The 123671-nt window shown below is 35.4% G+C and overlaps 12 protein-coding genes and 2 long non-coding RNA genes across 18 annotated transcripts in view; 11 read left to right on the plus strand and 3 right to left on the minus strand.

Annotated features, from left to right (window-relative positions):
* LOC143447519 (exostosin-1-like) overlaps positions 1-5487 on the minus strand; it is a 19871-nt gene extending 14384 nt beyond the window's left edge. Inside the window, exons 1-2 of the mRNA XM_076947693.1 lie at positions 4032-5487; positions 3682-3834 (exon numbers count right to left, since the gene is read on the minus strand). Coding sequence (XP_076803808.1) covers positions 3682-3834; positions 4032-4849 — 971 coding nt within the window. The 5' untranslated portion in view covers positions 4850-5487. The remainder of the gene's footprint in view (positions 1-3681; positions 3835-4031) is intronic.
* A 13994-nt stretch (positions 5488-19481) lies between these two features.
* LOC143444166 (uncharacterized) lies at positions 19482-27495 on the plus strand. Its single transcript, XM_076943300.1, has 20 exons — positions 19482-19835; positions 19989-20465; positions 20547-20852; positions 20969-21148; positions 21232-21429; positions 21989-22218; positions 22377-22556; positions 22645-22870; positions 22968-23064; positions 23678-23821; positions 24088-24282; positions 24492-24595; positions 24935-25013; positions 25148-25413; positions 25605-25718; positions 25839-25996; positions 26074-26229; positions 26306-26520; positions 26732-26831; positions 27004-27495. The coding sequence occupies exons 1-20, from the start codon at positions 19736-19738 to the stop codon at positions 27091-27093; spliced, it is 3615 nt and encodes a 1204-aa protein (XP_076799415.1). The 5' UTR covers positions 19482-19735; the 3' UTR covers positions 27094-27495.
* Positions 27496-34695: 7200 nt separating this feature from the next.
* LOC143444165 (uncharacterized) lies at positions 34696-41643 on the plus strand. The gene is made up of 21 exons (XM_076943299.1): positions 34696-34817; positions 34882-35111; positions 35265-35741; positions 35823-36128; positions 36244-36423; positions 36507-36704; positions 36851-37080; positions 37270-37449; positions 37543-37768; positions 37866-37962; positions 38187-38330; positions 38602-38796; positions 39008-39111; positions 39451-39529; positions 39663-39928; positions 40120-40233; positions 40354-40511; positions 40589-40744; positions 40821-41035; positions 41242-41341; positions 41514-41643. Exons 2-21 carry the CDS (start codon positions 35012-35014, stop codon positions 41601-41603), a joined length of 3615 nt encoding a protein of 1204 aa, XP_076799414.1. The 5' UTR covers positions 34696-34817; positions 34882-35011; the 3' UTR covers positions 41604-41643.
* A 4790-nt stretch (positions 41644-46433) lies between these two features.
* On the plus strand, positions 46434-56387 carry LOC143444164 (tyrosine-protein phosphatase Lar-like). The gene is made up of 29 exons (XM_076943298.1): positions 46434-46747; positions 46901-47377; positions 47459-47764; positions 47881-48060; positions 48144-48341; positions 48488-48717; positions 48876-49055; positions 49136-49361; positions 49459-49555; positions 49781-49924; positions 50196-50390; positions 50601-50704; positions 50980-51055; positions 51368-51435; positions 51530-51684; positions 51809-51905; positions 52044-52126; positions 52280-52414; positions 52504-52644; positions 52847-52995; positions 53222-53357; positions 53425-53531; positions 53614-53711; positions 53980-54026; positions 54157-54288; positions 54557-54697; positions 54914-55047; positions 55140-55275; positions 55384-56387. The coding sequence occupies exons 1-29, from the start codon at positions 46648-46650 to the stop codon at positions 55459-55461; spliced, it is 4350 nt and encodes a 1449-aa protein (XP_076799413.1). The 5' UTR covers positions 46434-46647; the 3' UTR covers positions 55462-56387.
* A 4601-nt stretch (positions 56388-60988) lies between these two features.
* On the plus strand, positions 60989-84510 carry LOC143444163 (tyrosine-protein phosphatase Lar-like). Of its 2 annotated transcripts, none has more exons than XM_076943297.1 (29): positions 60989-61082; positions 75024-75500; positions 75582-75887; positions 76004-76183; positions 76267-76464; positions 76611-76840; positions 76999-77178; positions 77259-77484; positions 77582-77678; positions 77904-78047; positions 78319-78513; positions 78724-78827; positions 79103-79178; positions 79491-79558; positions 79653-79807; positions 79932-80028; positions 80167-80249; positions 80403-80537; positions 80627-80767; positions 80970-81118; positions 81345-81480; positions 81548-81654; positions 81737-81834; positions 82103-82149; positions 82280-82411; positions 82680-82820; positions 83037-83170; positions 83263-83398; positions 83507-84510. In XM_076943297.1, exons 1-29 carry the CDS (start codon positions 61004-61006, stop codon positions 83582-83584), a joined length of 4329 nt encoding a protein of 1442 aa, XP_076799412.1. In that variant the 5' UTR covers positions 60989-61003; the 3' UTR covers positions 83585-84510. The 2 variants fall into 2 exon arrangements, with proteins under 2 accessions (XP_076799412.1, XP_076799411.1); XM_076943296.1 differs by lacking the exon at positions 60989-61082 and adding an exon at positions 74558-74870.
* Positions 61798-63027, plus strand: LOC143461654 (uncharacterized). The gene is made up of 4 exons (XR_013118068.1): positions 61798-62099; positions 62216-62395; positions 62479-62676; positions 62823-63027. It is a non-coding gene; the product is annotated as an uncharacterized LOC143461654 (long non-coding RNA).
* LOC143444192 (uncharacterized) lies at positions 63485-66198 on the plus strand. Its single transcript, XM_076943340.1, has 6 exons — positions 63485-63704; positions 63802-63898; positions 64621-64764; positions 65035-65229; positions 65441-65544; positions 66137-66198. Exons 2-6 carry the CDS (start codon positions 63807-63809, stop codon positions 66196-66198), a joined length of 597 nt encoding a protein of 198 aa, XP_076799455.1. The 5' UTR covers positions 63485-63704; positions 63802-63806.
* LOC143444167 (tyrosine-protein kinase SRK3-like) lies at positions 67202-69163 on the plus strand. Its single transcript, XM_076943302.1, has 7 exons — positions 67202-67277; positions 67411-67678; positions 67864-67977; positions 68131-68288; positions 68366-68521; positions 68598-68812; positions 69031-69163. Exons 1-7 carry the CDS (start codon positions 67263-67265, stop codon positions 69146-69148), a joined length of 1044 nt encoding a protein of 347 aa, XP_076799417.1. The 5' UTR covers positions 67202-67262; the 3' UTR covers positions 69149-69163.
* A 4584-nt stretch (positions 84511-89094) lies between the features above and the next one.
* LOC143444162 (tyrosine-protein phosphatase Lar-like) lies at positions 89095-111263 on the plus strand. Of its 3 annotated transcripts, none has more exons than XM_076943295.1 (29): positions 89095-89205; positions 101745-102221; positions 102303-102608; positions 102725-102904; positions 102988-103185; positions 103332-103561; positions 103720-103899; positions 103987-104212; positions 104310-104406; positions 104635-104778; positions 105064-105258; positions 105470-105573; positions 105849-105924; positions 106221-106288; positions 106365-106528; positions 106653-106749; positions 106888-106970; positions 107125-107259; positions 107348-107488; positions 107691-107839; positions 108066-108201; positions 108269-108375; positions 108458-108555; positions 109636-109682; positions 109813-109944; positions 110239-110379; positions 110597-110730; positions 110823-110958; positions 111067-111263. In XM_076943295.1, exons 1-29 carry the CDS (start codon positions 89127-89129, stop codon positions 111142-111144), a joined length of 4338 nt encoding a protein of 1445 aa, XP_076799410.1. In that variant the 5' UTR covers positions 89095-89126; the 3' UTR covers positions 111145-111263. The 3 variants fall into 3 exon arrangements, with proteins under 3 accessions (XP_076799410.1, XP_076799407.1, XP_076799409.1); XM_076943292.1 differs by lacking the exon at positions 89095-89205 and adding an exon at positions 101289-101592; XM_076943294.1 differs by lacking the exon at positions 89095-89205 and adding an exon at positions 101291-101592 and having other exon boundaries at positions 106374-106528.
* LOC143461651 (uncharacterized) lies at positions 89921-91150 on the plus strand. The gene is made up of 4 exons (XR_013118067.1): positions 89921-90222; positions 90339-90518; positions 90602-90799; positions 90946-91150. It is a non-coding gene; the product is annotated as an uncharacterized LOC143461651 (long non-coding RNA).
* Positions 91608-93844, plus strand: LOC143444170 (uncharacterized). The gene is made up of 5 exons (XM_076943304.1): positions 91608-91827; positions 91925-92021; positions 92744-92887; positions 93158-93352; positions 93564-93844. Exons 2-5 carry the CDS (start codon positions 91930-91932, stop codon positions 93676-93678), a joined length of 546 nt encoding a protein of 181 aa, XP_076799419.1. The 5' UTR covers positions 91608-91827; positions 91925-91929; the 3' UTR covers positions 93679-93844.
* LOC143461626 (tyrosine-protein kinase SRK3-like) lies at positions 94010-95971 on the plus strand. The gene is made up of 7 exons (XM_076959411.1): positions 94010-94085; positions 94219-94486; positions 94672-94785; positions 94939-95096; positions 95174-95329; positions 95406-95620; positions 95839-95971. Exons 1-7 carry the CDS (start codon positions 94071-94073, stop codon positions 95954-95956), a joined length of 1044 nt encoding a protein of 347 aa, XP_076815526.1. The 5' UTR covers positions 94010-94070; the 3' UTR covers positions 95957-95971.
* Positions 111264-111517: 254 nt separating the features above from the next.
* LOC143444169 (glutathione S-transferase omega-1-like) lies at positions 111518-113231 on the minus strand. The gene is made up of 4 exons (XM_076943303.1): positions 113084-113231; positions 112856-112964; positions 112450-112669; positions 111518-111937 (listed from the first exon to the last, which is right to left on the minus strand). Exons 1-4 carry the CDS (start codon positions 113118-113120, stop codon positions 111575-111577), a joined length of 729 nt encoding a protein of 242 aa, XP_076799418.1. The 5' UTR covers positions 113121-113231; the 3' UTR covers positions 111518-111574.
* A 4105-nt stretch (positions 113232-117336) lies between these two features.
* Positions 117337-121229, minus strand: LOC143470043 (small ribosomal subunit protein mS35-like). 2 transcript variants are annotated; one of them, XM_076967899.1, is made up of 7 exons: positions 121045-121229; positions 120606-120689; positions 118979-119165; positions 118741-118865; positions 118416-118555; positions 118088-118270; positions 117337-117850 (listed from the first exon to the last, which is right to left on the minus strand). In XM_076967899.1, the coding sequence occupies exons 1-7, from the start codon at positions 121121-121123 to the stop codon at positions 117563-117565; spliced, it is 1086 nt and encodes a 361-aa protein (XP_076824014.1). In that variant the 5' UTR covers positions 121124-121229; the 3' UTR covers positions 117337-117562. The 2 variants fall into 2 exon arrangements, with proteins under 2 accessions (XP_076824014.1, XP_076824005.1); XM_076967890.1 differs by having other exon boundaries at positions 120606-120692; positions 121045-121228.
* Positions 121230-123671: the final 2442 nt, after the last annotated feature.

Raw genomic sequence — 123671 nt, forward strand, 5'->3', positions numbered from 1 at the left:
ACAAGCTTGGCCGGTATTAACTGGACGGATAGGCGAAAACTATTGAGATCGGAAAACTCTTAATCTCGAATATCACTGAAGTTACAGTTATTTGTTTATACAAGGGAAGACTCTTGGACTGTTCAAATATTTAAGTGCAAATCTTCTCGGTTATTACTATTTCCCAGTACCTTCCAATTTCCTTCTTTCTTGCTAGAGATTAAAATTTGATACAAGACCATCAAATTTGCAAGCAACATTATGCCACTGCGAGTTGCGCAGTTGTTTATCAGGTTCACAGTGCTCAACTATCCTCTTTCGTGACTAAATTAATCTACGAGCAGGAAGCAGAAATATGCGGCACTTCCAATAAAAAAGTAAATGATATGATAAAAAGTGATATGTTAGACGTTCGGAAACTTTTTGCAATTTCCATGACATGATTAAGATTGTTTACTTCGCTGAGGTATCTGTAGGCTACCACGCTGCCGTAGAAATAACAGGCCTACGATATCGTTGAAAAATAAACAAACGAACAGAGTAGGCGTCGGCTCTGAACTACTGTTTACAGCGGAAACAGTTCTACTGTTACCCATATAGCAAAAGGGAAACATGCCCAAACGAATTTCCGTTTGCTGACAAACCAAGAATTCCCTCTGTGAGATTTATTAAGTATGATTAGAATTTGATCACTGAATAACGAAAACGACTTTCGTTTAAAACAATAGTCAAGCAATATCAAAAGAAAATCCAAACGATGACATTTTTCTTCTATTAAAAATATCTTTACCACCGAACAAAGCTGGAGTGGGGAGAAAGTAATGGAGGGTCGCAAAAACGCTGAAGATTTTTAAAAGGTGTTAGAAGCGTTTTGAAGTTTTTCCGTCTGAGTTTCAAACTTGCTTCAAAAAACAGAAGGAAGCTTGTGAAAATCATTCTTATCTCAGCGCCGCATTGGAACATTAAAGTACAGTATAAAAATTAATAAAGTTTCCTTCATGCGTCTTGAGTCTTGACCATAAATACTCGACCAAACTAAGCAACTGATGGCAAAAGAAGCAAGCAGCAACTTCTCAACTAGGTGGTTGGTAGTAAACACAAGCCTTTAGTCAAGTCGAGAAATACAAATTTCACACTGACGCAATGCAAACAAAGTTGTTTGAGAAAGTATGCTGCTCCTAAAGTTAACAGAAATGGCTTATTATTAAATAACCTTCTACGATTTGAAACGTTGAAAATACTGCTTTGAAGGCATCTTCGGTCCTTTTTTGACACCTCCATATGTATCAACGTTTAAAAAGATGAATCGATAATAAAAATAGGCGCTATGCCAAATGCCTTGCCCTAAGTCTTCTGACCTTCAAACCGCTTTCTTTCAATTTTATTAATCATCGTTTCCATTAATATTGTAAAACAAAATTTATAATAATATTTACTATTATTACTGACGTTTGAACAGCCAGTCTTGAACTTTACAGCCACATATACAACTTGCTTACCAAAATAATTCAATCAGTTATCTTGAGCACAGGGATTTCATCTACATACAAATACAGTTAGACCTCGTTAATCCGGACCACTTTGTTTTGTCATAAAATGTCGGTTTAGCGGGGTATCCGGATCATCGGAAAGTGAAAAATCAATCAATCTTACAAATGTAGCACCGTGTTCAAAAAGCTGTATGCACCTTACTCCAATTCAAAGTATGCCTATGTGTAGGAGTTTAAACAGTGAAACTGCAACATTATTATGTGTAGATAATAATCGGCTATTCTGTTCGCCAACAAACTACTGTATCTAGGACAATCGTGAATCATTTTTCGCTTCGCTCTTAATAATCCGGTTTATCGAATTTTATTGCTATTTATTTAGCACATTTGTTCCAAAACTTTTGTGTCGGAGTCGGGGAGCGGGGTTTCCGGATTAAAGGGGTAAAATGCATAGGAAGAAATCCGTTCCCGGCAGTTTTGTGTCGGATAACGGGGAATCCGGTTGTTCGGGGTTCGGATTAACGAACTCTCACTAGTATTTCACTTGTTTAGACTCACTGAGTGAGTGTTGACACCGATTTACGCAAACGATCGTGTTTAATAGATGTCAAACGTAATACGCATCTGAAACCGAATTTTAAGATTTTATTTTTAGGTGGATTGTTCGAAGTGAAATAAAAATATACGCTGCCTTCGCTTCCGCAATGACGGCGATGTCAGGGCGAATCTCTGCGGTCTAAGTTGTAATAAATGCGGAAGTAAAACCAACCAACGATACTACCAAAATACCGGTTGTAAGCGAAAGAACACCTAGTAATTTACTGACAGTTTAACAAGGTAATCACTTACAAAACGAAGTGAGAACGGCAGAGCGAGACAACTCGCTTATTCATTCACAGGACGAAGCAACAGTGGCAAAAACATTATAGGCACGAGGCAAGTTATGATCGGTCTAATGTTGGTCGATAAGCGACAGTCGGCAATAACTTGCCGCAAGGTAGACAAATGTTTCCGGTCACGTGACGAAGTTTTCAGTCTCGCCGTTGTTTGGCGAGAACACGACGATATTTTGCTGTTAAAAATGCTATTCTGTTACATGTTACGCCATTATATGTTGTAAAATTCGGATGCAATTCAAATCGAAAGTTTTTCTCTTAATATTTCTTTACGCAAACAACCACTAATAACTTTAAAATTCGGCCATTTGTTGGTAAACGATGGGCGTCAAAATTCAGGTTAATATCAGCGACGAGCCAAAGTAATACCAAAGTAATGAATGATTCGGATCATCCCCATGAGACCAGTAAAATGAATTTAGTGCGGTAACCAACGGCGTGCATACATTCCTCAAACCAGTTCTTTGCCTTCTAACCACTGTCCGAATCTAGCATGTGTGATGCTACCATTTCTCAGAACAATAAGACTTACATTAAGTGTTTAAGATACGCGGACAAAGGACAACACATTACACAGACAACGATGGGGTGTATCCTAAGAAAAGATTTCACGTAATAATGCGATTTACAAAACTGAAAGCCATAAATGCAATTACAGTTTTAAGCAAGTGAGATCCAAAATGTCATTGCTCCATCAGTTGTCATTGCAATAGGTCAAACTTTTTCTCAGGATAGAATACTTAACAATTACAGCATAAATTTCAAGTTCAAAAGCACTTACAACAAACATTAAACGCCCATCACCAGAGAAAATCGATGTAATGCAGGCAAATTTAATAAAACGTAGGTTTTGCCGGCTCTAGGCGGAGAAATTGAAAACAATGCGCTGTAAAAACACCTGCACATACATACGTTTAGCTTTTAATGTACCACGGCTTAGTGTATACCATACCGTTTGCTCTAACCCAAGCTTGAGTTGTGAGTCAATCGTGTAAGCTCTGTGTCTTTTTTATTGTAAGTGAATAGCATAGCATTTAGCTTCACCACAATAAAGTCTTTAAGTGCTATGAAAAAATTTTGCTGAAAAGAATGGAGCTGTCAACCAGATAAAATCAAAAAGGTCGGGAGCTTAATGGGAACTATGGAAATACGTTTAAAAGCAGTAATTCAATAATAATACATTATGACATATGCCCCATTTACATACCGGTCATGTACGCTCACTGCACACCTCAAAAACATAGTAAACTAACGCAATTACACAAACAAGGAGGAAATATTTAGTCAGCTTTTACTTAGTGCTATTTTTAACTTACTTGTCATATTCTTCATTGTCAGTTAAACATCTATCATCGCTGAAATTTATCCAATTCTTGCCATGTTTGCAAGTTGTCAGCATTATTATATCCTCGCCATTATGGATATGATAAAGTGCATTGCGAGTGCTAGATCCGATGCCATACGTATACCTGAATAAGTGAAAATTTTTAATCAGGTGTCAAGCATCAAACCGTACAATATCATGGTTTATGTGCGGGGCACTTAAAATCATACTACATTCTAAAAACAGTAAACAAGATTCCTTTAAAGAATAGCTTATTTACAATTAATTGTCATTAGTGCAACGCCTTAGATTAACAATATGAGCAAGTCATAACAAGTTCACCTTTTTCCTTTAAAACTAAGCAAATATTTCCTCCTAGGTGGAAAATAATTTGACCTTAGCAAGCCTCCTTGGCCTTGTTTGAAAGGATGAGTCTTACCAAACAATGGAAACGAAATATCAAATCCAGTTCTATAAAAATTGTCACCGAAGCTGGCTTTAGCCAATATGGCTTCACCCAAATTGAATCCCAGGTCTTCTAAGTAATCTGGCCATGTCCCAGAGTATAAGTTGAACACTATGTGGTTTTTGCCATTATTCCAATACTTCAACTGTGATATTTTGGCACCAAGGTTGTGAATATAGTCTGACGACAAAGGGTCTCTATCTAACGTATCATAAGACAAAACGTACAAGCATGCTTGTTCTGGATTGTTAGTGTAGTAATGTGATGAACGAATACTTGCAATAATACTTTTATAGTTTGGTGACATTTTTTCACCACTGTTTGGATAGACATAGATTTTAAATCCTCTGCGATGGCACAATTCAACATCAAAACAGGATTCCATTCGACATTTTCTGTTTTTGTAAACGTGTTCACGGGTTGATCGTCTTTCTTTCGGACTCTCAACATATTCGTCCCCATCATCGTAATATTCTTGCTCTGAAAATGAAGGCAGCACCTGGAGCATATCCCTGGATAAAAAGCTCTTCTTATTGGAAGCTTTGAAACTATCTTCGTCATTGTTTGCTGACTTCCTTTCAATGTTAGCCAGTTCACTCTCAGCTCTTTTCGCATTCCATTTAAGTCCATTATATAACAGCGCTACAAACACGATAAACGATACTAGCAAAACATATCTCTTCTTTGCCTGCATTTATATGACCTTCCCCAAGCGAACATGAGCATCTGTATTCCAACCGAAGCTCCTTTACAGAAATTGCCTAAAAATTTTCAAAACTGCAACTCAAATACTTTATAAAACAAGCTGGAATGCAAAACCCAACTTTTCAGTCACCACCTAACCACCATGAAAATAAATTCTGATTTCCGTGCTTGGCAATTTCAATAAAATGATTACTTTGTAAGACATAAGAGATTATTTTATTTTTCATAATATTTTCTGTATGTGGCAATGTCTATTTCAGAGACTTTTTGTGCTTTTTATTTGTCTAAACTCCAAATGATAATAGAATATATATTTTATAAGTTGACATGACACGACGTATCAAAAAATGCTTATAATGCACTTTTAGAAGTTAAGTTGCATATTTAAATAACTTTTAGAGAATTAGTGAAACAGTGGGTCTGCATATCTAGCTATAGGCTGTTCAGCATTTTTTGATCACACCCGAGATGATCTTCATTTTTACCTTTTGCGCCCTTGATTTTATATAAGCTTTAATTTATCGACCAAATAAACAGGCAGTTAATAATATATTTCAAATATTCTCTGTCATAAGTGTATGTAATATCCAGGCAAACTCAGTGATCAGATTTTTCTTCTGAGCAAAATTCTTCGAAGCAATCAAAAACGCTTTGATCAAAATATGTAGTAAGGGCATTTAATGTCAAAAGAAAAACTACCAAAACCGTTTAGAATTATTGAAACATGATGATAGAGCAAAGTTGGCTTTACCTATTTAGCCAAATTTCGGTAAGCGTTATCCAATCAACAGGATTTTTTGACAGGCTGTTAATAAATATATTAAAGTGTTAGACATGCATTGGAGTAAGATTGAATATGTGCACACTTGGCTAGCTGTTTCACACCTGAATTGGTGGGTCTGCACACTCGATAGCCCAAGATTGTGGCAAATCCTACCATGAAATACGGATCAGTGTATAGGCTATTGCTTTTAAGTCAGGCTTAAAACCTTAATCAAAACTTTTGATGTCTGTTTAACATATTGTGTGAAATACCATCTAAACAAAAACATTGAGGCTTCAGCGCACTATCTCACAGGGCTGAATGTGTGCAACAAAGCTTTTATGTATAAGTAACTAAATGATTTTCCATTGAAAAATGCAATGCCATAAACCAGGTCTTTACACACAGACACAGTCTGACAGTCACAACTCTAAGTTTGAACTTCAAGTGGCAGAGTGGTGCACCATATTGGAAAGAATGGCAACTACAGCCCTGATATTTTTCAATGACTGTATTTGGTGCACACAAATATTGCCAAGAACAAGGGCCGGCCCACAAGCAGTTGTATTAAGGCTATTGTTTATTGCAGAATGAACCATTTTGCACACCGATTTTACCCGTCCACCACCTGTTCACCCCAATTTGGCCCTGAGATCTTGGAAAAAGGGTGATGATTTGGAGCTCGGTTGGTTACTCAAAATTTGACATTGATCATTTTGTTGTGCAGTTCTGCACTAGACCCCTCAAATCTTTGTTTGTTTATTACAAATGGGTATGAAGATATAACAATTCAGCGTGCACATTGATGAATCTTGTATGTGCAGCTGCCACACTTTCTTCTTCTTTACTTGGAAGTTTGCTGACCACACGTCAAATACTAAAAGTCAAAAGATCTGAAAAAAGTTGTTATGAAATATGCTAAGTTTGGGTCTAATGTAGTACAGAAGTGACGTGACAATCAGATGACGTTACAATTTGAGTAGCTGGGGTCTAGCATGAAAAGGCATCCTGTGGATGTGCACTTTTGCACTATACTCCTAACTTTGATAGCCCATGCCGAGGCTTCTACAGTGTTAGGTCTAGCCTAATCTTATCACCGTTTGATTAGCAAAACAACATCTGGAACAAGTTAATATCATGGTACAATTACCTGCAAAAGGCTATAAAAAACTACCATTCCGATATTTCAGGCCTTAAAGATAAATTTACAAAGTTAGAAAGCAGGCCTACGAATAGATATAGACTACCGATAGCCTAACTATAATGTTTCAGAAATCGTTCACACCAGAAAACTAAGTTTAAATAGATCTAGCCTATAGCCTACCGCATCAAACATGCTGTGGTCACAATGTTACTAACAACAAACCGAACCAGTTCGAACTAAGCCTAGGCCTATATAAACTCTGAGTTTCCGAAGTATATACGGCAACATAGGCTATACCGCTATAGTAACGTCTTAGCCAACAAGCCTAAGCTATATCTTACGGTTGACTGCTTGTGCTTGAGATGGCGTTTTTAGGTGAATGCTTTAAGGGTCCTCTGCCAAGTGAAAGTTATAACCTCTGGTGCCACCAAGTTGTTTAGGTACATTGCTACTGCAATGGAAAGAAGGAAAACCGCATATACTACGTAGTTACGTTTTGCTAAGTCACAATAGTGACGAACGTCTTGACCAGTATGTATTTTAAAGATAATTTTATTAACCAGTGTCAAACTCAAAAAAAAAACTTTTAAACCGGTGTAGTGCCAAAACCTGTTCCTCCAATGGCCCTTTTGTGAAATCATCAATTCAAATCCAATTATAGTTTTGACTCAGCAGGAAAGGAGCAGCAACCTGACAAGCGGCTACCGCAGTTGGCCGAGTTAGGATATTGAACACTTAGTCCTTGATTTCTTTTAAGGCCTGAGTCCTCTGCAGTTCTTTCTGACAACACAAGAGTTGTGATGGGTATAAAAACTTTTGACTGCTAAGTAAAATTGTCTGCTACTTTAAGGTTATTATTTATGCTTGCTATTTGTTTGATTTTGAGTGTAAGCTTGACCGCTTACGCTGTTATTAGGAATACGTTATCCAAACTTTCAGTTTTAATTATCAGCTTGGCTCACTAGGCACTATAGGCCTACGAGTGTTTATTATACCAGTATATTCGATATTCTAACTGCGCTAGCAGCCTAGCACTAGTTTTCTGCTGATTCAAACGGTTCCAGGTCGATTCAACCCACGGACGATTCAACCCCGGACGATTCAACCCACGGACGATTCAACCCAGGACCATTCAACCCCGGACGATTCAACCCACGGACGATTCAACCCGCGGACGATTCAACCCGCGGACCATTCAACCCGCGGACGATTCAACCCACGGACGATTCAACCCGCGGACGATTCAACCCGCGGACGATTCAACCCGCGGACGATTCAACCCGCGGACGATTCAACCCAGGACGATTCAACCCCGGACTATTCAACCCGCGGACGATTCAACCCACGGACGATTCAACCCCGGACGATTCAACCCAGGACGATTCAACCCACGGACCTTTCAACCCACGGACGATTCAACCCAGGACTTTTCAACCCAGGACGATTCAACCCACGGACCTTTCAACCCACGGACGATTCAACCCGCGGACGATTCAACCCGCGGACGATTCAACCCACGGACGATTCAACCCACGGACCTTTCACGTACTATTGGCTTAGGTTATCACCAAGTTACTTTGTAGCCAATGTTATGTAAGCTAAATAAAGCTAATATATAGGCCTAAGCTAATATAAAGCTTTTTGTGTTTCCTTTTTTTTCTTTTACCACTTCTTGTTAGCATTGGTTGTACATCAAAACACTTATTGTTTTCTGCTTTCCAGTAAAACCTTGAATATTGTTATTTTGCCCTGTACAGTACTTTGCGTATATTTCTGTCTACGCCTGCTATTATTTTTTGTATTGACCATTGTAGATCGGTTAGTATATAAAATGTTCTCCTTTTAGCATTAAGTTAACATTTTTGAAGTTTTTGAAAAGACAAAATGCATGATTTAGTTAGCTTTCGACTCACGTACGTAAATGTGTGTAAGTTATTTATTTTTTTGCATGTACACAAATTACAGATATTTTTATAGATACCTGTTTATACATCGATTAATTAGAAAGAAAGTTGTTTTATTTACAGGCAAGCTTAAGAACATGAACCTGAACACAAACACAGCACGTATAAAACACAAAGCTGAAAAGGGTACTACAAACGGTAATTAATTAGCACATATGAGCGATTGCACGCAGATACATCAATTTATCTGGCTCATTTGCATAAGTGCAAACCTTTGCCGAAAGTCTGTGAGCCAGGTGCGTGTATTTGCTTCGTGGTTGGTCCAAATTAACAACTGCTGCGTTTTGAGCACCGAGCCTTTGTATCGCGATATCGCGTTTTATACCGTCCAGAAATGACCAAATGTTCGGATGAGAACACAGTAATAGTGATTTGAGGGCATTGTGAAACCCTTCTGTGCAATTTGTTGTTTTGGGCTCGCAAAGTACCGCGTCGTCGTAATGATTCCACAACGAGGGGGGAAATCTAGCCTGTCGTTGATGGCGTCCTGTTCTTGGACCACGGATATAATTGCTTTCAAAGTAAACTAAAAGATCGTTGCAGGCTACCTCGTCTGGAAATGTGCTGGCAAGTTGTTCAAAAATACTCTCCCGGTCAGCGACTGCAACAAAAGACAATGCAGACAGTGACTTCACTAACATTTGGAAGATGCCGTCGGTTTCATACCTGGTTTTCAGACCGAGTTCGTTTACTTTTCTTAAAACGGACTGAGCCAAATGAAAATATAGCAACCGGAAACGGTTGCTGAAGGATATTCAGACCTAAATGCATTTCTAGCAGCGATTTCAAAATCCAAAAGAATTTTATAGGGCTGTGCCATTGGACGTATAATCCTGAGGGCTTGCAACATCTTTGTATACGTTTCTTGAGACTTGTTGGGCAAGAGAAAGTAAACTATAGGTCGATAACTGTGTCCAACCTTGCAGTGAATTGTGTACAGCTGGAAGAAGATGCCAGGAACGACGTCGAAAGTTCCGTCTGCGATTGTGACATAATAGATGAAAGAAATTGTCGGCAACTTAGAGATCTACCAATGCCACCTAGAGAAGTAATAACTTGTGTATAGTAAAGCTCAAACGGCTATGATTGTTATTACATTTTAAAATCAAAAATCTTGCATGTTGCTAACTGAAAAACGCTATACTGATAGTCTCTACACTGTCTACAGCAACTTTCTAATCTAAAGCTGCATTTAAAATTGACGAAACGCTTTTCTAGTGTTGACTATTTTCGTTTCTGCGTATTAAGATTGACAACTTGCAGTTTCAAATGCAATGCCTTCACATCGTGACGTCACCAGACGCGCTGAAAGGCCTTCCCTCTCTTGGTGGCTTTGGTTCTAAGTAGGCCTCTAATTTGGGGCACTGGAATTGTTTGCGGTACAATGTTTGTGTGTCCAACATTGTTTGCGGTTTGTGATAGCATTCTGAGCAGGTTAAAAAAAATTGACCATATAGACTTTTTTGGCGTGCAATCTTCATTCCAATCAACAAGCAGTTGTTTCTAAGGTTTGACTTTTAATCGACGTGTAGGCTTTATTTTTCGCTAAGCAGGCCTACTAGTTACAACACGGTACATAAACTTGTTTTAATTTCAACACAAGATGTGTATTGGTATAGTGGTAAAAGCGGCATCCGTGCCTGATAACGAACTGCGTAGACGTTTTTATAAACGGGTTGAATCGTCCGGGGTTGAATCGTCCGTGGGTTGAATAGTCCTGGGTTGAATCGTCCTGGGTTGAATCGTCCGTGGGTTGAATCGTCCGCGGGTTGAATCGTCCGGAGTTGAATCGTCCGAGGTTGAATCGTCCGTGGGTTGAATCGTCCGCGGGTTGAATAGTCCGGGGTTGAATCGTCCTGGATTGAATCGTCCGTGGGTTGAAAGGTCCGTGGGTTGAATCGTCCGGGGTTGAATCGTCCTGGGTTGAATCGTCCGTGGGTTGAATCGTCCGTGGGTTGAAAGGTCCGTGGGTTGAATCGTCCGCGGGTTGAATCGTCCGTGGGTTGAATCGTCCGCGGGTTGAATGGTCCGCGGGTTGAATCGTCCGCGGGTTGAATCGTCCGTGGGTTGAATCGTCCTGGGTTGAATCGTCCGTGGGTTGAATTGTCCGGGGTTGAATCGTCCGTGGGTTGAATCGTCCGACCACCGATTCAAACACATACTGTAATCAAAATGAAATGTATAACGTCACTAGGGGAGACAGGTTTAGGCACTACAACGGTTCAATAAATGTACGTAAGAAACCGAACTGGAACCAGCCGGTCCTGAAGAATTTTATGGTCCTGAAAAAATACGTTAAATAAATCTCATTTAAGTTACTTCTGAATTGATGAAACACTGTGGACAGTTACGAAATTTAATGGATTTTCCACCAGCTAGTTGCAGAAGTAGCGCATGACTTGGAAAAGTTAAAAAGACAGTTTATTATGATTTTTCAGACGACATGCTGTACCCAATAATAACTATATTGTATTATTTATAACATATGAACTGCAAAAGTTATAAATAAAATGATTTTCTAAAATTAGCCTATTTACGTTGGAGTCTAGGCTACATACAAAATTTCTTTTCAAAAGTTAAGATTTCTTTAGAATGCGTTCACTATATTCGAAAACGTAGCCTACCTTAAAAGAGGCTAAAATATTTTTTATTTCATTTGCATCTACAATTGTACATCATCATGAAAACATGCAATTTTCCGCAGTGTATCAAAGGACGATTTTGTTTATCATTTGAATGTTATTTGTTTAAGTTACCCAAACCGAAAACAGATTATATATGCACTGAACTTAGTTTGTTTGTGCAAAAAAAACTAATTACATCAGTTAACGTCAACGTTTAAACAACACTAAGTTTAGTTTTTCTAGTTCATTTTTACCTTTTCCGAAAAATTATTAATAAATCTGCCATTAATCAACGAAACTATACTTTTACTTTTATTGCGTATGGTCTGTACTATCACAAATCAAGTAGGCATAACATTTACTAAGTTACAATGTATACACGAATACAATAGAGCAATAGGCTAAATTAAGAAAAAAATTCTTCTTGCCAGCCGCTGACGAATAAGTGTTATCGGAAAAAAGAAACGAGAGCAACAATATTTGTAAATATATTGCGGTACAGGCCCTAATGTGCAAAAATTTGTTTTGTGAGGTTACTGCTGTATATAAAAAGCATGTCATGTGTATTTAGAACGCAACGAGATATGATAAAATAAAGGAAATTCTGACCGATTAAAATAATTGAGTTGGGACAAGCAGAAAGTTTGATAGTGCCTCTCAAGAAACTCTGATCAGTACTCACTGCAAGCGTATTGAGAATCACTGAAACAGGTGGAGAAGTTCAAGTATGTGGAAGTGCAATTCATGAATGGTGGAAGGCAGAACACTGAATTAGACACCCGAATTGGTAAAGCAAGTGCAGTCATGCGTGAGCTCCAATGTTCGGTCGTCATGAAGCGAGAGCTATCTAAGACCGTAAAGCTTTCAATTTATAAGTCAGTTTTCCTTCAATTCTCACCTAGGGTCATGAATCTTGAATAATGACCGAATGAGTGCGCTCACGGGTGCAGGCTTCATAAATGGGAGTTTTAAGAAGGATTTATGGCGTAATGCTACTAGATCAAATGCGAAGCACAAAAATCCGTAAATCTCTAAATGCTGAGCCCTTACTTCTTCGAATTGAAAGTATGAAACCAACTACGATGGTTTGGTCATGTCACAAGAATGCCTCGGGAAAGATTTGCAAACCAAGTCATGCTTGCGACACCAACCTGTAGAAGACCATCCGGTCTACCAAGAACCAGGTGGTACGATTACATCACTGACCTAGCCTGATCACGACTAGGTATTCCTTTAGCTGAACTGGGAGAAGTATCGAAAGATCGCAAACTGTTCCGAGACTTCCTAGAGCTGCTGCCCCACGACCTTCCTGAGAGGAAAAAGTGTGTTTTGAAAACACAGAGAGAGAGAAAGTTTCATAACTCAACAACATTACAGGAAACTAAAAAAATAAGAAAATTAATTCTGCTTTTATCTTATGAAGAAATGTTATTTCGTGTTAAATTTGGTTTAATGTTTCTTATAGGTGGGACGCTCTTTATGTTGCTAAAAGAGCGCCTCACCTATAACTATCTTACTATATAACTATACCTATAACTGTGTTTTATTTTGACTATACTTCAAACTTTGATCTCTCTTATTTTTACGTATTAAGTCGTTGATGATGGTAGGCTATAACAATGATAGAAACCAAAGGAATAGCTTATTGTGTGGTATTACATATGCCTATACTCTACCTTTTTTAGGATATATAAATTTTGTTAGCGATTTCACAATTTTACCCCAGTTAGGTTTCGTGTAAAAATATGTAAAGCCCTAGGAGCAATGTATATGGAAAGACATGTACAGTAGATCCGTCTAACGCGGAAATTATAGTCTGTATTTAGCATATAAGCTAAGCCAACAATAGACAAGGAACATGACGCATGGGTAAACTGCAATTTGCAAACATCGTACGCGGAAGAACAGTCTACAAAAAATATGTCTTGGTAGGATAATGTGACGAAAATTAATTCAAATAAATTTGGCTAAGCCTACTAAAACGGTATAAAGTTGTAGTCAGTGCTAGAAAAAATTGAGTATACAGTAGGCCTAGGCTAACACAAATGCATTTTTATTTCTTTTGTTTTAAACACTGTAGATAATTGTATAATACTGTATCATACGTATATTGTGTTTGTACATCCCTAAAACTCATAAGTAGGGCAACCAGTTTTTTGACCTAAAAAGTTTAAATTTTGACCTTAAAATTTGCAAATTTTGACCTTATTTTGACCTAAAAAGTTTAAATTTTGACCTTATTTTGAAAAACGCTATACTGATAGTCTCTACACTGTCTACAGCAACTTTCTAATCTAAAGCAGCATTTAAAATTGACAAAACGCTTTTCTAGTGTTGACTTTTTTTCGTTTCTGCGTATTAAGATTGACAACTTGCAGTTTCAAATGCAATGCCTTCACATCGTGACGTCACCAGACGCGCTGAAAGGCCTTCTCTCTCTTTGTGGCTTTGGTTCTAAGTATAATTTGGGGCACTGGAATTGTTTGCGGTACAAGAAAAGAGAAAAACGGAAAAATAATATTACAAAATGGTTACAAAATTACAAGTTTAATAGATTTTGACCTAAAAAAAAGACCTAAAGAAACAATTTGACCGTATTTTGACCTAACGTAACATTTTGACTTTATTTGACCTAATAACTTCTATAGTACACGTCGTACAAAGCTGAAATTTGTTTTGTGCTTGTTTGATAGCATTCTGAGCAGGTTAAAAAAAATTGACCATATTGACTTTTGGTTGCCCTACTCATAAGATATCAACATTTGAGCTTACATGGTAATGTAAGTATAAGTATAAAATGATTTCAGCAAATAATATCGTTATATGGATTGCAGAAAACTAAAGCGCCTTAAAATATTCAGTAAATACCAAAATAACGCTATCTCTTAGGTTACTTGTAAATCATGAGATAATCATTAAGCCTGCACTCCAGAATGTGTGGGCCTAAAGTTTGGTATTGTAAGCATTTCAATCAATCAAAAAGCATTCAGTATCGAGGAAATTTCGTCACTAAAGACAGCGTAGTTTTCGCCGCATTAAGGCATTTAACGTGCGGTTGACCACAAACATAAAGTAAATGGTTACATCCAGAATATCCTGAAGAAAATGTGGGAAACCACTGCATATATATTAGGGGAAGTAGGAGAGCAGATTTTGTAGTAAAACGGCGCCAGCAGAAAATTTCAAACAATAAGTGGTCTTTGTAGTTATTTATATACAGTACTATAGAAATTTCTTAAAATATTATTTCCGAGTTAAAATGCAAATATTAAAAATGAAAAAGTGGTTGCAAATAAAATTGTCGTTGCAACAAATGGGTAACAGCGGGAAATAGAATCAATGCAAAGCGCTTTACACAATAACGCTGCTGAAATTGTGACGACAGCAATGTGCTTAAGAATGGATTTACGCCAGACATTATTTTGCACTTGTCCATACTTTGTGATTATTTTGATCGGAATTTCACAATGTTTTGGAGGTAGGTGTTGCTTTTACGCAAGCTTACATGATTAGATTTATCTGGTTAAATTTCCAAAAGAAATTAGTCAAACAACAAATTATTTTTCAGAATACATTTTTCAACACAATGGATTCAATATTTCGCTTTTCAACGATTCTCTAAAAACGTGGAACGAAGCAAAGGCAGCTTGTGAAGGTATGAACGGAGAACTTGTAAATATCTTGTCTCAAGAACTTCAAGGAAATATCAGCGAGGTGTTGAGAGAGTAAAGGCAGTAAATGTAAATGACTTGATTTGATATGGGACTAGAGCTGGATGATTTGGTTACGACTCTGAGTAAAGGTACAGGAAGCGCTTGGCAAAGTTCGTCTCAACAAGTGCGAATTGCTCAAAGCGGCAAACGGATGGTCAACTTTAAAACAACGTAAGTAAGAACAGAAAAACCAACGATCAATCACAAACACAAATGCTACACAATACGTAAAAATAAGCCAAATAACACAACTATAAAAGCAATACAACCCATACAGTCTTGCTATAAAATAAATGATATAGTGATCACAGATACAGGTAATTATTAAGCTCAGATAGAATCGAAAGTTCGAAGCAAAACAATTTTCATTTTTGGTCTTGAAAATAAGCTTAAATGATGAAAAATGAATGAAAATAAAAATACCCAAGGACTAAATAAAACTCTAAGGAGGTTTCCAAAAAAGGCGACATTCCTGAACAACTTTTGCAGAAATGGCTCCAGAGACGTTTTGGATGTCATTCTGCCAATTACGTAAGTTTTTAAGCAAAAAAAATGCCAGAATAATGATTTATTTACTATTCATTATTACAGGAATATCGCAACCGTTGTTTCAGCAGGTATAGATTATCATTTAATGGTGCACCGCGGCACCAACTATACTGTGATTAGACTACACCCTTCATCTCAGCAATCTTTATTGACGACCTCACACATTAAACAGAACAAAGCTTTGTCGGGCAAAGGTGCAGACTATCAGTGACAAGGCATAGAATATGGCATTCTTAAAAAGTTACGAACCCGAAAAAACATGTTTGAAAATACTCGACTTACAATACAGTAGGTATGAAAAAAAGCAACGCAAATGTGACGTGAATAGAGAGGGTAGTTTGCGTCGCGTTAAGGCGTTTAACGTGCGGTCGGTCATGAACATAAAGTAAATGGTTACATCCAGAATATCCTGGAAAAAATGTGGGAAATCATTGCATACATATCAAAAGTAATAGGAAGAGTAAAGGTTGAAATTTGAATCCAGCAAAGCTTCAAAAAGTATGTCAGGGGAAGTAGGAGAGCAGCTTTTGTAGTAAAACGGTGCCAAGAGAAAATTTCAAATCAAGAGGTCTTTGTAATTATTTATATACTGTACTACAGAAAATACTTCTAATATGATTTCTGAATTAAAATGCAAATATTAAAAATGAAAAAACGTTGCAAATAAATTTGTCTCAACAAATGTGTAAAAAATCAAGGCAAATCATTTTGGTTTCATAGTGTTTGCACACACGCGTGATTGCACCCACACGGAATTCTACCCACACGGAACTGCACACTTCCGGGTTACGGACTGCAAGAAACAATAACTGTAATGCATAAGCAACTACGTTACGTACGTACCATGGATAACAGTTAAATGATTTAGGAAAACATATTTAGCTTAACAAGTGGGTTACACGCATAGATATAATACAAACAATATATCGTTTATAAATCGTGTTCATATTATATCTATGGTTCAATGCAATAGACGAGCTTTGTTTGAGTTTATTCGACAAAATGTTGAAATAAGAAAGTCAGAGTAATACGTAGATTTAATTACCGCGACGGTGGCGAGTCGTTACGCCAGCAAGAACGCGAAAAAAAATGAACAAATAATAAAAATAAATAAAAACACAGCAACGAAAAACATATTAACAGTTTATGGATAAGAAAATATCTATCCAATCGAAGAATAGAGACGTGCAACCACGCACAACATAAACAACGAATAGGTGAGTTTACAAATGAAAAAACCAACAGTGATCAATAATAATGAACAATCTCAAATAAGCAAAACTTCCCTAACTGGAAAGCGAACAATGAGTCGCTACGTTGTGCCGAACCACGGTAAAGGATGGATACCTGAATGTGTATAACAATGATGTGAAAAATATTCCTGAATAATGGTTTATTAACCACTTATTGTTACTGGAATATCGCAACCGTTTTTACAGCAGGTATAGATTATCATTTAATGGTTGCACCGCGGCACCAACTATACTGTGATTAGTAGGGATGTGCCTCGAGGAAGATTATTTCGGTTCGTGATGCGAACCCGAATATCTTGAAGGTCGACACAAACGAATCCCGAAACTATTCGTATTAGAACCAAACATTAAAATTTCATCCAAATGTTGGCAAGTCTTGCTTGTAACATGATGTAATCGATAAAAAAACCGCTTTATTTCGAAAAGTAGTGGTTAAAAAACGAGTGAAAAAGCAAAATCGTTAGGAAAAAGACCTTCATTGTAAGTACTGCTGACTCTATAGTTTAGCATTGTCGGGAAACTAGATCATCATTTTTAACAAAAGTCAGTAAATTTATAAGTAATGTTGTATTTGGATTCGCCATTGCTGGTATTCGTGTTCGCCCGAATCTTTCATAAAGGCGATATTCGGCGAATCTATTCGGGTTTGGGTTCGTATCGGCGGTTCGTATCCCTAGTGATTAGACTACACCCTTCATCTCAACAATATTTATTGACGATCTCACACAACAAACAGCACAAGCTTTGCATAAAACTTCAACAAATTTTGAAAGTTTTAAGATTTTTTTATTTACTCATCTAAAAGGTTGATTTTTCCAAATTGTTTTGAAATGAAATTCTACTTGTACGGTAATTTAACTATGGTTTTTGCATCGAACAGATCCAAGCGTAAGACTTTTGCTTTTGAACAAAAAATACACGGTTTTAAGTGATTAGCTTATTATATAAATCACAATGTGCCCACGAAAAACTTTCACATGCAAGGTTTCCGATTTTCGAGATTCTTGTAATATATATGCGACTCATTTGTCAAGACGACTTTGCATTAGAGTGCTAGGTATTATGGGATCATGAAAGAATATGCAGCGGTTCTCGAAACACATTTACGAGGCATGAGGCGATTTGTTGCACATATTTCAAACTGTAAACGTCTCGCATATAAGACCTAAAAGCAAACTGTTATTTGAACATGCATATAGGGATTCGTCTTGAAGAATAGAGTGTTTTATACAGTATAATAATGCTATGAAAAATGGGGTTTCATTGTTCTGACACTACTTCTTGGTGGTATTGCGAGCAAAGGTGCAATGTTATTTATAAAACATAAATCATTGTTTGCACACTGTGTCACAATGAATTGGTGGAAGCATATCCGCCACAACTAAAGTAGCTATAGAGCGGTCGAAATGCATTCCACTAAAAATGTGCTACAAAAACAGGAAAAAACAATACACAATACAAACAAATAAATCTAATAACAAACCGAGCCTGTAGTATATTATATCTTAAGGCATACCTGGCATATTTGAGGCAATAATCAAAATAATGCCATATGTTTGATGCAGAAAAAAAAACACGCCATGACAAAGAGGTGCAAACAAGAACACACGAATTGTGAAACGTAGGCTATGTTGGATCCAAGCAAGTAAAAGAGTCTTATGGAAAGTGACTCATTGTGTGACAAAACGAGATTTAAACTGCAAATTTGGCGTAAACTGTACGAATTGTCATTAATGACACACAGAAATGACGAATCAATGCTGTAAACTGTACACGGAAGTTGATTTAGTCTACATAAGAATGTGATTACTTCATTCTAAGTATAGGTCACGTAGCCAGTTGTAAGACATAAACGGTAATAAGATAAGAGAATGGGTATTGTTTTATCAATTTTTTCCCGGTAGAATAGTGAAAGTACTGTATTTACAAAACTGATGCGTTGGTATATCGGTAGAACTGGCAACAATAACTGAATATCACGGAAGCAGTGTACTGTACAGTGTACAGGATACCATAGACAGCCAACCTAATCCTATGTATAAGTGTTTATTGGAAATATTCAGTAACGGATTCGGTTTTAAGCCTATTATTGTATAAGAGTGAACAAATTGATGTATCAGGTTTGCAAATTTCAAACGAATTCATGACAGTTTTTAGTGTTTGTAAAACCGCAATTTAAAGTTCCGAAGCTTTTGCAGTTTTATCAAAAAAATTAAACTCAACATAAAAAACATTCGAAAATTTGGATTAAAACTATCTCTATCGTCAAATAAAACCAATAATAATATATACAAAAACAATGCCAATTGGAACTTATTCCGGCGTCAATAATGTTATCCTGTTCTAGCTATAAATTACATAAACATTACATATCTTTCATTGCCGGAAAACCGTTGGATTTATTACGTCAAATTAAGTGAGCGTAAAGTTTGGTGTTGCGACCAATTTAAAAAATGACGTCACTGAAAACAGAGTAGTTTCCGCAAAATAAAGGCTCTTGGCGTGCAGTTATCTGGTCACGAACCTGGAAAGTAGCTGTACGAGAATAGAAGGAAGATGACTGAACCATAAGTATCAAGACGACCAGATGATGTTTCGAAACATTTAACACAAAATGCGGAGTGAGCAGAGCAGGCTTGTACATATGATGTTAAGCGAGTTTCGACAACCACGTAAAAGGAAAATGTTGTTGTCAGTTAGTTACCTTTGAATATAACGTTGAACATGCTTTGCAGGTTAAGGCAAGAAGATCAAAAGTAAATAAGCTCTACTTATAGACCTAATTCAAGCAAATGTGATACAGTTGGAGAGAGTCAAAGCTTACACCCTATAAGCACAATTTACGGCAGCGTTGTTGTAATTGCGATGACAACAACGTTGTTAAGAATGCATTTACATCAAACATTATTATACACTTGTAAATGCTTCTTGCTTATCCTAGTCGTCGTTTCACATTGTTATGGAGGCAAGTATAAACGACTGTTACACCACGTTAAATTATAACATTAATCTGGGTAAAAGTTGGTAAGTTTCGTAATTAAAGTGCCATTTCTAAACTGAATAAAAATATTCCAAAGCAATCTACTTAATTTGAATTAACTGGAATTACCATTTGCAGAGTACACGTTTCAACACAATGGATTCAATATATCGCTTTTCAATGATTCTCTAAAAACGTGGGACGAAGCAAAGACCGCTTGTGAAGGTATGAACGGAGAACTTGTAAATATCTTGTCTCAAGAACTTCAAGGAAATATCAGCGAAGTGTTGAGACAATGGCAAGGAAATATAAATACTGACGACTTCGGGGGAAGATGGCAATCAGGTTACTACACCAGTGGGCGACAAAGCGAAAATAATGCAGCACAATCCATATGTCGATTTCAATGGGGCAATGGTGACTCTATATCAAACTTGGGAGATGAAAACAGCAATGGATATCAACATTGGTATCAAACAGAACCGAATTGTGGCGGAAATCCACCATATTGTTTGGCTGTCAGTGCTGTAGATGTCTTAGGCACTGGCTATACAAATGCGCTTGGTTATTGGGTGGATGACATATGCTACAGACAAAAATATTATATTTGTCAAGGTATCTTAAATACTGAAATAAATTTAAAAGTATATAATTCCTAAATCGCATAATCCATTGTATTATTAACATTTCCTTTAGTTCCAGCAAAACTTTTGAACGCAACATCGACGTATCCTGTGACAGGAAATCAGTTTTCGTTCACATGTGAAGTAGTTGTGGTCCCGCCAACAACAGTTGTTTGGAAAATAAATCAAACTTCTTCAGAAAGTAATATTCCTTCCGACGGGTCAATCTTTCAAGTGATAAATGAAAAATCCGGTGACATCATTGTGAGTCGGTTAAATGTGAAAACTGCAGGATTATGTTTGGGACCTTCTACAATTTCTTGTTGGTTGAAAAATAGTTTGACAGAAAGCAAGCTTCATGAATTCACAGTGAACCAAGGTAAACTTAATATAGTTGATCTTGTGGCTGTTACTAATATAACCTCATAAATCAAATAAGTAAATAGTGGTTGATGATGCGTAAATAAACGAAGATTTTATTTCCGTGTTCTGCAGAACCATATGACGTCATTGGAGAAAGTTATTACATATTTAAATCCCCGGACCTGAGTCTGACTTACTTTGAAAGAGAAAACGATTGCAACGAAGTGGGAGGAAATCTTGCTTCCATTCGTGATGCATTCACTCAAAGCTCGTTGGAAATGAAGTTGACAAATTTAGATTGGCGAGCAAGAGGTTCTGTGTAAAAATACCTTGCGCTAATAAGAATTTAGTTTAATTGAACATGTATGTTTATTGTTTATGTTCTGCTACAATAGCTTGGATTGGTTTAAAAAGATTGGACAATGACTCATGGATTTGGCCAAATTATGAAATTGTTAACTATACAAACTGGTCAAATGAAATTCATCCTGAAAATTGGACTGACTATGGTTACATGAGCTACCAAGATGATTGGAAGTGGAAGAATTTAGGATCGGGCACCCATAAGGCTAACTACATCTGCGAAGTATCAGGTACAGTATGCCAAAATTAAAATGTATAGAGGTTTCTGTATAAATTTAAGTTATTGTATTTAGTGTGTAATGAAATGATTGTTTATCGTTCCTTAGCCTGTAAGGGCGACCACTTCAATTACAAAGTTTGTCTGTTGAATTGTTCAATGTCCTCGAAGTGAATGAGTCTCAGGTCGTTGTTTCGCTTTTCTTAATCTTAGAATTAATTGTACACCTCGACAACTATATATTCTGATTATATTGAAGCCTCATTGAACGAATAAATCAAAATAGAACATTGTGACAGCAACAGCATAAAGACATGTTGCGGCGTTGAACATACGACTGAAAAGTGATAAGTGATAACTCGTAATGCACGCACAGTAACAGGGAGGCAATCGATTACGTCACGCAGTGTTATGCTTCACTGATTCGATAGATGAGAATTCTATGTCGTACACAATTTTATATTTCATTAATTGATATATTTATCACAAGTGTTTAATTTTATTTTCATATGACATCGGAGTTGACTTTGTTGTGAAGAATTATTAAATCAAACAAAGTTTATTTGTTGCAGGAAAACTTTCCTACGTCGTTGAAACCCAATCTTGTACGACAGAATCAAATAAAACTTTAACAGTTATTTTGAATCCAAGCAATGTCGGATTAAATCACAGTATCACGGTATCGGCACTCAGCAGCTTCACAGACCATACATTTTTAGTTCCACAAAGAATAAGCCAGAACAATGAAAAGAATTCAAAAACGTTTACAAATCTGAAGCCAAGAACAAAATACAACATCTCGGTAATAAGATAATTACAACTCTTGACAAGATATGATGAATGATATTTTATACCATAATATGTTCTGATATTTAAAAAATGGTAATAGAAGTTCATAAGTATAGACTCCATTGCTAATGTAAATGTTGGTTGGAAGGAAAAGTCTTCAATTACTTTCAGGTTTCGTTGGCCAGCAAGTTTTGCACCAGATCTGTTGAAACCAGCCAAGAAGTGCTAACTGGTTACAGCATTCCTCAGATGGTTCCAAGCGCGACTGTCTTATTTTATCCTGAAAATGGAACTTGTTTGGTGGAATGGAAATGGCCAGAAGAAACCATTCCAACATTGCAAAACTTCATTGTAAGGGATAAATTTTCGTTTTTCATATATTCAATTTATCATCGAAGTGTGTATAGCTATACAAAACGCTTCCTGTTTCAATTTCCAGATTCAAGTGAGTAAAACCCCAAGTTTTACAAAAGAACAAGATGCTGCAAGCATTGCTGACGCACTCCAAGAACAAAACGAAATAATCAATTCTACATTGGACAAGCGATCCAACTTATTTCAAACTCTTCCCAATCGAATTTATAAAATCAAGATATTTGCCCAATCCTGTGCAGGAGACGGCGAGTTTGTCCATGCAAATGGAGAATGTAATTCACCAAGAAGCGGTAAGTTGCAAAAAAGTATCGCAGCATAAATAAAAGAAGTGAAACTGAAGCATTATCAAATATGTAATATTGTATTACAACAACTATATTTTCGCAGTTCCAATGTTACTGCCAGAACTTCTGACTGCTCAAGAGTCCAATGGTGATGTATCGATAATATTTCCTCGTCCGGATGAAACAAACGGACCAATCAGGTTAAAAAAAATTGTTTAAAACTTTCAACCTGTGTAAACAAAGTACTTGTAATTTCATCAACAAGTAAACACTGTCCGCAGTAACACAATTCTTGTTTGGTGCTTGGGTGATTACAACAATATATATTTAACTATGCACAATTCAAGATAAGCTTGAGTAACCATGGCACACAATCAGGAAAGCTTTCAGCAAACATCATGTTTCATTTACATGAGACAACATAGCAGAGAGGTCATGGGTAAATGACTCTTAAATTTCTCGTGAAAACTAAATACGACTAAAAAAATTTATCGGAGTTTGCAAATATTTATAATGTTTCATTGGGCCTATATATCTTTTGCGCTGGTATAGTTGCATTAGTGGAAACAGGATGCACGTTTTATGAAAACTTAAAAACTTTCAAGTTTTTACACATCAAATTCACAAACTTAGGATTTTACTCTGAAAAAAAGAAAAGTTGTCTTGGAGAAAATAGGTTTTTATTAAATGGGTGAAAATTTGAAAAGCCCCGCCTTTTCGGAAGGCTTGTTGCAAATGCTTTAACTACGAACAATGAAAATTGATCAAAAATGTAAAAGCCGTGCATGCTTAAGGATATTTCATTCCATTTAGCTGTTACTTTCTCGTTGGCCAATATCAAGACCAAAATATTTCTGGTCCAGCAAATTTCTCCGACTCGTTGTTGGACGAATTATCATTGAAGCAAGCTGATGCCGTGGAACCAGAACAACCATACCTTGCGTTAGCATTGCCAGGGTAAGAAGAATGCCTTTACATTGTGGGAAAATGTGAAGTTGAATTATTCTTGATCATACATTCAATATGATAAAGGGCTTGTATTGTTTGTTAAGTTACTTTTCTCGCCGAGGGCTTACTGTACACGCAGTTTCTGAAAACATTTCAATCAAGAATTATTATCATGGATTAGTGACAGGCAAAAAAAGCTTGCAAGTTCCTTACCGAAAGCGGCAAAAATTTATTCGCAAAAACTAAAATTATGTTAATATTTTCCATCCATCCAGTTCACTTGAGTCGATGATAAAAGTAAAAGTGGGAGATGGACGAAGAACAAGTTGTGACGTCAATCTCCTTACAAATCTAACCTCCTCTCCAGTTCAAACCAGCTCTAGGTCGAGAAGAACGACAACCACCAATAAATCAACGACAAAAATATACAATGCTACCAATGTGATGCTCACTCCAAATAAATATTACAGGTATTTATTTTGAAGGTTTAAATTGAATCTTGTTATGAGCAAATCACTGAAAACAAAACGGTCTTACCCTCATCAACACGTTAGATTTGTTTTTATAAAATGTAAACATGTGTTACGATGTTTAATGGTCGACACATTAATTTAAGCTCATAAGCTTCTTTATACAAAATTTCACCCTTCCTGAAATTTCGCCATTAACCATTTTGCAGTTTTTATCTGGTCACTTCCACTCCATTAGACAACGGGTCAGTGGGCTATGTGGCTAGCCAAATAACAGTTATCAAGATCCAGGAAACAACTCAACAAACACAAGGTAAAATGTAAACGTTCAGTTAGTTGAAAATATTTCCTCAACTTTACTTTCAAAAAATTTTTTTTCAAACATTTAAGCTAAAGCCTGCTGATAAAAATTAAACAACTTTTATTTTATGCTAAACGTAACCTGTGTGATGTTTAAAATATATGTAATATTTCATATATTAATTAAGTTATTTTGCATTTGCACCATCTAAAAGTATATTCAAGTGTAATAGTATACCCGAATTTGAGCAAGTCATTCAAAAGCGAGAATGCCTGGGTAGCACATCACATAACTTATTTATTGTTTTACTTAAAAAAACTTTATTTTATTTCTTTTCGAATTTGTTAAAAGATTTCATCTCTTCTTATTGGCCAATTTTTATTGCAATTGGGTCATTGCTGGTCGTTATTGGAGTATGCATTTGTGTGAGGTGATGTTTAATTTTGTTTAAAACTCTAAAAAAAAAATAGTAGCCGATATTATTTTATATTTCAATTTATTTAACTAGTTTACTAATTTACTAAATTTAGTGCAGATCGGCACTAAACATGATTAATTTTGTAGGCGAAAATATTTTTTCAAAAATGTTTCTGCTGGTTCAGTTCAACGACGGAACTTAAAGTCAACAGATACCTCGAGGAAACATGTACCAGCAGTAGAGTTCAATAATATTAAAGTGACATCCAACGTGGAAAATCCAACTATCATAAATATAAAAGATGTAGAAATGTTGCAAAAAATGGGAGGAGGAAATTTCAGTGAAGTTTGGAGAGTGAAAATAAAAGATAGACGGTTTGCAGCTACTGAAGCTGCTGCGAAAAGGATTAAAGGTAAGCTAGATAAGAAAAGAAGGAAAACATAAATGCTTAACATGCATAGGTTCACCTCTTAAATAAAAATTAAATATATAGCCTACTGGTAAAAGTATTAGATTTTGAAGCAAACCATTTGTAATAGAGTACATTTTATTGCCAAATGTCTTAGACATTTTAATAAGGAAACTCTATCTTGAAATATGCAGGTCAAAACATTACTGTTGCAGAAATGGATGAATTTGAGAAAGAATTACAACTTATGAATGTAACTGGACGAAATCCATTTGTTGTTCAGTTTTACGGTGTTTGCAAAAATGACAGTAAGAAAGCTTTTAAAACTACTGAAGCATCAACTTTCAATGTAATGTGTATTAATTGTATTAATATATTAAATGCATGCTTGCATAATACATAAACCTGTTTAATTTCTGTTTATAAAGGTGAAGTTTTAGCAATCACTGAACTTCTTCCTTTTGGAGACTTACGTCAGCATTTGATAAAGTGCAGACCTTCTCAGCATAATTTAGATACTGGGTATGAAGAAATTTCACCAATTGGAACAAAAGAAATGATCCGATTTGCTCAAGATATTGCTCAGGTTTGGATTTTGATCTGGTTAAGAAATCTTGGTCTTTCTCTGTTACATGTTTCACTTTTGGAACTGATTTTCTTCAGGGAATGGAGCATATTTCTGGTCTTGGGCTGGTACATAGAGACCTTGCTTGCCGAAATGTGCTGCTTGACTCTAATCACCGATGTAAAGTGTCGGATTTTGGACTCTCGCGGCAAGTTGACCAATCGGACGGTGTATACTTCAAAAGGAATCTTAAAGTAAGGTTTGAGATAAACTTATGTGAATAATAATATTTGCTTGTAATGAATGTTATAAGAGATTTTACATTTTTAGGGAGCTAAACTGCCTTGCCGGTGGATGGCGCCAGAAGCATGGTTTGATCAAATTTATTCGAGTTCGAGTGACGTATGGTCGTTTGGTGTAACTGTGTGGGAAATTGTTGCCTTTGGATACACTCCTTATAAAGAACTGAGTGGAAGTGAATTGCAGCGTAAAGTATTGAATGAAGGATACAGACTGCATCAACCTGTTCACTGTCCCCTGCCATTGTAAGAATAATTTCGTTGCATGTCGATTGATAGAACATTTGAAATTTGGCCGCCAATGACCAACCAAAACCTTAAATTGTCATTTCATGAGAATTGTAGTCTTCAAGTTTTCACGCAATTCTCAACATTGACACCATTGACTCAACATCGTTTGGATTATGTTCTGGCCTATTTGTTTATTTTCTATTTTTATTAAGATTCCTTGTAATAGGTACAACATGATGTCAACATGCTGGAACATACAGCCCCAAGAAAGACCTTCTTTTTCAAACTTAACCAGAATTTTAGCTGATATGTTTTCAAATATTGAGGTAGTAGCCAATACCTGACTACACCATTTATAAACAACTTGTTTAGTGTTCATCAGTTTTAAAAATATCTTAAAAGCTTTAAACCAAAAAAAATCTTAATGAGTTAAAATAGAGCCATAATAAAGATGGTTTTATCTGTTTTGTAATATGTATTAAATTGTATTATAAACAGAACTACAATCCGATTTATGAGAATTTGCAAACAGAAGAGCATCTTTACACTGATGTCAATATTAGAAATGTTGGATTTTCCATTTTCTAATATCTACATGTTTATATTTTGAGCTGGATATTCCAAATTAAGTTCCTTTCTTTCGGGTGGTGGACGTAAATGTTTCTGGTAAATGTGTTTATTTTATCCTGTAAAAAGTCTTTATATATAGTTCATCGATTCCTTCATTTATCACCTGCTTCATAGTCATGTACTTATAGCTTGTGGTAGTAAGAAGTACATTTTATATAATATGTAATAAGATATTGCAGTTATCATATAAAATTATAAATATTTGAGGGTTTTACTTGCAAACTGCGTTTTGGAATAGTTATGGTTAAATAAAAAGTTAGAGTGACGAAATTACGTCAACTGTTATTAATTTCTTTCTATTTTACTGCTTTTATGATATTGTAATTGTTTGTTTATAAGATGTGGTCAATGTTTCAATACATTTCGGTTTTAGTTAGTTATGACTGCTATACTCTCACGTTTCGCACCTTACATTTTCTTATCAGTAGTTTCACATTTATCCAATCGCAGAATAGAGACGGGCAACCACGGGTAAAGTAGACAACGAATACGTGAGTTAAAAATGAAAACCCAAGGGTGATCAATAATAATGAACGTTCTCATAAACGCCACAAATAAGCGAAACTTCCCTAACTTAAAAGCAAACAACAGGTCACAATGCTGTGCCGAACCATGGTGAAGGATTGCAAAACAAAGTAATACTGATTTGTTATCTCAGGAATGTGTGGAGTGTGCTGAAATGTGTTTGATATACGTGATGAGGGTAATAAAGTAAAGGCAGTAAATGTAAATGACTTGATCTGATATGAGACTAGAGCTGGATGATTTGGTTACGACTCTGAGTAAAGGTACAGGAAGCGCTTGGCAAAGTTCGTCTCAACCAGTGCGAATTGCTCAAAGCGGCAAACGGATGGACCACTTTAAAACAACGTAAGTAAAAACAGTAAAACCAACGATCAATCACAAACACAAATGCTACACAATACGTAAAAATAAGCCTAATAACACAACTATAAAAGCAATACAACCCATACAGTTTTGCTACAAAATAAATGATTTAGTGACCACAGATACAGATTATTAAGCTAAGATAGAATCGAAAGTTCGAAGCAAAACAATTTTCATTTTTGGTCTTGAAAATAAGCTTAAATGATGATAAGTGAATGAAAATAAAAATAACCAGCAAGAACTAAATAAAACTCTAAGGAGGTTTCCAAAAAGGCGACATTCCAGAACAACTTTTGCAGAAATGTCTCCAGAGACGTTTTGGATGTTATTCTGCCAATTACGTAAGTTTTTAAGCAAAAAAATGCCGGAATAATGATTTATTAACCACTTATTATTACAGGAATATCGCAACCGTTGTTTCAGCAGGTATAGATAATTATCATTTAATGGTTCGCCATGGCACCAACTGTACTGTGATTAGACTACACCCTTCATCTCAGCAATATTTATTGACGATCTCACACAACAAACAGAACAAGCTTTGTAGGTCAAAGGTGCAGACAATCAGTGACAAGGCATAAAATATGGCATTCTTAAAAAATATCAAACCCGAAAAAAGCATGTTTGAAAATACTCGACTTACAATACAGTAGGTATGAATAAAAGCAACGCAAATGTGACGTGAATAGAGAGGGTAGTTTGCGCCGCGTTAAGGCGTTTAACGTGCGGTCGGTCATGAACATAAAGTAAATGGTTACATCCAGGATATCCTGGAAAAAATGAGGGAAATCACTGCATACATATCAAAAGTAATAGGAAGAGTAAAGGTTGAAATTTGAATCCAGCAAAGCTTCAAAAAGTATGTCAGGGGAAGTAGGAGAGCAGCTTTTGTAGTAAAACGGCGCCGAGAGAAAATTTCAAAATTAAGTGGTCTTTGTAGTTATTTATATGCTGCAATATACAAAATTCTTATAATATGATTTCTGAGTTAAAATGCAAATATTAAAAACGAAAAAGCGTTGCAAATAAAATTGTCTCAACAAATGCGTAAAAGTGGGAGAAAGAATTAAGGCAAAGCATTTTGGTTTCATATAGTGTTTGCACACACGCGTGATTGCACCCACACGGAATTCTACCCACACACAACTGCACACTTCCGGGCTTTGGGACCGCAAGAAACAAGTACTGTAATGCATAAGCAAATACGTTACGTACGTACCATGGATAACAGTTCAATGATTTAGGAAAACATATTTAGCTTAACAAGTGGGTTACACGCATAGATATAATACAAACACCATATCGTTTATAAATCGTGTTCATATTATATCTATGGTTCAATGCAGTAGATGAGCTTTGTTTGAGTTTATACAACAAAATTAAAGCCAGCAAGAACGCAAAAAAAATAAATAAAAACATAGAAACAAAAAACATGTCAACAGTTTATGGAGAAGAAAATATTTATCGTATCGAAGAATAGGGACGAGCAACCACGCAAAACATAAACAACGAATAGGTGAGTTAACAAATGAAAAAACCGGTTTGGTGACACTTAATCACGCGACAATTAATCACGCGACGCTTAATCACCGACACATAATCACTAGGACATTTAATCACGCGACATTTAATCACGCGACACATAATCACTAGGACATTTAATCACGCGACACATAATCACTAGGACATTTAATCACGCGACATTTAATCACACATTTACAATATTTTTTTACATTTACAATTTACAGCAATGTTATGCATGGGAAATGTAAGCAACTGCACGAAGATAGACTAAAATCTCGCTTGACAGATAACGGTCAACTGTGTTTTGCACGCGCAGTTTCAGTGCCTTGTACCGCATTGGAATAGAAGGTTGAGTACCAGCAATTCCTTGCAGAAACGTTGCACGTTGCATTTGAATGTCTTTTTCAATTCCCCGTATGAAAGTCCACATTGTCGGGTGGTGGCATTGAAAAAGTACTTGCAGACCAAAATGCCAACCTTCGACTGCATTTGTGGTTCTTGCAATGCAACCTGCCCCGGCTTCGTAATGATTCCAACTTTCGATTGGAAAAATGGCTGAGCCGTAATTTTCACCACGTCCCGGACGTCGTCTGCCTCTGATATATGTGTGTTCGAAATACGAAAGCAGCTCAGGCATCTTATCGTGATCGGGCATGCTATCAGCTAAGATCAGAAATGACTCGACTACGTCAGAGGAAGGGACCATGGCTAAGGCTGGTAAACACCGAACAGCTGTTCTTAATTCGTCATCAGACTCGTAGTCACACTTCATGCCAATTTCATTAACTTTGCGCAGGACGCTTTGCGTTAGGTGAAAATAACAACTCCTAACATTTGCTGTAGGAAATGCTGTGCGGAAAGCACTTACTGCGGCAGTCTCAAAATCGAGCAAAACGCATTCCGGTGCAGCAGTGGGGATCATTGTTATAATTGCATCAAGGATGCGATCGTACGTTGCTCGCGTTTTATTTTGAACGAGGCAGTAAACTGCTGCAGGAATAAGACCGGGTACAAGTTCAAAATGTACTGTGTACAGTTGAAAGAACAAAGACGGTACAACCTTGAACGTTCCATCAGCTAGCCACAATTTCGCTCTGGCCAAGCCGTCTAGCAGATCCCAGCTGCCAAGAAGAATCAGACGATTGTTTCCAGGTCCAGAGTCGTGCAAAATCATGCGTTGGAATGTTTCTGGTATTGTGAAATTAGTATCCATCGGAGACTGTAGAGCGGCCGTACAGTGTGCAGTCAGCATATCGCGACGTTTTCTCTGCAAGGTCCGCTTCAAAGATTGCTTTTTTGGCAGCGCCATGAGTACACCTGGTTCCAAGTCTCTGCTTACAGACCCGATGACGTTGCTTGTACTGGCTGACAGTTCACCCATATTCACCTTCATTTGACTGATAGCCTGTCTTGCCAAAGCCGACTCTTTGTTGCCGCCGTGGTTATGTTCAGGATCAGCGTCAGTTATGATTTGGTCTCCTTCGGTTGTTATACGAGCCTGGCACCGACTTTTCTGGTAGAGTTTGCAACGCCACTGAATCGTTCCGTTTGCGTACTCACGGTGTTTGACAAACTCGTACTGTTTGTGCAGCACCGATTGATTCCCTTTCGATGTTAAGCTAAACTGCACTGTCTTATTAGTCATAGTAGCCCTAATGTCCGTTGGCCCCGACTTTTCTGGTAGAGTTTGCCACGCCACTGAATCGTTCCGTTTTTATTAGTCATAGTAATGTCCGTTAAATTAAAATAATCACGATTTACAACGGTAAGACAGCGGCAGGCTATAATATAGACAAAGACACTGTATAAATGTCGTGTGATTAACTGTCTAGTCATAGTAATGTCCCCTGAATGGAAATAACCACGAGTTACAACGGTAAGACAGCGGCAGGCTATAGAGTATAGACCAAGGGTCCGCAACCTAGGGCCCGCGGGCCGTATCCGGCCCGGCCTGCGAAATCGTCCGGCCCGAGACATAAAACTGGTGCGAAGGCGGTAGACTAGTATCTCGTACTAAGTACGAGATTGTCTGTAGACTAGACTAGTCGTTATAGATACAAAGAGATGTGGCGGTCGTGATAGTAAATTGTAATAATTCATTCATTGGCATTGTTCCAGAGTTCCAAAACCGACGCTCTGACACAGTTTCAAGTAGCATTGTTTTTTACGGTGTAACGTTTTGATGGTACTTTGGTCAAGAGCTTCGGTGACAATACAGTAGAATAATGTTAGATATTACATAGGTTATACTTTCGGACATTATAACAATTAGACTTTATGAAGCTGGTGTTGATTTAAAGAAACATTATAGAGAAAGCCGGCGCAACGGAGTCAAACAATTGTCGAGTTCTAAAAGAAAGACCAAAGAAGCCTTTGGCAGTCGCATCCAAGTGATTATGTGTCGCGTGATTAAATGTCGCGTGATTACGTATCCAAGTCGCGTGATTAAATGTCCTAGTGATTATGTGTCGCGTGATTAAATGTCCTAGTGATTATGTGTCGCGTGATTAAATGTCCTAGTGATTATGTGTCGGTGATTAAATGTCGCGTGATTAAGTGTCGCGTGATTAAATGTCGGTACACCAAAAAACCAACAGTGATCAATAATAATGAACGTTCTCATAAACGCCTCGAATAAGCAAAACTTCCCTAACTGAAAAGCAAACAATGAGTTACTATATTGTGCCGAACCACGGTAAAGGATGGATACCTGTATGACAATGATGTGACAAATATTTCTCAATAATGATTTATTTACCATTTATTGTTACAGGAATATCGCAACCGTTTTTACAGCAGGTATAGATTATCATTTAATGGTTGCACCGCGGCACCAACTATACTGTGATTAGTAGGGATGTGCCGCGATCGAGGAAGATTATTCGGGTTCGTGCGAACCCGAATATCTTGAAGGTCGACACAAACGAATCCCGAATCTATTCGTATTAGAACCAAACATTAAAATTTCATCCAAATGTTGGCAAGTCTTGCTTGTAACATGATGTAATCGATAAAAAACCGCTTTATTTCGAAAAGTAGTGGTTAAAAACGATTGAAAAAGCAAAATCGTTAGGAAAAAGACCTTCATTGTAAGTACTGTTGACTCTAGTTTAGCATTGTCGGGAAATTGGATCATCATTTTTAACAAAAGTCAGTAAATTTATAAGTAATGTTGTATTTGGTTCGCCATTGCTGGTATTCGTGTTCGCCCGAATCTTTCATAAAGGCCATATTCGGCGAATCTATTCGGGTTTGGGTTCGTATCGGCGGTTCGTATCCCTAGTGATTAGACTACACCCTTCATCTCAACAATATTTATTGACGATCTCACACAACAAACAGAACAAGCTTTGCATAAAACTTCAACAAATTTTGAAAGTTTTAAGATTATTTTATTTACTCATTTAAAAGGTTAGTTTTTCCAAATTGTTTTGAAATGAAATTCTACTTTTACGTTAATTTAACTACGGTTTTTGCATCAAACAGATCCAAGCGTAAGACATTTTGCTTTTGAACAAAAAATACACGGTTTTAAGTGATTAGCTTATTATGTAAATCACAATGTGCCCACGAAAAACTTTCACATGCAAGGTTTCCGATTTTCGAGATTCTTGTAATATATATGCGACTCATTTGTCAAGACGACTTTGCATTAGAGTGCTAGGTATTATGGGAACATGAAAGAATATGCAGCGGTTCTCGAAACACGTTTACGAGGCATGAGGCGATTTGTTGCACATATTTCAAACTGTAAACGTCTCGCATATAAGACATAAAAGCAAACTGTTATTTGAACATGCATATAGGGATTCGTCTTGAAGAATAGAGTGTTTTATACAGTATAATAATGCTATGAAAAATGGGGTTTCATTGTTCTGACACTACTTCTTGGTGGTATTGCGAGCAAAGGTGCAATGTTATTTATAAAACATAAATCATCGTTTGCACACTGTGTCACAATGTATTGGTGGAAGCATATCCGCCACAACTAAAGTAGCTATAGAGCGGTCTTTATGCATTCCACCAAAAATGTGCTACAAAAACAGGAAAAAACAATACACAATACAAACAAATAAATCTAATAACAAACCGAGCCTGTAGTATATTATATCTTAAGGCATATCTGGCATATCTGAGGCAATAATCAAAATAATGCCATATGTTTGATGCAGAAAAAAAACACGCCATGACAAAGAGGTGCAAACAAGAACACACGAATTGTGAAACGTAAGCTATGTTGGGGCAAGTGAAAGAGTTTTATGGAAAGTGACTCATTGTGTGACAAAGCGAGATTTAAACTGCAAATTTGGCGTAAACTGTACGAATTGTCATTAATGACACACAGAAATGACGAATCAATGCTGTAAACTGTACACGGAAGTTGATTTAGTCTACACAAGAATGTGATTATTTCATTCTAAGTATAGGTCACGTAGCCAGTTGTAAGACATAAGCGGTAATAAGATAAGAGAATGGGTATTGTTTTATCAATTTTTTCCAGTAGAATAGTGAAAGTATTTACAAAACTGATGCGTTGGTATATCGGTAGAACTGGCAACAATAACTAAATATCACAGAAGCAGTGTACTGTACAGTGTACAGGATACCATAGACAGCCAACATAATCCTATGTATAAGTGTTTATTGGAAATATTCAGTAACGGATTCGGTTTTAAACCTATTATTGTATAAGAGTGAACAAATTAATGTATAAGGTTTGCAAATTTCAAACGAATTTATGACAGTTTTTAGTGTTTGTAAAACCGCAATTTAAAGTTCCGAAGCTTTTGCAGTTTTATCAAAATATTAAACTCAATATAAAAAAACATTCGAAAATTTGGATTAAAACTATCTCTATCGTCAAATAAAACCAATAATTAATAATATATACAAAAACAATGCCAATTGGAACTTATTCCGGCGTCAATAATGTTATCCTGTTCTAGCTATAAATTACATAAACATTACATATCTTTCATTGCCGGAAAACCGTTGGATTTATTACGTCAAATTAAGTGAGCGTAAAGTTTGATGTTGCGACCAATTTAAAAAATGACGTCACTGAAAACAGAGTAGTTTCCGCAAAACAAAGGCTCTCGGCGTGCAGTTATCTTGTCACGAACCTGGAAAGTAGCTGTACGAGAATAGAAGGAAGATGACTGAGCCATAAGTATTACGACGACCAGATGATGTTTGAAACATTTAACACAAAATGCGGAGTGAGCAGAGCAGGCTTGTACAAATGATGTTGAGCGAGTTTCGACAACCACGTAAAAGGAAAATGTTGTTGTCAGTTAAGTTACCTTTGAATATAACGTTGAACATACTTTGCAGGTTAAGGCAAGAAGATCAAAAGTAAATAAGCTGTACTTATAGACCTAATTCAAGCAAATGTGATACAGTTGGAGAGAGTCAAAGCTTACATCCTATAAGCACAATTTACGGCAACCTTGCTGTAATTGCGATGACAGCAACGTTCTTAAGAATGCGTTTACATCAAACATTATTATACACTTGTAAATGCTTCTTGCTTGTCCTAGTCGTCGTTTCACATTGTTATGGAGGCAAGTATATACGACTGTTACGCCACGTTAAATTAGAATATTAATCTGGTTTAAAGTTGGTAAGTTTCGTAACTAAAGTTCAATTTCTAAACTAAATAAAAATATTCCAAAGCAATCCACTTAATTTAAATTAACTGGAATTACCATTTTAAGAGTACACGTTTCAACACAATGGATTCAATATATCGCTTTTCAATGATTCTCTAAAAACGTGGGACGAAGCAAAGACAGCTTGTGAAGGTATGAACGGAGAACTTGTAAATATCTTGTCTCAAGAACTTCAAGGAAATATCACCGAACTGTTGAGACAATGGGAAGGAAATATAAATACTGACGACTTCGGTGGAAGATGGGAATCAGGTTACTACACCAGTGGCCGACAAAGCGAAAATAATGCAGCACGATCCATATGTCAATTTCAATGGGGCAATGGTGACTCCATATCAAAAGTGGGAGATGAAAACAGCAATGGATATCAACATTGGTATCATACAGAACCGAATTGTGGCGGCAATTCACCATATTGTTTGGCTGTCAGTGCTGTAGATGACTTCAGCACTGGCTATACAAATGGACTTGGTTATTGGGTGGATAACGGATGCGGCACACTAAAATATTATATTTGTCAAGGTATGTTAAATACTGAAATAAATTTAAAAATATTTAATTCTTAAATCGCATTATCCATTGTATTACTAACATTTCCTTTAGCTCCAGCAAAACTTTTGAACGCAACATCGACGTATCCTGTGACAGGAAATCAGTTTACGCTCACATGTGAAGTAGTTGTGGTCCCGCCAACAACAGTTGTTTGGAAAATAAGTCAAACTTCTTCAGAAAGTAATATTCCTTCCGACGGGTCAATCTTTCAAGTGATAAATGAAAAATCCGGTGACATCATTGTGAGTCGGTTAAAAGTGAAAACTGCAGGATTATGTTTGGGACCTTCTACAATTTCTTGTTGGTTGAAAAATAGTTTGACCGAAAGCAAGCTTCATGAATTCACAGTGAACCAAGGTAAGCTTAATATAGTTGTTCCTGTGGCTCTTACTAATATAACCTCATAAATCAAATAAGTAAATAGTTGTTGATGATGCGTAAACAAAGAAGATTTTATTTCCGTGTTGTGCAGAACCATATGACGTCATTGGAGAAAGTTATTACATATTTAAATCCCCGGACCTGAGTCTGACTTACTTTGAAAGAGAAAACGATTGCAACAAAGTGGGAGGAAATCTTGCTTCCATTCGTGATGCGTTCACTCAAAGCTCGTTGGAAATGAAGTTGACAAATTTAGATTGGCGAGGAAGAGGTTCTGTGTAAAAATACCTTGCGCTAATAAGAGTTTAGTTTAATTGAACATGTATGTTTATTGTTTATGTTCCGCTACAATAGCTTGGATTGGTTTAAAAAGATTGGACAATGACTCATGGATTTGGCCAAATTATGAAATTGTTAACTATACAAACTGGTCAAATGAAATTCATCCTGAAAATTGGAAAGACTATGGTTATATGAGCTACCATGATAATTGGAAGTGGAAAAATTTAGGATCGGGCACCCATATAGCTAATTACATCTGCGAAGTATCAGGTACAGTAGACCAAAAGTAATAACGTATAGAGGTTTCTGTATAAATTTAAGTTATTGTATTTAATGTTTAAATTCATTTTCATATGACATCGGAGTTTTATTTGTTGTGAAGAATTATTAAATCAAACAGAATTTATTTGCTGCAGGAAAACTTTCTTACGTCGTTGAAACCCAATCTTGTACGACAGAACCAAATAAAACTTTAACAGTTATTTTGAATCCAAGCAATGTCGGATTAAATCACAGTATCACGGTATCGGCACTCAGCAGCTTCACAGACCATACATTTTTAATTCCGCAAAGAATAAGCCAGAACAATGAAAACAATTCAAAAACCTTTACAAATCTGAAGCCACGAACAAAATACAACATATTGGTAATAACATAATTATAACACTTGACAAGATAAGATGAATGATATTTTATACCATAATATATTTTGACATTTAAAAAATGGTAATAGAAGTTACTGATATTTAAAAAAATGGTGTAAAAAATCTATAAGTATTGAGTCCATTGCCAATGTAAATGTTGGTTGGAAGGAAAAGTCTCCAATCACTTTCAGGTTTCGTTGGCCAGCAAGTTTTGCACCAGATCCGTTGAAACCAGCCAAGAAGTGATAACTGGTTACACCATTCCTCAGATGGTTCCAAGCGCGACTGTCTTATTTTATCCTGAAAATGGAAATTGTTTGTTGGAATGGAAATGGCCAGAAGAAACAATTCCAACATTGCAAAACTTCGTCGTAAGGGATACAATTCTTTTCTTTTTTTCATATATTCAATTTATCATTGAAGTGTGTATAGCTATACAAAACGCTTCCTTTATCAATTTCCAGATTCAACTGAGTAAAACCCCAAGTTTTACAAAAGAGCAAGACGCTGCAAGCATTACTGACGCACTCCAAGAACAAAACGAAATAATTAATTCTACATTGGACAAGCGATCCAACTTATTTCAAACTCTTCCCAATCGAATTTATAAAATCAAGATATTTGCCCAATCCTGCGCAGGAGACGGCGAGTTTGTCCATGCAAATGGAGAATGTAAATCACCAAGAAGCGGTAAGTTGCAAAAAAGTATCGCAGTATCAATAAAAGAAATGAAACTGAAGCATTATCAAATATGTTACATTGTATTACAACAACTATATTTTCGCAGTTCCAATGTTACTGCCAGAACTTCTGTCTGCTCAAGAGTCCAATGATGATGTATCGATAATGTTTCCTCGTCCGGATGAAACAAACGGACCAATCAGGTTAAAAAAATTGTTTGCTGAACTATTTTACAGCAAAGCTTCTCAAAGTGCATGAGATTGCAAAAATTTCAACCTGTGTAAACAAAGTACTTGTAATTTCATCAACAAGTTAACACTGTCCGCAGTAACACAATACTTGTTGCAAATGCTTTAACTACGAACAATGAAAATTGATCAAAAACTTAAAAGCCGTGCATACTTAAAGGATATTTCATTCCATTTAGCTGTTATTTTCTCGTTGGCCAATATCAAGATCTTAACGTTTTCGGGTCAGCAAATTTCTCCGACTCGTTGCTGGACGAATTATCATTGAAGCAAGCTGATGCCGTGGAACCGGGTAAACCATACCTTGCGTTAGCAATGCCAGGGTAAGAAGAATGCGTTAAATTTACATTGTGGGAAAAACGTGAAGTTGAATTATTCCTGATCATACATTCAATAAGACGAAGGACTAGTAGTGTTTGTTAAGTTACCTTTCTTGCCGAGGCCTTACTGTACACTCAGTTTTTGAATACATTTGAATCAAGAATTATTATCATGGTCTAGTGACAGGCAAAACAAGCTTACAAGTTCCGTATTGAAAATGGCAAACATCATTCGTAAAATCTTAATTTCTGTTAATATTTCTCATCCATCCAGTTCACTTGAGTCGATGATAAAAGTAAAAGTGGGAGATGGACGACGAACAAGTTGTGACGTCAATCTTCTTACAAACCTAACCTCCTCCCCAGTTCAAACCAGTACAAGATCGAGAAGAACGACAACCGTCAATAAACCAACGACAAAAATATACAATGCTACCAATGTGATGCTCACTCCAAATAAATATTACAGGTATTTATTTTGATGGTTTTATATTGAATCTTGTTTATGAGCAAATCACTGAAAACAAAACGGTCTTACCCTCATCAACACGTTAGATTTGTTTTTATAAAATGTAAACATGTGTTACGATGTTTAATGGTCGACACATTAATTTAAGCTCATAAGCTTCTTTATACAAAATTTCACCCTTCCTGAAATTTGGCCATTAACCATTTTGCAGTTTTTATCTGGTCACTTCTACTCCATTAGACAACGGGTCAGTGGGCTATGTGACTAGTCAAATAACAGTTATCAAGATCCAGGAAACAACTCAACAAACACAAGGTAAAATGTAAACGTTCAGTTAGTTGAAAATATATCCTCAAGTTTACTTTCAAAAAAATTTTTTGCAAACATTTAAGCTAAAGCCTGCTGATAAAAATTAAACAACTTTTATTTTATGCTAAACGTAACCTGTGTGATGTTTAAAATATATGTAATATTTCATATATTAATTAAGTTATTTTGCATTTTCACCATCTAAAAGTATATTCAAGTGTAATAGTCTACCCGAATTTGCGCAGGGCAATCAAAAGCGAGAATGCCTGGGTAGCACATCACATAACCTATTTATTGTTTTACTTAAAAAAACTTTATTTTATTTCTTTTCGAATTGGTTAAAAGATTTCATCTTTTCTTATTGGCCAATTTTTATTGCAATTGGGTCATTGCTGGTCGTTATTGGAGTATGCATTTGTGTGAGGTGATGTTTAATTTTGTTTAAAACTTTAAAAAAAAATAGTAGCCGATATTATTTTATATTTCAATTTATTTAACTAGTTTACTTATTTACTAAATTTAGTGCAGATCGACAGTAAACATGATTATTTTTGTAGGCGAAAATATTTTTTCAAAAATGTTTCTGCTGGTTCAGTTCAACAACGGAACTTAAAGTCAACAGATACCTCGATGTCACATGTACCAGCAGTAGAGTTCAACAATATTAAAGTGACATCCAACGTGGAAAATCCAACTATCATAAATATAAAAGATGTAGAAATGTTGCAAAAACTGGGAGGAGGAAATTTCAGTGAAGTTTGGAGAGTGAAAATAAAAGATAGACGGTTTGCAGCCACTGAAGCTGCTGCGAAAAGGATTAAAGGTAAGCTAGATAAGAAACGAAGGAAAACATAAATGCTTAACATGCATAGGTTCACCTCTTAAATAAAAATTAAATATATAGCCTACTGGTAAAAGTATTAGATTTTGAAGCAAACCATTTGTAATAAAGTATATTTTATTGCCAAATGTGTTAAAAATTTAAATAAGGAAACTTTATCTTGAATTTTGCAGGTCAAAATATTACTGTTGCAGAAATGGATGAATTTGAGAAAGAATTACAACTTATGAATGTAACTGGACGAAATCCATTTGTTGTTCAGTTTTACGGGGTTTGCAAAAAAGACAGTAAGAACGCTTTTAAAACTACTGAAGCATCAACTTTCAATGTAATGTGTATTAATTGTATTAATATATTAAATGCATGCTTGCATAATACATAAACCTGTTTAATTGCTGTTTATGAAGATGAAGTTTTAGCAATCACTGAACTTCTTCCTTTTGGAGATTTACGTCAGCATTTGATAAAGTGCAGACCGTCTCAGCATAATTTAGATACTGGGTATGAGGAAATTTCACCAATTGGAACAAAAGAAATGATCCGATTTGCTCAAGATATTGCTCAGGTTTGGATTTTGATCTGGTTAAGAAATCTTGGTTTTTCTCTGTTACATGTTTCACTTTTGTAACTGATTTTCTTCAGGGAATGGAGCATATTTCTGGTCTTGGGCTTGTACATAGAGACCTTGCTTGCCGAAATGTGCTGCTTGACTCTAATTACCGATGTAAAGTGTCGGATTTTGGACTCTCGCGGCAAGTTGACCAATCGGACGGTGTATACTTCAAAAGGAATCTTAAAGTAAGGTTTGAGATAAACTTATGTGAATAATAATATTTGCTTGTAATGAATGTTATAAGACATTTTACATTTTTAGGGAGCTAAACTGCCTTGCCGGTGGATGGCGCCAGAAGCATGGTTTGATCAAATTTATTCGAGTTCGAGTGACGTATGGTCGTTTGGTGTAACTGTGTGGGAAATTGTTGTCTTTGGATACACTCCTTATAAAGAACTGAGTGGAAGTGAATTACAGCTTAAAGTATTGAATGAAGGATACAGACTGCAACAACCTGTTCACTGTCCCCTGCCATTGTAAGAATAATTTCATTGCATGTCGATTGATAGAACATTTGAAATTTGGCCGCCAATGACCAACCAAAACCTTAAATTGTCAGTTCATGAGAATTGTAGTCTTCAAGTTTTCACGCATTTCTCAACGTTGACACCTCGAACATCGCTTGGATTATGTTCTGGCCTATTTGTGTATTTTATATTTTTATTAAGATTCCTTGTAATAGGTACAACATGATGTCAACATGCTGGAAGATACCGCCCCAAGAAAGACCTTCTTTTTCAAACTTAACCAGAATTTTAGCTGATATGTTTTCAAATACTGAGGTAGTAGCCAATACCTGACTACACCATTTATAAACAACTTGTTTAGTGTTCATCAGTTTTAAAAATATCTTAAAAGCTTTAAACCAAAAAAAATCTTAATGAGTTATAATAGAGCCATAATAAAGATGGTTTTATCTGTTTTATAATATGTATTAAATTGTATTATAAACAGAACTACAATCCGATTTATGAGAATTTGCAAACAGAAGAGCATCTTTACACTGATGTCAATATTAGAAATGTTGGATTTTCCATTTTTTAATATCTACATTTTTATATTTTGAGCTGGATATTCCCAATTAAGTTCCTTTCTTTCGGGTGGTGGACGTAAATGTTTCTGGTAAATGTTTATTATTTTATCCTGTAAAAAGTCTTTATATATAGTTCATCGAGTCCTTCATTTATCACCTGCTTCATAGTCATGTACTTATAGCTGGTGGTAGTAAGAAGTACATTTTATATAATATGTAATAAGATATTGCAGTTATCATATAAAATTATAAATATTTGAGGGTTTTACTTGCAAACTGCGTTTTGGAATAGTTATGGTCAAATAAAATGTTAGCGTGACGAAATTACGTCAACTGTTATTAATTTCTTTCTATTTTACTGCTTTTATGATATTGTAATTGTTTGTTTATAAGATGCGATCAATGTTTCAATACATTTCGGTTTTAGTTAGTTATCACTGCTATACTCTCGCGTTTCGCACCTTACATTTTCTTATCAGTAGTTTCACATTTATCCAATCGAAGAATAGAGACGGGCAACCACGTGTAAAGTAGACAACGAATACGTGAGTTAAAAATGAAAAACCAACAGTGATCAATAATAATGAACGTTCTCATAAACGCCACAAATAAGTGAAACTTCTCTAACAGAAAAGTGAAGTCACAATAACTGACAAGTCACAATAACATAATTATAAAAGCAATACAACCCATACAGTTTTGCTATAAAATAAATGATATAGTGACCACTGACCACAGATACAGATTATTAAGCTAAGATAGAATCGAAAGTTCGAAGCAAAACAATTTTCATTTTTGGTCTTGAAAATAAGCTTAAATGATGAAAAATGAATGAAAATAAAAATAACCAAGAACTAAATAAAACTCTAAGGAGGTTTCCAAAAAGGCGACATTCCAGAACAACTATTGCAGAAATGTCTCCAGAGACGTTTTGGATGGTATTCTGCCAATTACGTAAGTTTTTAAGCAAAAAAAATGCCGGAATAATGATTTATTTACTATTCATTATTACAGGAATATCGCAACCGTTGTTTCAGCAGGTATAGATTATTATTAATGGTGCACCGCGGCACCAACTATACTGTGATTAGACTACACTCTTCATCTCAGCAATATTTACGACCTCACACATTAAACAGAACAAAGCTTTGTCGGGCAAAGGTGCATACAATCAGTGAGAAGGCATAGAATATGGCATTCTTAAAAAGTTACGAACCCGAAAAAGCATGTTTGAAAATACTCGACTTACAATACAGTAGGTATGAAAAAAAGCAACGCAAATGTGACGTGAATAGAGAGGGTAGTTTGCACCGCGTTAAGGCGTTTAACGTGCGGTTGGTCATGAACATAAAGTAAATGGTTACATCCAGAATATCCTGAAGAAAATGAGGGAAATCACTGCATACATATCACAAGTAATAAGAAGAGTAAAGGTTGAAATTTGAATCCAGCAAAGCTTCAAAAAGTATGTCAGGGGAAGTAGGAGAGCAGCTTTTGTAGTAAAACGGTGCCAAGAGAAAATTTCAAATCAAGAGGTCTTTGTAATTATTTATATACTGTACTACAGAAAATACTTCTAATATGATTTCTGAATTAAAATGCAAATATTAAAAATGAAAAAACGTTGCAAATAAATTTGTCTCAACAAATGTGTAAAAAATCAAGGCAAATCATTTTGGTTTCATAGTGTTTGCACACACGCGTGATTGCACCCACACGGAATTCTACCCACACGGAACTGCACACTTCCGGGTTACGGACTGCAAGAAACAAGTACTGTAATGCATAAGCAACTACGTTACGTACGTACCATGGATAACAGTTAAATGATTTAGGAAAACATATTTAGCTTAACAAATGGGTTACACGCATAGATATAATACAAACAATATATCGGTTATAAATCGTGTTCATATTATATCTATGGTTCAATGCAATAGACGAGCTTTGTTTGAGTTTATTCGACAAAATGTTGAAATAAGAAAGTCAGAGTAATACGTAGATTTAATTACCGCGACGGTGGCGAGTCGTTACGCCAGCAAGAACGCGAAAAAAAATGAACAAATAATAAAAATAAATAAAAACACAGCAACGAAAAACATATTAACAGTTTATGGATAAGAAAATATCTATCCAATCGAAGAATAGAGACGTGCAACCACGCACAACATAAACAACGAATAGGTGAGTTTACAAATGAAAAAACCAACAGTGATCAATAATAATGAACAATCTCAAATAAGCAAAACTTCCCTAACTGGAAAGCGAACAATGAGTCGCTACGTTGTGCCGAACCACGGTAAAGGATGGATACCTGAATGTGTATAACAATGATGTGAAAAATATTCCTGAATAATGGTTTATTAACCACTTATTGTTACTGGAATATCGCAACCGTTTTTACAGCAGGTATAGATTATCATTAAATGGTTGCACCGCGGGACCAACTATACTGTGATTAGTAGGGATGTGCCGCGAGGAAGATTATTTCGGTTCGTGATGCGAACCCGAATATCTTGAAGGTCGACACAAACGAATCCCGAATCTATTTGTATTAGAACCAAACATTAAAATTTCATCCAAATGTTGGCAAGTCTTGCTTGTAACATGATGTAATCGATAAAAAACCGCTTTATTTCGAAAAGTAGTGGTTAAAAAACGATTGAAAAAGCAAAATCGTTAGGAAAAGACCTTCATTGTAAGTACTGCTGACTCTAGTTTAGCATTGTCGGGAAACTAGATCATCATTTTTAACAAAAGTCAGTAAATTTATAAGTAATGTTGTATTCGTGTTCGCCCGAATCTTTCATAAAGGCCATTATCGGCGAATCTATTCGGGTTTGGGTTTGTATCGGCGGTTCGTATCCCTAGTGATTAGACTACACCCTTCATCTCAACAATATTTATTGACGATCTCACACAACAAACAGCACAAGCTTTGCATAAAACTTCAACAAATTTTGAAAGTTTTAAGATTTTTTTATTTACTCATCTAAAAGGTTGATTTTTCCAAATTGTTTTGAAATGAAATTCTACTTGTACGGTAATTTAACTACGGTTTTTGCATCGAACAGATCCAAGCGTAAGACTTTTGCTTTTGAACAAAAAATACACGGTTTTAAGTGATTAGCTTATTATATAAATCACAATGTGCCCACGAAAAACTTTCACATGCAAGGTTTCCGATTTTCGAGATTCTTGTAATATATATGCGACTCATTTGTCAAGACGACTTTGCATTAGAGTGCTAGGTATTATGGGAACATGAAAGAATATGCAGCGGTTCTCGAAACACGTTTACGAGGCATGAGGCGATTTGTTGCACATATTTCAAACTGTAAACCTCTCGCATATAAGACATAAAAGCAAACTGTTTTTTGAACATGCATATAGGGATTCGTCTTGAAGAATAGAGTGTTTTATACAGTATAATAATGCTATGAAAAATGGGGTTTCATTGTTCTGACACTACTTCCTGGTGGTATTGCGAGCAAAGGTGCAATGTTATTTATAAAACATAAATCATCGTTTGCACACTGTGTCACAATGAATTGATGCAAGCATATCCGCCAGAACCAAAGTAGCTATAGAGCGGTCCATATGCATTCCACCAAAAATGTGCTACAAAAATAGGAAAAAACAATACACAATACAAACAAATAAATCTAATAACAAACCGAGCCTGTAGTATATTATATTTTAAGGCATACCTGGCATATTTGAGACAATAATCAAAATAATGCCATATGTTTGATGCAGAAAAAAAAAACACGCCATGACAAAGAGGTGCAAACAAGAACACACGAATTGTGAAACGTAGGCTATGTTGGGGCAAGTGAAAGAGTCTTATGGAAAGTGACTCATTGTGTGACAAAACGAGATTTAAACTGCAAATTTGGCGTAAACTGTACGAATGACACACAGAAATGACGTATCAATGCTGTAAACTGTACACGGAAGTTGATTTAGTCTACATAAGAATGTGATTATTTCATTCTAAGTATAGGTCACGTAGCCAGTTGTAAGACATAAGCGGTAATAAGATAAGAGAATGGGTATTGTTTTATCGATTTTTTCTCGTAGAATAGTGAAAGTACTGTATTTACAAAACTGATGCTTTGGTATATCGGTAGAACTGGCAACAATAACTGGATATCACGGAAGCAGTGTACTGTACAGTGTACAGGATACCATAGACAGCCAAGAGCCAACCTAATCCTATGTATAAGTGTTTATTGGAAATATTCAGTAACGGATTCGGTTTTAAACCTATTATTGTATAAGAGTGAACAAATTAATGTATAAGGTTTGCAAATTTCAAACGAATTTATGACAGTTTTTAGTGTTTGTAAAACCGCAATTTAAAGTTCCGAAGCTTTTGCAGTTTTATCAAAATATTAAACTCAATATAAAAAACCATTCGAAAATTTGGATTAAAACTATCTCTATCGTCAAATAAAACCAATAATTAATAATATATACAAAAACAATGCCAATTGGAACTTATTCCGGCGTCAATAATGTTATCCTGTTCTAGCTACAAATTACATAAACATTACATATCTTTCATTGCCGGAAAACCGTTGGATTTATTACGTCAAATTAAGTGAGCATAAAGTTTGGTGTTGCGACCAATTTAAAAAATGACGTAACCGAAAACAGAGTAGTTTCCGCAAAACAAAGGCTCTTGGCGTGCAGTTATCTGGTCACGAACCTGGGAAGTAGCTGTACGAGAATAGAAGGAAGATGACTGAGCCATAAGTATTAAGACGACCAGATGATGTTTCGAAACATATAACACAAAATGCGGAGTGAGCAGAGCAGGCTTGTACAAATGATGTTGAGCGAGTTTCGACAACCACGTAAAAGGAAAATGTTGTTGTCAGTTAGTTACCTTTGAATATAACGTTGAACATGCTTTGCAGGTTAAGGCAAGAAGATCAAAAGTAAATAAGCTCTACTTATAGACCTAATTCAAGCAAATGTGATACAGTTGGAGAGAGTCAAAGCTTACACCCTATAAGCACAATTTACGGCAACCTTGCTGTAATTGCGATGACAGCAACGTTCTTAAGAATGCATTTACATCAAACATTATTATACACTTGTAAATGCTACTTGCTTGTCCTTGTCGTGATTTCACATTGTTATGGAGGCAAGTATATACGACCCTTACACCACGTTAAATTATAACATTAATCTGGTTAAAAGTTGGTAAGTTTCGTGACTAAAGTTCAATTTTTAAACTAAATAAAAATATTCCAAAGCAATCTACTTAACTTAAATTAACTAAAATTACCATTTGCAGAGTACACGTTTCAACACAATGGATTCTATATATCGCTTTTCAATGATTCTCTAAAAACTTGGGATGAAGCAAAGGCAGCTTGTGAAGGTATGAACGGAGAACTTGTAAATATCTTGTCTCAAGAACTTCAAGGAAATATCAGCGAAGTGTTGAGACAATGGCAAGGAAATATAAATACTGACGACTTCGGGGGAAGATGGCAATCAGGTTACTACACCAGTGGCCGACGAAGCGAAAATAATGCAGCACGATCCATATGTCGATTTCAATGGAGCAATGGTGACTCTATATCAAACGTGGGAGATGAAAACAGCAATGGATATCAACATTGGTATCGAACAGAACCGAATTGTGGCGGATATCCACAATATTGTTTGGCTGTCAGTGCTGTAGACATCTTCGGCGGTACCTATACAAATGGACTTGGTTATTGGGTGGATGACGAATGCGACACACTAAAATATTATATTTGTCAAGGTATGTTAAATACTGAAATAAATTTAAAAATATTTAATTCTTAAATCGCATTATCCATTGTATTACTAACATTTCCTTTAGCTCCAGCAAAACTTTTGAACGCAACATCGACGTATCCTGTGACAGGAAATCAGTTTACGCTCACATGTGAAGTAGCTGTGGTCCCGCCAACAACAGTTGTTTGGAAAATAAATCAAACTTCTTCAGAAAGTAATATTCCTTCCGACGGGTCAATCTTTCAAGTGATAAATGAAAAATCCGGTGACGTCATTGTGAGTCGGTTAAATGTGAAAACTGCAGGATTATGTTTGGGACCTTCTACAATTTCTTGTTGGTTGAAAAAAACTTTGACGGAAAGCAAGCTTCATGAATTCACAGTGAACCAAGGTAAACTTAATATAGTTGTTCCTGTGGCTGTTACTAATATAACCTCATAAATCAAATAAGTAAATGGTGGTTGATGATGCGTAAATAAACGAAGATTTTATTTCCGTGTTGTGCAGAACCATATGACGTCATTGGAGAAAGTTATTACATATTTAAATCCCCGGACCTGAGTCTGACTTACTTTGAAAGAGAAAACGATTGCAACAAAGTGGGAGGAAATCTTGCTTCCATTCGTGATGCGTTCACTCAAAGCTCGTTGGAAACAAAGTTGACAAATTTAGATTGGCGAGGAAGAGGTTCTGTGTAAAAATACCTTGCGTTAATAAGAGTTTAGTTTAATTGAACATGTATGTTTATTGTTTATATTCTACTACAATAGCTTGGATTGGTTTAAAAAGATTGGACAATGGCTCATGGATTTGGCCAAGTTATGAAATTGTTAACTATACAAACTGGTCAAATGAAACTCATCCTGAAAATTGGACTGACTATGGTTATATGAGCTACCAAGATGATTGGAAGTGGAAGAATTTAGGATCGGGCACCCATAAAGCTAACTACATCTGCGAAGTATCAGGTACAGTATACCAAAAATAATAACGTACAGAGGTTTCTGTATAAATTTAAGTTATTGTATTTAATGTTTAATTTTATTTTCATATGACATCAGAGTTGACTTTGTTGTGAAGAATTATTAAATCAAACAGAATTTATTTGCTGCAGGAAAACTTTCCTACGTCGTTGAAACCCAATCTTGTACGAAAGAACCAAATAAAACTTTAACAGTTATTTTGAATCCAAGCAATGTCGGATTAAATCACAGTATCACGGTATCGGCACTCAGCAGCTTCACAGACCATACATTTTTAATTCCGCAAAGAATAAGCCAGAACAATGAAGAGAATTCAAAAACCTTTACAAATCTGAAGCCACGAACAAAATACAACATCTCGGTAATAAGATAATTATAACTCTTGACAAGAACAGATGAATGATATTTTATACCATAATATATTTTGACATTTAAAAAATGGTAATAAAAGTTCATAAGTACAGAGTGCATTGCTAATGTAAATGTTGGTTGGAAGGAAAAGTCTCCAATTACTTTCAGGTTTCGTTGGCCAGCGAGTTTTGCACCAGATCTGTTGAAACCAGCCAAGAAGTGCTAACTGGTTACAGCATTCCTCAGATGGTTCCAAGCGCGACTGTCTTATTTTATCCTGAAAATGGCACTTGTTTGGTGGAATGGAAATGGCCAGAAGAAACCATTCCAACATTGCAAAATTTCGTCGTAAGAGATAAATTTTCGTTTTTCGTATATTCAACTTATCATCAAAGTGTGTATAGCTATACAAAATTTTCAATTTTCAGATTCAAGTGAGTAAAACCCCAAGTTTTACAAAAGAGCAAGACGCTGCAAGCATTACTGACGCACTCCAAGAACAAAACGAAATAATCAATTCTACGTTGGACAAGCGATCCAACTTATTTCAAACTCTTCCAAATCGAATTTATAAAATCAAGATATTTGCCCAATCCTGTGCAGGAGACGGCGAGTTTGTCCATGCAAATGGAGAATGTAATTCACCAAGAAGCGGTTAGTTGCAAAAAAATATCGCAGCATCAATAAAAGAAATGAAACCGAAGCATTATCAAATATGTTACATTGTATTACAACAACTATATTTTCACAGTTCCAATGTCACTGCCAGAACTTCTGACTGCTCAAGAGTCCAATGGTGATGTATCGATAATGTTTCCTCGTCCGGATGAAACAAACGGACCAATCAGGTTAAAAAAAATTGTTTGCTGAACTATTCTACAACAAAGCTTCTCAAACTGCATGAGATTGCAAAAATTTCCACCTGTGTAAACAAAGTACTTGTAATTTCATCAACAAGTTAAAACTGTTCGCAGTAACACAAAACTTGTTGGAAATGCTTTAACTACGAACAATGAAAATTGATCAAAAACTTAAAAGCCGTGCATGCTTAAAGGATTTTTCATTCCATTTAGCTGTTATTTTCTCGTTGGCCAATATCAAGACCAAAATATTTCTGGGCCAGCAAATTTCTCCGACTCGTTGCTGGACGAATTATCATTGAAGCAAGCTGATGCCGTGGAACCAGGACAACCATACCTTGCGTTAGCAATGCCAGGGTAAGAAGAATGCCTTAAATTTACATTGTGGGAAAAATGTGAAGTTGAATTATTCTTGATCATACATTCAATAAGACGAAGGACTAGTATTGTTTGTTAAGTTACTTATCTCGCCGAGGGCTTACTGTACGCTCAGTTTCTGAATACATTTCAATCAAGAATTATTATCATGGTTTAGTGGCAGGCAAAACAAGCTTGCAAGTTCCGTATTGAATATGGCAAACATCATTCGTAAAATCTTAATTTATGTTGATATTTCTCATCCATCCAGTTCACTTGAGTCGATGATAAAAGTAAAAGTGGGAGATGGACGACGAACAAGTTGTGACGTCAATCTCCTTACAAATCTAACCTCCTCCCAAATTCAAACTAGTACAAGATCGAGAAGAACGACAACCACCAATAAATCAACGACAAAAATATACAATGCCACCAATGTGATGCCCACTCCAAATAAATATTACAGGTATTTATTTTGAAGGTTTAAATTGAATCTTGTTTATGAACAAATTACTGAAAGCAAAACGGTCTTACCTTCATCAACACGTTAGGTTTGGTTTCATAAAATATAAACATGTGTTACGATGTTTAATGGCCGACACATTAATTTAAGCTCATAAGTTTCTTTATAAGGACTTTCACGTTTTCTGAAATTTTGCGGTAAACCATTTTGCAGTTTTTATCTGGTCACTTCCACTCCACTGGACAACGGGTCAGTGGGCTATATGGCTAGCCAAATAACAGTTATCAAGATACAGGAAACAATTCAACCAACACAAGGTATAATGTAAACGATTAGTTAGTTCAAAATATGTGCTCAACTTTGCTTTCAAAACGTTTTTGTGAAGCATTCAAGATAATTTTAACTAATACAAATGAAATGATGTATATTTCAATTTAGGCTAAACTTAACCTGTGTTTGTCTTACAATATATGTAATACTTCTGAAACTTATCTATGTCACCATTGAAAATTATAGTTAAGTTTAATAGCTGTAGTTGTGGCATGTTAAACCGGTTCATAATACATTATTTGAAAGCGTTTGCTATGAATAGATATATACTGGTTGATCGGAATAGCTGCGGCTGTCATTTTGATTGTGACATGCTTGGTTGTTTTCATTTATAAAAGGTTAGTGAAATTTAGACATTTTGCAAAGTTGACGACTGACACGTTGCAAACTTGCAAAGTTGGCTCAAGTTCTTGCAAAAATACATCAAAATTATTATCAATGAGTTAATGATTTTAATTGAATATAAGCTATATGCAGCTACATACTGAGAAAACAAGCTGACAAGTTACTGCAGATAAATGCTTCATAGCCTATATAGTATATATACTGTGAACATTGATATGGTATTGTACGAGTTTTATGTTTTGTACCATGAATTGGCAAGTCCATTTTAACCAGTTAATTGTTAACTAAAATTGTTACAATTTCAGAAAGAGAAGATCAAAAGATGCAGTAAATGGTCTTCCGTTAAATGATATAGAGCTTTCAACTCAACCAGGTAGACAATTATTTATTTACTATTCCTGCACCATATTGCATTACACCGTATGCGTGCTCGTATTATGTATTTTTATTAAGAAAAATTTTTTTAGCCACAATTGCGGAACCTATCAAATCTACAATATACGAGAACGTTCAACCTGGAGAAAACGTTCAAGCCACGAAAGCTATTCCCCTTGTGAATCTAAAGAAAGTTTATTTTTCCCTCACAGCTCCGGGAAGTAAGACTTTGATGGAAGAATTTAAGGTAAGACCGCCTTTGCGTGATATGAGTCATTATATTGCTGATGTTTAGATGCACGTTCACTATTTCAAATTGAGAACAAGTAATTGGGCAAGAAAAGGAAAACATTAATTTGCTATTATTTCAGGGAATTAAGCTTTCGGCGGTAAACATTGTTGAAACAAAACAAGTTGCGGCTCTTGAAAAACATAAGAAGCAAAACAGATACAAGAACATTGTACCATGTAAAAACTATAGCTCAAATATCATTAAGATGTGTAAATGTCAAATGAAAATCGTAATTTAATACGTAAATATCAATCTTTCTATACTGCGGCGTGCAACAGCATATGCTATTGGTTGATGAATGCTCGTTGCTTTAGATGACGGCAATAGAGTGATCTTAAAACTACCAGAAACCGAAGCAGACACTGCAAATGACTACATAAATGCATCGTACATTGATGTAAGTTTTTGGCAAAAACCTATCCCACATGTTTACTAGCAAACAGTATACAATATAAAATAATCATACCATTACTGCAAATTTTGATTAATAGTTATGCTTAATGCTGTAAAGCAATGTAGTGATGAAAAAGCTCAATTAATTGGTTTGCAGAGTTACCATTTACCTAATCACTTCATTGCAACACAAGGACCACTCGATCGAACCATCTCACATTTCTGGGCTATGATATGGCAGAAGGATTGCAGAGTTGTGGTGATGGTAACAAAACTGGCTGAAAATGGAAAAGTTAGTTTATTTACACCGTGTACCCACGTTGCTTATACGCAACACAAATGCTGGCTAATGCAGTTGCTTGGTAACGTTTGTCATTTCAGGTAAAATGTGCGAGTTACTGGCCTGAACCTAACACCACAAAGGTGCATGGAAGTTTGACTGTAACTGCTGCGAGAGAATCTGTTTGGAATGGAACTCATATTGTGAGAAATTTTAAGATGACAAACAAGAGAGAACCCGAAGTAAGCTTACGTGTTCCAAGATATACTTATATGTTGCGCTGGTGTGTTCATACTAAAAAGTGTTATTTATTTAATGTTGCCAACATATGTGTTCTGCAAGTACAAAATAACAAGATCAAAGCATTTCTGCTTTTGCCGTGACTACAAAAGTTACTTTAACAATTGGAAGTTACAATGAACTGAACAACATTGTTTTTTGGAGGCCCCACCACGAACCATAACCCATTTCCAGTATACTGGCTGGCCTGATCATGGCGTCCCTATAACAACTACTGGAATAGTGAGACTGCACGATGCCATGATAAAGTCACATGAGCAATACCCTGGATCGCCCATTGTGGTTCATTGCAGGTGTGGTTTATTAGGTCAATCATTAAGGGATGTCATAACTTATTTTACAGTAATGGTTAATGTTTATACACGACTGTACATGTATCGTGTTTACCAAATATAGTAATGCAAGTATTTAGATTTATTTAGGCTGCTAGGAATTGATATAAAGATTGTAGATCGGTAGTTGAGTATAAACAATAGACCAATGTGGTTATAACAAATGACGACACACTTTGCATGACAGTGCCGGGGCTGGTAGAACCGGAACCTTGATTGCTATTCATAGCTTGATAAGACAAATGCAGACACAAGATTCAATCGACGTATACTCTACTGTGATGCAAATGAGGACACAGCGTTGTGAGATGGTTCAGACGGAAGTAGGTAAAAATAACAATCAAGCAGAAATTCTTTACTAATCATTAATGAATGCCGAAAATTTTTCAGAAACAATATGCCTTTCTTTACAAAGTGATAACCGAGGTACATGTCTGTGGATTTACCGACATAGATGCAAATGATTTAGGATCGAAGATGAACCAACTTGCAAAAGTGTGAGTTATCAAAAAATGGTCACATTTTTTTAAAAGTTTTGGATGCTGTAAATTTGATCCAATTTAAAAAATGTTTGTTAAGATCAAAGAATGAGTTTAAACAACTTGATGTCATTCCACCATTGCAAGCAACACTTGATGCAGGAAACTTGAATAAGAAAAATGATCACAGCAGTTGTTGTATGTACACTGAACGCATGAAACTCTTTTCAATTTGGTAGCGTTTAGACAAATTTCTTAATTTCAAAAGATGTTTTAGTTTTTTTTTTCTTAAAACTCTTACCTTTTATAAAACTCGGATCTTTTGTGCCAATGGAATTTATTATTTTAAAACGCGCTAAATGTAAGTCATATAGTTTTTATATGTAGGCATAATATAGGCGACCATTCAGGATTCAGGCAAAATGCAAAATCCAGAATTTCTAAGTTTTAACACTTTTATTTTAAGATGAACATTCAGAAGTTAAGGGAATTTACAATGCTGCTTATCTGCAGGTTTTGAATTTTCTTTTTTTTAATTAAACAAATTTCGCAACTTGTAGTAACAAATTTCCGTACCAATTTAACAACAATTTATCATTAAATAAATTAATAACGTTCCTAATCCAAAACCACCTGTTTTTAGGGATACAGCGGTTTTTCTGCGTTCATTGCTTCTCAGGACCCGCACGAAAATCAAGTAAACGTTTTATGGAAGTGTGTTTTCGACCAGAATGTTAGCGTCATAGTTGCTCTCTCGCCAATGGACAGAAACTTTGTGAGTATTTATGAGAATGAAAATTGCTAACGTTGCTATCTTTAACGTTTAAAGAGCTTTAACATGTTTTACAAGTAGGTTGTACACTAAGAAACAGATGCTTTTGTTGGTAATTTGACTGACCCAGCCAGAAGTTTGTTTCTCGCTTAGGCTCTATATACATGATGACATATACGATAATTGCACTGACATTAATATATCCTGATTGCCTCCTGGTTTCTACAAGTAGAATAATTTACATGAATTTTATAAAACATTTTTATTTTAGAATCAAACTCCTTGCTACTGGTCTCTTGAGAAAGGAAGCTCTCAAGTTTTCGGTGACGTTGAAGCAAAGTTGGCTTCGGTGGATGACACGCGTCATCACGTGAGCGTACATAAAATTGACTTGACGCATCAAGCTGTCACGGTGAGCGATGAGCTAAGTTTTGCGTAAACGTAAATGTCAGGAAGCAAGCAAGCTGGTTTCCATGTGTAGGTTGTTTAAAAAATGTTTTGAAAAGAATATAAAAATGTCCAGATTGACGTGTTTAAAAATAAACGAATCACACATATAGGGTACTCCACCAGCTTCGAAATTAAACCACTACTGTATATAGCGTAAATCAGCCGTCATTGTATACAGAGACGTGTAACTCATATCCACTATCAAGCATGGATGGACGAGAATGAACCCGATTTACAAGAGATAATAAATGTCGTGACCGACGTCGGATTGCTCCATAACTACGCAGAGAGCCTTATGCTTGTCCACTGCAGGTACTGACAGTACAACGTGGCTGTGTAGCCTATGTTGTGTTGGAAGCATATTCACACGAACTTCACAACGTGCTTGAACGTTTAATTTCCAGGGATGGCATCGGTCGAACAGGCGTATTCTGCGCGTTGATGAACTTAATTGAAAGGTTGAAAGCGGAACATAGAATTGACGTCTTCCGCGCAGTGAAGGACTTGAGAGATATGAAACCAGGGATGGTGCCAAGTGTGGTGAGTAAAGAAACAATTCTGTTGATACACTTTGTCATCTGCTGAAGTTTTGCAATAATATTAATTGCGTGCCATAGACAAGGCTGATGATAACTCTTCTTATTTCAGGAACTTTATAAACTATGCTTCAAGTTATTGCAACAGTATCTCTCATCGTTCGAAATTTACTCCAATTTCTCAGGCTGATGGTGATTGTAGTTACTTTAATAGCACATATCGGGATTCTTCAAAAAGGACCCGATGAATACCATTGTTTTAGAAACATGCTTAAAGATTTGCATTTAAGCTATACGCAGTATAGCTCTCCAGCTAGTTTATTAATGTAGCCAAGTTAGTTTTTTTTAACCAGACAGAATGTTGATAAATGGTACCAGGTTGTTCATATCAAGCACGTTTGAAGTGAAATAATAAAACTTTTTAATTGATCATGATAAACGTTGAGATTGTTTTCGGGATGCTCCATAATTTGTTGTGGCATATACAGAATATAAATATTAGTTTAAAACTAGCTTTTCAAAGGTTCAGTGTGGAAAAATATTGCAAATATGGCCTGTCTATTGTATAAATCACACATGATATTTCACTTGACTGAAATGCTGTGAAGTGATCAATGTCATTATCGCTGTATTTGAATATATTTGGCTACGATTAAGGTAATCCTTATAACGTCATCGTTAATATTCTTGCTATTTTTGATGTCAAATTTTTTCGTGAAAGTGTTGGTGACATTCCCAATCGACTGAGTTTTATTGCAATAAAGCTTTATTGACATAAAAATGTTTGTAAAGCGCTGTTGCTATAGGTGTAATGGTACCAGGACCAGCTTTGCCAAATGAATATTGAAACTGTCTGATTGTTAATTTTTGTATTCGCTTTTTGCTAAGTAAAATATTTATTGTAAATTCTTTGATGCATTTAAACGGAAGATGTTGCACTTAACATTACTTACATTTTAAAAACAATGTAGCGCACCTTACCATAAGCGGCACACTGCCGCACAAGGTATCAGTATATCTTTATTACTGAAGCTATTGTTATTATACTTCTGTAATTACAGGAAGGTTGCAGTAGCGATTGAAAATCCTAACCGGTGCCAATGTCGTATTAACAGTAGCTTTTTGCGTAGCTTCCAATAAAATGAGTGTATTGTACAGCAGGTTGCCTGCACACTTTCATTGCCTTATATTCCAGTTCATATACGCTGTGCTGCTAGACGTTTTAACATACAACTCCATTTGAAGACTTTAGATAATAATTTATACTTATATCATTGCCGAGTTGTCCTTAAAATTTTAGCAAATGAAATAATAACATTTCTTTTATTTATTATTTTAACAACAACACAACAACAAGCAGTAAACAAACATGAATTTACGATGACTGGGATAACGATATTTTTCCCAACCTGGTGAATATTGTCGGAGAAAGAAGTATCATTGATTAATTATTTTACCATCACAGAACGACTGCAGCATAACACTCAAAACTGAAAATAATTTAAGCAATTAAAAGCTCAATATAAATGTAGAACCACATGTCAAGTGCAAGGTGCTTAACCTGTTTCAACTCCATGATCGAATCGTCGTTAACGAACGGGAAAGTTATGTAGAAGACAAACTACCGACTTCAATTGTAGATGATTTATGGATCCACTATTACTTAGCGCTTGCTTATTACAGCAAACGTCTTTTCAACAAAACGCTGACAACGTTCAAATGGATTGATGATCAACTTCTAATTTATGTGGTGCTAAAACCAGAAGTGATTTATGATGCAGCGGAGCGTGTAAAGTTTTTTGAATCGTATTCAAGAAGCACTTCATCTCATCAAACGAGTCAGTTCTGAAATTCAAACTTCCAACTTAATTGGAAGTGCGAAATATTGTTGTGAAAACCAATTGACTCCTCGAGCTAGTAATATGTGCTTTTGGAATTTCTTAAGAATTCAAATGATGCTGATCGGCCAACAAAGGAGTTGTACAGGAAAGACTGTTTCCGCTTGCATAGTTCATGTTTATAGTTTATATGATCTCGGCAATTACATGACGCAGTAATTAACAAAGCAAAGAGATCAGTTAAACCTTGCGAACAACACAATGCTTCCGTCAACTGCACGTGTTAATGTTGTCGCTTGCTGCAGCCACAACAGTTTTGTGTCGTAATTTCACTTTCTTTACACGAATGTGCATGCGCGTTTAGTGCTAAAAACCTCTCCCAGAAGGCAAAGCGCAACATAGAAAAGGATGACAGTCAAAGAATGGCATCAAAAGATGACATTGATTTATTCAGTAAAATTTTCTCGCGGCCTAATTCGGGCTTCAAATAAATTTTCGGGTTCCAGTTAACAATATATGGCCCGTTTACAGCTTTGATTTGGTTGGTTCGATAAACGAATAATATCCAAATTATCCAAACTTTCAATTTTAATTCTCAGCTTGGCTCACTGTGCACTATACCAGTGTTTTTATACCAGTATATTCAATATTCTAACTGCGCTAGCAGCCTAGCACTAGTTTTCTGATGATTCAAACCCATAATCAGAATGAAATCTATGACGTCACAAGGAGAGCCAGGTTTAGGCACTACACCGGTTCAATAAGTGTCTGTGAGAAACCGAACTGGAACCAGCGTGTCCTGAAGAATTAAAAAATATAAGTTGAATAGATTTCATTTAAGTTACTTCTTAATTGATGTAACAATGTGGACAGTTACGAATTAATTACTGAGCTTGATTATTGTTGTGTTGCAGAAGTAGCGCATGACTTTGAAAAGTTAAAAAGACAGTCTATTATGATTTTTCAGGAGATATGCTGTACCTAATAATAACTATATTTTATTATAACTTTATAACTGCAAAAGTTAAAAATAAAATGAGTTTCTAAATTTGGCCTATTTACGTTGGAATCTGCAGACAAAATTTCTTTTCAAAAGTTAAGATTTCTTCAGAATGCGTTCACTATATTTGGTCATTCTGAGATGTGTATTCGAAAACGTAGCTTAACTCAAACGAGGCTAAAATATTTTTCATTTCATTTGCATCTACAATTGTACATCATCATGAAAACATGCAATTTGCTGCAGTGTATCAAAGGACGATTTTGTTTATCATTTGAATGTTAATTGTTTAAGACTAAGTTACCCAAACCGAAAACAGATTAAAAAAAGCTTACTATAAAATATCTGCTATAAAACTTTTATAAAAAAGTAATATATGCACTGAACTTCGTTTCCTTGTGCAAAAAAACTAATTACATCAGTTAACGTTAAACGTTTAAACCACACTAAGTTTAGTCTTTTTAGTTCATTTTCACCTTTTCACCAAAATTAATAATAAATCTGTCACTAATCAACGAAACTATACTTCTATATGGCTTACCGTCGCCACTCAAAGTAGGCTTGACATTTATTAAGTTACAATGAATACACGAATACAATAGAGCAATAGGCTAAATTAAGAAAAAAATTCTTCTTGCCAGCCGCTGACGAATAAGTGTTATCGGAAAAAAGAAACGAGAGCAACAATATTTGTAAATATATTGCGGTACAGGCCCTAATGTGCAAAAGTTTGTTTTGTGTGGTTACTGCTGTATATAAAAAGCATGTCATGTGTATATTTAGAACGCAACGAGATATGATAAAATAAAGGAAATTCTGACCGATTAAAATAATTGAGTTGGGACAAGCAGAAAATTTGATAGTGCCTCTCAAGAATCTCTGATCAGTACTCACTGCAAGCGTATTGAGAATCACTGAAACAGGTGGAGAAGTTCAAGTATGTGGAAGTGCAATTCATGAATGATGGAAGGCAGAACACTGAATTAGACACCCGAATTGGTAAAGCAAGTGCAGTCATGCGTGAGCTCCAATGTTCGGTCGTCATGAAGCGAGAGCTATCTAAGACCGTAAAGCTCTCAATTTATAAGTCAGTTTTCCTTCAATTCTCACCTAGGGTCATGAATCTTGAATAATGACCGAATGAGTGCGCTCACGGGTGCAGGCTTCATAAATGGGAGTTTTAAGAAGGATTTATGGCGTAATGCTACTAGATCAAATGCGAAGCACAAAAATCCGTAAATCTCTAAATGCTGAGCCCTTACTTCTTTGAATTGAAAGTATGAAACCAATTACAATGGTTTGGTCATGTCACCAGAATGCCTCGGAAAAGATTTGCAAACCAAGTCATGCTTGCCACACCAACCGGTAGAAGACCAGCCGGTCCACTAAGAACCAGGTGGTACAATTACATCACTGACCTAGCCTGATCACGACTAGGTATTCCTTTAGCTGAACTGGGAGAAGTATCGAAAGATCGCAAACTGTTCCGAGAGCTCCTGGAGCTGCCGCCTTCACGACCCTCCTGAGAGGAAAAAGTGTGTTTCAAAAAAGGGAGAAATAAAAAGTTTCATAACTCAACAATATTACAGGAACCTGAATAAATAAGGAAATTATTTCTGCTTTTATCTCATGAAGAAATGTTATTTCGTGTTAAATTTGGCTTAATGTGGTTTATAGGTGGGACGCTCTTTATGTTGCTAAAAGAGCGATGATAGAATCCAAAGGAATAGCTTGTTGTGTGGTTTTACATATGCAAATACTGTACCTTTTTTAGGGCATATAAATTTTGTTAGCAATTTCACAACTTTGCCGCAGTTAGGTTTCATGTAAAAATATGTAAAGTCCTGGGAGCAATTTATATGGAAAGACGTGTACAGTAGGTCCGTCCAACACCCAAATTATAGTCTGTGTTTAGCATATAAGCTAAACCAACAATAGACAACGAAACTGACGCATGGGTAAACTGCAATTTGCAAACATCGTACGCGGAAGAATAGTTTAAAAAAAGTATGTCTTGGTAGAATAATGTGACGAAAATTAATTCAAATAAATTTGGCGTAGCCTACAAAAAAACAGTATAAAGTTGTTGTCAGTGCTAGAAAAAATTGAGTATACAGTAGGCCTCGGCTAACACAAACGCAGTTTTATTTTGCTTTTCTTTCTTTAAATTTAATTTTGTTTAAATATTATAGGTAATTGTATAATATCATACGCATATTGTGTTTGTAAAAACTCATAGTGTATCAACATTTGAGCTTACATGGTAATGTAAGTATAAGTAAAGAATGATTTCAACAAATAAAATCGTTATATGAAAACTAAAGCGCCTTAAAATATTCAGTAAATACTAAAATAAAGCTATCTCTTAGGTTACTTGTAAATCATGAGATACTCATTAAGCCTATAGTTCAGAATATGTGAGCCTAAAACTTGCTATTGTAAGCATTTCAATCAATGAAAATCCATTCAGTTTCGAGAAAGTTTCGTCACTAAAGACAGGGTATTTTTCGCCACAGGCATTTAATGTACGGTTGGTCACGAACAAAAAGGATATGGTTACATCCAGAATATCCTAAATGTGAGAAGCCACTGCATACCTATCAAAAGTAATAGGAAAACTAAATGTTAAAATTTGAATCCAGCAAAGCTTCAAAGAGTACGTCAAGTTTATAACACAATTTTCAGGGGAAGTAAGAGAGTTAGAATGCAAATATTAAAAACAAAAAAGCGTTGCAAATAAAACTATCTCAACAAATGTGAAACAGTGGGAAAGAAAACAAAGGCAAAGCACTTTACACAATAACGCTGCTGGTGGAGAGAGTCAAAGCTTACACTCTATAAGCACAATTTACGGCAGCGTTGCTGCAATAGCGCTGACCACAACGTTGTGAAGAATGCATTTACATCAAACATTATTATACACTTGTAAATGCTTCTTGCTTGTCCTAGTCGTGGTTTCACATTGTTATGGAGGCAAGTATAAACGACCGTTGCACTACGTTAAATTATAACATTAATCTGGTTAAAAGTTGGTAAGTTTCGTAACTAAAGTGTTAATTCTAAACTAAATAAAAATATTCCAAAGCAGTCTACTTAATTAAATTAACTGGAATTACCATTTGCAGAGTACACGTTTTAACACAATGGATTCAATATATCGCTTTTCAATGATTCTCTAAAAACGTGGAACGAAGCAAAGGCAGCTTGTGAAGGTATGAACGGAGAACTTGTAAATATCTTGTCTCAAGAGCTTCAACGAAATATAACCGAACTGTTGAGACAATGGCAAGCAAATATAAATACTGACGACTTCGGGGGAACATGGCAATCAGGTTACTACACCAGTGGCCTACAAAGCGAAAATAATGCAGCACGATCCATATGTCGATTTCAATGGGGCAATGGTGACTCTATATCAAACGTGGGAGATGAAAACAGCAATGGATATCAACATTGGTATCATACAGAACCGAATTATGGCGGATATCCACCATATTGTTTGGCTGTCAGTGCTGTAGATGTCTTCGGCAATGGCTATAAAAATGGACTTGGTTATTGGGTGGATGGCGGATGCGACACACTAAAATATTATATTTGTCAAGGTATCTTAAATACTAAAATAAATTTAAAAAGTATATAACTCCTAGATCTCATCATCCATTATAATACTAACATTTCCTTTAGTTACAGCAAAACTTTTAAACGCAACATCGACGTATCCTGTGACAGGAGATCAGTTTACGCTCACATGTGAAGTAGTTGTAGTCCCGCCAACAACAGTTGTTTGGAAAATAAGTCAAACTTCTTCAGAAAGTAATATTCCTTCCGACGGGTCAATCTTTCAAGTGATAAATGAAAAATCCGGTGACATCATTGTGAGTCGGTTAAATGTGAAAACTGCAGGATTATGTTTGGGACCTTCTACAACTTCTTGTTGGTTGAAAAATAGTTTGACGGAAAACAAGCTTCATGAATTCACAGTGAACCAAGGTAAACTTAATATAGTTGATCTTGTGGCTGTTACTAATATAACCTCATAAATCAAATAAGTAAATAGTGGTTGATGATGCGTAAATAAACGAAGATTTTATTTCCGTGTTCTGCAGAACCATATGACGTCATTGGAGAAAATTACTACATATTTAAATCCCCGGACCTGAGTCTGACTTACTTTGAAAGAGAAAACGATTGCAACAAAGTGGGAGGAAATCTTGCTTCCATTCGTGATGCGTTCACTCAAAGCTCGTTGGAAACGAAGTTGACAAGTTTAGATTGGCGAGCAAGAGGTTCTGTGTAAAAATACCTTGCGCTAATAAGAGTTTAGTTTAATTGAACATGTATGTTTATTGTTTATGTTCTGATATAACAGCTTGGATTGGTTTAAAAAGATTGGACAATGGCTCATGGATTTGGCCAAATTATGAAATTGTTAACTATACAAACTGATCAAATGAAATTCGTCCTGAAAGTTGCACTGACTATGGTTATATGAGCTACCAAGATAATTGGAAGTGGAAAAATTTAGGATCGGGCACCCATAAAGCTAACTACATCTGCGAAGTATCAGGTACAGTATGCCAAAAATAAAAACGTATAGAGGTTTCTGTATAAATTTAAGTTATTGTATTTAATGTTTAATTTTATTTTCATATGACATCGGAGTTTTATTTGTTGTGAAGAATTATTAAATCAAACAGAATTTATTTGCTGCAGGAAAACTTTCCTACGTCGTTGAAACCCAATCTTGTACGACAGAATCAAATAAAACTTTAACAGTTATTTTTAATCCAAGCAATGTCGGATTAAATCACAGTATCACGGTATCGGCACTCAGCAGCTTCACAGACCATACATTTTTAGTTCCACAAAGAATAAACCAGAACAATGAAAAGAATTCAAGAACCTTTACACATCTGAAGCCACGAACAAAATACAACATCTCGGTAATAAGATAATTACAACTCTTGACTAGATATGATGAATGATATTTTATACCATAATATGTTCTGATATTTAACAAATTGTAGTAGAAGTTCATAAGTATAGACTGCATTGCCAATGTAAATGTTGATTGGAAGGAAAAGTTTCCAATTACTTTCAGGTTTCGTTGGCCAGCAAGTTTTGCACCAGATCCGTTGAAACCAGCCAAGAAGTGATAACTGGTTACACCATTCCTCAGATGGTTCCAAGCGCGACTGTCTTATTTTATCCTGAAAATGGAACTTGTTTGGTGGAATGGAAATGGCCAGAAGAAAGCATTCCAACATTGCAAAACTTCGTCGTAAAAGATAGATTTTCGCTTTTCACATAGTCAATTTATCATCGAAGTGTGTATAGCTATACAAAAAACTTCCTTTTCCAATTTCCAGATTTAAGTGAGTACAACCCCAAGTTTTACAAAAGAACAAGACGCTGCAAGCATTACTGACGCACTCCAAGAACAAAACGAAATAATCAATTCTACGTTGGACAAGCGATCCAACTTATTTCAAACTCTTCCCAATCGAATTTATAAAATCAAGATATTTGCCCAGTCCTGCGCAGGAGACGGCGAGTTTGCCCATGCAAATGGAGAATGTAATTCACCAAGAAGCGGTAAGTTGCAAAAAAGCATCGCAGCATAACTAAAAGAAAAGAAACTGAAGCATTATCAAATATGCAGCACTGTATTACAACAACTATATTTTAACAGTTCCAATGTCACTGCCAGAACTTCTGACTGCTCAAGAGTCCAATGATGATGTATCGATAATGTTTCCTCGTCCGGATGAAACAAACGGACCAATCAGGTTAAAAAAATTGCTTGCTGAACTATTCTACAGCAAAGCTTCTCAAACTGCATGAGATTGTAAAAATTTCAACCTGTGTAAACAAAGTACTTGTAATTTCATCAACAATTTAACACTGTCCGCAGTAACACAATACTTGTTTGGTGCTTGTGTGATTACAACAATATTTATATTTATATAATATTTATTATTATTATATATTTTATTATTATATTATTATTATATATATTATATTTAATTATGCAAAATTCAAGATAAACTTGAATAACTATGGCACACATTCATTAACGCTTTCAGCAGTCATCATGTTTCATTTACAGGAGACAACATAGCAGAGTGTTGCATGGGTAAATGACTCTTAATTTTCTCGTGAAAACTAAATACGACTAAATGAATTTGTCGGAGTTTGCAAATATTTATAATGTATCATTGGGCCTATATATTTTTTGCGCTCGTATAGTTGCATTAGTGTAAATAGGATGCACGTTTTAGGAAAACTTAAAAATTTTCAAGTTTTTACACATCAAATTCACAAACTTAGGATTTTACTCTGAAAAAAAGAAAAGTTATCTTGGAGAAAATAGGTTTTTATTAAATGGGTGAAAATTTGAAAAGCCACGCTTTTTCGGAAGGCTTGCTGCAAATGCTTTAACTACGAACAATGAAAATTGATCAAAAATGTAAAAGCCGTGCATGCTTAAAGGATATTTCATTCCATTTAGCTGTTACTTTCTCGTTGGCCAATATCAAGATCATAATATTTCTGGGCCAGCAAATTTCTCCGACTCGTTGTTGGACGAATTATCATTGAAGCAAGCTGATGCCGTGGAACCAGGGCAACCATACGTTGCGTTAGTAATGCCAGGGTAAGAAGAATGCGTTAAATTTACATTGTGGAAAAACGTGAAGTTGAATTATTCTTGATCATACATTCAATAAGACGAAGGACTAGTATTGTTTGTTAAGTTACTTATCTCGCCAAGGCCTTACTGTACAGTCAGTTTCTGAATACATTTCAATCAAGAATTATTATCATGGTCTAGTGGCAGGCAAAACAAGCTTGCAAGTTCCTTACCGAAAGCGGCAAAAATTATTCGCAAAAACTTAAATTATGTTGATATTTCTCATCCATCCAGTTCACTTGAGTCGATGATAAAAGTAAAAGTGGGAGATGGACGAAGAACAAGTTGTGACGTCAATCTCCTTACAAATCTAACCCCCTCCCCAGTTCAAACTAGTACCAGGTCGAGAAGAATGACAACCGTCAATAAATCAACGACAAAAATATACAATGCTACCAATGTGATGCTCACTCCAAATAAATATTACAGGTATTTATTTTGAAGGTTTAAATTGAATCTTGTTTATCAGCAAATCACTGGAAACAAAACGGTCTTACCCTCATCAACACGTTAGATTTGGTTTCATAAAATATAAACATGTGTTACGATGTTTAATGGTTGACACATCAACTTAAGCTCATAAGCTTTTTTTATACAAATTTTCACGTTTTCTGAAATTTCGCCATTAACCATTTTTCAGCTTCTATCGGGTCACTTCTACTCCACTGGACAACGGGTCAGTGGGCTATGTGGCTAGCCAAATAACAGTTACTAAGATCCAGAAATCAACTCAACAAGCACAAGGTAAAATGTAAACGTTCAGTTAGTTCAAAATATATCCTCAACTTTGCTTTCAAAAACATTTTTTTCAAACATTTAACACTAGAACGGCCGGAAAACAAGTTTACCTCTAACGGCCGATGGTGTCGAAAACGACACCATCCTTAAAAATGTACTTTTTGATTTAATTTAGCGAAAAACTCAAAACTAAATACTTCCGTAATGAATTTAGGATGTATTTTGCTTGTTCAGTAGAAACAAAAACTAACATATCTACCGCAATTCGACCTTTGATGACGTTGCACACATTTGTAAGAAACGAAAAAAAAACAATATTTATCAGTTGAAACATAAACAATCATTATTCTGATGGTAGGTATCTTAACAAAACGCTAACTATTGCAGAAAAAGCTCATATGTTTCCCACACACAATGTGATAAGTCTTTAGAGTTTACAGCAGGACCCATGTTGATCTATTTACGTCGTGCAGTTTTTGCATTGTGTAAGTTTCCAGTCGCCGTTACCACACAATCCGCAAGTTGGCCTGTTGCAGTGACTTAAACTGTAATTATATAATTTTACGACTTTCTTCCGCACATTTCCTTCGCTTTCCAGATGTTCTTCTCTGCGCTGGGTTCACTTCTCTTTGGACCACCTGCTTCCGCTTCACCGCGTAAGCATCCGTCAACCCCTCCGTAAGCTGGAGTATGAAGCTTCGTCGGCCGATTTTGCTACCGAAACATTTTCTGTGCAGAATCCAGGAATTTAGCTCTACTATGTACAGTAGTTTTGTCCTAACAGCCAAAGGTCATCGTCTACTTGATGCATGAGTTGTGTATTTTCTCGCCGTTTGGTCGAAAACGTCCACGCCTACCTTGTTTTGTTTTGGCCTACACTACAGTTTATAGCCTAGCTCTGCTAATAGCGTATGGCATACAATCCATACGTTGCACAAAAACTGTCGTGTGAATTTTACAGTTCGCCTTCGCTGCAAAGCAAAGCGAGTTTGTATTGTGCAAATGTACATGGACAAAGTACGTTTAGGATATCATAAACTCTCCGTAAAAGCTGTATCTAAATTAGATAAACAATCACTTGAAAAGATAAAACTGGGCTAATCTCAAGTATATGTTAGTTGCAAGTGCAATCGTGCGAAGTAAAAAAATGTTGTAGTTTACTGGACCTCTAAAACCATCTTGGTGTCGATTTCGACACCTCGGCCGTTGAAGGTATAACAGGTTGTAAAAAATAAATCGAAAATCAAATTTCGGTAAATATTACTTATACATACTCTTTCAAGAAAGTTAGGAAGCTACTGAAAATTTTATATCGTTGCAACTGCTTTTACTAAAAAAAAATATACATCAAAATTCAAAAAGTGTCGATTTCGACACCTCGGCCGTTCTAGTGTTAAGCTAAAGCCTGCTGATAAAAATGAAACAATTTTTATTTTTATGCTAAACGTAACCTGTGTGATGTTTAAGATATATGTAATATTTCATATATTAATTAAGTTATTTTGCATTTTCACCATCTAAAAGTATATTCAAGTGTAATAGTCTACCCGAAATTGCGCAAGTCATTCAAAAGTGAGAATGCCTGGGTAGCATGTCACATAACCTATTTAATGTTTTACTTAAAAAACTTTATTTTATTTCTTTTCGAATTGGTTAAAAGATTTCATCTCTTCTTATTGGCCAATTTTTATTGCAATTGGGTCATTGCTGGTTGTTATTGGAGTATGCATTTGTGTGAGGTGATCTTTAATTTTGTTTAAAACTCTGAAAAAAAATAGTAGCCGATATAATTTTATATTTCAATTTATTTAACTAGTTTACTTCTTTACTAAATTTAGTGCAGATCTACACTAAACATGATTAATTTTGTAGGCGAAAATATTTTTTCAAAAATGTTTCTGCTGGTTCAGTTCAGCAACGGAACTTAAGGTCAACAGATACCTCGAGGTCACAGGTCTGCCAGCAGTAGAGTTCAACAATATTAAAGTGACATCCAACGTGGAAAATCCAACTATCATAAATATGAAAGATATAGAAATGTTGCAAAAACTGGGAGAAGGAAATTTCAGTGAAGTTTGGAAAGTGAAAATAAAAGATAGACGGTTTGCAGCCAATGAAGCTGCTGCGAAAAGGATTAAAGGTAAGCTAGATAAGAAACGAAGGAAAACATAAATGGTTAACATGCATACGTTCACCCCTTAAATAAAAATAAATCCATACTGGTAAAAGTATTTGATTTTGAAGCAAATCATTTGTAATAGAGTATATTTTATTGCCAAATGTGTTAGACATTTTAATAAGGAAACTTTCTCTTGAAATATGCAGGTCAAAACATTACTGTTGCAGAAATGGATGAATTTGAGAAAGAATTACAACTTATGAATGTAATTGGACGAAATCCGTTTGTTGTTCAGTTTTACGGGGTTTGCAAAAATGACAGTAAGAAACTTTTTAAAACTACTGAACCATCAACTTTCACATATTGTTGACATTTTTCCTGTTTGTAATCTGTTAATACATTAAATGCATGCTTGCATAATACATAAATACGTGCATGTGTAAGTTTATAAGCTGTTTAAGTGCTGTTTATAGGTGAAGTTTTAGCAATCACTGAACTTCTTCATTTTGGAGATTTACATCAGCATTTGATAAAGTGCAGACCTTCTCAGCATAATTTAGATACTGGATATGAAGAAATTTCACCAATTGGAACAAAAGAAATGATCCGATTTGCTCAAGATATTGCTCAGGTTTGGATTTTGATCTGGTTAAGAAATCTTCGTTTTTCTCTGTTATATGTTTCACTTTTGGAACTGATTTTCTTCAGGGAATGGAGCATATTTCTGGTCTTGGGCTTGTACATAGAGACCTTGCTTGCCGAAATGTGCTGCTTGACTCTAATTACCGATGTAAAGTGTCGGATTTTGGACTTTCGCGGCAAGTTGACCAATCGGACGGTGTATACTTCAAAAGGAATCTTAAAGTAAGGTTTGAGATAAACTTATGTGAATAATAATATTTGCTTGTAATGAATGTTATAAGAGATTTTACATTTTTAGGGAGCTAAACTGCCTTGCCGGTGGATGGCGCCAGAAGCATGGTTTGATCAAATTTATTCGAGTTCGAGTGACGTATGGTCGTTTGGTGTAACTGTGTGGGAAATTGTTGCCTTTGGATACACTCCTTATAAAGAACTGAGTGGAAGTGAATTACAGCTTAAAGTATTGAATGAAGGATACAGACTGCATCAACCTGTTCACTGTCCCCTGCCATTGTAAGAATAATTTCGTTGCATGTCGATTGATAGAACATTTGAAAAACTTGTGAAAATTTGGCCGCCAATGACCAACCAAAACCTTAAATTGTCAGTTCATGAGAATTGTAGTCTTCAAGTTTTCACGCATTTCTCAACATTGACACCTCGAACATCGCTTGGATTATGTTCTGGCTTATTTGTGTATTTTCTATTTTTATTAAGATTCCTTGTAATAGGTACAACATGATGTCAACATGCTGGAAGATACCGCCCCAAGAAAGACCTTCTTTTTCAAACTTGACCAGAATTTTAGCTGATATGTTCTCAAATACTGAGGTAGTAGCCAATACCTGACTACACCATTTATATACAACTTGTTTAATGTTCATCAGTTTTAAAAATATCTTAAAAGCTTTAAACCAAAAAAAATCTTAATGAGTTATAATAGAGCCATAATAAAGATGGTTTTATCTGTTTTGTAATATGTAATAAATTGTATTATAAACAGAACTACAATCCGATTTATGAGAATTTGCAAACAGAAGAGCATCTTTACACTGATGTCAATATTAGAAATGTTGGATTTTCCATTTTCTAATATCTACATTTTTATATTTTGAGCTGGATATTCCCAATTAAGTTCCTTTGTTTCGGGTGGTGGACGTAAATGTTTCTGGTAAATGTGTTTATTTTATCCTGTAAAAAGTCTTTATATATAGTTCATCGAGTCCTTCATTTATCACCTGCTTCATAGTCATGTACTTATAGCTGGTGGTAGTAAGAAATAAATTTTATATAATATGTAATAAGATATTGCAGTTATCATATAAAATTATAAATATTTGAGGGTTTTACTTGCAAACGGCATTTTGGAATAGTTATGGTCAAATAAAAAGTTAGAGTGACGAAATTACGTCAACTGTTATTAATTTCTTTCTATTTTACTGTTTTTATAATATTGTAATTGTTTGTTTATAAGATGCGATCAATGTTTCAATAGATTTTGGTTTTAGTTAGTTATGACTGTTATACTCTCACGTTTCGCACCTTATATTTTCTTATCAGTAGTTTCACATTTATCCAATCGAAGAATAGAGACGGGCAACCACGCGTTAAGTAGACAACGAATACGTGAGTTAAAAATGAAAAACCGACAGTGATCAATAATAATAATGAACGTTCTCATAAACGCCACAAATAAGCGAAACTTCCCTAACTTAAAAGCGAACAACAGGTCATAATGCTGTGCCAAACCACGGTGAAGGATTGAAAAACAAAGTAATATTGATTTGTTACCTCAGGAATGTGTGGAGTGTGCTGAAATGTGTTTGATACACGTGTCTGAGCGTAGTCAAGTAAAGGCAGTAAATGTAAATGACTTGATCTGATATGGGACTGGAGCTGGATGATTTGGTTACGACTCTGAGTAAAGGTACAGGAAGCGCTTGGCAAAGTTCGTCTCAACCAGTGCAAATTGCTCAAAGCGGCAAACGAATGGACCACTTTAAAACAACGTAAGTAAAAATAGTAAAACCAACGATCAATCACAAACACAAATGCTACACAATACGTAAAAATAAGCCGAATAACGTAATTATAAAAGCAATACAACCCATACAGTTTTGCTATAAAATAAATGATATAGTGACCACAGATACAGATTATTAAGCTAAGATAGAATCGAAAGTTGGATGCAAAACAATTTTCATTTTTGGTCTTGAAAATAAGCTTAAATGATGAAAAATGAATGAAAATAAAAATAACCAAGAACTAAATAAAACTCTAAGGAGGTTTCCAAAAAGGCGACATTCCAGAACAACTTTTGCAGAAATGGCTCCAGAGACGTTTTGGATGTCATTCTGCCAATTACGTAAGTTTTTAAGCAAAAAAAATGCCAGAATAATGATTTATTTACTATTCATTATTACAGGAATATCGCAACCGTTGTTTCAGCAGGTATAGATTATCATTTAATGGTGCACCGCGGCACCAACTATACTGTGATTAGACTACACCCTTCATCTCAGCAATATTTATTGACGATCTCACACAACAAACAGAACAAGCTTTGTAGGTCAAAGGTGCAGACAATCAGTGACAAGGCATAAAATATGGCATTCTTAAAAAATATCAAACCCGAAAAAAGCATGTTTGAAAATACTCGACTTACAATACAGTAGGTATGAATAAAAGCAACGCAAATGTGACGTGAATAGAGAGGGTAGTTTGCACCGCGTTAAGGCGTTTAACGTGCGGTTGGTCATGAACATAAAGTAAATGGTTACATCCAGAATATCCTGAAGAAAATGAGGGAAATCACTGCATACATATCACAAGTAATAAGAAGAGTAAAGGTTGAAATTTGAATCCAGCAAAGCTTCAAAAAGTATGTCAGGGGAAGTAGGAGAGCAGCTTTTGTAGTAAAACGGTGCCAAGAGAAAATTTCAAATCAAGAGGTCTTTGTAATTATTTATATACTGTACAATAGAAAATACTTCTAATATGATTTCTGAATTAAAATGCAAATATTAAAAATGAAAAAACGTTGCAAATAAATTTGTCTCAACAAATGTGTAAAAAATCAAGGCAAATCATTTTGGTTTCATAGTGTTTGCACACACGCGTGATTGCACCCACACGGAATTCTACCCACACGGAACTGCACACTTCCGGGTTACGGACTGCAAGAAACAAGTACTGTAATGCATAAGCAACTACGTTACGTACGTACCATGGATAACAGTTAAATGATTTAGGAAAACATATTTAGCTTAACAAATGGGTTACACGCATAGATATAATACAAACAATATATCGGTTATAAATCGTGTTCATATTATATCTATGGTTCAATGCAATAGACGAGCTTTGTTTGAGTTTATTCGACAAAATGTTGAAATAAGAAAGTCAGAGTAATACGTAGATTTAATTACCGCGACGGTGGCGAGTCGTTACGCCAGCAAGAACGCGAAAAAAAATGAACAAATAATAAAAATAAATAAAAACACAGCAACGAAAAACATATTAACAGTTTATGGATAAGAAAATATCTATCCAATCGAAGAATAGAGACGTGCAACCACGCACAACATAAACAACGAATAGGTGAGTTTACAAATGAAAAAACCAACAGTGATCAATAATAATGAACAATCTCAAATAAGCAAAACTTCCCTAACTGGAAAGCGAACAATGAGTCGCTACGTTGTGCCGAACCACGGTAAAGGATGGATACCTGAATGTGTATAACAATGATGTGAAAAATATTCCTGAATAATGGTTTATTAACCACTTATTGTTACTGGAATATCGCAACCGTTTTTACAGCAGGTATAGATTATCATTAAATGGTTGCACCGCGGGACCAACTATACTGTGATTAGTAGGGATGTGCCGCGAGGAAGATTATTTCGGTTCGTGATGCGAACCCGAATATCTTGAAGGTCGACACAAACGAATCCCGAATCTATTTGTATTAGAACCAAACATTAAAATTTCATCCAAATGTTGGCAAGTCTTGCTTGTAACATGATGTAATCGATAAAAAACCGCTTTATTTCGAAAAGTAGTGGTTAAAAAACGATTGAAAAAGCAAAATCGTTAGGAAAAGACCTTCATTGTAAGTACTGCTGACTCTAGTTTAGCATTGTCGGGAAACTAGATCATCATTTTTAACAAAAGTCAGTAAATTTATAAGTAATGTTGTATTCGTGTTCGCCCGAATCTTTCATAAAGGCCATTATCGGCGAATCTATTCGGGTTTGGGTTTGTATCGGCGGTTCGTATCCCTAGTGATTAGACTACACCCTTCATCTCAACAATATTTATTGACGATCTCACACAACAAACAGCACAAGCTTTGCATAAAACTTCAACAAATTTTGAAAGTTTTAAGATTTTTTTATTTACTCATCTAAAAGGTTGATTTTTCCAAATTGTTTTGAAATGAAATTCTACTTGTACGGTTATTTAACTACGGTTTTTGCATCGAACAGATCCAAGCGTAAGACTTTTGCTTTTGAACAAAAAATACACGGTTTTAAGTGATTAGCTTATTATATAAATCACAATGTGCCCACGAAAAACTTTCACATGCAAGGTTTCCGATTTTCGAGATTCTTGTAATATATATGCGACTCATTTGTCAAGACGACTTTGCATTAGAGTGCTAGGTATTATGGGAACATGAAAGAATATGCAGCGGTTCTCGAAACACGTTTACGAGGCATGAGGCGATTTGTTGCACATATTTCAAACTGTAAACCTCTCGCATATAAGACATAAAAGCAAACTGTTTTTTGAACATGCATATAGGGATTCGTCTTGAAGAATAGAGTGTTTTATACAGTATAATAATGCTATGAAAAATGGGGTTTCATTGTTCTGACACTACTTCCTGGTGGTATTGCGAGCAAAGGTGCAATGTTATTTATAAAACATAAATCATCGTTTGCACACTGTGTCACAATGAATTGATGCAAGCATATCCGCCAGAACCAAAGTAGCTATAGAGCGGTCCATATGCATTCCACCAAAAATGTGCTACAAAAATAGGAAAAAACAATACACAATACAAACAAATAAATCTAATAACAAACCGAGCCTGTAGTATATTATATTTTAAGGCATACCTGGCATATTTGAGGCAATAATCAAAATAATGCCATATGTTTGATGCAGAAAAAAAAAACACGCCATGACAAAGAGGTGCAAACAAGAACACACGAATTGTGAAACGTAGGCTATGTTGGGGCAAGTGAAAGAGTCTTATGGAAAGTGACTCATTGTGTGACAAAACGAGATTTAAACTGCAAATTTGGCGTAAACTGTACGAATGACACACAGAAATGACGTATCAATGCTGTAAACTGTACACGGAAGTTGATTTAGTCTACATAAGAATGTGATTATTTCATTCTAAGTATAGGTCACGTAGCCAGTTGTAAGACATAAGCGGTAATAAGATAAGAGAATGGGTATTGTTTTATCGATTTTTTCTCGTAGAATAGTGAAAGTACTGTATTTACAAAACTGATGCTTTGGTATATCGGTAGAACTGGCAACAATAACTGGATATCACGGAAGCAGTGTACTGTACAGTGTACAGGATACCATAGACAGCCAAGAGCCAACCTAATCCTATGTATAAGTGTTTATTGGAAATATTCAGTAACGGATTCGGTTTTAAACCTATTATTGTATAAGAGTGAACAAATTAATGTATAAGGTTTGCAAATTTCAAACGAATTTATGACAGTTTTTAGTGTTTGTAAAACCGCAATTTAAAGTTCCGAAGCTTTTGCAGTTTTATCAAAATATTAAACTCAATATAAAAAACCATTCGAAAATTTGGATTAAAACTATCTCTATCGTCAAATAAAACCAATAATTAATAATATATACAAAAACAATGCCAATTGGAACTTATTCCGGCGTCAATAATGTTATCCTGTTCTAGCTACAAATTACATAAACATTACATATCTTTCATTGCCGGAAAACCGTTGGATTTATTACGTCAAATTAAGTGAGCATAAAGTTTGGTGTTGCGACCAATTTAAAAAATGACGTAACCGAAAACAGAGTAGTTTCCGCAAAACAAAGGCTCTTGGCGTGCAGTTATCTGGTCACGAACCTGGGAAGTAGCTGTACGAGAATAGAAGGAAGATGACTGAGCCATAAGTATTAAGACGACCAGATGATGTTTCGAAACATATAACACAAAATGCGGAGTGAGCAGAGCAGGCTTGTACAAATGATGTTGAGCGAGTTTCGACAACCACGTAAAAGGAAAATGTTGTTGTCAGTTAGTTACCTTTGAATATAACGTTGAACATGCTTTGCAGGTTAAGGCAAGAAGATCAAAAGTAAATAAGCTCTACTTATAGACCTAATTCAAGCAAATGTGATACAGTTGGAGAGAGTCAAAGCTTACACCCTATAAGCACAATTTACGGCAACCTTGCTGTAATTGCGATGACAGCAACGTTCTTAAGAATGCATTTACATCAAACATTATTATACACTTGTAAATGCTACTTGCTTGTCCTTGTCGTGATTTCACATTGTTATGGAGGCAAGTATATACGACCCTTACACCACGTTAAATTATAACATTAATCTGGTTAAAAGTTGGTAAGTTTCGTGACTAAAGTTCAATTTTTAAACTAAATAAAAATATTCCAAAGCAATCTACTTAACTTAAATTAACTAAAATTACCATTTGCAGAGTACACGTTTCAACACAATGGATTCTATATATCGCTTTTCAATGATTCTCTAAAAACTTGGGATGAAGCAAAGGCAGCTTGTGAAGGTATGAACGGAGAACTTGTAAATATCTTGTCTCAAGAACTTCAAGGAAATATCAGCGAAGTGTTGAGACAATGGCAAGGAAATATAAATACTGACGACTTCGGGGGAAGATGGCAATCAGGTTACTACACCAGTGGCCGACGAAGCGAAAATAATGCAGCACGATCCATATGTCGATTTCAATGGAGCAATGGTGACTCTATATCAAACGTGGGAGATGAAAACAGCAATGGATATCAACATTGGTATCGAACAGAACCGAATTGTGGCGGATATCCACAATATTGTTTGGCTGTCAGTGCTGTAGACATCTTCGGCGGTACCTATACAAATGGACTTGGTTATTGGGTGGATGACGAATGCGACACACTAAAATATTATATTTGTCAAGGTATGTTAAATACTGAAATAAATTTAAAAATATTTAATTCTTAAATCGCATTATCCATTGTATTACTAACATTTCCTTTAGCTCCAGCAAAACTTTTGAACGCAACATCGACGTATCCTGTGACAGGAGATCAGTTTACGCTCACATGTGAAGTAGCTGTGGTCCCGCCAACAACAGTTGTTTGGAAAATAAATCAAACTTCTTCAGAAAGTAATATTCCTTCCGACGGGTCAATCTTTCAAGTGATAAATGAAAAATCCGGTGACGTCATTGTGAGTCGGTTAAATGTGAAAACTGCAGGATTATGTTTGGGACCTTCTACAATTTCTTGTTGGTTGAAAAAAACTTTGACGGAAAGCAAGCTTCATGAATTCACAGTGAACCAAGGTAAACTTAATATAGTTGTTCCTGTGGCTGTTACTAATATAACCTCATAAATCAAATAAGTAAATGGTGGTTGATGATGCGTAAATAAACGAAGATTTTATTTCCGTGTTGTGCAGAACCATATGACGTCATTGGAGAAAGTTATTACATATTTAAATCCCCGGACCTGAGTCTGACTTACTTTGAAAGAGAAAACGATTGCAACAAAGTGGGAGGAAATCTTGCTTCCATTCGTGATGCGTTCACTCAAAGCTCGTTGGAAACAAAGTTGACAAATTTAGATTGGCGAGGAAGAGGTTCTGTGTAAAAATACCTTGCGTTAATAAGAGTTTAGTTTAATTGAACATGTATGTTTATTGTTTATATTCTACTACAATAGCTTGGATTGGTTTAAAAAGATTGGACAATGGCTCATGGATTTGGCCAAGTTATGAAATTGTTAACTATACAAACTGGTCAAATGAAACTCATCCTGAAAATTGGACTGACTATGGTTATATGAGCTACCAAGATGATTGGAAGTGGAAGAATTTAGGATCGGGCACCCATAAAGCTAACTACATCTGCGAAGTATCAGGTACAGTATACCAAAAATAATAACGTACAGAGGTTTCTGTATAAATTTAAGTTATTGTATTTAATGTTTAATTTTATTTTCATATGACATCAGAGTTGACTTTGTTGTGAAGAATTATTAAATCAAACAGAATTTATTTGCTGCAGGAAAACTTTCCTACGTCGTTGAAACCCAATCTTGTACGAAAGAACCAAATAAAACTTTAACAGTTATTTTGAATCCAAGCAATGTCGGATTAAATCACAGTATCACGGTATCGGCACTCAGCAGCTTCACAGACCATACATTTTTAATTCCGCAAAGAATAAGCCAGAACAATGAAGAGAATTCAAAAACCTTTACAAATCTGAAGCCACGAACAAAATACAACATCTCGGTAATAAGATAATTATAACTCTTGACAAGAACAGATGAATGATATTTTATACCATAATATATTTTGACATTTAAAAAATGGTAATAAAAGTTCATAAGTACAGAGTGCATTGCTAATGTAAATGTTGGTTGGAAGGAAAAGTCTCCAATTACTTTCAGGTTTCGTTGGCCAGCGAGTTTTGCACCAGATCTGTTGAAACCAGCCAAGAAGTGCTAACTGGTTACAGCATTCCTCAGATGGTTCCAAGCGCGACTGTCTTATTTTATCCTGAAAATGGCACTTGTTTGGTGGAATGGAAATGGCCAGAAGAAACCATTCCAACATTGCAAAATTTCGTCGTAAGAGATAAATTTTCGTTTTTCGTATATTCAACTTATCATCAAAGTGTGTATAGCTATACAAAATTTTCAATTTTCAGATTCAAGTGAGTAAAACCCCAAGTTTTACAAAAGAGCAAGACGCTGCAAGCATTACTGACGCACTCCAAGAACAAAACGAAATAATCAATTCTACGTTGGACAAGCGATCCAACTTATTTCAAACTCTTCCAAATCGAATTTATAAAATCAAGATATTTGCCCAATCCTGTGCAGGAGACGGCGAGTTTGTCCATGCAAATGGAGAATGTAATTCACCAAGAAGCGGTTAGTTGCAAAAAAATATCGCAGCATCAATAAAAGAAATGAAACCGAAGCATTATCAAATATGTTACATTGTATTACAACAACTATATTTTCACAGTTCCAATGTCACTGCCAGAACTTCTGACTGCTCAAGAGTCCAATGGTGATGTATCGATAATGTTTCCTCGTCCGGATGAAACAAACGGACCAATCAGGTTAAAAAAAATTGTTTGCTGAACTATTCTACAACAAAGCTTCTCAAACTGCATGAGATTGCAAAAATTTCCACCTGTGTAAACAAAGTACTTGTAATTTCATCAACAAGTTAAAACTGTTCGCAGTAACACAAAACTTGTTGGAAATGCTTTAACTACGAACAATGAAAATTGATCAAAAACTTAAAAGCCGTGCATGCTTAAAGGATTTTTCATTCCATTTAGCTGTTATTTTCTCGTTGGCCAATATCAAGACCAAAATATTTCTGGGCCAGCAAATTTCTCCGACTCGTTGCTGGACGAATTATCATTGAAGCAAGCTGATGCCGTGGAACCAGGACAACCATACCTTGCGTTAGCAATGCCAGGGTAAGAAGAATGCCTTAAATTTACATTGTGGGAAAAATGTGAAGTTGAATTATTCTTGATCATACATTCAATAAGACGAAGGACTAGTATTGTTTGTTAAGTTACTCATCTCGCCGAGGGCTTACTGTACGCTCAGTTTCTGAATACATTTCAATCAAGAATTATTATCATGGTTTAGTGGCAGGCAAAACAAGCTTGCAAGTTCCGTATTGAATATGGCAAACATCATTCGTAAAATCTTAATTTATGTTGATATTTCTCATCCATCCAGTTCACTTGAGTCGATGATAAAAGTAAAAGTGGGAGATGGACGACGAACAAGTTGTGACGTCAATCTCCTTACAAATCTAACCTCCTCCCAAATTCAAACTAGTACAAGATCGAGAAGAACGACAACCACCAATAAATCAACGACAAAAATATACAATGCCACCAATGTGATGCCCACTCCAAATAAATATTACAGGTATTTATTTTGAAGGTTTAAATTGAATCTTGTTTATGAACAAATTACTGAAAGCAAAACGGTCTTACCTTCATCAACACGTTAGGTTTGGTTTCATAAAATATAAACATGTGTTACGATGTTTAATGGCCGACACATTAATTTAAGCTCATAAGTTTCTTTATAAGGACTTTCACGTTTTCTGAAATTTTGCGGTAAACCATTTTGCAGTTTTTATCTGGTCACTTCCACTCCACTGGACAACGGGTCAGTGGGCTATATGGCTAGCCAAATAACAGTTATCAAGATACAGGAAACAATTCAACCAACACAAGGTATAATGTAAACGATTAGTTAGTTCAAAATATGTGCTCAACTTTGCTTTCAAAACGTTTTTGTGAAGCATTCAAGATAATTTTAACTAATACAAATGAAATGACGTATATTTCAATTTAGGCTAAACTTAACCTGTGTTTGTCTTACAATATATGTAATACTTCTGAAACTTATCTATGTCACCATTGAAAATTATAGTTAAGTTTAATAGCTGTAGTTGTGGCATGTTAAACCGGTTCATAATACATTATTTGAAAGCGTTTGCTATGAATAGATATATACTGGTTGATCGGAATAGCTGCGGCTGTCATTTTGATTGTGACATGCTTGGTTGTTTTCATTTATAAAAGGTTAGTGAAATTTAGACATTTTGCAAAGTTGACGACTGACACGTTGCAAACTTGCAAAGTTGGCTCAAGTTCTTGCAAAAATACATCAAAATTATTATCAATGAGTTAATGATTTTAATTGAATATAAGCTATATGCAGCTACATACTGAGAAAACAAGCTGACAAGTTACTGCAGATAAATGCTTCATAGCCTATATAGTATATATACTGTGAACATTGATATGGTATTGTACGAGTTTTATGTTTTGTACCATGAATTGGCAAGTCCATTTTAACCAGTTAATTGTTAACTAAAATTGTTACAATTTCAGAAAGAGAAGATCAAAAGATGCAGTAAATGGTCTTCCGTTAAATGATATAGAGCTTTCAACTCAACCAGGTAGACAATTATTTATTTACTATTCCTGCACCATATTGCATTACACCGTATGCGTGCTCGTATTATGTATTTTTATAAAGAAAAATTTTTTTAGCCACAATTGCGGAACCTATCAAATCTACAATATACGAGAACGTTCAACCTGGAGAAAACGTTCAAGCCACGAAAGCTATTCCCCTTGTGAATCTAAAGAAAGTTTATTTTTCCCTCACAGCTCCGGGAAGTAAGACTTTGATGGAAGAATTTAAGGTAAGACCGCCTTTGCGTGATATGAGTCATTATATTGCTGATGTTTAGATGCACGTTCACTATTTCAAATTGAGAACAAGTAATTGGGCAAGAAAAGGAAAACATTAATTTGCTATTATTTCAGGGAATTAAGCTTTCGGCGGTAAACATTGTTGAAACAAAACAAGTTGCGGCTCTTGAAAAACATAAGAAGCAAAACAGATACAAGAACATTGTACCATGTAAAAACTATAGCTCAAATATCATTAAGATGTGTAAATGTCAAATGAAAATCGTAATTTAATACGTAAATATCAATCTTTCTATACTGCGGCGTGCAACAGCATATGCTATTGGTTGATGAATGCTCGTTGCTTTAGATGACGGCAATAGAGTGATCTTAAAACTACCAGAAACCGAAGCAGACACTGCAAATGACTACATAAATGCATCGTACATTGATGTAAGTTTTTGGCAAAAACCTATCCCACATGTTTACTAGCAAACAGTATACAATATAAAATAATCATACCATTACTGCAAATTTTGATTAATAGTTATGCTTAATGCTGTAAAGCAATGTAGTGATGAAAAAGCTCAATTAATTGGTTTGCAGAGTTACCATTTACCTAATCACTTCATTGCAACACAAGGACCACTCGATCGAACCATCTCACATTTCTGGGCTATGATATGGCAGAAGGATTGCAGAGTTGTGGTGATGGTAACAAAACTGGCTGAAAATGGAAAAGTTAGTTTATTTACACCGTGTACCCACGTTGCTTATACGCAACACAAATGCTGGCTAATGCAGTTGCTTGGTAACGTTTGTCATTTCAGGTAAAATGTGCGAGTTACTGGCCTGAACCTAACACCACAAAGGTGCATGGAAGTTTGACTGTAACTGCTGCGAGAGAATCTGTTTGGAATGGAACTCATATTGTGAGAAATTTTAAGATGACAAACAAGAGAGAACCCGAAGTAAGCTTACGTGTTCCAAGATATACTTATATGTTGCGCTGGTGTGTTCATACTAAAAAGTGTTATTTATTTAATGTTGCCAACATATGTGTTCTGCAAGTACAAAATAACAAGATCAAAGCATTTCTGCTTTTGCCGTGACTACAAAAGTTACTTTAACAATTGGAAGTTACAATGAACTGAACAACATTGTTTTTTGGAGGCCCCACCACGAACCATAACCCATTTCCAGTATACTGGCTGGCCTGATCATGGCGTCCCTATAACAACTACTGGAATAGTGAGACTGCACGATGCCATGATAAAGTCACATGAGCAATACCCTGGATCGCCCATTGTGGTTCATTGCAGGTGTGGTTTATTAGGTCAATCATTAAGGGATGTCATAACTTATTTTACAGTAATGGTTAATGTTTATACACGACTGTACATGTATCGTGTTTACCAAATATAGTAATGCAAGTATTTAGATTTATTTAGGCTGCTAGGAATTGATATAAAGATTGTAGATCGGTAGTTGAGTATAAACAATAGACCAATGTGGTTATAACAAATGACGACACACTTTGCATGACAGTGCCGGGGCTGGTAGAACCGGAACCTTGATTGCTATTCATAGCTTGATAAGACAAATGCAGACACAAGATTCAATCGACGTATACTCTACTGTGATGCAAATGAGGACACAGCGTTGTGAGATGGTTCAGACGGAAGTAGGTAAAAATAACAATCAAGCAGAAATTCTTTACTAATCATTAATGAATGCCGAAAATTTTTCAGAAACAATATGCCTTTCTTTACAAAGTGATAACCGAGGTACATGTCTGTGGATTTACCGACATAGATGCAAATGATTTAGGATCGAAGATGAACCAACTTGCAAAAGTGTGAGTTATCAAAAAATGGTCACATTTTTTTAAAAGTTTTGGATGCTGTAAATTTGATCCAATTTAAAAAATGTTTGTTAAGATCAAAGAATGAGTTTAAACAACTTGATGTCATTCCACCATTGCAAGCAACACTTGATGCAGGAAACTTGAATAAGAAAAATGATCACAGCAGTTGTTGTATGTACACTGAACGCATGAAACTCTTTTCAATTTGGTAGCGTTTAGACAAATTTCTTAATTTCAAAAGATGTTTTAGTTTTTTTTTTCTTAAAACTCTTACCTTTTATAAAACTCGGATCTTTTGTGCCAATGGAATTTATTATTTTAAAACGCGCTAAATGTAAGTCATATAGTTTTTATATGTAGGCATAATATAGGCGACCATTCAGGATTCAGGCAAAATGCAAAATCCAGAATTTCTAAGTTTTAACACTTTTATTTTAAGATGAACATTCAGAAGTTAAGGGAATTTACAATGCTGCTTATCTGCAGGTTTTGAATTTTCTTTTTTTTAATTAAACAAATTTCGCAACTTGTAGTAACAAATTTCCGTACCAATTTAACAACAATTTATCATTAAATAAATTAATAACGTTCCTAATCCAAAACCACCTGTTTTTAGGGATACAGCGGTTTTTCTGCGTTCATTGCTTCTCAGGACCCGCACGAAAATCAAGTAAACGTTTTATGGAAGTGTGTTTTCGACCAGAATGTTAGCGTCATAGTTGCTCTCTCGCCAATGGACAGAAACTTTGTGAGTATTTATGAGAATGAAAATTGCTAACGTTGCTATCTTTAACGTTTAAAGAGCTTTAACATGTTTTACAAGTAGGTTGTACACTAAGAAACAGATGCTTTTGTTGGTAATTTGACTGACCCAGCCAGAAGTTTGTTTCTCGCTTAGGCTCTATATACATGATGACATATACGATAATTGCACTGACATTAATATATCCTGATTGCCTCCTGGTTTCTACAAGTAGAATAATTTACATGAATTTTATAAAACATTTTTATTTTAGAATCAAACTCCTTGCTACTGGTCTCTTGAGAAAGGAAGCTCTCAAGTTTTCGGTGACGTTGAAGCAAAGTTGGCTTCGGTGGATGACACGCGTCATCACGTGAGCGTACATAAAATTGACTTGACGCATCAAGCTGTCACGGTGAGCGATGAGCTAAGTTTTGCGTAAACGTAAATGTCAGGAAGCAAGCAAGCTGGTTTCCATGTGTAGGTTGTTTAAAAAATGTTTTGAAAAGAATATAAAAATGTCCAGATTGACGTGTTTAAAAATAAACGAATCACACATATAGGGTACTCCACCAGCTTCGAAATTAAACCACTACTGTATATAGCGTAAATCAGCAGTCATTGTATACAGAGACGTGTAACTCATATCCACTATCAAGCATGGATGGACGAGAATGAACCCGATTTACAAGAGATAATAAATGTCGTGACCGACGTCGGATTGCTCCATAACTACGCAGAGAGCCTTATGCTTGTCCACTGCAGGTACTGACAGTACAACGTGGCTGTGTAGCCTATGTTGTGTTGGAAGCATATTCACACGAACTTCACAACGTGCTTGAACGTTTAATTTCCAGGGATGGCATCGGTCGAACAGGCGTATTCTGCGCGTTGATGAACTTAATTGAAAGGTTGAAAGCGGAACATAGAATTGACGTCTTCCGCGCAGTGAAGGACTTGAGAGATATGAAACCAGGGATGGTGCCAAGTGTGGTGAGTAAAGAAACAATTCTGTTGATACACTTTGTCATCTGCTGAAGTTTTGCAATAATATTAATTGCGTGCCATAGACAAGGCTGATGATAACTCTTCTTATTTCAGGAACTTTATAAACTATGCTTCAAGTTATTGCAACAGTATCTCTCATCGTTCGAAATTTACTCCAATTTCTCAGGCTGATGGTGATTGTAGTTACTTTAATAGCACATATCGGGATTCTTCAAAAAGGACCCGATGAATACCATTGTTTTAGAAACATGCTTAAAGATTTGCATTTAAGCTATACGCAGTATAGCTCTCCAGCTAGTTTATTAATGTAGCCAAGTTAGTTTTTTTTAACCAGACAGAATGTTGATAAATGGTACCAGGTTGTTCATATCAAGCACGTTTGAAGTGAAATAATAAAACTTTTTAATTGATCATGATAAACGTTGAGATTGTTTTCGGGATGCTCCATAATTTGTTGTGGCATATACAGAATATAAATATTAGTTTAAAACTAGCTTTTCAAAGGTTCAGTGTGGAAAAATATTGCAAATATGGCCTGTCTATTGTATAAATCACACATGATATTTCACTTGACTGAAATGCTGTGAAGTGATCAATGTCATTATCGCTGTATTTGAATATATTTGGCTACGATTAAGGTAATCCTTATAACGTCATCGTTAATATTCTTGCTATTTTTGATGTCAAATTTTTTCGTGAAAGTGTTGGTGACATTCCCAATCGACTGAGTTTTATTGCAATAAAGCTTTATTGACATAAAAATGTTTGTAAAGCGCTGTTGCTATAGGTGTAATGGTACCAGGACCAGCTTTGCCAAATGAATATTGAAACTGTCTGATTGTTAATTTTTGTATTCGCTTTTTGCTAAGTAAAATATTTATTGTAAATTCTTTGATGCATTTAAACGGAAGATGTTGCACTTAACATTACTTACATTTTAAAAACAATGTAGCGCACCTTACCATAAGCGGCACACTGCCGCACAAGGTATCAGTATATCTTTATTACTGAAGCTATTGTTATTATACTTCTGTAATTACAGGAAGGTTGCAGTAGCGATTGAAAATCCTAACCGGTGCCAATGTCGTATTAACAGTAGCTTTTTGCGTAGCTTCCAATAAAATGAGTGTATTGTACAGCAGGTTGCCTGCACACTTTCATTGCCTTATATTCCAGTTCATATACGCTGTGCTGCTAGACGTTTTAACATACAACTCCATTTGAAGACTTTAGATAATAATTTATACTTATATCATTGCCGAGTTGTCCTTAAAATTTTAGCAAATGAAATAATAACATTTCTTTTATTTATTATTTTAACAACAACACAACAACAAGCAGTAAACAAACATGAATTTACGATGACTGGGATAACGATATTTTTCCCAACCTGGTGAATATTGTCGGAGAAAGAAGTATCATTGATTAATTATTTTACCATCACAGAACGACTGCAGCATAACACTCAAAACTGAAAATAATTTAAGCAATTAAAAGCTCAATATAAATGTAGAACCACATGTCAAGTGCAAGGTGCTTAACCTGTTTCAACTCCATGATCGAATCGTCGTTAACGAACGGGAAAGTTATGTAGAAGACAAACTACCGACTTCAATTGTAGATGATTTATGGATCCACTATTACTTAGCGCTTGCTTATTACAGCAAACGTCTTTTCAACAAAACGCTGACAACGTTCAAATGGATTGATGATCAACTTCTAATTTATGTGGTGCTAAAACCAGAAGTGATTTATGATGCAGCGGAGCGTGTAAAGTTTTTTGAATCGTATTCAAGAAGCACTTCATCTCATCAAACGAGTCAGTTCTGAAATTCAAACTTCCAACTTAATTGGAAGTGCGAAATATTGTTGTGAAAACCAATTGACTCCTCGAGCTAGTAATATGTGCTTTTGGAATTTCTTAAGAATTCAAATGATGCTGATCGGCCAACAAAGGAGTTGTACAGGAAAGACTGTTTCCGCTTGCATAGTTCATGTTTATAGTTTATATGATCTCGGCAATTACATGACGCAGTAATTAACAAAGCAAAGAGATCAGTTAAACCTTGCGAACAACACAATGCTTCCGTCAACTGCACGTGTTAATGTTGTCGCTTGCTGCAGCCACAACAGTTTTGTGTCGTAATTTCACTTTCTTTACACGAATGTGCATGCGCGTTTAGTGCTAAAAACCTCTCCCAGAAGGCAAAGCGCAACATAGAAAAGGATGACAGTCAAAGAATGGCATCAAAAGATGACATTGATTTATTCAGTAAAATTTTCTCGCGGCCTAATTCGGGCTTCAAATAAATTTTCGGGTTCCAGTTAACAATATATGGCCCGTTTACAGCTTTGATTTGGTTGGTTCGATAAACGAATAATATCCAAATTATCCAAACTTTCAATTTTAATTCTCAGCTTGGCTCACTGTGCACTATACCAGTGTTTTTATACCAGTATATTCAATATTCTAACTGCGCTAGCAGCCTAGCACTAGTTTTCTGATGATTCAAACCCATAATCAGAATGAAATCTATGACGTCACAAGGAGAGCCAGGTTTAGGCACTACACCGGTTCAATAAGTGTCTGTGAGAAACCGAACTGGAACCAGCGTGTCCTGAAGAATTAAAAAATATAAGTTGAATAGATTTCATTTAAGTTACTTCTTAATTGATGTAACAATGTGGACAGTTACGAATTAATTACTGAGCTTGATTATTGTTGTGTTGCAGAAGTAGCGCATGACTTTGAAAAGTTAAAAAGACAGTCTATTATGATTTTTCAGGAGATATGCTGTACCTAATAATAACTATATTTTATTATAACTTTATAACTGCAAAAGTTAAAAATAAAATGAGTTTCTAAATTTGGCCTATTTACGTTGGAATCTGCAGACAAAATTTCTTTTCAAAAGTTAAGATTTCTTCAGAATGCGTTCACTATATTTGGTCATTCTGAGATGTGTATTCGAAAACGTAGCTTAACTCAAACGAGGCTAAAATATTTTTCATTTCATTTGCATCTACAATTGTACATCATCATGAAAACATGCAATTTGCTGCAGTGTATCAAAGGACGATTTTGTTTATCATTTGAATGTTAATTGTTTAAGACTAAGTTACCCAAACCGAAAACAGATTAAAAAAAGCTTACTATAAAATATCTGCTATAAAACTTTTATAAAAAAGTAATATATGCACTGAACTTCGTTTCCTTGTGCAAAAAAACTAATTACATCAGTTAACGTTAAACGTTTAAACCACACTAAGTTTAGTCTTTTTAGTTCATTTTCACCTTTTCACCAAAATTAATAATAAATCTGTCACTAATCAACGAAACTATACTTCTATATGGCTTACCGTCGCCACTCAAAGTAGGCTTGACATTTATTAAGTTACAATGAATACACGAATACAATAGAGCAATAGGCTAAATTAAGAAAAAAATTCTTCTTGCCAGCCGCTGACGAATAAGTGTTATCGGAAAAAAGAAACGAGAGCAACAATATTTGTAAATATATTGCGGTACAGGCCCTAATGTGCAAAAGTTTGTTTTGTGTGGTTACTGCTGTATATAAAAAGCATGTCATGTGTATATTTAGAACGCAACGAGATATGATAAAATAAAGGAAATTCTGACCGATTAAAATAATTGAGTTGGGACAAGCAGAAAATTTGATAGTGCCTCTCAAGAATCTCTGATCAGTACTCACTGCAAGCGTATTGAGAATCACTGAAACAGGTGGAGAAGTTCAAGTATGTGGAAGTGCAATTCATGAATGATGGAAGGCAGAACACTGAATTAGACACCCGAATTGGTAAAGCAAGTGCAGTCATGCGTGAGCTCCAATGTTCGGTCGTCATGAAGCGAGAGCTATCTAAGACCGTAAAGCTCTCAATTTATAAGTCAGTTTTCCTTCAATTCTCACCTAGGGTCATGAATCTTGAATAATGACCGAATGAGTGCGCTCACGGGTGCAGGCTTCATAAATGGGAGTTTTAAGAAGGATTTATGGCGTAATGCTACTAGATCAAATGCGAAGCACAAAAATCCGTAAATCTCTAAATGCTGAGCCCTTACTTCTTTGAATTGAAAGTATGAAACCAATTACAATGGTTTGGTCATGTCACCAGAATGCCTCGGAAAAGATTTGCAAACCAAGTCATGCTTGCCACACCAACCGGTAGAAGACCAGCCGGTCCACTAAGAACCAGGTGGTACAATTACATCACTGACCTAGCCTGATCACGACTAGGTATTCCTTTAGCTGAACTGGGAGAAGTATCGAAAGATCGCAAACTGTTCCGAGAGCTCCTGGAGCTGCCGCCTTCACGACCCTCCTGAGAGGAAAAAGTGTGTTTCAAAAAAGGGAGAAATAAAAAGTTTCATAACTCAACAATATTACAGGAACCTGAATAAATAAGGAAATTATTTCTGCTTTTATCTCATGAAGAAATGTTATTTCGTGTTAAATTTGGCTTAATGTGGTTTATAGGTGGGACGCTCTTTATGTTGCTAAAAGAGCGATGATAGAATCCAAAGGAATAGCTTGTTGTGTGGTTTTACATATGCAAATACTGTACCTTTTTTAGGGCATATAAATTTTGTTAGCAATTTCACAACTTTGCCGCAGTTAGGTTTCATGTAAAAATATGTAAAGTCCTGGGAGCAATTTATATGGAAAGACGTGTACAGTAGGTCCGTCCAACACCCAAATTATAGTCTGTGTTTAGCATATAAGCTAAACCAACAATAGACAACGAAACTGACGCATGGGTAAACTGCAATTTGCAAACATCGTACGCGGAAGAATAGTTTAAAAAAAGTATGTCTTGGTAGAATAATGTGACGAAAATTAATTCAAATAAATTTGGCGTAGCCTACAAAAAAACAGTATAAAGTTGTTGTCAGTGCTAGAAAAAATTGAGTATACAGTAGGCCTCGGCTAACACAAACGCAGTTTTATTTTGCTTTTCTTTCTTTAAATTTAATTTTGTTTAAATATTATAGGTAATTGTATAATATCATACGCATATTGTGTTTGTAAAAACTCATAGTGTATCAACATTTGAGCTTACATGGTAATGTAAGTATAAGTAAAGAATGATTTCAACAAATAAAATCGTTATATGAAAACTAAAGCGCCTTAAAATATTCAGTAAATACTAAAATAAAGCTATCTCTTAGGTTACTTGTAAATCATGAGATACTCATTAAGCCTATAGTTCAGAATATGTGAGCCTAAAACTTGCTATTGTAAGCATTTCAATCAATGAAAATCCATTCAGTTTCGAGAAAGTTTCGTCACTAAAGACAGGGTATTTTTCGCCACAGGCATTTAATGTACGGTTGGTCACGAACAAAAAGGATATGGTTACATCCAGAATATCCTAAATGTGAGAAGCCACTGCATACCTATCAAAAGTAATAGGAAAACTAAATGTTAAAATTTGAATCCAGCAAAGCTTCAAAGAGTACGTCAAGTTTATAACACAATTTTCAGGGGAAGTAAGAGAGTTAGAATGCAAATATTAAAAACAAAAAAGCGTTGCAAATAAAACTATCTCAACAAATGTGAAACAGTGGGAAAGAAAACAAAGGCAAAGCACTTTACACAATAACGCTGCTGGTGGAGAGAGTCAAAGCTTACACTCTATAAGCACAATTTACGGCAGCGTTGCTGCAATAGCGCTGACCACAACGTTGTGAAGAATGCATTTACATCAAACATTATTATACACTTGTAAATGCTTCTTGCTTGTCCTAGTCGTGGTTTCACATTGTTATGGAGGCAAGTATAAACGACCGTTGCACTACGTTAAATTATAACATTAATCTGGTTAAAAGTTGGTAAGTTTCGTAACTAAAGTGTTAATTCTAAACTAAATAAAAATATTCCAAAGCAGTCTACTTAATTAAATTAACTGGAATTACCATTTGCAGAGTACACGTTTTAACACAATGGATTCAATATATCGCTTTTCAATGATTCTCTAAAAACGTGGAACGAAGCAAAGGCAGCTTGTGAAGGTATGAACGGAGAACTTGTAAATATCTTGTCTCAAGAGCTTCAACGAAATATAACCGAACTGTTGAGACAATGGCAAGCAAATATAAATACTGACGACTTCGGGGGAACATGGCAATCAGGTTACTACACCAGTGGCCTACAAAGCGAAAATAATGCAGCACGATCCATATGTCGATTTCAATGGGGCAATGGTGACTCTATATCAAACGTGGGAGATGAAAACAGCAATGGATATCAACATTGGTATCATACAGAACCGAATTATGGCGGATATCCACCATATTGTTTGGCTGTCAGTGCTGTAGATGTCTTCGGCAATGGCTATAAAAATGGACTTGGTTATTGGGTGGATGGCGGATGCGACACACTAAAATATTATATTTGTCAAGGTATCTTAAATACTAAAATAAATTTAAAAAGTATATAACTCCTAGATCTCATCATCCATTATAATACTAACATTTCCTTTAGTTACAGCAAAACTTTTAAACGCAACATCGACGTATCCTGTGACAGGAGATCAGTTTACGCTCACATGTGAAGTAGTTGTAGTCCCGCCAACAACAGTTGTTTGGAAAATAAGTCAAACTTCTTCAGAAAGTAATATTCCTTCCGACGGGTCAATCTTTCAAGTGATAAATGAAAAATCCGGTGACATCATTGTGAGTCGGTTAAATGTGAAAACTGCAGGATTATGTTTGGGACCTTCTACAACTTCTTGTTGGTTGAAAAATAGTTTGACGGAAAACAAGCTTCATGAATTCACAGTGAACCAAGGTAAACTTAATATAGTTGATCTTGTGGCTGTTACTAATATAACCTCATAAATCAAATAAGTAAATAGTGGTTGATGATGCGTAAATAAACGAAGATTTTATTTCCGTGTTCTGCAGAACCATATGACGTCATTGGAGAAAATTACTACATATTTAAATCCCCGGACCTGAGTCTGACTTACTTTGAAAGAGAAAACGATTGCAACAAAGTGGGAGGAAATCTTGCTTCCATTCGTGATGCGTTCACTCAAAGCTCGTTGGAAACGAAGTTGACAAGTTTAGATTGGCGAGCAAGAGGTTCTGTGTAAAAATACCTTGCGCTAATAAGAGTTTAGTTTAATTGAACATGTATGTTTATTGTTTATGTTCTGATATAACAGCTTGGATTGGTTTAAAAAGATTGGACAATGGCTCATGGATTTGGCCAAATTATGAAATTGTTAACTATACAAACTGATCAAATGAAATTCGTCCTGAAAGTTGCACTGACTATGGTTATATGAGCTACCAAGATAATTGGAAGTGGAAAAATTTAGGATCGGGCACCCATAAAGCTAACTACATCTGCGAAGTATCAGGTACAGTATGCCAAAAATAAAAACGTATAGAGGTTTCTGTATAAATTTAAGTTATTGTATTTAATGTTTAATTTTATTTTCATATGACATCGGAGTTTTATTTGTTGTGAAGAATTATTAAATCAAACAGAATTTATTTGCTGCAGGAAAACTTTCCTACGTCGTTGAAACCCAATCTTGTACGACAGAATCAAATAAAACTTTAACAGTTATTTTTAATCCAAGCAATGTCGGATTAAATCACAGTATCACGGTATCGGCACTCAGCAGCTTCACAGACCATACATTTTTAGTTCCACAAAGAATAAACCAGAACAATGAAAAGAATTCAAGAACCTTTACACATCTGAAGCCACGAACAAAATACAACATCTCGGTAATAAGATAATTACAACTCTTGACTAGATATGATGAATGATATTTTATACCATAATATGTTCTGATATTTAACAAATTGTAGTAGAAGTTCATAAGTATAGACTGCATTGCCAATGTAAATGTTGATTGGAAGGAAAAGTTTCCAATTACTTTCAGGTTTCGTTGGCCAGCAAGTTTTGCACCAGATCCGTTGAAACCAGCCAAGAAGTGATAACTGGTTACACCATTCCTCAGATGGTTCCAAGCGCGACTGTCTTATTTTATCCTGAAAATGGAACTTGTTTGGTGGAATGGAAATGGCCAGAAGAAAGCATTCCAACATTGCAAAACTTCGTCGTAAAAGATAGATTTTCGCTTTTCACATAGTCAATTTATCATCGAAGTGTGTATAGCTATACAAAAAACTTCCTTTTCCAATTTCCAGATTTAAGTGAGTACAACCCCAAGTTTTACAAAAGAACAAGACGCTGCAAGCATTACTGACGCACTCCAAGAACAAAACGAAATAATCAATTCTACGTTGGACAAGCGATCCAACTTATTTCAAACTCTTCCCAATCGAATTTATAAAATCAAGATATTTGCCCAGTCCTGCGCAGGAGACGGCGAGTTTGCCCATGCAAATGGAGAATGTAATTCACCAAGAAGCGGTAAGTTGCAAAAAAGCATCGCAGCATAACTAAAAGAAAAGAAACTGAAGCATTATCAAATATGCAGCACTGTATTACAACAACTATATTTTAACAGTTCCAATGTCACTGCCAGAACTTCTGACTGCTCAAGAGTCCAATGATGATGTATCGATAATGTTTCCTCGTCCGGATGAAACAAACGGACCAATCAGGTTAAAAAAATTGCTTGCTGAACTATTCTACAGCAAAGCTTCTCAAACTGCATGAGATTGTAAAAATTTCAACCTGTGTAAACAAAGTACTTGTAATTTCATCAACAATTTAACACTGTCCGCAGTAACACAATACTTGTTTGGTGCTTGTGTGATTACAACAATATTTATATTTATATAATATTTATTATTATTATATATTTTATTATTATATTATTATTATATATATTATATTTAATTATGCAAAATTCAAGATAAACTTGAATAACTATGGCACACATTCATTAACGCTTTCAGCAGTCATCATGTTTCATTTACAGGAGACAACATAGCAGAGTGTTGCATGGGTAAATGACTCTTAATTTTCTCGTGAAAACTAAATACGACTAAATGAATTTGTCGGAGTTTGCAAATATTTATAATGTATCATTGGGCCTATATATTTTTTGCGCTCGTATAGTTGCATTAGTGTAAATAGGATGCACGTTTTAGGAAAACTTAAAAATTTTCAAGTTTTTACACATCAAATTCACAAACTTAGGATTTTACTCTGAAAAAAAGAAAAGTTATCTTGGAGAAAATAGGTTTTTATTAAATGGGTGAAAATTTGAAAAGCCACGCTTTTTCGGAAGGCTTGCTGCAAATGCTTTAACTACGAACAATGAAAATTGATCAAAAATGTAAAAGCCGTGCATGCTTAAAGGATATTTCATTCCATTTAGCTGTTACTTTCTCGTTGGCCAATATCAAGATCATAATATTTCTGGGCCAGCAAATTTCTCCGACTCGTTGTTGGACGAATTATCATTGAAGCAAGCTGATGCCGTGGAACCAGGGCAACCATACGTTGCGTTAGTAATGCCAGGGTAAGAAGAATGCGTTAAATTTACATTGTGGAAAAACGTGAAGTTGAATTATTCTTGATCATACATTCAATAAGACGAAGGACTAGTATTGTTTGTTAAGTTACTTATCTCGCCAAGGCCTTACTGTACAGTCAGTTTCTGAATACATTTCAATCAAGAATTATTATCATGGTCTAGTGGCAGGCAAAACAAGCTTGCAAGTTCCTTACCGAAAGCGGCAAAAATTATTCGCAAAAACTTAAATTATGTTGATATTTCTCATCCATCCAGTTCACTTGAGTCGATGATAAAAGTAAAAGTGGGAGATGGACGAAGAACAAGTTGTGACGTCAATCTCCTTACAAATCTAACCCCCTCCCCAGTTCAAACTAGTACCAGGTCGAGAAGAATGACAACCGTCAATAAATCAACGACAAAAATATACAATGCTACCAATGTGATGCTCACTCCAAATAAATATTACAGGTATTTATTTTGAAGGTTTAAATTGAATCTTGTTTATCAGCAAATCACTGGAAACAAAACGGTCTTACCCTCATCAACACGTTAGATTTGGTTTCATAAAATATAAACATGTGTTACGATGTTTAATGGTTGACACATCAACTTAAGCTCATAAGCTTTTTTTATACAAATTTTCACGTTTTCTGAAATTTCGCCATTAACCATTTTTCAGCTTCTATCGGGTCACTTCTACTCCACTGGACAACGGGTCAGTGGGCTATGTGGCTAGCCAAATAACAGTTACTAAGATCCAGAAATCAACTCAACAAGCACAAGGTAAAATGTAAACGTTCAGTTAGTTCAAAATATATCCTCAACTTTGCTTTCAAAAACATTTTTTTCAAACATTTAAGCTAAAGCCTGCTGATAAAAATGAAACAATTTTTATTTTTATGCTAAACGTAACCTGTGTGATGTTTAAGATATATGTAATATTTCATATATTAATTAAGTTATTTTGCATTTTCACCATCTAAAAGTATATTCAAGTGTAATAGTCTACCCGAAATTGCGCAAGTCATTCAAAAGTGAGAATGCCTGGGTAGCATGTCACATAACCTATTTAATGTTTTACTTAAAAAACTTTATTTTATTTCTTTTCGAATTGGTTAAAAGATTTCATCTCTTCTTATTGGCCAATTTTTATTGCAATTGGGTCATTGCTGGTTGTTATTGGAGTATGCATTTGTGTGAGGTGATCTTTAATTTTGTTTAAAACTCTGAAAAAAAATAGTAGCCGATATAATTTTATATTTCAATTTATTTAACTAGTTTACTTCTTTACTAAATTTAGTGCAGATCTACACTAAACATGATTAATTTTGTAGGCGAAAATATTTTTTCAAAAATGTTTCTGCTGGTTCAGTTCAGCAACGGAACTTAAGGTCAACAGATACCTCGAGGTCACAGGTCTGCCAGCAGTAGAGTTCAACAATATTAAAGTGACATCCAACGTGGAAAATCCAACTATCATAAATATGAAAGATATAGAAATGTTGCAAAAACTGGGAGAAGGAAATTTCAGTGAAGTTTGGAAAGTGAAAATAAAAGATAGACGGTTTGCAGCCAATGAAGCTGCTGCGAAAAGGATTAAAGGTAAGCTAGATAAGAAACGAAGGAAAACATAAATGGTTAACATGCATACGTTCACCCCTTAAATAAAAATAAATCCATACTGGTAAAAGTATTTGATTTTGAAGCAAATCATTTGTAATAGAGTATATTTTATTGCCAAATGTGTTAGACATTTTAATAAGGAAACTTTCTCTTGAAATATGCAGGTCAAAACATTACTGTTGCAGAAATGGATGAATTTGAGAAAGAATTACAACTTATGAATGTAATTGGACGAAATCCGTTTGTTGTTCAGTTTTACGGGGTTTGCAAAAATGACAGTAAGAAACTTTTTAAAACTACTGAACCATCAACTTTCACATATTGTTGACATTTTTCCTGTTTGTAATCTGTTAATACATTAAATGCATGCTTGCATAATACATAAATACGTGCATGTGTAAGTTTATAAGCTGTTTAAGTGCTGTTTATAGGTGAAGTTTTAGCAATCACTGAACTTCTTCATTTTGGAGATTTACATCAGCATTTGATAAAGTGCAGACCTTCTCAGCATAATTTAGATACTGGATATGAAGAAATTTCACCAATTGGAACAAAAGAAATGATCCGATTTGCTCAAGATATTGCTCAGGTTTGGATTTTGATCTGGTTAAGAAATCTTCGTTTTTCTCTGTTATATGTTTCACTTTTGGAACTGATTTTCTTCAGGGAATGGAGCATATTTCTGGTCTTGGGCTTGTACATAGAGACCTTGCTTGCCGAAATGTGCTGCTTGACTCTAATTACCGATGTAAAGTGTCGGATTTTGGACTTTCGCGGCAAGTTGACCAATCGGACGGTGTATACTTCAAAAGGAATCTTAAAGTAAGGTTTGAGATAAACTTATGTGAATAATAATATTTGCTTGTAATGAATGTTATAAGAGATTTTACATTTTTAGGGAGCTAAACTGCCTTGCCGGTGGATGGCGCCAGAAGCATGGTTTGATCAAATTTATTCGAGTTCGAGTGACGTATGGTCGTTTGGTGTAACTGTGTGGGAAATTGTTGCCTTTGGATACACTCCTTATAAAGAACTGAGTGGAAGTGAATTACAGCTTAAAGTATTGAATGAAGGATACAGACTGCATCAACCTGTTCACTGTCCCCTGCCATTGTAAGAATAATTTCGTTGCATGTCGATTGATAGAACATTTGAAAAACTTGTGAAAATTTGGCCGCCAATGACCAACCAAAACCTTAAATTGTCAGTTCATGAGAATTGTAGTCTTCAAGTTTTCACGCATTTCTCAACATTGACACCTCGAACATCGCTTGGATTATGTTCTGGCTTATTTGTGTATTTTCTATTTTTATTAAGATTCCTTGTAATAGGTACAACATGATGTCAACATGCTGGAAGATACCGCCCCAAGAAAGACCTTCTTTTTCAAACTTGACCAGAATTTTAGCTGATATGTTCTCAAATACTGAGGTAGTAGCCAATACCTGACTACACCATTTATATACAACTTGTTTAATGTTCATCAGTTTTAAAAATATCTTAAAAGCTTTAAACCAAAAAAAATCTTAATGAGTTATAATAGAGCCATAATAAAGATGGTTTTATCTGTTTTGTAATATGTAATAAATTGTATTATAAACAGAACTACAATCCGATTTATGAGAATTTGCAAACAGAAGAGCATCTTTACACTGATGTCAATATTAGAAATGTTGGATTTTCCATTTTCTAATATCTACATTTTTATATTTTGAGCTGGATATTCCCAATTAAGTTCCTTTGTTTCGGGTGGTGGACGTAAATGTTTCTGGTAAATGTGTTTATTTTATCCTGTAAAAAGTCTTTATATATAGTTCATCGAGTCCTTCATTTATCACCTGCTTCATAGTCATGTACTTATAGCTGGTGGTAGTAAGAAATAAATTTTATATAATATGTAATAAGATATTGCAGTTATCATATAAAATTATAAATATTTGAGGGTTTTACTTGCAAACTGCGTTTTGGAATAGTTATGGTCAAATAAAAAGTTAGAGTGACGAAATTACGTCAACTGTTATTAATTTCTTTCTATTTTACTGTTTTTATAATATTGTAATTGTTTGTTTATAAGATGCGATCAATGTTTCAATAGATTTTGGTTTTAGTTAGTTATGACTGTTATACTCTCACGTTTCGCACCTTATATTTTCTTATCAGTAGTTTCACATTTATCCAATCGAAGAATAGAGACGGGCAACCACGCGTTAAGTAGACAACGAATACGTGAGTTAAAAATGAAAAACCGACAGTGATCAATAATAATAATGAACGTTCTCATAAACGCCACAAATAAGCGAAACTTCCCTAACTTAAAAGCGAACAACAGGTCATAATGCTGTGCCAAACCACGGTGAAGGATTGAAAAACAAAGTAATATTGATTTGTTACCTCAGGAATGTGTGGAGTGTGCTGAAATGTGTTTGATACACGTGTCTGAGCGTAGTCAAGTAAAGGCAGTAAATGTAAATGACTTGATCTGATATGGGACTGGAGCTGGATGATTTGGTTACGACTCTGAGTAAAGGTACAGGAAGCGCTTGGCAAAGTTCGTCTCAACCAGTGCAAATTGCTCAAAGCGGCAAACGAATGGACCACTTTAAAACAACGTAAGTAAAAATAGTAAAACCAACGATCAATCACAAACACAAATGCTACACAATACGTAAAAATAAGCCGAATAACGTAATTATAAAAGCAATACAACCCATACAGTTTTGCTATAAAATAAATGATATAGTGACCACAGATACAGATTATTAAGCTAAGATAGAATCGAAAGTTGGATGCAAAACAATTTTCATTTTTGGTCTTGAAAATAAGCTTAAATGATGAAAAATGAATGAAAATAAAAATAACCAAGAACTAAATAAAACTCTAAGGAGGTTTCCAAAAAGGCGACATTCCAGAACAACTTTTGCAGAAATGGCTCCAGAGACGTTTTGGATGTCATTCTGCCAATTACGTAAGTTTTTAAGCAAAAAAAATGCCAGAATAATGATTTATTTACTATTCATTATTACAGGAATATCGCAACCGTTGTTTCAGCAGGTATAGATTATCATTTAATGGTGCACCGCGGCACCAACTATACTGTGATTAGACTACACCCTTCATCTCAACAATATTTATTTACGTCCTCACACATTAAACAGAACAAAGCTTTGTCGGGCAAAGGTGCAGACAATCAGTGACAACGCATAGAATATGGCATTCTTAAAAAGTTACGAACCCGAAAAAAGCATGTTTGAAAATACTCGACTTACAATACAGTAGGTATGAAAAAAAGCAACGCAAATGTGACGTGAATAGAGAGGGTAGTTTGCACCGCGTTAAGGCGTTTAACGTGCGGTTGGTCATGAACATAAAGTAAATGGTTACATCCAGAATATCCTGAAGAAAATGTGGGAAATCACTGCATACATATCACAAGTAATAAGAAGAGTAAAGGTTGAAATTTGAATCCAGCGAAGCTTCAAAAAGTATGTTAGGGGAAGTAGGAGAGCAGCTTTTGTAGTAAAACGGTGCAAAGAGAAAATTTCAAAATTAAGTGGTCTTTGTAGTTATGATTTCTGAGTTAAAATGCAAATATTAAAAATGAAAAAGCGTTGCAAATAAAATTGTCTCAACAAATGCGTAAAAGTGGGAAAAAGAATTAAGGCAAAGCATTTTGGTTTCATAGTGTTTGCACACACGCGTGATTGCACCCACACACAACAGCACACTTCCGGGCTTTGGGACCGCAAGAAACAAGTACTGTAATGCATAAGCAACTACGTTACGTACGTACCATGGATAACAGTTAAACAATTTAGGAAAACATATTTAGCTTAACAAGTGGGTTACACGCATAGATATAATATAAACACCATATCGTTTATAAATCGTGTTCATATTATATCTATGGTTCAATGCAGTAGATGAGCTTTGTTTGAGTTTATACAACAAAATAAAAGCCAGCAAGAACGCAAAAAAAAATAAATAAAAACATAGAAACAAAAAACATGTCAACAGTTTATGGAGAAGAAAATATTTATCCAATCGAAGAATAGGGACGTGCAACCACGCACAACATAAACAACGAATAGGTGAGTTAACAAATGAAAAAACCAACAGTGATCAATAATAATGAACGTTCTCATAAACGCCTCGAATAAGCAAAACTTCCCTAACTGGAAAGCAAACAATGAGTTACTATATTGTGCCGAACCACGGTAAAGGATGGATACCTGTATGACAATGATGTGACAAATATTCTTGAATCATGATTTATTTACCATTTATTGTTACTGGAATATCGCAACCGTTTTTACAGCAGGTATAGATTATCATTTAATGGTTGCACCGCGGCACCAACTATACTGTGATTAGTAGGGATGTGCCGCGAGGAAGATTATTTCGGTTCGTGATGCGAACCCGAATATCTTGAAGGTCGACACAAACGAATCCCGAATCTATTCGTATTAGAACCAAACATTAAAATTTCATCCAAATGTTGGCAAGTCTTGCTTGTAACATGATGTAATCGATAAAAAACCGCTTTATTTCGAAAAGTAGTGGTTAAAAACGATTGAAAAAGCAAAATCGTTAGGAAAAAGACCTTCATTGTAAGTACTGTTGACTCTAGTTTAGCATTGTCGGGAAATTGGATCATCATTTTTAACAAAAGTCAGTAAATTTATAAGTAATGTTGTATTTAGTTCGCCATTGCTGGTATTCGTGTTCGCCCGAATCTTTCATAAAGGCCATATTCGGCGAATCTATTCGGGTTTGGGTTCGTATCGGCGGTTCGTATCCCTAGTGATTAGACTACACCCTTCATCTCAACAATATTTATTGACGATCTCACACAACAAACAGAACAAGCTTTGCATAAAACTTCAACAAATTTTGAAAGTTTTAAGATTATTTTATTTACTCATTTAAAAGGTTAGTTTTTCCAAATTGTTTTGAAATGAAATTCTACTTTTACGTTAATTTAACTACGGTTTTTGCATCAAACAGATCCAAGCGTAAGACATTTTGCTTTTGAACAAAAAATACACGGTTTTAAGTGATTAGCTTATTATGTAAATCACAATGTGCCCACGAAAAACTTTCACATGCAAGGTTTCCGATTTTCGAGATTCTTGTAATATATATGCGACTCATTTGTCAAGACGACTTTGCATTAGAGTGCTAGGTATTATGGGATCATGAAAGAATATGCAGCGGTTCTCGAAACACGTTTACGAGGCATGAGGCGATTTGTTGCACATATTTCAAACTGTAAACGTCTCGCATATAAGACCTAAAAGCAAACTGTTATTTGAACATGCATATAGGGATTCGTCTTGAAGAATAGAGTGTTTTATACAGTATAATAATGCTATGAAAAATGGGGTTTCATTGTTCTGACACTACTTCCTGGTGGTATTGCGAGCAAAGGTGCAATGTTATTTATAAAACATAAATCATCGTTTGCACACTGTGTCACAATGAATTGATGCAAGCATATCCGCCAGAACCAAAGTAGCTATAGAGTGGTCCATATGCATTCCACCAAAAATGTGCTACAAAAATAGGAAAAAACAATACACAATACAAACAAATAAATCTAATAACAAACCGAGCCTGTAGTATATTATATCTTAAGGCATACCTGGCATATTTGAGGCAATAATCAAAATAATGCCATATGTTTGATGCAGAAAAAAAACACGCCATGACAAAGAGGTGCAAACAAGAACACACGAATTGTGAAACGTAAGCTATGTTGGGGCAAGTGAAAGAGTCTTATGGAAAGTGACTCATTGTGTGACAAAACGAGATTTAAACTGCAAATTTGGCGTAAACTGTACGAATTGTCATTAATGACACACAGAAATGACGTATCAATGCTGTAAACTGTACACGGAAGTTGATTTAGTCTACACAAGAATGTGATTATTTCATTCTAAGTATAGGTCACGTAGCCAGTTATAAGACATAAGCGGTAATAAGATTAGAGAATGGGTATTGTTTTATCGATTTTTTCTCGTAGAATAGTGAAAGTACTGTATTTACAAAACTGATGCGTTGGTATATCGGTAGAACTGGCAACAATAACTGAATATCACGGAAGCAGTGTACTGTACAGTGTACAGGATACCATAGACAGCCAACCTAATCCTATGTATAAGTGTTTAGTGGAAATATTCAGTAACGGATTCGGTTTTAAACCTATTATTGTATAAGAGTGAACAAATTAATGTATCAGGTTTGCAAATTTCAAACGAATTCATGACAGTTTTTAGTGTTTGTAAAACCGCAATTTAAAGTTCCGAAGCTTTTGCAGTTTTATCAAATAAATTAAACTCAACATAAAAAAACATTCGAAAATTTGGATTAAAACTATCTCCATCGTCAAATAAAACCAATAATAATATATACAAAAACAATGCCAATTGGAACTTATTCCGACGTCAATAATGTTATCCTGTTCTAGCTATAAATTACATAAACATTACATATCTTTCATTGCCGGAAAACCGTCGGATTTATTACGTCAAATTAAGTGAGCGTAAAGTTTGGTGTTGCGACCAATTTAAAAAATGACGTCACTGAAAACAGAGTAGTTTCCGCAAAACAAAGGCTCTTGGCGTGCAGTTATCTGGTCACGAACCTGGAAAGTAGCTGTACGAGAATAGAAGGAAGATGACTGAGCCATAAGTATTAAGACGACCAGATGATGTTTGAAACATATAACACAAAATGCGGAGTGAGCAGAGCAGGCCTGCGTACAAATGATGTTGAGCGAGTTTCGACAACCACGTAAAAGGAAAATGTTGTTGTCAGTTAGTTACCTTGGAATATAACGTTGAACATGCTTTGCAGGTTAAGGCAAGAAGATCAAAAGTAAATAAGCTCTACTTATAGACCTAATTCAAGCAAATGTGATACAGTTGGAGAAAGTCAAAGCTTACACCCTATAAGCACAATTTACGGTAGCGTTGTTGTATTTGCGATGACAACAACGTTCTTAAGAATGCATTTACATCAAACACTATTATACACTTGTAAATGCTTCTTGCTTGTCCTAGTCGTCATTTCACATTGTTATGGAGGCAAGTATAAACGACCCTTACACCACGTTAAATTATAACATTAATCTGGTTTAAAGTTGGTAAGTTTCGTGACTAAAGTTCAATTTCTAAACTAAATAAAAATATTCCAAACAATCTACTTAATTTAAATTAATTTGAATTACCATTTTCAGAGTACACGTTTCAACACAATGGATTCAATATATCGCTTTTCAATGATTCTCTAAAAACTTGGGACGAAGCAAAGACAGCTTGTGAAGGTATGAACGGAAAACTTGTAAATATCTTGTCTCAAGAACTTCAAGGAAATATAACCGAACTGTTGAGACAATGGCAAGGAAATATAAATACTGGCCAATTTGGGGGAACGTGGCAATCAGGTTACTACACCAGTGGCCTACAAACAAAAGATATCGCAGGAAGTTGGACATGTCGGTATCAATGGGGCAATGGTGACTCCATATCAAACGTGGGAGATGAAAACAGCAATGGATATCAACAGTGGTATCGAACAGAACCGAATTGTGGCGGATCTCCACCATATTGTTTGGCTGTCAGTGCTGTAGATGTCTTCGGCAATGGCTATACAAATGGACTTGGTTATTGGGTGGATGCCACATGCAACAAACAAAAATATTATATTTGTCAAGGTATCTTAAATACTGAAATAAATTTAAAAGTATATAACTCCTAGATCGCATCATCCATTGTATTACTAACATTTCCTTTAGTTCCAGCAAAACTTTTAAACGCAACATCGACGTATCCTGTGACAGGAGATCAGTTTACGCTCACATGTGAAGTAGTTGTGGTCCCGCCAACAACAGTTGTTTGGAAAATAAGTCAAACTTCTTCAGAAAGTAATATTCCTTCCGACGGGTCAATCTTTCAAGTGATAAATGAAAAATCCGGTGACGTCATTGTGAGTCGGTTAAAAGTGAAAACTGCAGGATTATGTTTGGGACCTTCTACAATTTCTTGTTGGTTGAAAAATAGTTTGACAGAAAGCAAGCTTCATGAATTCACAGTGAACCAAGGTACACTTAATATAGTTGATCTTGTGGCTGTTACTAATATAACCTCATAAACCAAATACGTAAATAGTGGTTGATGACGCGTAAATAAACAAAGATTTTATTTCTGTCTTGTGCAGAACCATATGACGTCATTGGAGAAAGTTATTACATGTTTAAATCCCCGGACCTAAATCTGACTTACTTTGAAAGAGAAAACGATTGCAACAAAGTGGGAGGAAATCTTGCTTCCATTCGTGATGCGTTCACTCAAAGCTCGTTGGAAATGAAGTTGACAAATTTAGATTGGCGAGGAAGAGGTTCTGTGTAAAAGTACCTTGCGCTAATAAGAGTTTAGTTTAATTGAACATGTATGTTTATTGTTTATGTTCTGCTACAATAGCTTGGATTGGTTTAAAAAGATTGGACAATGGCTCATGGATTTGGCCAAATTATGAAATTGTTAACTATACAAACTGGTCAAATGACATTCGAACTGAAAATTGGACTGACTATGGTTACATGAGCTACCATGATAATTGGAAGTGGAAAAATTTAGGATCGGGCACCCATAAAGCTAACTACATCTGCGAAGTATCAGGTACAGTAGACCAAAAATAAAAACGTACAGGGGTTTCTGTATAAATTTAAGTTACTGTATTTAATGTTTAATTTTATTTTCATATGACATCAAAGTTGAATTTGTTGTGAAGAATTATTAAATCAAACAGAAATTATTTGCTGCAGGAAAACTTTCTTACGTCGTTGAAACTCAATCTTGTACGACAGAATCAAATAAAACTTTAACAGTTATTTTGAATCCAAGCAATGTGGGATTAAATCACAGTATCACGGTATCGGCACTCAGCAGCTTCACAGACCATACATTTTTAGTTCCGCAAAGAATAAGTCAGAACAATGAAAATAATTCAAAAACGTTTACAAATCTGAAGCCACGAACAAAATACAACATCTCGGTAACAAGATAATTACAACTCTTGACAAAATAAGATGAATGATATTTTATACCATAATATATTTTGACATTTAAAAACTGGTAATAAAAGTTCATAAGTATAGACTCCATTGCCAATGTAAATGTTGGTTGGAAGGAAAAGTCTCCAATTACTTTCAGGTTTCGTTGGCCAGCAATTTTTGCACCAGATCCGTTGAAACCAGCCAAGAAGTGATAACTGGTTACGCCATTCCTCACATGGTTCCAAACGCAACTGTCTTATTTTATCCTGAAAATGGAACTTGTTTGGTGGAATGGAAATGGCCTGAAGAAACCATTCCAACATTGCAAAATTTCGTCGTAAGGGATACATTTTCGTTTTTCGTATATTCAACTTATCATCAAAGTGTGTATAGTTATACAAAAGCTTCCTTTTTCAATTTCCAGATTCAAGTGAGTAAAACCCCAAGTTTTACAAAAGAACAAGACGCTGCGAGCATTACTGACGCACTCCAAGAACAAAACGAAATAATCAATTCTACATTGGACAAGCGATCCAACTTATTTCAAACTCTTCCAAATCGAATTTATAAAATGAAGATATTTGCCCAATCCTGTGCAGGAGACGGCGAGTTTGTCCATGCAAATGGAGAATGTAATTCACCAAGAAGCGGTAAGATGCAAAAAAGTATCTCAGCATAAATAAAAGAAATGAAACTGAAGCATTATCAAATATGCAGCATTGTATTACAACAACTATATTTTAACAGTTCCAATGTCACTGCCAGAACTTCTGACTGCTCAAGAGTCCAATGATGATGTATCGATAATATTTCCTCGTCCGGATGAAACAAACGGACCAATCAGGTTAAAAAAAACTGTTTCCTGAACTATTGTACAGCAAAGATTCTCAAAGTGCATGAGATTGCAAAAATTTCAACCTGTGTAAACAAAGTACTTGCAATTTCATCAATAAGTTAACACTGTTGTCTGCAGTAACACAAAACTCGTTGCAAATACTTTAACTACGAACAACGAAAATTGATCAAAAACTTAAAAGCCGTGCATGCTTAAAGGATAGTTCATTCCATTTAGCTGTTACTTTCTCGTTGGCCAATATCAAGACCAAGATATTTCTGGGCCAGCAAATTTCTCCGACTCGTTGTTAGACGAATTATCATTGAAGCAAGCTGATGCCGTGGAACCGGGACAACCATACCTTGCGTTAGCAATGCCAGGGTAAGAAGAATGCGTTAAATTTACATTGTGGGAAAATGTGAAGTTGAATTATTCCTGATCAATTGATCATACATTAAATAGACGAAGGACTAGTAGTGTTTTTAAGTTACCTTTCTTGCCGAGGGCTTAGTCTACGCTCAGTACACGCAGTTTCTGAATACATTTCAATCAAGAATTATTATCATGGTCTAGTGACAGGCAAAACAAGCTTGCAAGTTCCATATTGAAAATGGCAAACATCATTCGTAAAATCTTAAATTATGTTAATATTTCCCATCCATCCAGTTCACTTGAGTCGATGATAAAAGTAAAAGTGGGAGATGGACGAAGAACAAGTTGTGACGTCAATCTCCTTACAAACGTAACCTCCTTCCCAGTTCAAACCAGTACAAGGTCGAGAAGAACGACAACCATCAATAAATCAACGACAAAAATATACAATGCTACCAATGTGATGCTCACTCCAAATAAATATTACAGGTATTTATTTTGATGGTTTTATATTGAATCTTGTTTATGAACAAATCACTGAAAACAAAACGGTCTTACCCTCATCAACACGTTTGGTTTGGTTTCATAAAATATAAACATGTGTAACGATGTTTAATGGTTGACACAATAATTTAAGCTCATAAGCTTCTTTATACGGATTTTCACCTTTTCTGAATTTTTTTCATTAACCATTTTGCAGTTTCTATCTGGTCACTTCTACTCCACTAGACAACGGGTCAGTGGGCTTTATGGCTAGCCAAATAACAGTTATCAAGATCCAGAAAACAACTCAGCCAACACAAGGTAAAATGAAAATGTTCAGTTAGTTCCAAATATGTGCCCAACTTTGCTTTCAAAAAGTTTGTTTCAAACATTTAAGCTAATTTTGGCTAATACTAATGAAATGATGTATATTTCAATGTAGGCTAAACTTAACCTGTGTTTGTCTTAAAATATATTTAATAGTTCTTAAACTTATCTATGTCACCATTGAAAATTATAGTTAAGTTTAATAGCTGTAGTTGTGGCATGTTAAACCGTTTCATAATACATTATTTGAAAGCGTTTGCTATGAATAGATATATACTGGTTGATCGGAATAGCTGCGGCTGTCATTTTGATTGTGGCATGCTTGGTTGTTTTCATTTATAAAAGGTTAGTGAAATTTAGACATTTTGTAAAGTTGACGACTGACGCGTTGCAAACTCGCAAAGTTTGCTCAAGTTCTTGCAAAAATACATCAAAATTATTATCAATGAGTGATTTTATTTGAATATAAACCATATGCAACTAAATACTGAGAAACAAGCTGACAAGTTACTGCAGATAAACGCTTCATAACCTATATATACTGTGAACATTGATATGGTATTGTACGAGTTTTATGTTTTGTACCTTGAATTGGCAAGTCTATTTTAACCAGTTGTTAACTAAAATTGTTACAATTTCAGAAAGAGAAGATCAAAAGATGCAATAAATGGTCTTCCGTTAAATGATGTAGAGCTTTCAACTCAACCAGGTAGACAATTATTGCTGCACCATATTGCATTACACCGTATGCGTGCCCGTATTATGTATTTTTATAAAGAAAAAAGTTTTTTTAGCCACAATTGCGGAACCTATCAAATCTACAATATACGAGAACATTCAACCTGGAGAAAACGTTCAAGCCACGAAAGCTATTCCCCTTGTGAATCTAAAGAAAGTTTATTTTTCCCTCACAGCTCCGGGAAGTAAAACTTTGACGGAAGAATTTAAGGTAAGACCGTCTGTGCGTGATATGAGTCATTATATTGCTGATGTTTAGATGCACGTTCTCTATTTCAAATTGAGAACAAGTAATTGGGCAAGAAATAGAAAACATTAATTTGCTATTATTTCAGGGAATTAAGCTTTCGGCGGCAAACATTGTTGAAACAAAACAAGTTGCGGCTCTTGAAAAACATAAGAAGCAAAACAGATACAAGAACATTGTACCATGTAAAAACTATAGCTTAAATATCATTAGGATGTGTAAATGTCAAATGAAAATCGTGATTTATTACGTAAATATCAATCTTTCTATAATGCGACGTGCAACAGCATATGCTATTAGTTGATGAATGCTCGTTGCTTTAGATGACGGCAATAGAGTGATCTTAAAATTACCAGAAACCGAAGCAGACACTGCAAATGACTACATAAATGCATCGTACGTTGATGTAAGTTTTTTGCATAAGCCTATTCCACATATACTACTAGCAAACAGAATTACATATAAAATAATCATACCATTACTGCAAATTCTGATTAATAGTTATGCTTAATTCTGTAAAGCAATGTAGTGATATAAAAGCTAACTTAATTGGTTTGCAGAGTTACCATTTACCTAATCACTTCATTGCAACACAAGGACCACTCGATCGAACCATCTCACATTTCTGGGCTATGATATGGCAGAAGGATTGCAGAGTTGTGGTGATGGTAACAAAACTGGCTGAAAATGGAAAAGTTAGTTTATTTACACCGTGTACCCACGTGCTTATACGCAACACAAATGCTGGCTATTGCAGTTGCTTGGTAACGTTTGTCATTTCAGGTAAAATGTGCGAGTTACTGGCCTGTACCAAACACCACAAAGGTGCATGGAAGTTTGACTGTAACTGCTGCGAGAGAAACTGTTTGGAATGGAACTCATATTGTGAGAAATTTTAAGATGACAAACAAGAGAGAACCCGAAGTAAGCTTACGTGTTCCAAGATATGCTTATATATTGCGCTGGCGTGTTCATACTAAAAAGTGTTATTTATTTAATGTTGCCAACATATGTGCTCTTCAAGTACAAAATAACAAGACCAAAGCATTTCTGCTTTTGACGTGACTACAAAAGCTACTTTAACAATTGGAAGTTACAATGAACTGAACAACATTGTTTTTTGGAGGCCCCACCACGAACCATAACCCACTTCCAGTATACTGGCTGGCCTGATCATGGCGTCCCTGTAACAACTACTGGAATACTGAGACTGCACGATGCCATGATAAAGTCACATGAGCAATACCCTGGATCGCCCATTGTGGTTCATTGCAGGTGTGGTTTATTAGGTCAATCATTAAGGGATGTTATAACTTATTTTACAGTAATGGTTAATGTTTATACACGACTGTACATGTATCGTGTTTATCAAATATAGTAATGCAAGTATTTAGATTTATTTAGGCTGCTAGGAATTGATATAAAGATTGTTGATCGGTAGTTGAGTATAAACAATAGACCAATGTGGTTATAACAAATGACGACACACTTTGCATGACAGTGCCGGGGCTGGTAGAACCGGAACCTTGATTGCTATTCATAGCTTGATAAGACAAATGCAGACACAAGATTTAATCGACGTATACTCTACTGTGATGCAAATGAGGACACAACGTTGTGAGATGGTTCAGACGGAAGTAGGTGAAAATAACAATCAAGCAGAAGTTCTTTGCTAATCATTAATGAATGCCGAAAATTTTTCAGAAACAATATGCCTTTCTTTACAAAGTGATAACCGAGGTACATGTCTGTGGATTTACGGACATAGATGCAAATGATTTAGGATCGAAGATGAACCAACTTGCAGAAGTGTGAGTTATCAAAAAATGGTCACATTTTTTTAAAAGTTTTGGATGCTGTAAATTTGATCCAATTTAAAAAATGTTTGTTAAGATCTAAGAACGAGTTTAAACAACTTGATGTCATTCCACCATCGCAAGCAACACTTGATGCAGGAAACTTAAATAAGAAAAATGATCACAGCAGTTGTTGTATGTACACTGAACGCATGAAACTCTTTTCAATTTGGTAGCGTTTAGACAAATTTCTTAATTTCAAAAGATGTTTTAGTTTTTTTTTTCTCAAAACTCTTACCTTTTATAAAACTCGGATCTTTTGTGCCAATGGAATTTATTATTTTAAAACGCACTAAATGTAAGTCATAAGGTACCTGTACCGAATAAGGCCCGGTCCCTATTAAGGCCCATTGCTCATATTTCGCAAACCCGTGCAAATAAATGAAAGATTTTATCCCTACATAAAAACTAATATAAATTCATGATGGTTTACCTTTTACCAGATTTCATCCCTGTCACGTGATCAACCGATTCGCTAGAGCACAACAAAAATTTGATATTTGCAGTTAAGGTGGTTTTGTTAATTTAGAAAAAAAGTAAGTGAGAATTTGGCCGGTTAAATGAACTGTTGTCAGCCGGCTGAAGTTTTCGTGTAACAACCAACTTAGTGTTGAAAAGGATAATGCACTTTTTTTTGCTAAAATTTTTCTGATGATAAAAATGTGACATTTTTTTCGTGGATGCCACATGCGTCTAATAAGGCCCATACAAGATGCTTGGCTAATTGATGTCCAGACTTCAAGAGTGGTTCCAGTCATCAGTTGGCAAATTGTTGCAGTTACTTTGATGCGCCTAGTGGAATCTTTTTAAATGTTTATACAACTTAAAATGTGAAATTTCTAATAATGTTATATGTTGTCTATTACTATGTTTTGAATAAAAATACTCACAAAATTGGTGGGCCTTATTAGGAGCCTATGTTCCTAATAAGGCCCATTTTTTGGAATTTTTAATTTCTTTATAAAAATTTTTTGGGGGGTTGTCAGGTATTGTGGTTTTAATATGTTGTAGTCATATACCCTCACTAATAGAATACGATTTTTCAGTCTATTCTCATTTATGGTTCTTGAGTTATTTTCAAAAAAGTGTTAGGTGGGCCTTATTCGGTACAGGTACCTTATAGTTTTTATATGTAGGCATAATATAGGCGACCATTCAGGATTCAGGCAAAATGCAAAATCCAGAATTTCTAAGTTTTAACATTTTTATTTTAAGATGAACATTCGGAAGTTAAGGGAATTTACAATGCTGCTTATCTGCAGGTTTTGAATTTTCTTTTTTTTAATTAAACAAATTTCGCAACTTGTAGTAACAAATTTCCGTACCAATTTAACAACAATTTATCATTAAATAAATTAATAACGTTCCTAATCCAAAACCACCTGTTTTTAGGGATACAGCGATTTTTCTGCGTTCATTGCTTCTCAGGGCCCGCACGAAAACCAAGTAAACGTTTTATGGAAATGTGTTTTCGACCAGAATGTTAGCGTCATAGTTGCTCTCTCGCCAATAGACAAAAACTTTGTGAGTATTTATGAAGATGAAAATTGCTAATACTGCTATCTTTAATGTTTAAAGAGCTTTAACATGTTTTACAAGTAGGTTGTACACTAAGAAACAGATGCTTTTATTGGTAATTTGACTGACCCAGCCAGAAGTTTGTTTCTCGCTTAGGCTCTATACATGATGAGTCATCATGTATATATCATCGTTGATGACATATACGATGATTGCGCTGACATTAATATATACTGAATGCCTCCTGGTTTCTACGAGTAGGATAATTTACAAGAATTTTATAAAACATTTTTATTTTAGAATCAAACTCCTTGCTACTGGTCTCTTGAGAAAGGAAGCTCTCAAGTTTTCGGTGACGTTGAAGCAAAGTTGTCTTCAGTGGATGACACGCGCCGTCACGTGACTGTACGTAAAATTGACTTGACGCATCAAGCTGTCACGGTGAGCGATGAGCTAAGTTTTGCGTAAACGTAAATGTCAGGAAGTAAGCAAGCTGGTTTCTATGTGCAAGTTCTTTACAAAATGTCTTGAAAAGAATATAAAAATGTCCAGGTTGACGTGTTTAAAAAGAAGCGAAATCACACACATAGGGTACTCTACCAGCTTAGAAATTAAACCACTACTGTATATAGCGTAAATCAGCCGTCATTGTATACAGAGACGTGTAACTCATATCCACTATCAAGCATGGATGGACGAGAATGAACCCGATTTACAAGAGATAATAAATGTCGTGACCGACGTCGGATTGCTCCATAACTATACTGAGAGCCTTATGCTTGTCCACTGCAGGTACCGACTGTACAACGTGGTTGTGTAGCCTATGTTGTGTTGGAAGCACATTCACAAGAACTTCACAACGTGCTTGAACGTTTAATTTCCAGGGATGGCATCGGTCGAACTGGCGTATTCTGCGCGTTGATGAACTTAATTGAAAGGTTGAAAGCGGAACATAGGATTGACGTCTTCCGCGCAGTGAAGGACTTGAGAGATATGAAACCAGGGATGGTGCCAAGTGTGGTGAGTAAAGAAACAATTCTGTTGATACACTTTGTCATCTGCTAGAGTTTTGCAAAAATATTAATTGCGTGCTATAAACAAGGCTGATAATGACTCTTTTTATTTCAGGAACTTTATAAACTATGCTTCAAGTTATTGCACCAGTATCTCGCATCGTTCGAAATTTACTCCAACTTTTCTGGCTAATGAATATTGCACACATGCTCTATACGCTACTCCATTTTTATTGATTTTGTCAAATAATGTGGACAATAATCAAGCTGTATGCACACTAAAATATTGACTATATATGTTCGTTTATAAAGGAGATCAGGGATTTGACCGTATTTTCTTTTCCGTTTATTTGTGCTGTAGAGATTTTGCTTAATCGTGATTGGTCATTTTTGCATTTGTCAACATTTTAAACTGGCAAATATGTTTCATGTAGAATTTTGTCCATGCACTTATATTGAAAAACATTTTACATGAATTACATAGCCTACTACCAACACATAAACGTTTGTTTTTATATTACAGTAATGTAAGATACAAAACTGCCTAACAAGATATCATGCAGTAATTCATTGATGAATTTATTTCTTTTAACTCTGCAACTACAAATATTTGGTGGCCGCAATTAGTAAGCTTCTACGGTGCCAATGTCATACACCACGTTACCCTTCGCGTAGCCTTCAATAAACTGATTGTAGTGGTCAACAGAATGCCTGCACGCTTTCACAGCCTTGTCTTCGCCCATTCGGTCGAAGTAGGCCTGAAGTAAAGCATACTCTTTCAGAATCGAAGGAACAGCCAATGCTACCCTTTCCAGGTGTGGCCAAATCATGTAGTCGGTAAAGCCTGGACCGCTGCCGCAAACGAACTGGTTGCCATTCTTCAAGTAGTCGTCAACAACTTTAAACCCGGCTCGTATCTTTGTTTCTGCTGCATCCTTTTCCTCAGGTGTTTTGCTCCTCAAGTATCCGTAAAAGCCGGAAGTACCCTAAAATATTGATCTCATTTTAACCGATAAGCCTATAGCACAGCACCGAGAAATATCGATTCGCAAATATTATTATCAAGACGTTTATGCTGATGTAAGCGAATTAACGCTGATACAGAATTGAAGTAAACACAACAGAATTTGAATTAAATTTTAATTCATGCGATACTCAAAATCAGAGGCGTACAACATACGGCCCGCGGGACACATACGACCTGCGGGTCACAAGGCGGCCCGCGGGACCTACAATTACATACTTATGTAGTTATATGGCCTGCTTCCCGCACAGACTTCATCAAGTAGGCCAATATTTTTAAATACTTTAAAATTTTGCCTGGCCGTCAGCATCACTACACTTGTACGTTGTGACCTATTGCGATAAATAGTTGCACGCCCATGCTCAATGTTCTATACTGTATATCTTCGTAGAGATGAAGAACATAAAGATTTCCGCAATAAAGTAACTCTTTTTGAAAACTATTATAAAAAATTTGCTACAAAAATAAACTCACATTGCCCCAAGCTCCTAGTAGGATCTGCTCACGCGCTTTCTTCAGTGGATCGACCGTGGCCAGCTTCTTCCCTGCGTAGGTTTCGTCGACGTAATATGACGTGACGTCAGATTCGTAAAGAATAATGCCATTCTTCTCAATGGAAGGGACTTTTCCTAGCGGATTTATATCAAAGTACCACTCTGGCTTCTTAGATAAATTAATATTGACAGTTTCGTGCCTGAATAGAATATGACTGGTTAAAGGAGGCTGGAGTATCTACAATTTACTAAATCTTGATTTAAGAGTGAATGATATTATGCAAAAGATTGGCGAGTTACACAAAAGAATTACTCCTAAAGGGTACAACTGTATTGTGTGTAGTCAAAGCGAATTATACGTTAATGATTAATCGAAGCGTTCTTACGATATGTCTTTTGCGGCTAACACCAGTTTAAGTCTATGAACGTAGGGACAAAATTTCATTCCATAAACTCGAAGCACGTCATTTCCGGGGGGTGATGGTCGCGGTTCACCTAAAATGCAAATGTCAAGTATGTATCGTATCAGGATGCATAAACATAAAGAAATAACAAACATACAACACTTGGTGTTGCCACAACGTCTTTCTATGGGCAGCCTGTAGCTAACTCACCAGTCTCCAAATGTTTGCCGTTGCCCATGCCAGCCATTTTCGTGATAATGCTATTTCAGACGTCGTCAAGTAGGATGACCAAGAAAACAGAACTACTATTTTCAGGTGGTAAAGGACCTGTGTATGAAAAAGATTCACGGTTTCGAAATTTAGTACTAAAATATTTAATGTTACAGCAATTACTTGTTTACGGTCGCAAAAAACTCAAGCTTGTTGGTCGCCTTATGCCTTTCGTTCAATTGCGTAGCCATATGGCATATGAAGTACTTGTTGCCTATTCTTTCTACAACCTACTGTGGGTTACATTGTTGTGTTATCCGCTCCGAAATGAATCGCACTTTGGCTTTAATAATAATTAATTAATCAAGCTTCCGTTAGACCTAGTCTTAGACAAAGTAAATTAACTTGTTTCATAAACCTTTCTTAGTGTATAGTACGGACAACGAGCTTCGTGACCTTATACTTTCCGTACAGCAGTCACTTTAGGGTGTACAGTTGTACACCATTTTGTATACCAAGACGGAGCTTATTTTTAGTTCTGTAATGTATACCTACTGTGTAACTAATCTAGGTTGCCAGTAACAAGTACGGCAACAAATAACTTAAGAAACCTACTTCTACTTGCTTTAATTGTTGTTGTTAAGCTTGAAGCTCATAAGCTTATAGCTTAAGCCTTAAAGCACCGTCTTCCGTTACGTATAGCTTAACTAAAGTAACGATATAACTTATTTACTATTGCAATAAATGTAGGCAATGTAAGTTATGTAACCAATGTAAATAGCATAACGAGTATTTATAACTAAATTAGATGAAATACTGCAGTATTTTAGTAATCATTACGATCCGTCAGAGCTTCATAGTCGTTGACAAACAATTGCTAGCACAACCATCTGTACCTATTTTACTGTACACTTCTGTTTGCGTTAAATTTAGGTTTCCTTTCGTTTCAATTTTTCAAAATTACAGCGGCGTGCAAGTTATTTACGGCCTCCAGACCAGCACACGCGCCTCTTACAACACAGAGAATTTAGGAAGCGAACGCTCGACAGCCTTTTTATCTAATAAGATCAACAAACAAAAAATCGCTGAGTAATGCTGAGTCACGTGACGCTCTCTAAACGGAACACTCAATGAACCCAATTGGTAAGTTTAGCTTAGCAAGCAAACGTAAAAAGGACTTAATGGGTATGGTACGTTCCTTTGATAAACTTTTCGCATATGTTGGCGTTTACTTAACCGTAAAAAAGCGTAACAACAAAGCGAATTTCTTATCTGTTAAATATAGTTTAATCAATGAAATAAAGTTATCCTCGGAATTTTCTTACAATCGCACATTGAAGTGCGCTGTACACCACCAAGCTACTGTCTGTGAATCTAGTCTTCCACAAAATAAAAATAAATGGCTACTGACTATCAAAAGAAAACGACAGAAATCACGAAAAACTGTTGCGTTTATCTGCGTCACCCCCCGTCAGGAAAAAACACAGCGATGACAGTTTGGTATCTGCGTTTAAGTTTTGTAAGTTACGTCGATAGTATACCTACCACATAGTTATCACTCGAAAGTCAAAGTACTTTCTATTACGGACGATTTCAAGATCAAGTGTCAGACAACAACAATGTATTTTTTACCGGCTCAGTCATTTGATGTATTGTGGTTCAAACGCGATCGAAAACAACCTTCTTGTTGTTAATTGATTAATTATTACACATTTACTCCAATGAACTGCTGGTAATGATCATTAAAGTCATAATATTTTCGAAACTCGAGGCTAATATTCTTGAATTTAAAGCATTTTCTCCAGACATACACGTAAATATCCAATGACGTACGGCAGCTAGAACAAAATGAAACAGTTGACGAACAATTTCCTGGAATGCTGCGCCAGCATGATTCGGCAAAAATCACTTACCAACGATGACTTGCAAGCCACATAAGCCACAGATGATGACTATGGACAAAACGTGAAGTCAATAAACTGTTTAAGGAAATAGAGGCTTATTTCTAAATAGATTTTAACATTCTTTGTCACACAACGGCATTAGCTGGAAAATTTCTACACAACATACACTGTACTAATCTCTTCTGGCATAGAAAAAGCATCGCGCTTAGTCACTGCAAGTGACAATTTTTAAAACAATGCTCAGTATGACAATAGCCGTACAATCAATAACATGTCTGGACTATGATGTGATTAGCAGTAGAACCGGTTTAACGCGAGGTTAAGCCTGAAACGCCAAATCAATGCGAATATTTTACTTATCCAACTAATAAGCATTTTACTCGATGTATGCATATAGCCACCTAGAATTTGCACGGTTATTAAGGAGGTTCACAAAGAAAAAGATAATCTCTGTGATGGTTTAATTTAAATAGGTCGTAAGCAGGGTGTCAAACAGAAACTGAATCTTTGAGCCAATTTGAGCGTATTTTTTTTTTTTTTTGAAACCAAACCGAAACCAGAATCCGGTTTATATTGTTCGTTGTAACTATTATAGTTGTGTTTCAGTTGGTATTAAGTTACACTTATAGTTCACGGTTACTCTATAATAGCTTGCCTTGTTCTTGCTATGTCCAACGAGTCTCGTATCTATCGGTCGTGAAATCTTCCGCATCAGCCAGAATTCTGATATTATTTTATTTGCATTCAACTCGTCAAAATTTGTCCATATAAATTTTATTAACGTCGTAGTATATTCTAATTCCACTACAGACTAAAATGACATCATGAGGCAGTAATTTGTATAAACTGATGAAAGTGCAACGGCAGACAGCTGACCTATCGGGAAGCTTGCATCGCTAAATAAACAACAGTTAGTTCCCGTCTGTGATTCTGGGAAGAGCACCTTCTGAGGAGTCAGATAACCACAGAGTTCTACAGTTCAACCGAGTTCTATCAACGGCGGCTTCTCATGTATCAACCCTCCCGGATACACTACAATTTTATTGCACGAGCGTTAAATTTACTTTGTAAGCTTAAATAAATAAATTAGACGAAAAAGTTATAATGTATAGTGGACTGGTGAACAGTTCCAAATTTTGGCAAGACGGTATAAAATATCTGTAGTGAAAAATTAGTGGTGCCTCCATGCAATACGCAGCCTGATGCTGATAAACGGAGGCAATTGGTTGTAAGATCGTCTATCTTGGGAGCGCTGGATTCGCAATAAATACGGTTCGTGTTCCGTGTTGGATAACCAGTGGCGGTACCGTTGTAATTCCCTTGGGCAAGGCATTATTATAACCACACTTGCTCCTGTTTAGTGGACCCAGTGAACAATTCGAATTTTGGGCAACACGAATTAAAAAATCAAAATATAAATGTGTGACAACCGGAGCTTGTGCAAAGGCTAGCTCAGTTGTCAAAGAAAACTGTCCGTGGCAGTGACATGCTGCCAACCACCTACCAACGGCAGGAGAGGACCATCTCCGCTTCAAGCTAACATTCGGTACAAATGCTAAATCCACAATTAGAGAGAATCTCCTACTTGGCTTTCACCATGATGGTCCAACTTTGCGACACAATTTTTACTAAACCATTACCCTCTGCTTGGTACACTTATACTATACAGACGACTCATCTTCGAGTTAAAATCGACTGTCTTTGCACTTGCTCTTCACTAAGCTTATACCGCAACTCCAGTACATAAAACCTGAGCACACGACATAAGTTGCATATTTGACATTTTCATGAGCGCTTGGCCCAAATAACGTAAAATATTGTGATTTCCATATTTTTGAACGTAGGCTACCACGTAAAGTTTTAAAAAATAACCGTAAGGCCAATATTGCTTTTTACCTGGGAGTTACCCTAGCAGATACAGCGTTAAAGACTTTTAGGTTGCATACACAAGTTAGGCTAAAATTTGCTTGAAAATTCATGAAATTGGACTTTTTGCCTAAAATTATATAGTTTAGCGATCTACAGCAAACGCAAAAGATACATTAACTTAATGGGAATTCAAAAAATAATAACTTAAGACATACTAAACCTACATGCAAGATTTCAGCGAACCCGATGTGGGATTTTTCGAGCAATTGCTTTTTGCAAAGATTATAGGGTCCTTAATATTTTTAACGACCCTAAATCAAAATCTACTTTCAGATATAAGTGAGTCAAGCTAGCTTCAAGCTTACAACACTGGTGTGGAGAAGAAGTTCCAATAGGTGGACCTCAGCACTAACACCAGCAACCAAGTATTATGTACTTGTAAAGTGTAAACAAAATACAAACCAAATCCTTGAAGATGGATCATTACACTTTCGTGAAGTTACGCGAAATACGTTTTTATTTTTTGCTAAAAGACTGTTTTTCAGGTGAACAAACAAGAAAGGGTTTAAAAACAGTCTTCAAAATGGTAAATTAATAATTTAGATTATGGTTTGTTATTAAACCTACAGTACAATATAAGTAATGTAAAGAAGGATACTTTTTATAAGTAAAAATAGTGTTCAAATTTTAATAGCTTTTAAAATTTTTATTGCAACTTTTTAAGATTTAATAAAGCTAAAACCGATTCCTTGTAATTGTTTAATAGACTTATTCGGTCTTCAGTTATTTGACCAGGTTTATCAGGTTGTGGTTCCTGTTTTATGTTCGTTACAGCTTTTCTGTAGGCTGCAACGTCTCCACGTTTCATCGCATCTGCTTCATCCAAAGATCCACCTAAAGCACGTTTTAAATTTTGATGGGATACACTGTTTTCCCACCAGTAGTAGTAGTCGTAGTCATCCATTTTTTCTCGTGTCTCCCACTTTTCTTTTTTCTATTGAGCATAATTTGTAAATAAAGTTTAAAAACACCTTCAAAGATTTTGCACACCACCGACCAACAAAAGCAATAACCCAGATTAAAGGTTTGCTTGAAGTTGAAAGTAACTTACAACTGACGGCAATGCGATTGGGCATTCTTGCCATACTGCCACATAACACAAAATATTTAGGAATGCTGTGTTGGTAATGTTTAATCAATTTTACAAAAAAATTAGTGCATGAAAACTTACCCATGATTCAAAATACAAAGCTGTTAAAACATAGTCACAAAAATCTTTGTTTTGTTGTTGTGTTGGACACCTTTCAACTTTGATTGTTGCAATGTCAGTATTCCTATCATATCGCTCATCACCCAGTATTTTAATCATTTTTATCCTTGCATGTTCATTTAAAACAAGATTGCACAAACGTATCTGCAAGAAATGATTACGCTCTAGTTGTGCTTTTTTCAGTTTTGTTTCATGAAAAGCAATTAAGTAGAGTATTCCAGTGGCTTAAGCCTTGAACTTTTCAAACTTTTTCACTTTTGTTATATTTTTTTTTATAAACAGTATGTACTTGTTTTGTGATCACGCGTGCCCTGGGTGTTCGAGGAGTACTGCTGGCAAATACATAATCCACACTGTGCGTTTCAACTGGATAAGCTTTTTCACAAGCTACATCTGATTTCAGTTCCTCAGGAAATGGTGTGCAAAATTCTAAAAACAAAACAGCACATAATTTATAACCAATAATAATCATAACTTCACAATTCATTTGAAAGTTAGAGATATTCCCAAAAATTGGTAATACTAATGTAAAAATAAAACCACGCAGGGTGAAAATTATTAATCCATTTCATGTCCTGTAAATACGTACATAGGTATTCAAACGAAATACTCACGTTTTAGTTTGGCACAGTGCTTCTTAATCGCAGGTGGTGTGAGATGAAGAAAGTTTTGGACCTTCACTAGCTCAAGATTGGCAAACTTGTCGGGCATAACACAGTTATTTTGAGCCCATCCCATTCTGTGGAACATAAGCATAAACCAAATTAAAATTTTTTTTTTCCAACACCAATGCTAAATGCCTCATGGACATAAATAGGTGTTTACAAGTAAGTATGGTCTTCACACACACACCTTATTGGTAAAGGCACCAAGTAGGGGTTAAATGGAGCCTGTACCGGCCACTGACTTGACCATTCTCTGTCATCAGGGCTCTTTGCAGCATCATATTTCTCGATTTGAACATCTTTCAAAACATCTTGGAGTCTTTCACGATTCATGAGCAATGGACTAATGTAATACCTGGGGACATGTGGAGTGGCTGAAAGAAAACGAAAACACATTAGAAAAATTCAATAAAAAATTTAGTACAGTACTAATGCTCTTACAGAACGGCTCAACTTATTGCTATTGGTATTTAATAATCGGCATATAAATTGTAAATTTTGCAATACAATTTGTGATCCTGCAGTACAGGCTCCAAAGAAAACAATCGTTGTAGTTGCTCAATAAGCATGCATTCATTAGAATATTATGTTGAAAACAGAAACAAAGCAAGATATCGGATACCGGGATTAATTTTGTTAAAATGCTGGTGTTTCAAGAATGTATCTATGAACGTCAAGGCAATGGGATTTCGCCCTGATTCCAGGGTTTTCTTTTCTTTTAGAGTGGTTTTTCAATACGAACTATACAATATGCTAAGTACAAGGCAATGTGCTTTTCTGTTATAGGTAAAGAGCAAATGCAATTGGGCATGATCACTGATATACAACACTGAATTTTTGAAATCACTTGAAGTTGTTTACACACAATTAGACCAGGCAAAACTCGAATAGTTTCAAATAATATGTAACTTTTCATGTTGGGATTAAAGCGTAAGTATAGCTGGGATCGATAATTATAATTAATGGCAGAGGTGTTGTTTTTATCTGAAGTAACCCTTAATTCATTGGCCTAATAAGAGGCCGTCAGACACTTAAAACTCTGATCTCTATGACTTTGTTGGACTATGTAGGGCGTAATTTCAGATGGTTTGATAGGGATTGTGGCTTGAATCTTTGCAGACGTTTATAGAAGCTATAATTTGTTAAATAAACAACAAATGGAATTTTTGTGGCCAGTTACTATTATTGTTTATCTTGTAGGAAGTGTGAAAATAGAACAGTAATTAATACAGATGGTTTTATAAATTGTTTGACATATACCTAAAGATCAGCGTCAATAAAATCAAGCATTGTGCACAGTAGTATTAAGAAACACCGAAAAAGTGTGTAAACCACTCGCTTGACTCCGACAAAGATTCACTTCACCTCTGCCAAAACCTTTAGAGTCATACTTGCAATAAAACTATTTTGCAATTGAAATTAGAAACGAACTCAGTCACTCAGTGTTAACACTTTTGATGCACTCCTGATTTTGCGTCAATATTATAGGAAATAAACGAATGCCAATTATATTTGTACTTTTCCGATTTTGTAAAACCCAAAAAATCCTGGCATTTTGGAGCTAAAACCCAAATCCTGAGATTTTTAATTTGGTCTAAAAATCCCAACCCTACCTATGGGATCAATTGCTGATTAAAATTACAGTCTTCCCTCAGCCTGATGAATCAAAGGACAAAGACATTTTATACCGACATTTATCAAATACAGCAGTAAGCTTTGTTATAATTCAATAATAATAATTTGAAATTGAATAGTATATACCATACATATGGTACATACACATACATAATATATGTCTCCATACTTTCTCATACCTTCTGTTTTTTTAGAATGACTCACAGCATTAACATCTATTTCTTTAGGGGATATTGCTTCGGACTCTTCAACATTTTTAACAGCTTCTAAAACGAATATATATATATATATCTTAATAATCACACAAAACATGGCATTTATGGTCACGTTTATATATAGATAACAAACAATACAACTTAATGCTTTATTTTTAAGCGATTAAACTTAGACACCATTAAATCAAATGCTTACTAAACGTTAGGCTATAACATAAACACATATAATCTGTAAAAATGTAAGATAGGACCACTGGCCTGGCAAGATACATTGCACAGTATTTTGCCCCTTGATGCTTATTTAAGGAACACATGTACTCAGATACTACATTAGAAGAAATATAAAATATACTTAGGACAAATTTCTAATTACACTAACTGACATGATATTCAAAAAACATACCATTTGCATTAAGTCTTACAGCAATACACCGAGGGAAACAAGTTTGTATGGAAGATCTTGAAACAAATTTTGCCAACATTTTAAAACACTTCTTCTTAATACATTTTCAAGAATATTACAACATTTCCAGTACCACTACACAATACAAAATATACACAGTCAAAACTACATACAATAACGTAAAAAACTAAAAACAACCAAAGTTGCAAAACAAGTGAAAATAACTGTAAATAAAACTTATGGATCTTAATATTCATGTGAAACCAACAGCCAGCGCGCACAATAAAACATGACATTCAAATCTAGCAAGAACACCCTACGTAATAGACTAAATTTACTAGATATCTACTCTCATTAACCTTACACAGAGGAGCAAGTCCAAAAACAAGTTGGTTTTATGTCAATGAGTAATTGTCAGAAAATATACTAGAGAAAATATTTGTACTAATATGTAGTGGTTACACTGTTCGGTTCGGTCAATTTTGCCATATAAGCTCTCCGTTTACTATGAACAGTCTTTGGATACCATGACCACTTTTTCAGATTTTTCTATCAATCAATCCGTCAATTATGCAACTTGACAGTGATAATTGTGCCACTTGTACTCTCAATTCACCTACTGACGTTCATTTTAATTTTACTGCTGAAAGTTAATGTTCAATAAATGATGAATTTGACATATTTTATTCTTTTGTGTCAACTGTATTGATCCTGGTGTGGTCAAACAGTACTGTAACAGTGTCAGTTATTGTGACCATTTATTCGGATATTATAACCAAAATGGTCTGGTCCCAAGTTGGTCATAATAAGCGGAGTCTAGTGCTAGTGTATTATCATAAATAAGTGGTAAGTCTAACAAGTCTATAAATCTGTCAGTTAAAGAAATCCTTATCTGATCTAGATACTGCAAGGAGATTAACCGATGTATTCATTGCACCTCTACCAGATGAATTACTAAATAAGGCCACATAAAACTGCTAAGCATCTTAATTATTTCTTAATAACCGACTTGATGTGTTTAGTGCAGTGATACCCACCTAAAAGGCTTCAGTTATTGTAGCCTACTGAAATAGCAGAATAAAGCATCAGTTTACAGATCAAATCACTTATTACAGCAGTTTGAATTAAGTTAAGTCATTGGATAAAATGTAATTTGAGTCATTAAAACTTGAACTTCAGAGTGTGGCCGATTTCAGCAAGATCTTGTGTGTGCCAACCACCCAAAATGACATATGCGAGTCCACAAAAGTGCCAAGACACACTAGAAGAGCACACTTACGTGTGCAATTGCACAAAAAGTGGACTGATTTGATCTTTTTGAAAACTAAAAATTGAGTGTGTGGCAGGTCTGGCTCAGTCACCAAGTGAAAAAAACATGCACCGAAAGTGAACCATTGATGCTACTGAAAAACAATATTGAGCTGTTAAGTGCGCTAATGCCAGAATCTGTAATCTGGATTACAATACTGCAAACTTTTCAAATGTTGGAAATTTGAGGTTCTTTTTTGCACTCCGACTTAAAGAACTAAATGGGAAGTTATACGGTAATAGAAAAAAAACTATGACATTCCTCAATACATATCTTTATTCATGAGCCAACACATTCTCATAACCAATCAATTAAGTTTTTCAAAATATTTCAAATAAATCTAATAGCCTATATAGTGGATAACAAAAAAGAACGTTAACCCTGAAACTAAAAATAAATAGAGGTACTGAATTGACTTAAATGTAAGCAGTGTTGTAATGACTCGAGTCATGTTTTTAAATCATTTGACTTGACTTCAGTCAATGTTTGAAATGACTTGACTTAACTCGTGTATCGGAAAGTAAGTTGACCAAGTCATTACATCTTGGCTGTTAATTTATTGACTAACTGAATTACAAACATTTAATTTCATTGCGAACGATCGGTTGAAGGTATAGGCATAGCCAATGACATCACTTGATTTGACTTGCATTATATTTTTACTTGACTTGATCCAATCAGTAATTTGACTCGACTTGAATTAAGCCAACTTCCCAAATGACTTGACTTGAGTCCGAAAAAAATGACTTGGTTACAGCATTGATTGTAAGCTTTGGCTTTTCTATGCCATCATTCCAGATTAGAAAGCTTGCTGTTTTTGGATGAGAAATCCCCCGCGCAATCAAAACGATACAATAGTCATTACATGCGCAATTTTTTATCCCTTGCGCACTTTGAAGCAAACTTTCCAATCTCGTCATCATTTTTTATCAGACCGAAATTTCATCTGCTTTTAGTAAGTGCCTGCCACTGTCACTGACTGTCAAGAGATAATAACTGAAGAGAATTTCACTGCACTAAAATCTTTATATGCGTATTTTTTGTAAGACGATTTTATGACGTCACGCTAGAAAGACCGAAGCTGATATTTCCGCTGATCATGTATGCAAACTTTCCACAGGAGATCTAAGGACAAGTGCTTCTACAATAATTAATTATTCACGTTTGCTTGAAAGTTCTTGGTTGGCCCTCGTGTGGATACGATGACAGTATTAGGAAACATTACACTTTCTCATAATAAATTTTTAACACTCAATATATGAAGAAAATATAGGTACACTTAAACTTTTTAAACGTTTTAGGAATATTTTGAACATAT

This window comes from Clavelina lepadiformis, chromosome 1 (assembly GCF_947623445.1).
Source record: "Clavelina lepadiformis chromosome 1, kaClaLepa1.1, whole genome shotgun sequence".
In the NCBI taxonomy this organism is placed as follows: domain Eukaryota; kingdom Metazoa; phylum Chordata; class Ascidiacea; order Aplousobranchia; family Clavelinidae; genus Clavelina; species Clavelina lepadiformis.

Excerpts from the sequence above, each read along its gene's own strand:
- LOC143444166 (XM_076943300.1), top strand. The coding sequence starts at position 19,736 with ATGACAACAACGTTGTTAAGAATGCATTTACATCAAACATTATTATAC. Across the intron at positions 20,466-20,546 it reads AAAATATTATATTTGTCAAG|TTCCAGCAAAACTTTTGAAC; the intron begins GTATCTTAAATA and ends CATTTCCTTTAG. Across the intron at positions 20,853-20,968 it reads TGAATTCACAGTGAACCAAG|AACCATATGACGTCATTGGA; the intron begins GTAAACTTAATA and ends CGTGTTCTGCAG.
- LOC143444163 (XM_076943296.1), top strand. The coding sequence starts at position 74,771 with ATGACAGCAACGTTCTTAAGAATGCATTTACATCAAACATTATTATAC. Across the intron at positions 82,412-82,679 it reads CGCCAATGGACAGAAACTTT|AATCAAACTCCTTGCTACTG; the intron begins GTGAGTATTTAT and ends TTTTTATTTTAG. Across the intron at positions 82,821-83,036 it reads TGACGCATCAAGCTGTCACG|AGACGTGTAACTCATATCCA; the intron begins GTGAGCGATGAG and ends CATTGTATACAG.
- LOC143444167 (XM_076943302.1), top strand. Across the intron at positions 67,679-67,863 it reads TGCTGCGAAAAGGATTAAAG|GTCAAAACATTACTGTTGCA; the intron begins GTAAGCTAGATA and ends TGAAATATGCAG. Across the intron at positions 68,522-68,597 it reads ACTTCAAAAGGAATCTTAAA|GGAGCTAAACTGCCTTGCCG; the intron begins GTAAGGTTTGAG and ends TTACATTTTTAG.
- LOC143444165 (XM_076943299.1), top strand. The coding sequence starts at position 35,012 with ATGACAGCAACGTTCTTAAGAATGCGTTTACATCAAACATTATTATAC. Across the intron at positions 37,081-37,269 it reads GAACAAAATACAACATATTG|GTTTCGTTGGCCAGCAAGTT; the intron begins GTAATAACATAA and ends AATCACTTTCAG. Across the intron at positions 40,234-40,353 it reads CGGGGTTTGCAAAAAAGACA|ATGAAGTTTTAGCAATCACT; the intron begins GTAAGAACGCTT and ends CTGTTTATGAAG.
- LOC143444162 (XM_076943292.1), top strand. The coding sequence starts at position 101,493 with ATGACAACAACGTTCTTAAGAATGCATTTACATCAAACACTATTATAC. Across the intron at positions 103,562-103,719 it reads GAACAAAATACAACATCTCG|GTTTCGTTGGCCAGCAATTT; the intron begins GTAACAAGATAA and ends AATTACTTTCAG. Across the intron at positions 108,202-108,268 it reads GTGAGATGGTTCAGACGGAA|AAACAATATGCCTTTCTTTA; the intron begins GTAGGTGAAAAT and ends AAAATTTTTCAG.
- LOC143444169 (XM_076943303.1), bottom strand. The coding sequence starts at position 113,120 with ATGGCTGGCATGGGCAACGGCAAACATTTGGAGACTG. Across the intron at positions 112,965-113,083 it reads CGGCAAACATTTGGAGACTG|GTGAACCGCGACCATCACCC; the intron begins GTGAGTTAGCTA and ends TTTGCATTTTAG. Across the intron at positions 112,670-112,855 it reads TTAGCCGCAAAAGACATATC|GCACGAAACTGTCAATATTA; the intron begins GTAAGAACGCTT and ends TATTCTATTCAG.
- LOC143470043 (XM_076967890.1), bottom strand. The coding sequence starts at position 121,123 with ATGTTGGCAAAATTTGTTTCAAGATCTTCCATACAAACTTGTTTCCCT. Across the intron at positions 118,866-118,978 it reads TTGGTGCCTTTACCAATAAG|AATGGGATGGGCTCAAAATA; the intron begins GTGTGTGTGTGA and ends TATGTTCCACAG. Across the intron at positions 118,271-118,415 it reads CACGCGTGATCACAAAACAA|ATACGTTTGTGCAATCTTGT; the intron begins GTACATACTGTT and ends CATTTCTTGCAG.
- LOC143444192 (XM_076943340.1), top strand. The coding sequence starts at position 63,807 with ATGTCACTGCCAGAACTTCTGACTGCTCAAGAGTCCAATGATGATGTA. Across the intron at positions 63,899-64,620 it reads GAAACAAACGGACCAATCAG|CTGTTACTTTCTCGTTGGCC; the intron begins GTTAAAAAAATT and ends CATTCCATTTAG. Across the intron at positions 65,230-65,440 it reads ACTCCAAATAAATATTACAG|CTTCTATCGGGTCACTTCTA; the intron begins GTATTTATTTTG and ends ACCATTTTTCAG.
- LOC143444170 (XM_076943304.1), top strand. The coding sequence starts at position 91,930 with ATGTCACTGCCAGAACTTCTGACTGCTCAAGAGTCCAATGATGATGTA. Across the intron at positions 92,022-92,743 it reads GAAACAAACGGACCAATCAG|CTGTTACTTTCTCGTTGGCC; the intron begins GTTAAAAAAATT and ends CATTCCATTTAG. Across the intron at positions 92,888-93,157 it reads GTTGCGTTAGTAATGCCAGG|TTCACTTGAGTCGATGATAA; the intron begins GTAAGAAGAATG and ends TCATCCATCCAG.
- LOC143461626 (XM_076959411.1), top strand. Across the intron at positions 94,786-94,938 it reads CGGGGTTTGCAAAAATGACA|GTGAAGTTTTAGCAATCACT; the intron begins GTAAGAAACTTT and ends TGCTGTTTATAG. Across the intron at positions 95,097-95,173 it reads TTGCTCAAGATATTGCTCAG|GGAATGGAGCATATTTCTGG; the intron begins GTTTGGATTTTG and ends GATTTTCTTCAG.
- LOC143444164 (XM_076943298.1), top strand. The coding sequence starts at position 46,648 with ATGACAGCAACGTTCTTAAGAATGCATTTACATCAAACATTATTATAC. Across the intron at positions 48,342-48,487 it reads CTACATCTGCGAAGTATCAG|GAAAACTTTCCTACGTCGTT; the intron begins GTACAGTATACC and ends TATTTGCTGCAG. Across the intron at positions 52,996-53,221 it reads CCCATTGTGGTTCATTGCAG|TGCCGGGGCTGGTAGAACCG; the intron begins GTGTGGTTTATT and ends TTTGCATGACAG.